Genomic DNA, 129970 nt, shown 5'->3' on the forward strand with positions numbered 1-129970 from the left:
CTTACACACATGTGGAATTTAAAAAGCAAAAACCCAAACTCATAGAAAAAAAAGATCAGAACTTTGATGGCTACCAAAGATGCAGGGCCTGCGTGGTGAGGTAGAGTTGGGGAGAGGAGGGGAAAATTGGAGGAAGGTCAAAGACATAAATTTCCAGTTATAAGATAAATAAATACTAGGAATACAGGGCACAACACGATGGCCAAAGTTGGCACTGCTGTGTGATAAGTTAAGAGAGTAGCATCTCTGTGCTGCATTTACCTAATGTCCCTTATTATTAATTTATACATAGTAATATATAATCATTAATTTATAATCTATCTTTCAGCTTCTGATTTATCTTTCCTGCTAAATCTTATATTTATCCCATTGAATGAGATTTTTGATTTAAAAGATTACATTTTTCTGTTCTAGGCATGTAGAGAAGAGAAATAATCTGTGTTCCCATATGATGTGAGTCACTTTCAAAAAGAACCTCAGATGGGCTTGTTTGCTACCCTTCAGCTGTCCCTTAGCCTTAGCCAAAAAAAAGGACCTTATGCAAGGTTGCAGAGCATGGCATTTAGTCGGCCTGGATCCATGTTACTTCACTGAACACGGTTACCATAGAGTCAGCCGATGCTTGGCTGACTTTAAGGGAGTAAAAGGAACATTTGTGTTCAGGGTTGCATTTTGCTATGTCACAGCCTAACATAATACAAATTATTACTCTCCTGACTAATACAAATTTCCAATTTCTTCTTTTTGAACTCTATTTGGTTCTTTTTTTTTATATTCTCTATTTTTTTGGTCACTTTTTGGAATATATATTTTATCCTTTCTTCTTTTATATTCTATAAGCAATGATTTCAATACCTGATGTCCTTAGGGTTTAAATTTGTTTGTTGTTGTTTTCTACCAAGTGTACTTGAATATTTTTTTAGTTGTATGTTTATATTTTATTGAATTTAGTCTGTGGAAGAATATGGGGGCACCTGAGTTAAGGATGACTCCCTCCAGAGAAGAATTTTATAGGCTACTGCTACAGACAAGACATCTCAATAAACTGAGACCACTGTGATTCAACCTCCCAGCTTCCAGATTCCCTGATGGCCCAGGTAATATAAAGTGGAAGCCAAGGCGGAGGGTGGTGGGAGGCCAGCCTATGGCACACGTCCAGGGATCCACTTCATTCCCCCATCTGTCGCTGCGGCCAAAACAGACAGGATTTCATGTCTGCTTCCCTATCTGGCCAGCAGATTTTTCCATCCTGCACTTTCACTGAGTGTATATCCCTTAGGAGAAGCTAAACTTAGTGGTAATTTTCTTGACTTCCCCCCTTCCACAGGCCTAAGTCCTAATATCCTGATCCTCATTTTGCTGTTATTCCCTCAAAATCCCAGGTTGGGGCATTATTTGGTCTTTCCTCCCTGCACCCCAAGAAATGCACCAGATTTCATGTTGGCATGCAATTTTGACTTCACTTTTAAATCATCTGTGTTGGTCCTGGCTGGTTTTGCTCAGCAGTTAGAGCATCGGCCTGTGGTCCAGAGAGACCAGGGTTAGGTTCCTGCTAAGGGCATGTACCTCGGTTGCAGTTTGTCCCCGGCCCTGGTTGGTCGTGCAGGTGGCAACCACTCGATGTGTCCCTTTCACATCAATCTTTCTCTCTTTCTCTTCCTCTCTCCCTCTCACTCTATCTGAACAAAAAGTGGGAAAATGTCCTCAGGTGAGGATAAAAATAAAAATAAATCATCTGTGTTGTCAGGGAAAGAGGCAGAACTTGGAGATGTCCTTTACTCACCTGAGGATGCAGTTATGAATTTTAAAATATATTTATTTTAGCTTGATTGACACCTATGTGTTTTTCAGAGGAAACAAATCTAGCTGTGCTTTTACAAGTAGCTGTATTCCCACCACTCAGTACTGTGTGAACAAAAGATATTTATTTAATAAATGTTACAGAACTGTTCATATTCTAGAAAACCAACAACACAAAAATAAGACATAATATTTTTTAAATTTCTAAATATTTTATACATGATGACAATATAAAATAAAAAATAAATATCATGTTCTCACCACCCAGATATTATAAATCTTGACATTCCTCTAAATGTTTCAATATTCTTTCAGAGCTATACAAATTTATCAAAACAAATAACTTCAAAGAGTAGAGGATTTATTTGTGTACTTTTTCAATTATCATACATTGATTCAAAATTAAATATTATAAACAATGCTTAGCACTGGAGACTTAAATCACCTATGTTTTAGGTCAATACTGGAACTATGCCTTTCGAAATAAAATTTTACTATGACTGTGTTATGAGTGACTCAGTCTCTCACCAAAACATCTATTGAGCACCTAGGAAAGATCTAGCAGTGAAAATAAAGGGGAAGAAGAAAATGCTCTAATTATGAGAAACCTTCTTTCTTACTTACTGAAACTGTATATCTAAAAAAACAAAAAATGGACTTATACGTGTATGTTAGCCCCTGCCTTTCACCGCTATTTATATTATTACTCCTTGACAAAAAGATCAATATATTGTGAATTCATTTCTATACACTTAATATCACTGAGATAAAATATAATTATGAAAGTACTATTACATAAAGAAGTACCAAATGAAACTATTATAGATACTTAGAGATGAGCTATGCATCTCTCATTTCCTGAACTTTACGGTACACGTAGATATAATACTATTTCTTCCATTATGAATTGAAATATTCTTAAATTTGTTGAAGAATTTCAATAAAGCCAATGAAAAGAATTATTAATCCCCTTGGATAGTAGTGGGAAATGCACTGTAATTGGTAGGCTTCGTACCAGAGTTCTTGGCATTTCTCCAACTGCATTAGCAATTGGTCATCTTAATTACATGGTCCATTAGCTGAAATCTGCATCCCAAAACCACCATGCACAATTCGTGCCAACTCAGATCCATTCATTGTAAGGTCAAAGTTTCCTTGCTCATTGCAAAATGAAACTAGATATATTAAGTTAAAGTATTTTGAGCTTATTAAATATGCAACCTCAAATTAGTCACCATATCACATCCAGAAGATAACGACAATTCTGGAGACAATGCCTCTAATACGTTCAGTTTTTTGTGATGTAAGATAGTTCTGCAAAAGATTTGCACATTTAAAATATTTTACAAGAGCACAACAATTATTGAGCTTCTACTTTCTGTGCCTTATAGATATAATTACCTACAATGTTGACACAAACGTCTCAGTCTAACTGATGATAATCATTAGTGTGTTGCAAAATAAAAAGTAGATTCAAGCCAACCTCATCACTGCTAGCAAGTACTTAATCCAGAAGTATCCATGGACCTTTAACAAAAGCCACCATGCAAGGTTTCTTTTAGCACAGTCTCTATTCAAAACTTCTCAGATAACCAGCTAATAATGAATAGACCTATTCCATAGTTATTCCTTCATTCGGCTGATATCAACATTTTCTGGAGCATATACTGTGTGCTCCATACTGGTATATCAAGGAAATAAAAGGTACTCCCTGACCTGAAGATACTTGTGACCCAGCCCATTCTATAAATTTCTCAAAAGCATCCAAATACATCATGTTATTTTCTATCAGAGCCCTCATTTCTCCATTTTCTTCCAAAGGATATAATGGAACACTTATTCAGATCCTTTGTTAACATCCAAAGACTATATCTATACGTTTCTTGAATCTCATTTGTCTAATTTATCAAAACACTGAGGCCAACCTGGACTATAACACATGATGAATTCAGGCAAGCATTGTTCTGAACCTATAGGGCTAAGCCATCCTAGAATTCTGCCCAGCACTGGAGCCACGCTTATTGATGTATATGCTGCAGCCTCCAGCTTTCCCTCAATGAAAATGGGAACAGCAGGTGCCTGTCTCCTCTCTTCCCATATTTCTTTTTAGTTCCTCAGAGATCACTGAGAAAATTTCAAGTGCATATGCAAGTCCTTATAGTAGCTGAGCTTCAACTGTTTAGTCTCTTTAGTCAGAAAGGCTGCTAAGTGGTCTCTTAATAGTCTTTTCACTCAATCATGATTTTATATTTCTTATTCTAAACTTTCTCATCGAAAACCTATCCCCTTTAGCATGAAAAACAAATGGAAATGGTTGAGCATATCTACTTTCTTCAACTCGACATGACATCTTTGGCTTCACTGCGTAATCATGCCTTGAACAAAATAGCAGAAACAAAAAATAAAAACGCCATTTTGGTGTCTGTACATGTGTTGCTCTATGATTTTATTGTTGCTGTTGTCTACACAATTTTCTTATTGCAGCTCTCATGGTGCATCCTGTATTGTTCTATGTCACCGCAACATGCATCCCAGTGTTACTCTAATGCACATCCTTAGGTCAATGTCATCTAGTACATCTTTCGAGCTATCTTTTTAAAATTATGTCTTAGTAAATTGCTCTCTGTGCAGCTATATTTATTTCTGTATATCATCTTTTCCATTTTCGTTTTCATTTGGATCAGTTGCAATTGTAGAGTCTGAAATTCTTTTTGGGAGGCTCCCAGCCTTCTTAACTCATCCTCCCTTTTAGTGGGTCAAATAGTGGGATCAAATCTGTTAGGGTAGAAGCTTAGAAATTATTTGACTTAAGTCTTATGCAACTCTGGCTGTCTGGAAACAGGAATAAAGCACTTTCCTGGAAGGAACTGTGTAGATAGGATGAGCTCTGTGGTGTTCAGCCTAGTCTCTAATCCTATTAGTTTCAGGAGAGAGAGATAAAAAGACCACTGAAGTGACACAGATGTGTCCTAGCCCTGTGATTTCACCTCGATATCTGACAATGGCCACCTCCTTACGGTCAGCAAAGAGGCTGCTAGTGCCAGAAAATTTCAGCAAAGGTGATCTTCGGTGGTGGCAAAGATGAAGGGAACATAACTGTACTTTGTACATTTATTAAACTGTAGCTATTGTGTCACACAGTGTAATTAAAATAATCTAGACAGAATTGAAACAACCCCTACCATCCCAGAAGCCAAGAGACAAGTCATAGTTGGGAGAGGTGATAATTATAAAGGCCAACGAGCAATGGGATGATGATGATGGTGATGGTGGTGATGGTGATGATGATGGATGATGACAATCTAGTATTAGGACCCTGCCCCCAGACTTATGTGGTCTAGGAACTACCTTGCATTGAAGAATTTGAATCTTCCTTTTATATTACTTCAGGCACATGTCTGATTATAACCAGTATTTCCATTCATTAATAACTGAGAACTTTAAGATGATACAACCCTTCTCACATATTAAAAAGCAGTTTCCCCTGTTTTAAAAATCAGTTTGACTGTAGGTTCCATCACCATCACTGTCTTTACTTTCTCACTATACAGACATGAATAGAAATTTCAGCAACTATCTGAAGACATGAAGTTCCAGGAAAAGAAATAAATATTATTTGAGCATCTACTATGTTCTAAATATCCATGTTTTGTGTTTTTGCATATGTTAACATATTTAATATTTTAGTAGTGTATCTCCAATTTCATATTTTGGGTACACTAGCTCTCATAGAGTTTGAATGGTGAGCCAGAGTCCTGTGGGATTTTCCACTGCACTACTGAGTCTTGTCCCCGTTTTGGCCTGCACAGATGATGGTTTCCCTCCTTCTCTGGTACACCCCGACATATATTCTTCCCTGTTACTTTGACCTACATTCCTTTCTAATGCTAAGGCACTTGTACCCCACAGTACATGCTGCCATGACCAGGACTCAGCCCTTCCCCTCAGTTCCCACCATTCCAACAAATCTTGACTAGATTTCTCTGAGGAATGAGTATTTTATTACATATTCATTAAAAATTAGGAGAAGGCCTTTCCATAACTCAGAACATAAAAATTTACTTCAAAATCCTGTTTTCCTTCCAAGTTAGCCCACAGCATCCAGCTCCTCTTTCTTTGAAAGTCTCCCTCCCAAGCTTCTCTCCCCTTGCTCCAACATGCTGTACATTCACCTTGGCCCATTTATGTCTTTCTTTGTTTCAAATGTGGATTAATTTATCTCTTCTAGTATATCATATCCCACAGTCATCATTTATACTGTCTCCAAGTGACAAAAAGGCAGCAAATCAAAGGTCCTCCCATTTGTTATATGAATCCATCCTCCTTACAAAGTGACTATTTATTATATCGCATTTTTTTCTACTATGTATTTAATAGTTTTCAAATGCCTTTTATGTGATTCCATGTGAAGTGTTAGGAAGATAGATACATAATCACTAAGAAATTGCTCTCCACCCATTAAAAAAAAACAACTTACAGATAAATATATAATCAGATGAAAAGGATGTAGGAGAATGTAATATATTTAAGGTTATATAAAAGGGTAGTTAGTAGTTAAAAGATAGGAGATGAGGTAAGTCAAGTAAGACTCCAAATAATTACAGAGTAAAATGTTTGGCCAGCAATGTTGACCCATTTCTAGATCAGAATAGTTCTTGAAATCTTAAGCACAGAGAACATGCCTAATGGAAGGAGACAAAGCTGAGATTTGAATCATCAAGCCAATGATGATTCCTTTGAAGTTTTCCTTGTGTTCCACCATAGTGCTCAACACCATCTCGTTTGGCTTCTTATCTACTCTTTGCATTCCCATACTCTCCAGTTCCACTGTCCAGTCCCTATTTTCAAACATGTCATCGTTGCTACTTCCTCCATTTTTATCCTGTTATCATGCCATTTCTAATGTTTCCATAAGAATATTTTTCAAAGATTTCTCCTCTCTGGCCATTGAATTTTTATGTTGAAGAAGTCTTGATGAAATGAATAATCTCTTGATAAATACATAGATGCAGTTGATCCTCAGGAGAAGATCTCATCTTGCCATATTTTAAGCAATGGCCCAAATGGACAAATTCTATCCTTCAACACAGTGTCTGTAGCCAGTCACCTTTCCCCGTATCTCCCTTCTTTTCCTAAACCCATATTTTATGGGGGGGAAAAAAAGATAATAATGTCTTCTGTATTTCCAAGTATTTTTCTTTTCTCTCTTTCTTTTAGGTAGCAGACTTGACATGGTTGTTACTCTCTATTATTTCCTGATTCTCATTCAACAAATATCTAAACACATTTCTGTTAGCTCCTGTAGATATTGAACAAAGAAGAGAAACTCAGTGAGCCTGAGTCCAGTGGGAAAGACCATGCAGTATGATGACCAGCTCAGAGAATGATGTCTTCAGGGTGCAGTAAAAACTCAGAGAACAGGCATCTTCCTCTTACCTTTGTGGTGAAAGACCTGTGTGGAGGAGCAGGCAATGGAAAGACCTTTGCAAGTACATAACACTTGAGATGCCAATATTGCACCATTTCCAAGAACTCAGTCACTCTTCTTCCCCCAAACATTTCCTTCAACATGTTCTGTTGATGCTGCCTCTTGCCTCCTTAATGTCACTTACAAATTTCTAATTTTTTCCATCCCCCTGCCACTATCTTAGTTCCACCCTTATCTTTCTCTAGAATACTAATCTAGCCTCCTTGATGTCCTTCCTGGTTGCATAATCATTCCCCTCAGGTGCACTCTTCTTTTTTACCTTGTTAAAATTCAAGATTTACCTAAAACCCCTCAGTGGTTGCCAAATGTTCTATAGGTCAAGTACAAACCCTTCAACATGTCTCAACTTGTTCCTTTGAAGCCACATGGTACAGTGGTTAAGAAAATGTATTCTGGAGCCTAGGTTTGCATTCTGTCATCTAACAGCTGGGGGGTTGAGGCAAGTACTTAACTTCTCTAAGCCACAGAGTTCTCATTTTTAAAATGGGGACATCTCTTCATACGATTATGGTAAAGACTAAATGAGATAAATTCTCCAATGTTCTTAGAATACTAGCTGGCACATGGTAGTACATAAATATCAGCTGTAATTATTATCTTTCCAACTTCATTTCCCCTGGTATTTCCCTCTCAATGCATGTGAATGACAAACCTCTTTGCTCTTCCCCTAAGTCACCACATTGTCCCATCTTTGTGCCTTTCACACGCTTCTTCCCCTACCTACATCTCCTTCCCATGCTTTCTCAAACGTTCTAACACCGACTTATCTTTCAGGCCCAATTGTAGATGTCATTTTCTGCCTCAGATTCTCCAGTGTTAAGGTGGGTGGTGTTCTTATTGGTTCCCATCAGTCCCTTGCACAATCTATCCTAGTATGAATCACTCTATTCTCCTTCATTGAATTAATAATTCCTTAAGGGCTTATTCCTCATTTTCTCCCCAATACCCACCACTGTCACTCACTTACATACGCATAGCATTAGCTTTTGGGAACAAATAATCTAATTTTCAATTGCATATACAATTTGATTTGATCTGACCAGGACCCATATCATTATTATGAGTTCTAGAAAAGCCAAGTTTACGAACTGTACTCTTTTGAAATATGTATTTCTTTATGTTCAGGTCTGTATCTCATTCCCTTTTATCTTCACTGCTCATAACTAGCAACGAGAGGAGTATCTTCTATAGACTAAATATTCAAATGTATGCTAATTAGTGTAAATAAAACATCTCTTTTAATTACACAATTTTAAGATTCTTTCTGTGAATGAAGGCTGACAAAGTACGTTTGGGAGCCAATTTATTTTTCTATAAATAAGTGCCACTGGTTTTTATGTCTTTAATCCTGATAGTCTATATTATTTTTAGAGTTAACATTAAAAAAAAAAAAAAAAAAAAAAAAAAACCTAATGGACACAGCATTATTCAAAGAGAAATTTTGAAAGAAAGGAAATCTTGAGGATTAATGTCCTTAATATTCATTTCTGACAGCCTATGTTCAAGTTTAGGTTGTCTGGTCAACATTTGGGTCTGACTCGTAGTTTCCAAATCACGGTGTGTCGTGTTCTAAATCAATTCCCCAGGAGAGATTTAGGGATAGCTTTTCCACAGGTTTTCTCAATTAAAGATGCATCAAGTTTTTGCCCACATCACCCACATCTGCTCATAAAAAATGAATAATGGGACACACATGTGCTGACTTGCGATTCATTTCAGCCTCTTGCAGGTGCAAATGCAAGTTTTAAGGTGCAAAGTGGAGCCACAAACGTTGTGGGTTTGTCCAGCTGAAACTCTAGCCTTTAATCACATCTAAATAACTCCTCAGGTGATGCAATCACAGGACTCTGCTCACACAAAAAAAGGGTGTAATAAATATCACAGACTGAACTGGTGCATATTAACAGATGAGGCTACGTTATTTAGAGAAAATGAAATCCGGCTCATTTTCACCAATCTGGTATTTGCTCAAGCAATCTTTTTATGTATTAACCCCAAATTCACCTTGAGTATGTTTCAAAGCAATTTTGACCACATAAAACAGGAAAGAAAATACTTTTTATTTGTATACATAACTGATTCAGGGGTTTACGTTGACAGATAACCCAAATCTATGGTAATTACTACACATCCTCACAGCTGGGGTGGACTTCTAGCAGACAAACTAAGTCAACACTCAGTTACAAGAAGCACTAGAGGAGCTCACTGTGCAGAGAATTCTGAACAGCAGAAAATCCCCAAGCTGTTTCTTTTCAGCGTGGGTATGCAATTAGGAGATGTTTTTTCTCCCAGTAGACATCCATTCCTAATTTCATTTTCCCTAGGTTAAGATTCTGTAAATTAGCCCTAGCTGCTTTGACTCAGCAGTTAGAGCGCCGGCCAGCAGACCAAAGAGTCTCAGGTTCGATTCTGATCAAGGGCACGTACCTCGGTTGCGGCTCATCTCCAACCCTTGTTAGGGTCAAGCGGGAGGCAACCAATCAATGTGTCTCTCTCACATCGATGTTTCTCTCTCTCTCCCTCCCACTCTATCAAAAAATCAATTGGACGAGGATTTTTAAAAAAAGATTCTGTGAATTAGATACCTTACTAATGATTGAATTGTCACATACCTTTCATTAGCCATTAAATGGAAGACTGTATCTCTTTTCAGTTAAGGTCATATGGGTAACGGAGCTGTCTAAGGTCTGAGAGGAGAGCTTTGTTTTCTAAGGGGACAAATGCCTCCATAGACCCCCGTGTGGCCAGATTTCCATGAAACATGGTACAATGCTCTGCATCTCCTGGTGCTCAGCTAGCTGTACCTCAATTGTTATTTTGCTTGAGTAGGGACAAGACCTTTCTCCCTACTCTGACAGAACAAAAGGACTCCAGTTTTCTTGTTTCTTTATGAACTAGAAAAACCCTGGCTATAGAGAACAGTACACACACACACACACACACACACACACACTTACTTGTTTTCATTTTGCCATTGTAAATATAAAATGGTATCACAATTATGGAAATATATTATTTTGTGAGCAACAGATATGAGTATATCAATATGCAAGCGAGCATAAAAGAAAGGAGAATGTTCCAGGGAACACTGTTTTGACATGTACGGTGATAGTGAAAGAGAACTCAAAAGTCAAAGAGGGAAGAGAGAGTTCCCTTTTGGCTTCATGCTGAAGTATATTTATCTCCTCTGATCAACCCTGAGGCAGAGAAAGATGGAAATTAAGTTCTGCCTCTACATTTGCCCCTGTTGCAACACCTCTGGACCTGACCCTCCATGCTCTGTGTATCCAGACCCTGCCGGTTCTCCAGCGTGCAGCTCAGCCCCTGCCTCTCTGTGCAGCCTTCCCTGACCACTTCATCTGGAAGCAATCTTTCCTTCTCCGAAACTTCCACGAGCCCTCTTTTCCATTCCGCTCATTTAGCACTTATTATTTACTGACTGGGAGACATGTAATGTTTTCCAAAATGTTGCAGGCATGGTAGAGACTTCTTTATCCTTTTGTATAGAAAATAAATGAATGTTTTTCAAAGCAAAATAGGCCTATGTGTTTTTCATGGATCTGAAATTGAGTTTGTTAGATTCCAGACTATATCGTCATTGCAAACAGGAAGCATGCATGCAATGCTTACAATATGCCAGATATTGTTTTGAGGGCCTTAGAAATAGTCAGAGTTCTAAATACACATATCAGGTTTCTAACAATAGAGATTTTACATGTGCGTATTTTTGTGTGCACCTTAAACCATATATGCATGTACGTGTGTGTGACTACATATGTGTACATATACGTATGTATGTACCCACATATCATATATACATATACACACATATATATTCATTTTGCTCCAATAGATATCATGTTGGAGAATTGAAGTAAAATAATTTTTATTCTGGCACTTATAAATAAATCAATAAATTGTTAATAAGTATACATTTTTATTAAAGTTATGCTACTTTTTCACTTCTATAATAGATAATGGTGCATGCTGCTAAACAATAAAAAATACAGTCCATCTTAGTATTTTCCATCTTTGAGGAAGAAATTGAGATTTTAGAAGAAAAAAATCCATATGCTTAGAACAACACAAAATTAGATGTTATGTTTCTGCACTTAGGTTACTCCTTCCTTTCATCCAGCAGATAAAACATGTTGGTTTTATTTTTCTGCAGGAAAAAAACAAACATTTGAACAAAAACAAAGAATACTCAACAATTTTCTAAAAGTCATAGATTCTAGTCTTACTACAAGTATTCAACCTTTCTGTTCCTCAATTTCTTTATCTGAAGATGAGGGGCACCAATTTAATGAAGAGTATTGTTTCCATTTCAAATTTCAAAATCCATGTATGACTTAGTCTATCTAGAAGACAGTCTATTAAAGTGAATCTTAAGAACTATGTCTATCAGTCTCTACAATTATGTAACATAATTTTAATGTAATCCAGGCAAAAACTTTCCATTTTCAGAAGCTAATAAAGATGAAAGTGATTAAAATAAAATTGTAGGAATCTTATATCTATACCTACATTACCCTTGTATAGGTTTAAATATTTCTTGAATTGGCATGATTATAAGCGCACTAGAGATGATGGAAATCATTTAAAGCAGACAAGTAGACAAGGTCAGTCCAAGTCCTTGCCTCTGGGCTGGGTGGGTCCTTGAAAAAAAATTCCAGGATTACTCTGCTTTCATCTAACACTGAGTGTATCGCTTGCTATGTAATTCAGTCTAACACAATCACACTTACGTCACTGCTATTCCATGCTTATGAATTGTGAGGGCCTTGAATTGGAAAGATACTTGTTAAAAACATGCTATGAAACAAATATTTGGCAACAATCTATCTCCATGCCTTTTTCAAAAATCAGCCCATGACCAAGAAGTCTCCAAACAATTTTTTTCATTTCTTGTTAAAATAAGTGACCTATAAAAAAGAAACTGTTTTTTAATGTGTAAAGGTGTTCTGTGAATAATCCAAAATTATAGATTATTTCCAATGAAACAGAGTAAGGAACACACTACTAAAAATAATATATAAATATATGTATATGTATATACATATGTATATGTATATATGTGTGTGTGTGTGTATATATATATATATATCTCTGGCAAGCAGATCCCACCAGCAACTTATTTTTAAAGAGGATGCTAATAATCCTCATAAATATGATGATTTAGACACCAAGAGCTAACCCACAAAAACCTCCAAAACGAAGGTATCCAGACTACTGAGGGACAAAGTCCATGTATTAGCTGTCCTGGCACAGTGCCCAATAGAGGAGGCACTTTCCTTAGAAGGAACCGCTAGTTAAGAGACCAAGTCCATCTAAGACAGCGACCCAAGGCTTGCTTCTCAGATGGCCCAACCTCAAGGACCTCCGGCTCTTAGGAGGAGGAAGAATATGTAAGTTTTCAAATGCAAGATTTGATACAAAAGCAGGAGCAGAGAACTCTCTCTTCTTACACCAGTATCAGCAATGCGCGTTCTGTTTCCTGAGGTGACTTCGGAAGGAGCGATACTCATTGCATAAAAGCAGAGAAAACTAGCAGAACAAGCAGGGCTGGGAGGGGTGCTTTGGGGAATTGAGGAAGTACTTCTCACCTAAGTTGGTTGTAGGGCAAAGAGATGCTGTGGCGAGAGGTAGAAGATGCGAGCAATCACTGTGCACAACGTGGTGTGAGGCCCCAGATCCCAAAGAGCCTAGAAAGAAAAGATTGGGGCTATACTGTAAATTATTTTTACAATGCTTTGTCCTCCCCCAAATATTGTGAACTAAGGAAACACAGAAAACATGTACACATCTTTTTATTCCAGAGACTGAGGAAGTCATCTGCGAGTTATAAAGGCTGTGTAACCAAACATAATTTACTCGTATTAAAAATGTGCTTTTGTTTTACATTAAGGGGGGGAAATCCATTACACAGCATTTTAAGTTTTTTCTTGATGGCAAGCCATTTTGTACTATCTTTATTTCCTACTATTCAAGGCCTTCCAATTGTCATCAACTGTTATTATTAGCTATTTTTATTATTATTATCAGCTATTTTTATATATACTCGCATTTTCTCACTGCAGCCGGGTTACAAGTCTCTTTGGAAAGAAAGGAAGCACATCGTACATTTGTTTCGTCCCCTCTCGCCGTGTAACAGACCCGGAGCTCGGCTTTGACACAGGAGGGGCAGGCGGAGCGCAGGCGTCAGCGGGGTCCCCTCCGCCTGAGAGTCCACAGCAGGCTGGATCGCCGCCGTTCACCTTAAGTGAGATTTATTATGGTGTCAAATTAGATTTCAAATCTCAAATCTCTAAGAAATTAGAAAATGTGTGAGAGATCACCCCAAAAGGCATTTTGTTCTATTTTATGGTGCATATTTCCTTTCACGTTAGTCTCCTTACTGGCCAACTGCTAATTCTGTGTCTTTCAAAGTTACTCAGTCATAAGTTGATAGTTATGATTAGATCCAGTAATTTTTTTTTTCATCAGCACCTTTTCCTCGATACAACAGAGGAGCTACATTGGGGGAAGGGATCATGGAAAGGGGAGGAAAGAATTTGAGAAAAAGGAGGAAGTGTCTAGGAGGGAACAGTGACCATCTATAATAAATGGGACATACCCCAAACTGCCAGCCACCCCCAACCTTCCTTATAGGAGAGGCTTAGCATCCTGGCTGTCCTTTATTCATTTCATTTATTTTTATTGCAATTCAGGAAGTGAATGGGAATTCAAAAAAATAATTTCCTACCCTTTGGTGCCATCATGAGGCAGAACAACAAAGTGCTGGGAAAAGCAGTTCTCCAGGGTAACCCAGGGTTTTGATATTTTCTTTTCGTTCGAATGTAATTATCCAGAGAATGAAAGTTTGTTTCAGAAAAATACAATTACCTTTACTATAATTGAAACCCTCCAACCAACAAACCATAGCTCATATATCTACATAAGTAGTTTATTGAGTGGAATAACCTGTACCTTAAATCTTTAAGCAACTGTGAAATTACAGTTCGGTGAATTTGGAGTCAGTGAAATATTCGAGTTTTGAAGTTAAGGAGCCATGACCTAACATTTTTAGAGTATTTTAAACCAATCATAGCAACATCTTAGCTTTATTTACTTTTCTACTCCATGGTGTCATAGGGTAGCTGTAAGATACTATGACAAAGGACCTCAGAAGTCTCAACACACAGTGTTAGGGTATCTCAAGAAGAGAATATGCTGTTTTGGGAATGGGACCAAGGACAATAGAAAGAATGTAGCAAAGCAATGCACTAGTAGAAACAGCTAATGGATATGTAAGAGCTTCATACCCAGATGAAAGCAAAGCACAAATCAATCTCAGGTGATTTAGTACCTGGAATCATCATCACAAAATACAAAAAATATCTAAAAAATTACAAAAAGATGTTCTATTAAAAGTCTCAACCAAATTTACCTGTTCTGCTTGTATTATATTTGTATTATTATTCCTGTGGTCATATTATGTCCAATTTTAGCCTTTTTTTTTTACAAATATGTTAATAAAGGTACAAAGGTTCATTGTTCATCTACTTTTTCAGTCCGTTTAATTTTTTGTCTGAGTTGTTAAAGGTTTCTCACAGGATGAAAACACGGTCCCTCCACAATGCCTGATGTCTGTATCTCATTTCTTCCCACTGGTCCTCAGAATGCTGCCCACTTCTCTCTCCTTTTCCTTCCTGGAGAAACCAAAGGGCCCCGCAGATTTCATCTGTAAAGTACAGGATGGGAGTTGCCCTATGCATAGGTCATACTTTTCAGCTTTTCTTGTTTACTGGGAAAAACACAGGCAGGGAAAAACAAGTGAACTGCTGACCTGGGTTCTACCTGCCTTTGTTCTAGAGTGTCCTCGTCCCGTCCGGTCATACCAGGCACCCACGCGCAGCATTTCACAGCTTCAGAATCATCAGAATAGAAACGCCATCATCAACTTCAGTTCCAGTACAGCTGCCTGAATTGCTTTCTTTTCTTTCCCTTGTCTTAGAGACAGATTTTTTTTTTTAAATGTTGAATTCCCATTACCAACAGAATTCTAGTCAGTTATGTAGCTTACATTGCTGTGTTATGGTTTGAGATCAAGAAGAAAATCATGAAGGAGTTTTCTTTTTTATTGAGGTATGATTGAAATACATTATTTTAGTTTTAGGTGTACCACATAATGATCCGATATTTGTACATATTGCAAAGTGATCACCACAATAAGTCTAGTTAACATCTATCCCCATAGTTACTGAGGTTTTTTTCTTGTGATGAAAACTTTTAAGATTTACTCTCTTAATGATGTTCAAATATGCAATACAGTACTGTCACCCATAGTCCCCATGCTGTACATGACATCCCCAGGACTTGTTTATTTTATAACTGGAAGCTTGTACCTTTGGATACCCTTCAGCCATTTCAACCCCCACCCCCCACCCCCCACCCCCCAAACTGTGGCAACCACCAATCTGTTCTCTGTAATCAATAAGCATATCCTTGGGCAAGGATTGAAAAAATAAAAATAAAGTCATGGGCCACTCCTTTGGGGCCTGGCTGCCATCATGCTTTCAGCAGAATCATAGCGCTAATCCCAATTTGGTTTTAGGCATTGGCTGCTCTCATTTGGTCCCTGCAAAGATACTCAAGATAGATAATTGTCTTTAACATCATCCCAAGGATAAAGAGTCCTTAAATCTCCCTCACTGTAATAGAATCAAAGGCCACTTTTACTTGGGGGGGAGGGGGGTTGCCCCAAAAAAGATGGTTTCTGTCCTGATAAAATTCTCAAGAGCCCAGCCTGAGGGAAGAATCTTGAGAGGCATTGGCAATGAGAAGGAGGAGCCCTGGGACCACCTATAACCTCCTTCAGGCAGGACAAGACCATTTCTGTGTCAGATGCTCTACAGCATTCAAATATGGAAACTCTGTCTCACCATCATTCTATTTGTCTCACATGCTGAAACAGTTTCTGCTGAATGAATGTTTCCATTCCCACATTATCATTATCCCTTGATTTCACTTCATTATGCAGTTTTGTGGAAGAGAAAGAAATTTAGCAGAGAGCTGAGTATGTGAGTATCTGATTCAGTCAGGATCTAAGAGTCCAATCATTCGAACGCACAGTATTTAATGCATGAAACGTACACGGGTGATGGAAGGGAGCGATGAAGAAGGCACAGATAGTCGATAACAGGGAGCCGGTGCAAACCCCTCGATGGAGAGGTAAACTGTGAGGCTGTGTAGGAGAAGCCGGGGATGGTGACACTTGGTAGGAGGTGGAGCCATTGCTGTCCAAGAGCCGGAGCACAGAAATGGGGCGCCTGAGGCTTCTCCTCCTTTAGGAGAACAGTGCAACTGGGAGGAATGGGGCTGGGCAGACCGACCCAGCACTGAGGCAGAACCCTAAGTAAGTAGGGTCTTTGTTGGAAGGAAAACAGCAAAATACAAAAAGCCATAAATGCCTAGGATATACCTCCTTTAAGAAATACACATATTTCCCCTTTTATGTTTGACGTTATAGTTTTAAAACAATCCATGGTGAGTCTTTCCAAATCAAAAGAACTTACTCTTTTTATTTAAAAAAATGATACATAAATATTTTTATTTCTTTGACAGGTTGCAATTAAGAATTGTGTATAATTTAATATTAATTTCTCTTTTCAAAAGATAAACTATTCTTTCTCTCTGCTTAAAATAGAGTTATTGTAAAAATAATTTTCAACTAAATTAGTTTTCCATTTTATTTCCTGCTGCTAGTAATGAAAACACATCTCCCAGTGCGATGAAAACATAATTCCTAACGGCTCACAGCAAAGAGAGTTCATTGTTTGATAAAGTGGGGACAGTCAACAGCAAAATCACAGCTCCGAGTCCCTTTCATTTCATTTAAATGCCTCTTTAACTGACATTATTCAAGAACATTCTGTCCCACTAATAATCGCCCTATATCTTTAAAGTTTTTTAATTACTAAATTTAGCAAATTTTTACCTCAGAAAACAGGTCTATATTTCTACAGTACTATTCCTATACTCTACTAATTTTATAAAATATTCTGTTTATCTCTACTGCCAAAATAATCACAGATATTGTCTATTATCTTTTGATGAATTAAGACTGCACAAGATACATTATGAAATGTATATACAGACATACAAAATATAACCTAAATATAACCAGTCCCAATCTCCTATTCTGCTTTTTTTCCTCAGGATTTTCTGCATAATACTTATAAAGTTTAAACTCAAGCTAAAGATTCTTTAAATTTAGTGGTAATCTGTCAGAAAATATGAATGAAAAAAATAGTAAGCTGACCCTCTACACCATAAATTCATTAAGTAGAAGCCATAACCACATTGTCTACTGCCATCTTCACAGTAATGAAGGCAGCACCAGTGTTATTTACCCATGAAAACTCTGTCCTGTGGGTGCTCTATAATATTTATTCTCCAGTAGATTGCTCTAGATATTCCAGGCCCCCTTTCTATGTCTAAATTGTCTCTAACCCAACCTGAGGATAATTAAGGAAGTGTGTTACGATCTGACACCAGCGAGGGCAGTTAACATTGTACATTATACTAGGCACAGTATAACCTCTGACCTCAGTACAGGGCAGCTAGGGACCTGCTTCCCCCTTCTGCAAGGAGCCATCTTTCCACGTCCTGAACAGTGCCCATGCTTTCCCACAGAGCATCTTCACTGCTCTCTACCTTCTCAACCTCCCTGTTCTCGATCACTGTAACCTTGGTAGTGGTGTACTCATAGTTTTTCTTAATGTAAGATTTTCTTTTATTTGAAAGATAACTCACAAAATACCATATCCATAGATTCACTTTCTGCCACACAGTTGACTGTGTTAAGTGTTCGGGTAGTGATGCAATCCGGAACAATCCACTGGCTCCACAATGTGTCAGCGAATGGGGTTTAATCTTATCAATGCGGCACACAAAGCTGTTCCGGATATGGATGGTCCTTTCAGCTCCTCCTCCCACTGTTCTCCTTCCTCATGTTTCCTGCAAAAATTTCAGATTGCATACAACCCTCTAAACACACCATATGAACTATTCTGAACATGTTTTTTCTACCTGGGATGACTTTATCCATCCCAGTTCTTTGGGATAACTCATTCTTCCACATCAGTTTAAATTACCATTGCCCCTGGGAAGTCTTCTCCATTCAGTTCATTCATCCTTCCTTGGACCACGTGACAGCGTGAGGATGACTCATGTCCATGGAAAACTTTCCAGAGAGCTGGGCAAAAGGCTACCCTGGGCAGGCTGGTGAGAAGAGCTCGCCACGCCGATGAAACAACTATGGCATGTTACCATGCACTCCTAAAATACTGCACGTTTTCATTTTAAAAGATTTGACACCTCTTAAATGCATTTTATGATTATTCTGATGTATCTGATATTAAAAATTTACAAAAATAACACAATTATTTTATCAGTAGTCTGGAAAGAAAATGGAATTCAAATTTTCAGCCATTTGGCACTAAATACCTTAAACATAAGCTGTCATCTTTGATCTTAGGGATTTTATGCTACTCTCCAACAGAAAACTTGAAGCAGGTACCATTTCTAAAAGACCTGTAAATAGGTGAGGAAATCCTAACCAACCTCCATGTGAAATCTGGAATTATTGGGCTAGTATGTATCTGAGAGACACATAATTCCCTCCAAATCAAGGCGTCCTCATTACTGTGATAGATCCCCACAGGCCCTCTTACACCGTTCCTGCAGCAGCCAGCTTGCTCCTTTGCTGGTCAGGTCTAGTTATCAAAGACATTTCTTCTTTATATATAACCAGATTTCTTCCCCATCGAGTCCTGCAGCTGCTTTGTCCCAAGGTAACCACACAGAGGCCAACAGCTTTCATCGGATTCTTCAGTTTTGACGTCAGCTGCATGCAGTCTCCTTTGCAGAAGGGGATCCTTAACCCCCTCGTAGGTTTCCAAGCTCACTCTGTGGGAGACCCTTTTCTAGATAGAGGCAGTTCAACCTCAGCCTGTTGTTTGTAAATAATTAGATCATAGCTTCGAAACAAACAAACAAACAGCAGCGCTCTCTTCCACACCCAAAGTCAACTGGAGTAAACCACGGTGTATATAGTGAGCAAAAGATCTTCCTCAAAAAACATCTGATGTTAGAGTACCATCGACATGCTAGAAGACAAGGAAATCCTGCTAGATAAAATGTCCAAGGGACACAAAACGAACATCAATTTTGAAACACTTTGCTTTGTACTTTTTTAAGGAAATACAACACATCTACCATCTTGACTTCACGTAAATCTGAGAAGGTTGTCATTCACTGGACCTTATTCTCCAGTGACGGAGCTACATGCATTACCTAAGTTAGTTAGGCCAGTGAAACTGACTCTCCCAAAAATGTAAATTATAGGTGAATATGTGGTTTCAGGTGAGTAATAGCAAGACCTTAAAAAAGAAAACTATGGTAACAACCTAAATCTGATGCATGAATAAACGAAATGTGGTATACACCAGAAATGGGATAGTGTTCAGCCATAACAAAGGCGAGAAATAGTGGTACATGCTGAAACATGGATGAGCCTTGAAAACATTGTCTTAAATGAAAGAAGGCAGACACAAAAGGCCACATGTAGGATGATTTCAGAATATAAAGAACAGGCCAATATATAAAGACAGATGACAGGTGAGGGGTTGGTAGAAGTTGGTGGGGAGAGGGGGAGGTTTGGGGGGGGTAGTGCCTAATAGGTATGGGTTTCCTTTGGGGATGATCTGAAAGCAGGTGATGGTCATGGTCATAAAACACTGCCAATGCCACTGGTGTACACTCTGAAATGGTTAAAATGACAAGTTTTCTGTTATGTGTCTTTTACCACAATAAAAAAGTTATCAAGAAGAAACGGATAACCATTGATTCCTGGTTCTGACATCCAAAACCTGGGTTTCTGTCCTTCCTGCAACTTAGTTGTTTGACTTTTCCTTCTATTTTATGAGTTATTCGGTAATTTTCTAATAAATACATTCCTGCCTATGTTTTCTAAAATCATTTTTGTTGCAAACAAACAAACAAAAAAAACCCCACCTAATTCTCACGGCTGTTATTAAAAGTGTGCGAGATCAGTTTGGCAATATATAGTAAAATTTACAGTGTATAATATATATAGCTAAACATCTCTTAGTAGGAACAAATTAATAGGCGTATAGTTATATTAAAAAAACTGAAGTTTAAGTGAAAGAACTAGAGATACATATATTAATCTGGATCAATATTGGGAAATATCTGAACATATCACTTACATAAAGTTTTAAAATACATAAAACAGCCCAGCTGGCATGGCTCGATGGACTGAGCATCATTCCATGGACTAGGGGATCCCAGTTCAATTTCCAGTCAGGGCACATGTCTGGGTTGTGGGCTCGATTCCCAGTGAGGGGCATGCAGGAGGCAGCTAATCAATTTCTCTCTCTCTCTCACATTGATGTTTCTATCTCTCTCTCCCTTCCTCTTCCTCTCTAAAAAAATCAATAAAATATTAAAACACAAAAAACAACATTATAGTTTAATTTTTCATGTGTAAAATTTAAAGTTCATGAAATCTTAACTATCAAAACCAAAGTAGTGATACCATAGCATATTGTATATTTCAATAATGAACATGATGTTACCTCCCATCCCACATGTTCTTCTTACAATGTGACCTTTTCATTTCTCCCATTGACAGTTGGGTCTATGTCCCCTCACCATGAACCCCGGTGGACCTCAGTGACTCTCTCAACTGACAGAGTACAGTAGAAATGACTCTATTTGACCTCTGAGGTTAGGTCATAACAGTGTCATGTATTTCTGCCTGTGGTTTGAGGAGACTTGCTCTTGCGAACTAGTCACCATCCTATAAAGAAGCCCAAATATTCCTTGGAGAGACCTCATGTATCATAGAGCCCTAGCTGAGGTCTCCGCTGACAGCCAGCATCAACCCCCAGACATGTGAGTGACAAGCCTTCAACAATTCCAGATTCTAACCAGCAGGTCACCTGCAGGCTTCAAGTTTCCCCAGGTAAGGGTCCAGACATCATGAACAGAGACAAGGCGTTCCTACTGAGCTCTTTCCCAGAATCCATAAACAATATAAAATGATTGTTGTTCATACCACTAAGTTTAGTCTGGCTTGTTACTCAACAACAGCAGCTGCAATGGGAGAAGACACTGGAGAATAAAACAAGGAATGAGACCTGGAGAAGTCTTAATAAGTTAAGATTTGACAAAGGTAAGTAATAGACACTCAAATATTCTTTGAATTAGTCTTTACAGTTTAATCTCTAGTTTAAATATTTTATAATAAATTTAGAAAAAAAGTATGCATATCCTAGAAGCTGGAGTCAATATATTCAAATATTTAAATTATGACAAAGTAGGCATCATGAATTAATGAGCAATAAGATAATTATAGCCAAAGAGACTAGTTACATGAGGGCAAATCAACTTAATTCTCTCAGTCCATGTGCTAAAATGAACTAGAGATGAAACTGTATAGTCAAATGGAAAATCCTAATGAACATTTTTAAAAGGAATATGAAATTAGGTAATAATAATCTACTCTCAGGATAGAAGGTTTTCTAATATCATAATCAATTAAAACTACATAGGAATATGTCAATAAATATTTCTGCTCAAGGTCAAAAATGTCAAAAAAATTAAGAAATAAACAAGCATTATATTCTTTCTTTCAGATTTTACTGATAAAACAAGTATGATAAACCTTGAACATCCTTTCCACCTTCTATATATCTACATATCTATGTCATCTCAATTCTTCCTTATTCTCTCGACTATCCACTTTAGAAGTCTACCTATGTCTTTAAAGTTGTATCCTTTCGTCCAGATTTTGCTTCACCAATAACTAATTCTCAGTTCTTTATGTCAAATTCATTGTTCTCCCATGTTCACTAATATGTATATTAAACTCTCTATTTTCCTTTAAAATAAGTGTCATTCATAACTGAGTCTGAACTGTTGTTGTTTTTTTAAACTCGACTCCCACACTGTCTACCTAGCTAATTTATTTTTTTCACTATTTGCCTCTAACTTTATCCAAACCCTATGACAAGTACTTTCTACTTGCTGACAGAGTAACAGCGATTAAAGTAGCATCACCCTGCCTTGTGAGGATCGCCAGACAGCTGAGGAGACATACATTAACTCATTAATCACACAAAAAATGTAAAATTACAACTGTTTTCCCTAAATTTAGAGCATCAGTCCAGACTTTCTTTTGGAGTAACTATGAAACCTGAGATGACCGGGCTCCTGATTATTTCTCGGAGATTCTTTTCTGCACTCAAAGTAGGACCTTCTCCTCTCTGAGAGCACATACTGCATAGAACCACTAGAGGGCAGTAAGACACTTGGACTAACTGCTATTGGTCTTCTCTTTCCCTGTTCTCCATTGAATTTGAGGATTAAAGAAGTCTGCTGTGTTTCAATTATATAGCTAGACTACTGGGCTTCTATTTGCATATTCTATGAAAAAGAAATTCTCCACAAGTCTCCTCAGTGTTGGCTTCATCTAAACCATTTCCTGCTATAATGTAGTCCTATTCTTTGTCGCCCTATCTTACTGAAGTGGGCAGTTATAAACACACACACACACACACACACACACACACACACACTTACTACCTATTTTCAATATTTTTGAGATAAATATTTAGTATATAAGATGGAGGTGACTATATAAAACATTTATTGTTTATATTTAAGAGATTAACATTGATGTACCCATTTTAGGAAAACAAATCCAGCAAGAGTGAAGAGCAGGAGGCTGAAAAATAACACTATTTAATGCTTACTGATGATTTGCCATATCCTAGAAACCTTTCCACTAAGGAGAGGAAACCTCTGTCCTATGTCCTCTTTCTCATTGGTCAGTGTTGGTCCCCTGATCATTACCTGTCCCGCAGGCCCCTACGTGTGACCCCTGGGCAAAGCAGACCCCATGCCCTGTGTGTGGCATTGCATCGGAGCCAGGAAGTGGTGGGAGGGGCAAAATGCATGTCCTGCAATTTTTCAGAGTATCGCCAAACATATTTCCTCATTTGTGCATTTTGTTTTACTTTACAATTTTATTTTTGGAAGAATTCAAAAATTTTATAAAATAAGACAAAAACACATCCTTTGGTAAATCATGACCCCCACGCCCACGCCAGTGAATCCTGAGAGGAAAATCCAGTCCTCTGCTCCCCTTTGCATATTTTTATCTAGATTTGGAAGAAAAACAACTGCCTCTTTGTTTCACCTTTCATTGTTTTTGTTTTTTTAATTTTTTTTTCTTTATTGATTTTAGAGAGAGAGGAAGGGAGAGGGAGAGAGAAAGGTAGAAACATCGAAAGAGAACATCGATTGGTCACCTCCTGCATGCCCCCAACTGAGGATTTGACCCACAACCTGGGCATGTGCCCTGACCAGGAATAGAACCAGTGACCTCTTGGTAGATGGGTCGATGCTCAACCACTGAGCCACACCGGCTGGGCTCACCTTTCATTGTTAAGAGTTTTCCACATTGCCTTCAAAATGCCTGCATCCACTTGTGGAGCCGGGGGTCAGCGATCCATCCCCAGCGTTGTGTATTTGTGTTGGGGGCATGAAAAGCAGAGGAGCTGAGATTGCAGCGTGGCCTCTCATCAGTTACACCACGTCTGTGGTGAGTTCATATCTCCAAGGAGCTTTTGCTTGTCCCTTCCCCTGCTTTGCCCCAGCCACTTGCCACACAGAAATCCTCACCATCTCCCCCTGGGCTCAATGCAAACATCTCTCCACCTCTACTGTAGCTCTTCTCGCCCACTTTCCTGCTGACGATTTCTGCAAAATTGCTATTTCCTACATTAAAAAAAAAAAATCCAGATTCCTTAGCTTGGTTTCAAAATTTTATCATCGTTGTCACCATGTTACCTCCTACTCTCCATTTTATAAATCCTTCACTCTAGTCAATAAGCCAGGGGACTGTCTGTTCACTGTTTTCTCTAAACCACAGGTGATTAACACGTTCATAGCAAGATCCCAGAGGTCCAAGTACGCCATCTGCCCTTGCTGCAGAATTGTAGTTAGGAAACCAGACTTTCAAAGGAGTTAGGAGTAAATGGTAAAATCTAAAGATCACGAGGGTTCTGAGAAAGAATCTGGTCCATAAATAAGTACCTGGAGCAGAGTCATTAGTGAGCTGTGAGTCCTGTTGGGACCGTCTCTGCAGGCATAATACTCAGTGGTTGTTTGTAAACCAGAGAGCAGTTATCGTCTTCAATCTGCTCATTCCCACTGAAAAAAAAATTTTCCCTTTGAAAGTGACAAATAAAATACTAACTTGGGCCATCTGGTATCTGGATATAATCAATTTCAAATACTAATCAAGCTCCGTTCAGCCTGGACCATTAATAAAGATGGGCTTATTGCCCAAAAGTTATAGTTTCAGGAATCAAATAAAAATGGGACTCTTCCAGTATTACAAGTGGACCAAGTTTTGAAAATATGCTACTAAGAGTTATTCAAATAAAATACTTTAATGGTAAGCATATGGCTTTATTTACTATTACTCTTTCATCCCTAAATAATTACATTCAATATTCATTTTGAAATTGGTATGAAGCCATGACAAAGAGGCCTAAGTATTTGGAAGCACAAAGCTGCACAATTTATCAATATTCGGTCAAGAAGAAACGGCATTTATGAAGACCAGATGTTCTCTGCATATGAGATTTTAAGTAATGGATATCATTTACACGTGAGGCATAAGGTGAAAATAAAGGTATAAAGGGTTGTTTAGCAGGAGAGTGATTTTCTAGTTAGTCCTCTTTTCCTTACTCACAAGGTCATAAATAATCTTCAGTTGCTTTTATGTAAGACTCCAGCAAGAATAGATCATGAAAATTACTACAGAAGTATTGATGATAGAGCTACGATGGGTATTAGAGATTATCTGATCTCCCAGCCTTATACATCACGAAATCGAGGTAAGAAAATGTAAATGAATGAATTGCCCAGTTGCGGGTACACGACTCCAGGAGGCAGCTCATCCTTCTCATGAACCTCGCTACCCTGCGGCTCCTCTTCAGATGGATGTTCCCCATTAGCATATTGTTAGTATTCACTGAGTAGAGGGAATTGTTTAGGTATGAGACCAAAGGCACATGCACTGAAAAACACTCACGGTCCGCTTGGTACACAGGATAAATAGGAAAGAAGAAGAACCGAGACAGTAGGAACCATCACGTTAGCCTCCAACAGAGTGTCCTGAGCAGCGGGAACAGGGAACGTTTCTCCGTATTGTTTAAGGCAGCAGCACTCCCGGCAAAACGTTCTGAGAGGCAGACAAAGCTTTTAGAAACAAATATAATCATAATCTGTTTATAATTGACAGGCCAGAGCTTAATATTGGCAATGATCTAAAATGTTCACACACCAACATGAATAAATGATGTGTTTTTCTCATTAGAATTCCACTAATTACATAAATCTTGATCTGAAGTTACAATATAATTCTGTTTAGGACTTGAAACACCAGAGCCAACTTGCAAGACTCTGAAGAATAAATTTGAGCATAATTCATCCAAAGAGTATTCACAGTCTGATTCCTAATATAACTAAAAATGCCAAGCTACAACTAATAAAATAACTTTGCTTTGAATTCCTAGAGAAGGAAGTTTGACTGAGTATGTTTAAAACCATGTTTCAATAAAAGGCAAATAAAAACTCCCACTTAAGTCGTTGATATCAATATGTAATACAGATGCCTATTCACTTCCCAATCGAAAATCTAATCTAGGTAAAGCAAATTTAGTTCTGTAGCTGAAGCATTTTATCTGTTAGGATAAAAGGAAAATCATAGGTCAATAATATAAAACAAACAAATCTAAATACAAGGACAATACACTCCCCTCTACTTCAAATAACAACATATAATATACATCATATCTGTTTTCATTAATAAAATTATTATTGAAATCTTGGGGCTTTCCACCCAGAGGTATCTAAAAAATATGTCTTTAGTCTCTTAATTTGTGCCAATTAAAAATACTAAAAATGAAAAATACGTGATGCTCCTAAATTAAACTAAACTAAAAGACAGCGTTAACCCTACAGCATAATTTATGAATAATTGCTGCCAAATACCGTACAACTAATTCCAAATTGAAAGGGTATGCCAAGAACATAGCAAACCGCTGCAGAATTCACTCAAAGGGCAGTCTGTCTGAAACTGGAAGCCATGGACCCAGAAAACACCGCCTTAAATTACTTTAAACTCCATATGTGCAGAAAAACCTACCTACGAGATGGGGCTCACTCACTGTTTAAGCCTGCTATACTACTAGCTGAAAAACCTCTGGATATTACTTGGAACTCAGATAGAACTCTGACAAATCTTGGATAGACATGAAATAGTGAGCCGGTGTGGCTCAGTGCATTAGCATTGCCCCATGGACTGAGAGGTCCCAGTTAGATTCTCCGTCTGGGCACAGGCCTGGGTTGTGGGCTCGATCCCCAGTGTGGGGTGTGCAGGAGGCAGCCAATAGATGTTTCTCCCTCACATCAATGCTTCTATCTCTCTCTCTCCTTTCCTCTCTCTCTAAAAAATCATTGAAAACATATTCTTTTTAAAGTAGTAATCCAGAAGTAAGAATATTTTAGGAACTCAGGTTGGCAGTAGTTTATTAATGTCAATTAAACAAAAATTAATTCTAAATCATCCCATAAAAAATTGTAAATGAGACCTCCTGCTCATTTCAACTTAAAAGTGAGTATGTTTCACTTAGCACAATATGCTCAAGATCCATCCATGGTGTCGCAAATGGTAGTATTTCATCTTTTCTTATGGCTGACTAGTATTCACTGTTATGTATGCACCACAGATGGAAAAAGTCAAGAACCACATGATTTCACTCACATGAGGATATAAAACTGAAAACAACAAATGAACAAACAAAAGAAACAAACAAACAAACAAAAAACCATAGACACAGACAACAGTATGGTGGCTACCAGAGGGAAAGTGGGTGGGGATGGTAAAGGGTCAAGGGGTCAAATATACGGCGACAGAAGATTTGATTCTGGGTGATAAACACGCAATATGCTAATGACGTGTCATAGAACTGTACACTTGAAACCTATAATTTGATTAACCAATGTCACCCCAATAAATTGAATTTTAAAAAGTAAATGTGAAACAAAAAGCAAAGATGTGCCCCTCAGGCCAAGGACAAAACAATGTGTCTTAATAGCCTCAGTCCCAGCCAAAGAGTATTACTTCTCGCCAATGTTCTGTTCTCCCAAAACTAACTGCTTGCCCCAAGAATCAGCTAAATACAACAACAAAAAGCAAAATAAACACTCTCACCAACTTGGTTTCTTGGAACTCTGAGACTTGCATGCACTAGATTACTGGGGAGTGCTCTCTAAAACACCAGTAATGGGACAAAATGCCACGATGTGTCTTCCAACAGCTTTTCTGTTGTTGTTGTTTCTTAATTGTCTTTGCACTGAAAAAGGACATAAGATCACCTATGTAGAATTATTGACAAACATGTATAACCAGAACCCAGTAATGAGAAAAACAGAGACAAATAGATATTAAGGGACATTTGCAAAACAACTGACCTGTACTCTATAAACATGTAAGTGTCTTAAAAATTAACTATGACAACAACAAAAATGTTGGGAAACTATTCCAGAACATTGAAGACTCAGCTGACATGACACCTAAATGCAAAACTTGATTAAATTTTCAGTAGAAGAAATTATATAAGAACATTAATTAATGGAAAAACAAAACGAAAAATATATTAAACAGAAGACTGCAGCCCTGGCCAGTGTAGTTCAGTTGGTCACGGGTTCGATTCCCTTTAGGGCACATACCCAGGTTGCCGATTCATTTCCTGGTAGTGGTGTGTATGGGAGGCAACCAGTTGATGTTCCTCTCTCACATCGATGTCTCTCTCTCTCTCTCTCTCTCTCACTCTGTCTCCCTTCCTTTCTTTCTAGAATCAATAAAATGAAAAAAAAATCCTTGGGTGAGGATTAAATAAATAAATAAATAGAAGATTGTGTCCATTTTCAACTGCCAGAGTGTGATGCAGAAGAATATTCTTCTTCTGAGAATATATGTGCTGAAGTATTTATTGATAAAGGCTCAGAATATCTTAATAGGTATTCATTTCCGGAAATACCTTTAACAGCCTCAGCTATATTTCAGTAAAATAATAATAATTTAGAAAATATATATTGTTATATATAGAGAGAAAATAGAGGTAAAGCAAATGTGGCAAAATGTTAAGAATTATTGAATGAAGATGGAGAGTATGTAACTGTCCCTTGCACTGTCCTGGCAAATTCTGTATTGCTTAAAATAGTTTCAAATAAAAAAAAATGTAATTAAAAAAACCCAATTAGATTAGAAGGGACAAGGAACTTAAATAATAAATATGTGCTTTCTTTAAAATGTGCTTATTTTTATAGTATGCAAATGATAATATTAATTTTAAGAAGCTTTAGAGGAAAACCAAAAGCAAGATTTTTTAATTACCTATATTGCTAGCAACAGAGACAGCTGCTACTAATATTTTATTTTCTTTATTGGTTTTAGAGTGAGAGGAAGGGAGAGGGAGAGAGAGAGAAACATTGATGGGAGAGAACATCAATTGGCACCTCCTTCATGCCCCCTGCTGGGGATTGGGCCCACAACCTGGGCATGTGCCCTGACTGAGAATCGAACCAGTGACCTCTTGGTGCATGGGTCAATGCTCAACCAGTGAGCAACACCAGCCAGGTGCTACTAATATTTTCATAAGCTCTGTAAAGGTAATAATTAACATAACGTAATCTGTGCTCCTTTAAGGGTAAAATGTGACAAGTTTTGACATATGAATGCAATCAGGTAAGAAACATCAATGAGCCACAACAGTTTCTTCACAGCCCTTTGTGACCTCCCCTCTCTCCCCTCACTGCCTCTGGAGGAGACACCTCCAGGCAAACAATGACTTATTTCTGTCAGTATGAATTAGGTTGCATCTTTTGACATTTTATAAGTCTTTTTTGTTTCATTTATTTATTTTATCTTCATTATTTTGTGACACATCCACATGACTTCTGCATTTATAGTTTCTTTTTATTGCTGTCAGTAGTATTCCACTTTACGGACATACCAATTTGTTTATCTTTTCACCTGTTGATGAAAATGGGGTTCCTTCCCAGTTCTGAGCTGTCACAAGGGAAGATGTATGGACAGTTATGTGCATTTCAGTGGCCATATGCTTTCTTTTCTCTCAGGTAAACATCTATGTGTAGAGTGGATGCAGGAGGTATTTGACTTGGTAAGAAACTGACAAGCTGTTTCCCAAGGTGGGAGCACCATTTCACATTCCCACAGCAGTACACGAGAGCTTCAGGTGCTCCACGTTCTTGCCAACACTTTGATGGCCGCATGTTTCCATGTTAAGTGTTCAAAAAAGTGTGTCGTGGTATTCAGTGCATTTTAATTTGCATTTCCTAATCAGTAATGAGACTAAGCATCTTTCATGAGCATGTTGGTTTCCATTTATCTTCTTTGGTGAAGTGGCTCAGTCTTTGACCATTTTTTTAATCAGGTTGTTTTTCTTATTATTGGGTTTTGAGGATGGATAGAGAGAAAAATAGATACAATGTGAAAACAGATAGGTGATAGATGAGAGAGAGAGAGAGAGAGAGAGAGAGAGAGAGAGAATTGATCCTCATTATTTACAGATTCCATATTTGTGAATTCACCTACTCACTTAAACTGATTTGTAACCAAAACCAGCTCTCAGTGTCCTTTCTCAGTCAGCTGAGGACATTTGCGGAGCGATGAAAAATCTGGTTCCCTAATGTGCATGTTTCCAGCTAAGGCCGAGCAAGGGTTCGGCTCTCTTGTACTGTAAACAAGTGTCTTTGTCACTTTGTCATGGTCTATTGAGTGTTGTGTTTTTCACATTTTGGGGCTTTTCCTTGGTAATTTGCTACTTGGAAATGATCCCTAAGGACAGTGCTCAAGTGCTGTCTAGTATTTTTCTGTGCAAGAAGCTTCTGATGTGCCTTCCAGCATGTTAGATGCGCACCATTTGGCCATGAGTTCAATCTTAATAAGTAAACAGTATATATTTAATAAGGCGTCTTTAACAGAAACATCTCAAAACAAGGTTTGGCCCTGGCCAACGTGGTTCAGTTGGTTGGAACGTTGTTCTGTGCACCGAATGTCACAGATTCGATTCCTGGTCAGGGCACATACCTGGGTTCCAGTTCAATCCCTGGTCAGGATGTATATGGGGGGCCACCAATTGCTGTATCTCTCTCACACTGATGTTTCTCTCTCTCTCTCCCCCTTCTCCCTCTCTAAAAAAAATTTATATATATATATATCAGGGTATAAAACAAGGTTTGTATTTATTAGTTGATGAATATATTGAGACTAGAGGCTCAAAGGAACCTAACCCTGTATTTCTCCTAGGGGCAACAGCTCAGAATTCACTAATTCAGTGTTTACAACAGTATAACATTACAGACTTTAACTACCATGAATAATGAGGCCATGTATATAATAAAGTTATAATATAGATCACTTCAAATAGTTTTCTTTCTGGTAGTGCTTATCTTTCTATGTTCTTTACGGTATCTTTCAAAGAACAAAATGTCTTAATTTTGATGAATTCTAATTTACATATTTTTTCTTTTATGGATTATGTTTTCGATATCTTATTTAAGAAATCTTTGCCTAACCTAACGTCATTTTTTCCTGTATTTAGTTCTAAAAACTTTACAAGTTTTAGTTTTACTTCTGGGTCTATGATCCACTTGGAGTTAAGTTTTGCATACAGTTCAATTATTAATCAAAGTTTATTGTGTATGGATTTACATTTGCTGAAGCCTTTTTTTTTTGGAAAAGAGCATGCTTCCTCTATAGTATTGTCTTTGAAACTTTGTCACATATCACTTGCCCATATATATTCAGGCCTATTTTTGGACCCTCTATTCTGTTCCACTAGTCTATTTGTCTAACTTGATGTTAGTCTATCCTGTCTTGTTTGTTATAACTTGGTAAGTCTTGAAGTCAGGTGATAGAAGCACCCCAACTTTGTTATTTTACAAAGTTTCTTTTGCAATTCCAGATCTTTTGCATTTCTACATGCATTTCAGAATCTGCTTGTCAATTTCTAGGAGAAAGAATGCCTATTGGGACTTTAATTGGGATTGAGTTGAATCTAAATATCAATTTGTCTATAATTGACATATTAACTATATTGTGTCACCGTACCATTAACATGGCACTCCATTTATTTGTCATCTTTCCTTTATCTCGGCAATATTTTATAGTTTTAGCATAAAATTCTGGCATATATTTTGTTACATGTGTCCCTAAGAATGTTCTATTTATTATGCTATTTCGAATGATGTTGCATTTTAAATATCCAATTACACATTGCTTATATATTGATCTTATATCCTGGAATGTGCTAAGATCACTTTTCAATTTTCAATGTTAGTTATGTTAAAGGAACTTAAACAATAATAACATGCAGAGCTGCAGGATGATTACAATGTGTGCATTGTGGCATTGTGACTTCAGTGTCCTGACAATACACACATTGTCAGAGAACCCAAAAGGGACAGAGAGTTTCTAAAACCATTTGTTAACAAGACATAAACAGAACATACTTTCATATGATTGCTGAATCAGTGATGGGCTGAATCATGTGAAGACCAAGTGCCACAGCTTTGTTTCCAACTTGGGACAGTTATTTAACAGTTAATGAACTTAACCCACTCAATGGGTACATTCATTAAATATTATTAAGACCTCATATACAAATCATAATTCATAAGGGAAGAGACCACCTAAATCAAATCCATCCTCAAAAACTGATATAGTGACATGACAAGCTGCTTTTGTCAAAGTCCAACTCTTGCAAACTTAGAGAGGAGCTCAGACAAGAGATAGTAAAATTTCAGAAGGTTTTAAGTAGTGCTGATACTGTTGTAATTAGCTAGTTATTAATAATAGAAAAGGAGCAAAGGAGGAAGGCCAGACATTGTAGGCATGTCATTTGGGCAATTTTGCACTCTCCAGGGAACCACCAGTCTATTCCCTGCAAAACACTGGGGAAAGGGATCCAACAAGAGGAAGACAAATACATGACCAATAAAGTAGGAATGACATAGGGAAGGTATTTGCCTGTCAGTCACACCTGAGAACAAAGATCATTGGCCAGAAAGGGTGTAGCCACTGCAAACCCATGCGAACTGAGGAACACATAATCCCCTAAACCAGTGGTTCTCAACCTTCCTAATGCCATGGACCCTTTAATACAGTCCCTCATGTTGTGGTGACCCCCAAACATTAAATTATTTTCATTGCTATTTCAGAACTGTAAGTTTCTACTAATATGTCTTAGGCAACCCCTGTGAAAGGGGTCATGTGACCCTCAAAGGGGTCTCAACTGCTAGTAAACAAAGGTGTTTGCTCTTTTGTTGCTCATGTGCTCTTGGCTTCCTTGCATTTAACAGCGTTTCCTCCATAGCCATTTGGACCTGCAGACCCCACATGCAATGGACTGATGGACTGCAGAAGAAAACACATGCTAAGCCAGCCTAATGATTGACTAGCCTGTGCAGACATGGAAAGGAAATTCTGGACACTGGTTCTGATCTTAGCCCTACTGAAACCCCAGCTACATTTCTTCTGTGGTGGGATTGAGGGAAATGAAAGCTTGGAAACTCAAGGATGTAATTCCTTGAAAATAAAATTTTCTACTATATCACATCCTCCTGTGCAGGTCTCAGAAAATTTTTTTTCTTGGGATATCTCAAGAAATCCACCCCCACTAGCAACTGAAGGAGATGAGGAGCTTTCCGCCTCCATTAACAGTGCTACCAAGAAACACAAACCCAGGCAGAAAGGAAGGGTTGAAGGGGGACAGGAATACAGAGAAACCAAGAAGGACAGAAAGAATTCTATGCTGACTAATTGATTTTGGGACCCTGGGGGTAAGGGCAGGCTCAAAGTCCCAATATATTTATAGCCTGAAGTAATATTGGTCCCTGAGTAATATATAAAATATTTTCCTGATCATCTCATCACATATTTTTCACAAAATTATCATCTATAAGGCAGGAAGAATCTATTTTCTAATCACTTCTGTGAAAGAAAAATACATAATGCCCCTAATTCTTGATCCTTAATGGTGCTTTACCAGATGAAAGAGCACATGGCCTGGTTTCAGATTGGGTTATCAGCAGTGCAGATAAGAGGAGGCTATAGTTCTAGAATATCCCTGACAACCTGGATACAAATCGGTTAACAAGTCATTTCTTAAGTTAATAAAAAAATAAATAGAACTGAAAAAACACAAGATGACAAACATCACTTAAAATTGTAAGGCTACTGAACAATAAAATAAGATGAAGTGAATGATTTCCTATGCTTAGGAACATCACTATTTCTTTACAGGCTGATATATTTTACTATTTTTCCCATTTTTAAAAAAAAAAAAAATCAAGGTTGTATGTTCTATGTGAATTCTAAAACGGTTAACAAGCTTACATATTTCTTGGAACAGAAATTTGATCAATTCTATCCAAAAATCTGAAAATTGAGAAAACAAAAAATGAAGTAACAAAATACTCAGTATGGTTTTTTAGGCCAAAATCCACATACTCTTTTTCAAATTATAAATAGCACATAAGATACCTGAGGAAACGATGTTTAGCAAGGCACATTACTATATGTTAGGAAAACAAATGATTATAAATATGATGATGATCAATTTTCTTTAGTTTTAAAGATTTTTTTAAAATTGATTTTAGAGAGAGAAGAAGGAAGAGGGAGTGAGAGGGAGAGAGAAACATTCATGCGAGAGTGGAACACCAATCAGCCGCCTCCTACACGCCCCCTACTGGGGAACCAGCCAGCAACCAGGGCATGTGCCCTAACCCGGAATTGAACAACCAGCCTTTCAGTACCTGGGATGATGCCCAACCAACTGAGCCACACTGGCCAGGGCAATTAACTAAATTATATTTAGCAGACATCTTAAAACCAAGAAGTCATACTTTATAAAAACATGCATTATTTTTTTAAGAGCTGTGTTTACCACTATCTTTGTAGTTAATGAAAAAAATAGAACATAAATGTTCATTAAGTTTAGCCCTTGCATGTACTTGTAACAAAGTTGACGTCAATCAGTAATTTCAGGCTCATCAGACATCCTTGCCACTGGTCCTCGATGCACCTAGTTGGTGCTTGAACTCCTCTCTCCACTTTAAGGAAGATAATTCTATAAGTCAAAGGTCTTTCCAGATGTAGGCCTCCTTTGGATATCCTCTTCACAAAGCAGTAAGTCAGCTACATACCAAGTGCTATTTAGAACCATTTCTTACAATTCTCCTCTTTTTCAGGGCTCGGTTAAGGAGTTTGTTTCGTCTACTATAACTTCCTGAAGGCAGCTTTAAAGGAGCATCAGTCCTTTCTTTCATGAGTACAACACCCTTGTCTCCACTTCCTTTTCATCCTAGAAGCCATCTCTCTATTCAATTAAGTCATCTTTCTTCCTTCAAGACTCCACTGGAATATCACCTCCTACATTAAGTTTTATCCTTCCTTTTTAATCCTAATGTAGAATTCTGGTTTATGAACTCTATAGCACTTATTCTTTCTCATATTGCTATCTAACAAGATATATATTTTTTAGAGAAGAGGAAGACAGTCTTTCAACCGTTTATATTCCCCTGAACAAACAGAGTTATAGCAAACATATAATAGAGATGAAGTATTTATTGAATTAAGATAAACAGTTTATTTTTTGGAAAACTCAAGCTACTGAAAGTCTCCCACGTGTTTTCTGGAATAAGCATGACTCCAATCTCATCCACACACATTTCCTGTGCCCTAATGATCACCCTGCCCTACACCCATAAACCAAACCCTGTCTCCTTGGTAAAGCTTTGCTAATCCTTTAAGGCTTCACTGGGTTACTTAATAACCAGCCCAAGAAATGAAATGGAGAGCAGTCTGCAATTTTGAAATAAGCAAGACTTAGAGTTAACCAGGCCGGGGTTCAAATCTCAATTCTACTAATTCAGAGATATATGATTTTATTTATTTCGTATTTTGTCCATTGTTGACAGTATTACAGATGTCTCCCACTTCCTCCTTTACCCCCTCCACTCAGCTCCTGCCCCATTCCAGACCTTCCCCACACTGTTGTTCGTGTCCACAGGTTATGCATATATGAATATAAATTCTTTGGTTAATCTCTTTCCATCCCCTCTGAGATTCATCAGTCTGTTCCATGTTTCCACGCCTCTGAACCTATTTTGTTTATCAGTTTATTTTGTTCACTAGATTCCACATATAAGTGAGATCATGTAATATCTGCCTTTCTCTCTCTGGCTTATTTAGTTTAGCATTAAAATCTCCAGGTCCCTCCATGCTGTATCACAGAGTAAGAGATCCTTCTTTTTTACAGCCAAGTAGTATTCCATTGTAAATGTACCACAGCTTTTGATCCATCATCTACTGATAGGCACTTGGGCTGTTTTCAGATCTTAGACACATGATTCTAGATGATTCACACTCATAGACTAAGTTATCTGTGAAAGGGGGTTATCAATACTAACTCCTCATCTTCATAATCATCATCATTACTTGAGTAGTTTTAAGTATTTACACTGATAACTCTTCCAATGCCTTTTCACATATAATCTTATTTAATTCTTAGAATACCCATAACATAGATGCTATTGTTATCTTAATTATATATGCTAGGAACCTGAAGCACAAAGAGCATAAACTATTTCATAGATTTGATATAAATATCAAATAAATATGTAAAATACCCAGTATACAGTAAAATTCTAGTTCCATTCCCCTTACACATACAATAGATTGTCAAGGAAATCAAAACAAAAAGCATCTGTATAACCAAGGAAAGAACTGTTATGATGGTCATACTTTGCCAAATCAAAATATTATCCCCAGAAATACCAATTTGTCTTTGCTTAAATATCCCATAAATGAATTTATCACATCATATTGTTGGTCTTAAGCAAACCAATAAAACAGCAATAAGAGAGATTTGAATTTTTCTCCCATTTTCCTTCTTTAAAGACCAACAGTTTCAATCCTTATCAGTTTAAGGGTGCTGTCTGGCATAGCTTTTCCTAATGGTAATTGCCTTCAGAAACAACTCATAGCAACATGAGAATATCTCTGCTTTGTTTGAAGGCATAAATGCTCCCATACTGATTCAAAAGCAAAATACCCTTATGATTGCCAATATTAAAAGAATAGGAAGAGACTTTTTTTTTTAATTTATTGAGGTGACATTGGTTAATAGGGTCATAGAGGTTTCAAGTGTATATTTCTATGATGCATGATCTATATATTGCACCACCCAAAATCAAACCATCTTCTGTCACCATATATTGGGCCTTCTTTACCCTTTGCTGCCCTTCCACTCCCTTCCCTTTGGTAATCACCATAATGTTTTCTGTGTCTATGAGTTTCAGTTTTATATTCCACATATGAGTGAAATCATATGCTTCTTACCTTGTTCTGTCTGACTTATTTTGCTTAGCATAATGTTCTCAAAGTCCATCTACATTGTCACAGCTAGCAGTATTTTATCTTTTCTTATGGCTGAATAGCATTCCATTGTGTATATGTACCACGTCTTCTTCATCCAGTCCTCTATCACAGGACACTCTGGTTGTCTCCACGTCTTGATCACCACAAATATGCTGCGTTTGCTTAATATTAGAAATGATTTTTCAAAACATTCTTACATTTGGGGCAGTCATTTTATGTCTAAGTGGTTGTCCACCTCTATTTCTTTCCTTCAGATTCAGGATGGACCCCTGTATTTTCAGATCAGTGTCTTCACTATGAGAGATAAGACATAGGTTTCATTAACCAAATTAAAACATCTTGATCCTGGTTGCAATCAGAATCTCTAAGTACCTTTCAAAAAATGCTCAAGTCTGGGCCTCACTCTTGATCAACTGATTTAAAATATTAAAGAGGAAACTATACTAAGTGCTAAAAAAAATTAAAAAATTAAATATTTGGGGGGAAAGTCTGGACATTAGTATTTAGTAAAAATTTTTTAGTTGATTTTTATGTATTGCGATTAATGTGAATGTTCAAGGTCAGCAGCACACACCTGCACTGACATCCAAGACAAAGTGCTTGCTGGCTTATGCATACCCCTAAATCTTGGCTTAAATGACAGATGATGTGCTGCACATATATACTGAAAAATTATTACCACAGGTTAGTTAACACCTTTATCATCTCACATTATCATTGTGTGTGTGTGTGTGTGTGTGTGTGTGTGTGGCAATAGCATTTAAGATATACTCTCAACAATGTTCAAGTATATAATATAGTATTGTTAACTATAGTCACCAGGTGGTACTTAGGTCCCCAGAACTTATTATCTTTTAGCTGAAAGTTTTTACCCTTTGACCAACATCTCCCCATTTTCCTCACACCCCAGCAACCCCTGGCAACCACTAGCATACTCTATTCATTTCTGATTTTGACTTTTTTAGATTCTGCATATAAGTGAAATCATAGAGTATTTGTCTTTCTCTGTCTGGCTTATTTCACTTCAATTAATACTCTTAAATAACCCATGTTGTTGCAAAAGGCAGGATTTCCTTTTTTTTATGACTGAAAAATATTCGGGGGCGGGGGGTAGAGGGTGTGTGGTAGGAATGGACCTTTCCTCCTCAACGTGTCCTTTCTGGTTTCTGTGCTTCACCCAGGGGCTGCAATCCCTCAGCTGCAATCTTGGCCTATGTGGAGGTCTTTTCTTGAGCTGTAGAAATCACACTATATGATTGTGTGGATGAGGAACTATTTAAACAAAAACTCAATAAGGTAAGTCTGGGAAATAGATTCACACTTCAGGAAATAAAAAGTTGTATTGGAACCTGCTGAGTATGTCATTATTTTAAGAAAAGTGAATAATTTAAAGCTATGTTAATGGAGGAATATTGATGTTCAATATAGATGCATTGGCGAAGACATTAGTTATGATTTAGAGGAAAGTGATTTTAAAAAAACACGAAAGACATTTCTAGGGTTCTAATAATATTCTGTGAAATTTTATTGAGCTGTACTTTATAATTTGTGTACATATGTATGCTTGTGTGGGTGTGTTTATACATATATACATATATTTGTTCAATTTCAAATTGACAAGAATTTTGAAGTGATGCTTGCTTTTTTCTTTTTTAAAATCAACCTTGTCTCTTTTCCATTAAGTTTTAGCTTCTTCATTCTAACTACATTCTTTTTAGTCTCATTTCAACCTGTAATTTTTTTTTTTTTTCGCTTAGCCAGTTCTGAGTGGGCAATAACTTGGTGCAGCAGGTTTACTGAATTGAAAATTCAATACGGATGCAGTAATAAATCTGCCCAGACAGGACAAGTTCATCAACCATCACAGCTTCTCTGCCCCATCAGGCAGCCTCAACATGGATCAGTGATAAGAACCACTTAGACCTGAAAGCAGTAAAAACCTTTTCACTGGCCCTAAATAGCTCAAGGTCTTTCGACTCCTTCCAACATAAGTGAGGGGAAAACCCAGGAGCCGGACAAATTCATAGGAATTGAGAATCCCATCACATTTTAGAACTCGTTCATTCCAGCCCTGTTCTTTCATAAATAAGTAAAGAGTAACCAAGAAATTAAATGGCCTACTTAGTTCTGCTATATAATTGGTGACAGAAATGGAATCGGATCTTCTGTCTCTGAATTTGCAAGTCAACACATTTTACTTCTTGGGGCTTCCCCTCCACAGAAACCTCCTTTACAATCAATCAGCATGTGTGTGTGTGTGTGTGTGTGTGTGCACGCGTGCATGCCTGTGTATGTTTCTTGGCCTGTGGTTACATTTTTCATGCATTCATGATTCTTCTTCAGTAATAAAAAGCTTCACTTGCCATGGAATTATCTTATTTATCATCCTTCAAATAACTCTCCTAAGTTGCTTTAGAGCCACTTCTGCTATAAGAATGTGCATACCTCTGACTATTAAGTAGTTGTTTACTCACTTATCTGACATTGTTGAGAACCTAGTCCATGCTACATATGACGACTGGTATGCAGACATAAGCAGAGAAAGTGTATTTGCCACTGTAGTGCCATAGGTTGTGAGGAAAACAGATTCTAAAGTCATCACAATAAATACATGTAATAAAGAATCTGACTCCATTTCTGATGTTTGATTCCTGACAGCTTTCAAAAGACTTACCAGTTTCTCTTTCCTTTATGCCCCACTCTGGGCAAGCAGGTAAGAAGTATATATATATATATTTCTAATTATAACGTATGGAAAAAATTACATATCCATATAAACATATGTGAAAATGTCAACAAGAAAAATGGACTTTATTTTTAGCAATCATATAATTATTCCAGAATATGTGAGTACTTTCCATGTGTTGGAGATAGTGCTCCCAACTAAACAGGAAGCAAGACAGAGTGGCCCCTACCCTTACATCCATTCCCACACGTGTTCCACAGATCTCTGCTTGCATAAATTAGATAACTCAAGTGGTTCTTTTATGGAGTGGCTCACTTTCTCGTGAGTCACACTTTGTACCTCACCTTTAGGGTCCTGTGGGACTTGAGCCTAACAAAGGTCTAGAAGCTCAGGGGGGTAGGAGGGGGTGTTCTGAGGAGAATCCTCATTGTTTTCACAGCAACCATCTCAGGAGAGGCCATTTCTTAGACAGAAATGCAAAGACCTCTATCCCTGGGGGTAAAGAGACCTCTTTCCCAGCAAAGAAGACTCATCGTGAGTTAGGGTCAATGGCCCCAGTTTCAGCAGGGTCCTCCTGCATATCCCCATGCAACTTAAAGAACCCCATTTTCCCATCCCCCATCAATTTCCTCACTTTAACATAGACACCTAGAGGTCTGGGAGCTCAGCTTGCATTGTAATTCAGCCAATCACAGGACAAGATCTGCCCTGGGCTTTCCTCAGTGTCAGGGTTCCAGGAGAAGAGGGTCTCACTCAGAGCACACGGGGAATCTCCTAGCTCAGGTTAGGAATTCAAACACCTGAGCTCAACCTGTTATTTCACCACTTTGTCCAGTGGCCCTGGGAGCCACCAACCAGTGTCATATTTCTTAGTTTTTCAAAATGGTCAAAAGTGTCATATTTGAAGTTACTTAGCTCATTGCTAAGTGTTAATGAGGAGTAACCAATGCAGGTATCTTGCATATTTCTATAAACAGTTCAAGCCATAGGCTATCGGGGTTCTCTTTACTACTGGAGATAAAATCATTAGCATTTTTAAGTCTAATTAGATTAGAGAGCCAATGACAGAAACTCCAGAACCAACTCAAAGAATTCATCCTTAAAAATGGTGTTCCTCTAGTACCACTCTTGGTACCAAAGTCAGTATTAGTCAGGGTTCTCTGGGAAACAGAACCAATGAGATGATGGTTGGGAGATATATATATATAAAGAGACTTCTTATAAGGGATTGGCTCACATGATTATGGAGGCTGAGAGATGCCAGGATCTACAGTCAGCATATTGGAGGCCCAGGAAAGCTGGGAGTAGCTCTGTCCAAACCCCAAGGCCGGAGAACATGGAGATCAATGGTGTGAGTACCAGTCTGAGTACAAAGGCCTAAAAACCAAGAACACAAATGTCTGAGAGCTAGAGAAAAGGAATGTCCCAGCTCAAGAACTAGAGCAAATGTGCACTTCCCTTATCCCTTTGTTCTATGCAGGCTCTCAGTGGATGGATTATGCCCACCTGTAATGGTGAGGGAACTCTTCTCTATTCTGTCTACCAATTTAAAGAACGATGTCTTTTGGAAACAGCCTCACAGACATGGCCAGAAGTAATGTTTTACCAGCTACCTGGGCATCCCTTAGATCAGTCAACTTGGCCATCACATATAAATATTTGAAAGGTTGCAAAAAGCATAACAAATAGCCACCCACCCAACAGAACCTGACAGCCTAAAAGCCAGAAGCCATCTAGGTTTCTGAGAACTTCTACCATAATGAAGTCGTAAAGGTTTGCAAGACACTGGAAGCAATTATTCCAAGGTTCAGTTTTGCTCTTTCTTTTTAAAAAAAAATGCATTAGCATCCAGATGTTCATTTGGAAATACTATTGTAAAAACTATAATCAGATTGACCTCTCAAACACATCCAAAATTAGGCTTGGCCAAATTTACCTCATAAAATTGAACTTATAAGAAATTCACAAATATAGGTTAATATGTATTCTTTTATAATAACTTATAAATAAATATAGATAAAATAAGGTCTCTATATACTAAAATTTAAAATGTAATTTTAAAATTTTTTCAGTGCCTATGTTCCTTAATCTTTTCCATTGTTTTCCTCTTTTTTTTTTCTTCCTTTAATGATTTTAGAGAGAGAAAGGGAGAGGGAGTGAGAGACAGAGAGAAACATTGGTTTGTTGCTCCACTTATTTATGCATTCATTGGTTGATTCTTGTATGTGCCCTGACCAGGAATGACACTCCAACCAACTGAGCTACTCAGCTAAAAATATATTTAATATTTATGAAACATACACATTTTAAATATTATACTTCAAAAAAACTTGTAGCTAAACATTAAACACAATGTATCTTTAAACTACAACATATTTGAGAAAAGTCAATATCAGTAAAAACATGACACTACTGAATATCTTAATCTTTGTGAATATATTACTTTCCTCTAAGTGTCTTTAAAAGACTCTCATTTATAATAGAGGCAATAAAACTTTGCAAATCTATTTCACAAGGTTATAAATAAGTATTTACATTATGATAAAACTATTTGACAATCAAAGGGAATAATAAGTTTAATAAAAATTTTAAACTCTAGTTTCCTTTGAATCAACCAAGATTTGTGCAACTGTTCATTATAGTTTTGTTGTTGTTGTTGTTTTTAACTTTTTTGGTCCAGTGAACTTGGCAGAAAAACAATAAACAAGAGATTTTATTCATCTATTTTTCAAGACAGCAATGAGTTCCCTTATTGCTCCAGGATAAAAAGCACATGTTCTGTGACGGATTCATTGACAAATGCATTTATGTGTTTCTGCTCTATTGACAAGCTTTTAACATAAAGTAAGGATTGGCCTTTAAAATTTATATTTTGATTTGACAAGGAAGAATAAGCTACATTAGGTTAAATTTAAATTTATCTTTTACTTGCTTAAGGTAAGGGCACATATCCATCTAAACAATATTGTGGTTGCCCATTAGAATAAGTAGAACTAAAATACAATGTCATATTCAGATATTCACAATTAAATCAAAATACATTTATATAGATAAGTATATACAGAAACAGCATAATAAAGGAACGATAGTCAGATGAAAGAAGGTAAAGTTAATTTGTCTATTAAAATACTGAGATTTATTTTCTTTTAACAGTTCCATATTGAATAGAAGTGTGTTCCTCACAGATTTTAACATATTTCTCTATTAAATTTGGTAGAGTTTTAGCCACAAATTACAGCAACTTCAACCCAAATTATCTTAAATAATAAGGAAATTTATTGCTTCACCTAAGAAAAAAATCCAAAAATATGTCAGGCTTCTGATTTGATGGACATAGTGGGTTAACAATGTGATCAAAGAATGTAGTTCTTTCCATTTCTTTCACTCTGACAGTCAGACATTAGTCTGTTGACTCTCAGCTCTACTCTCATCCCTGATGTCCTCCATGTCACAGGGATTCAAACTACATTTCCAAAGTACCCATGCCAATGGAGACCCTGCTGAGAAATTAGAAGATGGAAAGAGAAAGAAAGGTTCTTGTTTTTTTCTGGTGATGCTTTCTTTGATGGCATTATCAGTGCGGGGCATCGGAAGACAGCAGCCCAAGCAGAAAATCTCAGGCTCCGTTGGCATGTGTGGGGTTTTCAGCCTCCAGGTCAGTTGTGCAGGCTCGTAAATTTGCTCTGTGGCACCAGCACTGTCTTCAGCAAATGGCTGGCAAGTTCAGGTTCAAGGGCTTCAGCCCAAGGGTGGGAGCAGCCTTCCGGCATGTGCTCACATTCTCTTCTTCCCCTTACTCTCCAGACTTGCCCTTTCTGTCTTTATCTCTACCAATGACTTTGTAATTTATTCCCTTCTGTATATCCTTCTGCCTGAATACCTAGAGTTGTTTCCATTTTCCTGACTGATATAGCCAACTTCAAGGATGACTTTGTCCTTAGGCTGCAGTAAGATGACAACTCCAGTTTCAGATATCAGTCCAGACATGTCAATATTCATAGGGCAGAAAAAAAGGTGGCCCTTCCTGCATCTCTCTTAGCAATGAAGATCTCTTACAGTTGTTCATGTCACACTGGGCAGTTCTGGGTCTTCAGCTGTGTTAGCAAGTTCGGTGGCAGGGAACAGACCCAAATAATCTTGTCTCTAAAGATAAACTTTTTTTTACATCTCTAACTTAAGCATTCAATGTAAACGTTCAAGACCAGCACGATGGTTCAGGTCTCGTGCAAGACACGGTCTAGTTCAGCCTTTTACTTCACTATGTCTAGGAAACTGCATGGGTTACATAGAGCAGGGCCTCTGGATGAAGAGAAGGAGTCTACATCTGGAAGAAAAGGAATGTCCAACACAGGCGACCCAGATGAATTCATTGGTGGTTCGAAGAAAATCCAGGAGAGGGTGGTGGCATGGAAGCCATATTAGTAAGTGCTTCAAGGAGGGAGCAACTTGACCCTGAGTGATAGTGATGGGAAATACTTCTCATGAAAGTAGGTCCCTAGGCTTCTTGTTTTTCAGAGAATGTCCATCAATCCCAAGGAAACTATCTACACTCCTTAAGAATAGAAAAGAGAGTCCATGCTTTTTAGCACAATGGGGATGATTTGGAACAAACAGCACTAGCAAGATTGGTGAAAAATAGATCAATCTTCAAACTTAGTTTCAGAAGTTCCATATATTTAAAATAAAACTAATTTTATTGCCAATAATGGGGAAAAAACATCAACTTCTAATTCTTATAATTATAAAATTGTTAATATAATCTAGTTAAATATCATAGGAACTGGGTAAAAAATGAGTTTTAGTAATAAGTAATATTAATGACTTTATGAAGACAGTCAGTGAGCAATCATAATCCTAAATTTGATTTTCTAATATTCATCTAAGTACCTCAAGAGTATTGTGATATTCACAATCAATTTTTCTCTCTTCAATTAAAAATAACTATCACCACTCAGTAGCTGGGAAAAGAAAGACAAGTATTTTCCTACAGGGAGCCTAGTCAAAGAACTGTAGATAGGATTTCTTGTCCATGATATATACATATGTAACTGTGTATTACATTTATATAATTACATATATTATAAAAGTTCATATCAGACTATGGTCAGGACCTTTAAATGAGTATAATTTAGGCTGCCCAAATCTATGAAAACAACTCAGGTGGACTCTCCTCTTTATAAAAGACAGATCACTTTTTCCAAGGGGCATCCTTAAAGCTGTCAGGTACGTGACAGTCATTGGAATTAGTTCCCTTTAACACCACTAAAAGGACTTGTTTGTAAGCTATTTTATTCTTTTCTTTCTCCTTAGATGGTTAGTTGGGTTCATTTTGAAATGGAAGATATACTCTAGATATTTAAATGTAGGGCATCTGTTCATCCCAAATCTCAAAAAGAATGATGTGCTTCCGTTTCCCTGTGGAAAGCCCGAGTATTTTGCCCCTCTTTGGAAGAGCAGCTGACCCAGCCTTCCCTCTCTCTTTTCGTCTTCCTCCCTTCGTCGGCATGGAGCCTCTTTATCCCTTTTGCAGCCCAGAGAACTTGTCTCATTCCAGACCATTCACAGATTGCATGTTAGGAAGTAAGTAGAAACAGTTCACCTTCAATTATAAAAGTGGAACCGCTGTGGCCTTGGTTCCTAAACAGTATAAAACGCTACATCAAAAAGCCTTCTCAGGACTTAGGGTTCAACAGAAGGCAATAAACAAAAATGTTTTGCTGACGCATTTGACATCTTTACGTAAAGGATTCTACTCATGATACAAGGCATATATTTGTGCCAGGCCACCAAAGTCACGTTATATTCAGACATATTTTAAGTTGCCTTATCAATATTAAACAATTAATCTTAACGCTCACCTTTAAGGTAAAATGTACTTTAATACTTTATAATTAGAAAGTCAACAAAATGTGTTTATATGCAAAGACAATGTTAACTGATCACTATTTTTTTAAATCCTCACCCGAGGGTATTTCTTACTGAGAGGAAGGGAGGGAGAGACAGACAAACATCAAGCAGTTGCCTCCTGTACATGCCCCAATTGAAGCACAGCCTGGGTATGTGCCCTGATCTAAAATCAAACCTGCAACCTTCTGGTGTACGGGATGATGCTCCAACTAACTGAGCTGCCCGACCAGGGCTGATCACTTTTTTCAGTGCCAATTTAGTACTTGCATGCATTTTTCATTAGCCCTCCATAGCAATGCTTTTAACATCTTCATTTATAAATAAAAAATTGAGACCTAGAGAGATAAATCACTTGCCAAATGTACACATCTCAAGGGTAACAAGTTTAGACTCAACCTGGATCTCCGATTTGCTCTCCCATTCTTCAGCCACTACTGCACACTACAGAAGGCCAGAGGGGAATCTGACATTGAAAGCTTATCCCATTTCCAGTAGGACCCCTTCACCATGCCTTCATGTTCAAGGAAAAATACCTAGCCTGTGCTGCCATTAATACTAATACTATTTTAGAGGAATATTCTGAAGAGAAAGGATGCTATTCAAATTTATTTGTAAAATATATTTTAATTGATTATTTTAGATAGAGAGAAAGGGAAGGGGGAGAGAGATAGAAACATTGATAAGAGAGAAACATCATTGGCCACCTCCTGCATGCCCTATACTGGGGATTTGGCCCACAACCTGGGCATGTGCCTTGACTGGGAATCCAACCACCGACCTCTTGGTGCATAGGACAACACTCAACCACTGAGCCACACCGGCAGGGCTCAAATTTATTTTTAAAGCTTCATTTATTTATTTATTTATTTATTTTGGCTTGACTTTGTTCCCTAATTTTCTCCTGTTAGAATGGGAGGGGAAACAAATACTAAATGAACAATGCCAAATCTATGTATGTATGTAGGAAGGTGTATGCATGTTTGTGAACATAAAAATAAAATGTACAAAAAAATAAGGACTAAGTGTGTATTTGTGCAATGAGTAAATACATGGAAGACCAAGTCTCCACTGCAATTAGAATTTCCCTTTGTTCAGAATCAGCCAGGTAGATTTAAACTTTAGTGTATTTTCATGGCGCCTCATGTCCTTCCCTCCTGGTCACACCTCGTCTCATCTCATCTCATCTCATCTCATTTCATCCATTCCCAGTTCCACCAGATACTTATATTTTAGATTCCAAATGCTTTACTGTACTGATCACTTTCATTAGCCTAGTAACTCATTTGTTGAATGTGGTATTGTAAACCTAAAATGTTTTTTACTGTTGTCTGTAAAAAAAAACAAACATAAAATTTTCAATTAATCAATAATTCCTCACATGACTAATAGGATTCACATATACCAGTTGATAAGTAAAATAAATGTCCCAGCTGTTTTATCCTTAAAGATGAATCATAGTGTGTATTTCTTTCTACTGTTCATGGTCATGCAGGGGGTGGTCCCCTGATGCTGCCTAACAATGACATACATGTGTGACATCCTGCTATGTAGTAAGAAGTCAGACATTCAGAAGGATGCTTTGTTCCCAATAGACATACATCACACAAATTATTATTCTCTACTCTTTGAGTATTTCTTACTTTTATCATTCCTCTAAGGGCATTTAATGTGCATTCACTGAACAGCATTAATAAACATCAAAGTCGACTACTTCACTTTACCTTTTATGAAGTTATTATACTTAACAACCAATATATGAGCTCTTAGTATGGGCAAACCATTCCAGCCAGTAAAGCACAGAGGTTCAGCACAGAGTTGACAGTGCACACACCCAGATTTTAGCAGATTATTTCATCTGTCTGAGCCTTCAATTTTTGTATGTGTAAAATGAGAATAATTACAATATTGAACTCATAAGGTATATGGCAGAAAACATTTATTTTACTACTTGGCAATAAATATTTGTTCGTGAACTGTGAACATGATCATGATGATGATGACGACGATGGTGATGACAACAAAGCTGTCACCTGGTGTCCATATTACTTTTCCAAGAATGGGCGAATAAGCCACAGGACCATGTCTGTGCACACCTACTTTCTAAGGCCAGACTGCTTTGCTCCCACTTCTCTTCTGTGTACAGACTCCCAAGACAACTCAGGTCCTCTCTTCTATGGAGCTTTTTCAGAACTATGCCTCTGAAATGAACTTAAAATTATGTTGCTTGCATTTGTATCATGCACAAACTTCCATAGCAAAATTTATACCATTTTATTGCAATTCTTGTCTTTATATCAGATTGTAACTCTTTTGAGGAAAGAAACAGGGTCTTATTCCCACAACCTAGAACAGTGCCACGGACACCATAAGTGTGCAATAGTTGTTGTTTAAATGAAGTCATGAGTAAAATAAGAAATAGTTGTCATAAGATACTCTCTGCTCCCTAGAAGCCAAGTCGTAAATGCTTAGTTAAGCATATTGAAGTTATTCTTTTCTAGTATGCTGCAGAAAACTCTTTTTTTTAATCCTCTGGAGGACATTTTTGCATTTATCTTCAGGTAGAGCAAGAGGGAGAGAGGAGGAAGAGAGAGAGAGAAATATTGATGTGAGAGAGACACACTGACTGGTTGCCATTTACATGACTCCAACCGGGGCCTGGGACAAACTCCAGTGGAGGTACATGCCCTTAGCAGGAACCAAACCCGGGACTCTCCGGTCTGCAGGCCGATGCTGAGCCAAACCGGCCAGGGCTACAGAAAACTCTTAAAGAAAGGTCAGCCTCGCTGATGTGTACACAGTCTTAAGACTGAACTTTCTCATAACTTGTATAATTCCGTAAGTAGCAAGTGAAGATTAACCAATGGCTGGTTTTCCTTTATTTATATTTATGTAAATTTAAAGTAATTTAAGGAAAACCGTACCCTCCTTCTCAGTTAACTTATAAACTTGAAGGGGGTTACTATGTAAATAAGGGTGAGACTAGCTTTCCTTCATAATTCTGTACACTTCTATTTAAAAAGAATGTCAAATTTTTAACTTGATTATCATCACCTGCTTTCAGATTTAAAGTGTGGTTCCCTACTATAATCTAAAGTTTTGAAACTAATAAAAGAGGGTGAAATATCTAGTCATCTCAACCTCTTTTGGTCAGTCTTATCATTTCTTTAAAAATAATGCCCACTGACAACAATTCCTTCATTTTCCATTATTTTTTCCTACTTAAAAAGAAAAAAATAATAATACTGCTGGCAGTTTCAGAATTATCCACGAGGGGGCAACCATGCCTCACATACACAATGAAGGGAAAATCAGCAGTAATAAACTAAGTTACAATGGAAGGAAAAAAAGGTAGTGGAATCAATAGTATGATTTGCCTATATTAGAAAAAAAATGCTACATAGCTCTCTGAATATAAGATGTATGTTCAATTTTTTTCTTTTTATTCCTGTTTTCAATGCTGAGGAAGTATACTTGAAAGAGACACAAGTGCAACAGTAAGGCAAATGTCTCTTTAGAGATAAACAAAGCACTCGAAAACATACTGAAAGTCCTGTTATACCTATTATTCTAATAATTTTAAGATAATAAAGTAGTTTTGTAAAATTTATTTCTGAAAGACTTTATCAAAAATGCCTACCTCACCTCAGATGATACCATTGATTTAAGAGTGAAGAATTGCACGTAGGAATTCAGCTGAAAAGAAAGATGCAGAATTCCCGTGTAACAGTGAACTATGGGTTTCAAGGGTGCTTGCTCTTAACAGACCCTTGTGAGTCAGGATTTTTTCATAAAAGGGATCCAACATATAGTTAAAACTAAGTGTAGTGCTCAAGGTCTAATTCCTCAGCTCTCTGCTTACCCTGATTAAAATCCATCGTCCATCATTAGAATCGCTCCTTTATATAGATTCTGTAAAGTCCCTTGGTCCCACTCTAAGTTGCACTGGCTATGCACAATGCCAGCCCTAGTGAAACAGAACTTCATGCCAACTCAGCACCTGTACCAAGCAGCTAAACATAATGGGGTGGGGGGGGGATGTGCAACTTTCCTAATTAATCTCATTTAAATTCATAATCATTAACCCTAGGTGAACTCTTAGTACTTACTAGAAAACTAACTAAATCAATTTCTTTTCCCTCTGTCCTAGGCAACAATTTTATAACTTCTCTTTCCTTACATCTCCAACACCTAGTCCTCTCTCTAAATTCTCAGCTGCTTCTTTTTCACTGAGAAGACAGGTGGGATCAGAATAGAATCTCCATGAGCTACAAATGTCAAGTCTACCGACCTTCCTGGGTGTACCAGAACCACAGGCTCTGCCTTCGCTCCTCTGGCAGAAGAAATGTTTGTCCTCTGACCTAAGGGCAAACCCTCTAACCTGCACAGGTCTCTCTGTTCTGGCCTAATCAAGGATTTATCTTCTCTTGTGTCTTCGCGTTCCTGCACCATCAATTATTTGCTCTCTACTCGATGTTCCCATCTGCTTGCAAAGACGTAATACCTCCCATCTTAAAGGAAAAAAAAAACAACAACTCCTTTCTTTGTTCTCATATCCCATTCTAATCACTGTCCCATTGCTCTGCTCCTCTTTCCTTGAGTAAAACAACTTTAAAAAGTAGCTCTGCCTAATGTTTTCACCTCTTTGTCCCATTTACTGATTTTGGTCCCTTCCACTGCACAGAAACTATTCTTTTCAAGGTTGTTAGTTATCTGTATGGTGCCAAAGCCTGCACTAAGTGATCAGTTTTCATCTTAATCTGCTGAAAGCATAGGACTAATAGTCACTCCCTCTTCCAATAGCTGTCCACTTGGCTTCTGACACAACTCTTCTCATCTCCCCAATCACTTCTGCATATGCCCTCGGCCAGGTCCTCTGGACACTGCAGTGTCCCATGCCTCCAACATCATCTATTCTCTGCCTAAACTTACTTCCAAAGTGACTTCATCTGGTCTAAAACTATAAATACATGATGATTCGCAAATGTCATCTACAGCCATGACATCTCTCGTTCCTGAATTTCAGACTGGTATATCAGTTGTCTGCTTTCCATCTCCACTGAGACCTGACAATACATGCTTAGCATGTCCAAACACGAACCCCTAACCACCTAAAGCTCTCTCTTGACCAACGGCTCTAAATAGTTTTTCATGCACCTACTTGTCTAACCTCATCTTCTAACAGTTCCCCTCTTCGATCATTGTACTACAAATAAAACTTCCAGTTCCCGGAACACATAAAGTATAAGCCCACCTACCTGACTATGCCAAACCTCTTCCTCGACGTATTTTTATGGTTTTCCCCCACACCCCTTTCACATTTCTGCTCAGACGCCCCTTGACTGCCCTATATAATTGTCCCCACCCTGCACTGTGACACTGCTCCTTCACGACCCTTCCCCCCAACTACCATGCTGTTTATGTACATGGTCACCTCCTTCCACAGGAGCACACGAGTAATGAGGAAGACACTTATTTGCTCACTCCTATCTCCAGTGCCTAGGATACTGCATCAATATCTGCCGAATGAATGATACTGACCAAACACAGTTCATTGAAACTTACTTTTTAATCAATTTTTTTTTTTTATCCTCACCCGAGGACATTTTTCCATTTTTTGTTCAGATAGAGTGGGGAGGGGGGGAGAGGAACAGAGAGAGAGAGAGAAACATCGATGTGAAAGGGACACATCGAGTGGCTGCCACCCGCACAACCGACCAGGGCCGGGGACAAACTGCGACCGAGGTACGTGCCCTTAGCGGGAACCGAACCCGGGTCTCTCAGGACCGCAGGCCGACGCTCTAACCGCTGAGCCAAACCGGCCAGGGCACTTTTTAATCAAATTTAAATGCCCTCTATTTTATTAGCCTACATTAGATTTGAGGAATTAAATATTCCTTTTTCATTAACAAATAAAAAAATTATAAAAACACAATTCTTTTTTAAACATTTTTAGCAACAATATAACTTAAAAAAATTTTTTTTTTCCTTTATTGATTTTTAGAGAGAGAAGAAGTGAAAGGGAGAGAAAGAAACATCGATGAGAGAAAACAATTGGCCACCTCCTGCATGCCCCCCTCTAAGGACTGGGCCCACAACCTGGGCATGTGTCCTGACTGGGAATCAAACCTTGAACCAGCGACCTCTTGGTAAATGGGTCAACGCTCAACCACTGAGCCACAACAGCTGGACTAAAAACACAATTTTTTATAAACACTATTTAATAATCTATTCATCACAAAAGAAACATTTTCATTAAAGGGTACTTTTCTGCAGAAAATTTATTGGTTTTGTCAGATTCTTTATAAAATTTGAGTTTACACCCTGGCCAGTTTGGCTCAGCGGTTGAGCATCGGCCTGTGGACCAGAGAGTCCCAGGTTCAGTTCCCGCTAGGGGCACATACCACAAAAAAATAAATAAATAAATAAAAATTTGAGGTTACAAAAATATGAAAAGCATCACCTAACTAGATTGTTTTGCTTCATGACTTAATGATGATTAAAAAGTTTATCTGAGAATCATTTATGCCACACTATTGACTGTATCTTACACAATCTGCTAAGCATTTCACTTAAGTAAATATGCATCTCACAATAAAATATGGAGTTCCAATTACAGAACAGGAAGTGTATTATACAGATCTGGCATTATATGTCAACTCCTTACCAAAACAAGGTGCATTCTCATCAATGCCTACAAAAACTGTTTCTATTCTGTGTGTGGTGACTTCCCCTTCTTTCATTGTCCCTTGTCTGTTATACCTGCTTACACTATTCAAAACCTAACACCAACCTTTATAAGTGAGTGTTTGCCAGTATCAGTGCTTTCATATTAATGCAGAAAAGTCCTAGCCTGTCTCTAGTTACTTGAATGCCAATCTAAGTCTATCACCATAGCCTTGCTGTCCCTAAATTACATCTATTTTACATGATATGCTTTCTAACTTCAGTGAAGAACAGACATTTGTCACAAAACTGTAAGATTTCTGTAGAGCACAATGAATCAACCCAAGCCAACCACCACACACACACACACACACACACACACACACACACCACTCACACACTAGTATTGTAGAAATTCTCCTCCTACACTTTTTCATATGTCAAAGCTATTTAAAACAATATTGACGGTCATGCACAAAGTGCCCAAGTCCCCAGCTTTAGGCAGACCCCTATGGAGTGATGAGAGCAGGAGACCTGGCAGTCACTGGTGACAGATACTTGAGCCACATCACCCTGACAACTCCTCTCCATGATAAATCTGAGATGCTAATCTCTGCTAAATTGTTAATAGCTGCTAATGAGATACTCAATACTTGGTTACCCCTCTTGATAACATATTTGCATTTAAATGAGCCTCTTCTGGAAGGACTCCCTCACCCAAAGAGTGGATCTAATACTGGCTGACAGCTTCAGGCACACAGGGCCTCTGGCTCTGGTTTCACCAGGTCCCTTGCTGAGATTCATGATCTTATTAAGCCATTTGATCCCTAATTTCAGAATATCAGAAAGGAAGCATTGCAGACCTCAGAGTCATGATCCAAAGGTTAGTTTTTTAAAGGATTGTGCAATAAAAGGTCATAGAGTAAAAAATTGATCTCTTTCACCTCACACTGGTCTCTACTGATTAAATGATCTGGCCTGTTGGTACATGTCCAGTCCCAAGAAGACAGATTCAAACCCTAGGTGTTGACATAAGACATTTCTCATTTCTCTATCTTTTCCTTTCTGGCTTGCCTATGCCTTTTGTCATGATACGGTATCTGAATCGGACACTCTATCTGCTCAGAGATGCTAAGATATTAATTCCTGACATTTAACATCTTTCATTTTTGTCTTTTTCTTCCATTGGTGACAAAGTCACAAGTACTCCTAATATTATTGTGGTTTGTTGTTTGCATGTATATTTAAAGAAGGTTAGTGAAACAAAAGATGTCACATTTCCACCTAGATCTCACCTACCCCTTCCGTACAAACTAGGGACCCTCTGAGCTATATTGCTATTAATTGCCTAATCTTATGAGAGTGGAGTTCAGAGAGATAAATTAGGTTGTTCTAGCTTTCAAAAAGTGTACACTCTCGTGCCAAGAATGCCTGCGGAGCCTTGCTGGAACCCTGTTGGCTGCACTACCTCCCACTGTGGGGCTGGTAAACAGAGGGATGGGAACACTTCATGGAGCAAAGGCTCCTCCTTGGTGAGTGTAATGCACTGTTCAAATTCCTGGTCAAACCCACATTGTAAGGCCAGACTGGACCAGGTGACAGGTCCAAAAGCAAGCTCAGTCAATGAGGGAAATCCACTCACACAGAACCCTAGAATGAAGGACCCTCTCTGCCCCCCAGGATCTCAGCATCCTGAAAAGAACCCTGGCTCAGCGGTAAGACAGCAAGTCCTTGGCTTTGTTCGTTTGTTGTTCACTTTCTTCAAACCTCAAACTATTGATGGGGTCAGCAGAGGAGAAGGGGGAAGGGGGAACACGGCACAGGTCTGTTAATTCTAGTGGCTATTTAAAGAGAGAAGGAGGGGGCTTATATGCCTGTATGCTCATCTTGTTCTTAAGGCCAATTCTGGTAAATCCTTCCCGAAAGAGAAAGTCATCTGTTAATGTGGATTCTGCTTCTTGGTTTCCAACTGTTACAGCTGTTAGCAGTGCAGCCAGCCTGAGGGGTAAGGTGGGGGTGAGGGGTATGTCAGAGGGAACATCTGTCCACTAAGTGCCCCACTGAACAGCAACAAATCTTGGGGTGACCCCTCTCTGCTTCCTGGGCTGCTTCCTCGAGTCCTCCCGCCCCTCCACTGCTTTGGGAGTTTCCCTTCCATGACGTAGGCGAGAGGGCTAGAGGTCCCAGCTTTCACAATTGTGAGCGCTTTGGCCGTGTGTATGTGTGTGCCTACTTGTGTGTATCGGGGGAGGCTGGAGCGTGTCACCAGGGCCTTAGAGAAATGTATGGCCAATTTAAAACATTCCGGATCATTTGAATGTTTAGCTTAAAAGACAACCCAGAATCGAAATCGGCGAAATGAACAATACAGGGTGAACTGGGTGGGAAACCCACAAGGAGGAATGGAGCTGTCCATGCAGCCCTGGTGACAGGGGCGCGCTCGGAGGAAGGCGCTTTGCAGAGAAAGTCACTCCGGCTCTTCTCTCTCCGGCCACAATCCCGCCACGTTTCCTCCGTAGAAGCATTAATAGAAAATTAGCCTAAATCCGGGAGGGGTAGCGGCGGTGGGCCTCCGTTCCCAGGCGCCCTTCCCTGCGGCCTGGGGAGCTCCCTCTCCCCCCACGGCTGGCGCGGAATGTGGCGATCCGCCCAGGGCAGGGATGACTTCATGCAGGCGGTCTAGGCAACCGAGCAGCTGCTGCAGCCGGCAGGTGGGGTGCGGGCCACGGTGACCGGCGCGCACCGGCAGCGACTCTGCAGCCGGGTGCGGCCCGGGGCGCGCGGACTAGATCCGGAGAAGGTAAGCTGCCCGGCTATTATTATCCTTGGCCTTGCTGGCGCTTGCTGGTGCTTTCCGCTCGGCTAATAATGGGGTTTGCCGTGCAGACGAGGGCACTGTCTCTGCGGCACTCCGCATGGGAAAAGGAGCAACAACTGGAATTGCGATGTGAATCAGCCTAGTGCCTGAGATTGGAGGAGCGGTGTTACCGGGCAGACAAGAGGGCCGGCAGCCTCTTTATGCTTAAAGATAACGGCCCACGTCGGTGCCAGGCTCCGGTGCCAGACTCCTTAGACATGGAAGAGGTTCCAAATGCACAATAATTGGAGTTGTACTTGCACCTGGGTACCTGCAGCCTTCGCTCGGGTCTCTTCTGGCTTGGGAGCAGCAGGTCCTTGGCAGCAGCCTTGGGAAGCAATCAGAAATCTTCCTCTCCTCGCGGACTCCGGCCTCTCCCTTCCCAGCTAGGAGAATGGGTCTGTGCAGATGTCAGTGCCCAGCACCCACTTCAGTCCTGAGCCCTAGGGAAGTCTCAGGCCACAGGAGACACCTCTCATCTCCTGCAGTTCAGCTGGGTTGAGCAGCACCTGTCTGCGCTTCCTTCTTTTACCATCTTATCTTCTCTGTCAGTCACTCTATTGATTTCTTTTTTCTTTTTCTTTTTTTTTTTTGCGGGGTGGGGAATGCTGTGCCCATTCACAGGTCAACCTTTGTCAGCTCTTACTCACCACCTCTATTCCCTGAATGATTTTGTCAAAGACCCAGAAAGGACAGTGCCCTACCCCAGTTGCAGTAGTCTCTCTATATACTGTTACCTTTGGCCCTCTCCCAAGTACATGGCATCAGAAATTCTGTTTTCAGCCCAATACCAACATGGTTTGTGGTAACTCCTTCACTGTAGTGTAGTCGCTGGCTGTCAGAAAGGGTTCCAGGAAGGCAGAATCTGTGGGGGTGAGAGAGGAGGCCATACCCACACAGCTGGCCCTGTGCGCAGGCTTAGGTGGGAGTAGAAATGTACATGTCAGTCTCTCCTGTTATTCTTGAAGCTTTTTTTGTCCAGCTAGGTTGGGAGACAGCTAGCTGGGTCAGGTTTGGGCAAGTCCTCCCCCAAAAGCAATCAGTGACTTAGTCCTCAGGTTCCCCAGTAACCTCAACGGAGTTTCCAAGAAGACTCCCCCGCAGGCACTCAGAAAGCCAGCGGAGCTGGCCAGAATAAGCCTGCGGCTATTTGTTCAAGTTAGCCTCCCCTGGAGGAGTGCTTACCCCTTGTGGGAGGGGTTCCCCACAGAGCCCTGCTGCTGAGCCCCTGCCTGTTCCTGTTGCCCCCTAGGGCTGCACATATAAGTACTATGCTTTGAAATGGTTAAGATGGCTGTGACGGGGACTCCAACCTGCCGCTTCTCCAGCAGCGAGCAGTTGCAACGAGCCAGACTGTGGGGAGTCTGTGTGCCAATATTCTGCAGAAAAGGAGATCTGTTATCTTTAAACTTGACATTAGAGAGACATTCTGACTCAAGGGCCATGTAATTTCATTTTAGCAAATTAGAACAGGAGATCAGTGAACAAGGAGAGCAGGGTTTATAGCTAAAAATGGACCTCTGCTTACCTTCCTTTTTAAATGTTGCTTTTAGACAAAGACCCTGGTTTTAAAAGCTCACATTCATTCTATTATATACTATTATTAATGTTTTTCTGATTCTATGTTCTCTCTTTATAAAATACACTTTAGAAGGATTTGAGTTGGTTTCTTTGTCTCCACCTTCAGTGTATGAGGCAGAGGGAGTGGAGAGGGTGGGCAAATCCCACGCCAAGCAGCCTCTCCAGAACTGTTCCCTGGGATCATGAACCCCTCAGGGCCGATTTCATGCTGGGCTTGTTATTCTTGTTCTTGTTGAGTGTGATTTTGGCTTAAAATTGAAATTTTTCAAGAGTCTAGAATTTTGACTCAAGCATTCCAATTAGAAGGGGGAACAAAGAACAAGAACAATAAAACCCTTCACCCTGTCACCTTTTTTTTCCTAATCTTGAAAGAGTAAACTATATACATAATTATCCTAAACATTAAGTAGTAACAAATATTAAAACAATAATTCATTTGGAAGAAATTACCCAAGGTAGGTGAAACACAGAGGAGTGTGATTGATCATAAGCACAACACAAATTTCTGTACTTGTGAGAGGCATCTTCCCAGTGAAGAGTGCGTGAGGATATCCTAATGATGGTTAGAAAAGGAACGTGTCTATTACTTGGCTTCCAAAGAAACTGAAATCTTGGTCAATAGATGGGTCACGATTAGGGAACTGCTGGTGCCTAAGCTGGCATTGTCCCTGGCAGTAACTTTACAAATGAGAATGAATCCACTAAGTTCTGGACTGGGGAAGTTAGGGACTGGAGAAGCCTTTTCAGGAAGAAAGAAAACAAGTTAGAAAATTTAGTTTTTCAGTTTGGTGCAACTGAGGAAGATCACTAAATGTAAGGGGTTCCTGAATATGGACTTTGTTCTATTTAAACAACGTCTGAGGGAAGTATCTAGATTCAGAGCCCTGAAAAGAAATCGACGTAGTAGGATTTCGTGACTGAAACTGATTTATGCTTTTATTTCCCTTTCTTTCACCGTCTCCCAGGGAAAGGAGAAATTAATGGCCTGGTGTTCAGAAATGGAGAAGGGAAAAGAAAACGATGTGCACTATTAGATGTTAAATGAACCAAGGCACTTTCGTAGGTTTGACAGGATGGAACTGAAGTCAATCTATTGCTTTCCAACCCCATAAAAGCTTTCAGGCTGGTGGTGGTCCATGTGCCTGGAGAGTACAAATTTGGGAGTCCAAGTTCCCTCCCATAACCAAGGCATCTCTGGTGCTGCATGAGCACCATGAGCTACGGCCTTATCTTGAGATTTTGAACAATGGGAAAGAAAGAAAAAAACAAAAACAAAAAAAACAACACCAAATAATAAGGCTGAAATAAAAATGTCATTCTTATTTAACCAGTGCCACTTGAGAGTAGGTAGAAAAAGTACTATTTTGAAAGCTGTCCGTAGCCTCTTGATTGCCAGGTGTCTGTAACACTTCTGCCTGTTCATTGTGTCTGTATTTTTAAGTTCTTTTTTATGTTAGTTGTTAAATACGTGTGCTTTAAAGTGATTAAAAAGTCTTATGTGTCAGGAGCTGTGATAACCCTTTCTCTAGTTTCTCACTAATCCCTGAAAAGTCCCCCGGGGCCCGTCTGAACCAAGTGGTCATTATTTCCCGTGTGTGCCCCGTGATTCAGGCCTACGTGTCTTCGTTTGCTCCTTCCGCTCACCTGCTGCGTGTGGAAGCCTCGCTCACATCCTGCACCACCCCGCCCCTGAAGCCGTCCCCACACCCATGCTCCCCAAATCAGATGTTTTCTCCCTTGTTTAAATTCCTGTGGCACTCTGTATCTTTCTTGATCTACCCTTCAGTGTGAACATGCTGTGCTCTTATAAAACAGCCTTGGAGAGCAGGACTGACCGCTTTTCATTGCCTGCAGCTCATAGCGCCGTGTCTTGCTACATATATGCATAGTAGATACTCAGCAAATTGACTTTAGTGAAGGAATTGGTTATCATCTCCTAGGGTACACATCTACCTACTTTGTCCAGTGACCAAGTTAGGCTCGGAATATACGTGCACACCCCAAATGAGTTGTTTAAATTCCTTACATAATGACAAATCTAGGGGAAATGCATCCAAATAGTTATATTCCACAAAAACTACTGTCAGCTTGCACGCATTAAATGGAAATTGGCTTATACATATGAAAAAGCAAGACAAGTTTAACAACAACAACAACAACAACAACAAAGAACTTTAAAGAAGACATTGTCCTGCCCTCAATGGGCATACATTCTGTTGGAAAGAGTGAGTGGGGAAGGAACCTCATATACACGAGCCCTTCTCTGATTCAGGGCACTCTGCCGGGCTTTCCATCCATGGTATCTGATTTCGTCCTTCTACCAGATGACAACTTTGCATTGAAGACACCAAGATTCATAGTTGTCACCTAAATGCCAGGCAGACATTCTGTCCATGTCACTACGCTGCTCTTTGACGTACAATGGAGTGCAGGAACAATTTGTGGAAATATCAGGCCAGAGCCATCAGAGTACTTTAAATTATGTTTGATTCATCTTTCCAGTGCTTCCTAACCGTCTGGGTCCTAATATCCCTTTGACAATTCAGTAAAGGCTGTGTTCCCTCTCCCCAAGCACACACACACACACACACACACACACACTAGAATTCTGCATACATTGCAGGTATGTAAGGACCCAATAAAGCCCTCCTTAGTGAATGGTTTGAGGACATCCGCTCTGTGCTCACTTTGACAATACCTGTGTCCTTTACCAGCCCAGACATTTCTGGTCCTTGAAATGAGGCCCTCCTGCTAATGTCCTTCCCACTTTAGGACCAAAAGGGGAGCCCGTCGCTAGTCAGTGACCACTGAGATACCAGGAAGCAAGTGCCCGTGAGAACAGTGATTCAAAGCACCTCAATTCCAGGAAAAGGAATCCCCGAAGGAGCTCTGAGTGTTCCACATTCCAAGTACCTTAGTTAGAGTTTTCCTATCAAAACATTTTCACGAAAAGGAAACAGTCCCCAGGCTTGGAGTGACTGTACTGCCAACTATGCAGAAGAGTAGTGTCAGCTGCTGAGCAGTGTGTTCTACCTCAAAATACGTGCCATCGCTTAGGATGGATGTGTGTCTGCCTCAAAGCCACTGTTTCTTTCTGGTAATGCTGCCTGCAGTGATGTGTTTGTTTCTGCCAAATCAAGGAAAGAATGACAAGTGATGTCCGTCCTTCCTAGTTTCTAAAACAACTGCCAACATAAAAATGCATTAACATCCTGAGTTTATACTTGAGGAGATCAGTTAGCCCGGTTCCTGCTGATGCTGGTTTTCAGAGGTGTGACAAGAGCCACATCAGTCTGGAAACTGGAGAGATGGAGAGAGAAAACTCAAGGCAGCATAAGCTGCCGCTTTCTGTATTTTGCCCGAACTGCGGAACAACAGTACACAGAAGTTCCTGAAATGAGTGCAATGTTATGGAAACTTCATCATAATGTGCCTCATATGAGGCACATCGGTACTTTATTTGGTAGATTTTTAAAATTTTTATTGTGGTAAAATATACATACATAAAGTTTTACCATTTTAAAGTATACAACTCACTGGTGCATTCACAAAGTTGAGCAACTATCTCCACTCTCCATTTTCAGAACTTTCTCATCATCCCAAATAGAAAGTCTGTACCCAATGAACAATAACCCCTCCTTCTTCCATCCCCTCTGCATCTGGTAAACTCTTTTCTACTTTCTACGTCTATGAAATTGCCTATTCTAGACACCTCATATAAGTGGAATCACACAATATTTGTCCTTTTATGCCTGGCTTCTTTCACTCAGTATAATGTCCTCAAGGTTCAACCATGTTGTAGACTGGACCAGAATTTCATTCTTTTTAAATGCTGAATGATATTTAATTGTGTGTTGAATGAGATTTTATATATATATATATATATATATATATATACAGTGTATTATAATTTATAGTTACAAAGCACTTTCAGTGGATTGCCTTTCTATTATATTAATGTTACCTAACACATAACACTACCATATTGCCTTAGCAGATGCCTAATAATGTAAATAATATGCACTATGAGTGTGCCGTAATTTTATTCAACCAAAATACATTAATAAGCCTTTACCAAGTTCCAAATGGTTTTATGATTTCAAGCTATGTGGTAATGGACATAGGAGTACAGGTCTTTATGTATCAGTGCTTTTAGTTTTGATGGAAAAATTCTTGGAGTGGTATGGAATGGTATTGTTGGGTCAGGGATTATCCATATCAGTAATTTGAATATGTACATTGACTATAAAAATCATTATCTTCTTCAGCAGATAGTAATTCTGTATTTTCTGAAACCATATCTATCTTTAAAATGAATGTGTGTAATATAGGGAATCTGTTTGACATGATTTGAGCAAGGAAATATCGTCACTTTTTTCATTTTTAGTTCATGAAGGAAACATACTACACACAAGTATTGAAAGACTTCCAATCTCTCAATCATCCATTGCATCATTTCAGGAATATTACACAGTGCATCCAGATGTCAGTAGAGAATTCTAGCAACAGTGTAGGAAACTAGGAACATCTTACAGCTAATTTTTTGTTTTCTTTTTAAGCTCTAGCAATGGGTCATTTGTATCCAGCCTAACCTGAAATTTGATCTATTTTTTAGTTCAAATGTATGTGCCTGCCTTCTGGCAAATTTTTATGTGCTAGATTTCCCTTAGTTTCTCTTCAGTGTATTCTTTTTAATTTACCCTGAAACAAAATAATTAAAGCCTAGAGATGAAAGCATCTTACATAGGCTAGACTACAGAATATTGAAATGTTTGAAGTATAAACAGAATTGGCGAGGCTGCTAACTACCCTCCTCAGATGAGACTGTCTGGATGTGCAGCGTCCCACAGAAGAGAAACAGGGAGCTTGCTGAGGACTCAGCATGTTTTACGGGAGCTAGATCCTAACATGCTAAAAGGGCAAGCTCCCTAAAATGGAGGGTGACAAGAACACAAACACACCCCAGACACTCACAACAGTACTGTACGGTATGTCTTTTCTTCGGTTGATTGGGATGGAGGGACCTATTAAACATTTCTCCTAGTATTTACTTTTGTCTTTATTGCTGTCTCATCAAACCCTCATTAAAAAGCAGACATAAAACCAATAAGCCTTCTGACTGTTGCTGAATAAGCAACACAAAGCCCACATTTTAAACAGTGTGGTGCAGTGGTTAGGAGCCTGGGGGTAAAAGCATTGGGGTTTTTGGTCATTGCAATAGTAGCAACAACATGTCCTGATACACTCAGAATAGAACTGAGTCACTGTGGGAAGTCAGTCATAGTTTTCATGCCCTTTCATGCTCAGATTCTCTGATCATTAAAATGTAGTGGAAACAACCATTCACAAAATGCAATCTCACCAGGACTTGCAGAAATCATGTTGAATCTGAATTGGTGGTTGAATCCCATTGGGTAAGGGATCACTGACAATAATTGGTCAGACTCACCAAATCCAAATTCAGATTTAAAGACTATTAAATGTTAAAGATTGTAAAGACTTAAGGATTTTAGCCCTGGTCAGTATGGCTCAGTTGTCCGAGCTTTGGCCTGCACACTTAAGGGTTGCAAGTTAGATTCCCGATCAAGGGCACTTACCTGGCTGGGTTAGTGCAGGAGGCCACCAATGGATGTGTCTCTCTCACATCAGTGTTTTATCTCTCTCTCCCTCCCTCCCTTCCACTCATTCTAAAAATCAATGGAAAAAAAAATATCCTCGGGTGAGGAATAACAACAACAAAAAGATTTAAGGATTTGAGTATTTGTTTTATAAGGTAATATGTAAACATTTTAGAAAAGTAAAATTATATGTATGGGTTTTTTATTATAAAGTATTCTCGCAGGAGAACAATGTGTTTTTTAGAAGGATTCATTCTGAAAAGGCTGCATTAGCACATTTTTTTAAAAAACGCTACCCTCAAAAATAAATTGTGACAAATCACTGTTCACCCAAGTTCATCCCTCATCTCAAGGAAGGGAGTTGTTCTTGGGGAAAGTGCCATCACCTGCTGGGTGCTTTCCTGCAGTGGACGAAGCTGAGCTGAAGTGGAGAGGACATTCTGAACTACCGTGGCCCACCCACGGTCACCGGAATTACCTAATGATCAGTACAGAATGGTTTTATAATAAATGCAGGGTGCTCCCCAAATGTATACAGGGTGTCTATAGATTTTGTTACATTTTGAAAATGAAATATATTTTAAGAAATGCTGGCTTTATAATTATTCAAACTTGTGCATCCATTTTGGGGGGATGCCCTATATATACCTACGGAGAATTCCCATTGATAAAAGTTAGTGGAGACATGAGGTGATCTTATAAGAGAGAGATCTAAATTCCATTTCATACACCATCTCCATATTAAAGAACAACCCAGGATTGCAAAGAAAGGCACTTGGCATGTTTTACAAAAGTTTAGATTTCTAGGGAACGTACTGGTATATATACCATGACTCAATAAATGTAAACTGTTATTTTAAAACAGTAACATATCAAGAGTATCAATATTTCTTCACCCCAAAATGCCTTTATTATTTACAAAATGTTTCACAACAAAATGAATCAATAACAGTTAGTATTGAAACCTGCCGTCCAATATAAAATAGTTGATATTCTACACAAGTTCTTTGTAATTATTTCTGTACATGTAGGAGGGATGGATTAAGGACAGGACTACCCTTTCTCCTGGTTCTTGCCAAGCCATACTTCCCGCTGAGGTTTTGGTAAAGTAGGATTACAGGAGATGTATATTAAAGTTGGAGATATAGCTAGTAAGCAGTTCAAGCTGCTCAACCAAGCATAGTCCATGTACCCAGGACAGGAAAACATACATCCCTTCTTTCTTCAACTACCACGGGTTTGGACTTTTAGATCATTCAAAATCAAGATACAGATTTTAATCATAAAGCATTAATCTGCGGTTATCTTATCTCCATGTTTTTTCCAACCTCATTTATTGTGAAGAATACTATCATAGAGAATGCAAAATCCCAGTCGATTGAAAACTTTTTCTACTTGCCTGCAAGTATGTGATAGTGGGCCTGTAATGTTATCATAGGGCTTCATAAAGTCACTGTTTCATCACAAAAATCAAGTAAGACACTAAAATGATCTCACACTAAAAAGTCCATCAAGTAAGGGGAGAGGGGTTGGCATCTTGGTCGTCATTTAGGAAAAAAAAATAACTATCCTGTTCAGGCAAAATACTGAAATGGTTAAATTTCTACTTAAAAAATAAAATGGAAAATGACATACAATGATAGTACAATATTATGAAAGCAAAGCAATTGGATTGATCTTGAAATGCCTAACTATAAAATCAGTGCTTTTTTTTGTTCAGTGTGATAATAATTTTTTTCTTAGAGATCTCAGTTTTTGGTCATTTTCAAGATCAATCAAAAAGCTCTAAATATTAAGTTCAAACTATGCTGATCACTAGATCTCCCCTTCCCTTTCTGACTTTAATTTTTATTTATTTTTGGAAGTTTTGGCTACATCTTATATCCAAATCATGTCTTTCAGGAAGTGAATTGGGGCTTTACATTCCACCTGGTGTGAACTCCACCTGTACCATTTTCTGGTTCTGTGACTTAGGGAAAGTTACTCAACCTCTATGAGTTGTTTCTTGATATTTAAACAGGAAAATCACAACTTGTTGTGAAGATGAAAGAAGATAACATACAAAAAGCACTTAGCACAGTATCTGGAACTTAGCAAGGGTTAATAAATGCTTTCCATTTTAACTGTTTTATTTGTCACGGGCAATTTGCAACCAGATCTCATTACCAAAATGCTTATAAACATGTTTTCCGATGCCTCTCCACGTTAGTTAAACTGAGCTTTGAAATGACTGCGAACCTCCTGGGAAGCGGTCTCCGTGCAGGTGATGGCAGTGAGGCCTCCCAGCGCGAAGCCGCAGGCTCCTCGGGCAGCGGCCGTGGGAATTAGGCTCAGCCTCTATTTTTAACTCTGCAAGCAGTTGATTGGATGACCTCTTAATTTTGCATCTTATTTTCTTTCTGAATTGTGTCATGTCTAAATCACTCTACTCACTGACTCGTTATCAGAAATGACACTGTTATTAAACCAGGGTGTTGATTTCAGAAGCAAGGGTCCTATAAAATGGGAAAGCTCCCTCACTTAAAAGCAACAGTTGACTTTTTTTTTTTTTTTTTCACAATACAGTGTTGAAGTTCTTGGAGAGGCAGTATTAATTTATAAAGAGTTGTTAACATACTACCTATTCTCTAACGAAAGACTGTGAATAGTCTGCTAATTATCTGCCTTATACCCAAATATATTTTTGAATGTGTAACTATTGAAGAAGTCTCTTATTGTTACTCAATATCATTAAGTTGTCTGCGGGAAAATTAAACTCCATTGTACATCAAAGGACTCTTCTTGGTGTATGAGACCTTTCTCTTTTACTGAAGCTGAAAGATTTTAGAGAGAAAATGTAAGCATTATAATATTCAGGGTCTTATGCATTGTTGGATGCTCCTGAATGGATTTGATCAATAGCAACAACTTTAAAGTCAAATACGAAAATAGAACCTCGCCCTGGCTGGTTTGGCTCAGCGGTTAGAGCATTGGCCCTCAGACCAGAGAGTCGCAGGTTTGGTTCCTGCTAAGGCCACGTATGTTGCTTGCAGTTTGTCCCCAGCCCTGGTTGGGGTTCTCTCTCACTCAGTGTTTCTCTCCCACATCGATGTTTCTCTCTCTCTCTCTCTTCCTCCCTCTGTCCCTCCCGTTCTATCTGGACATGAATGCAAAAATGTCCTGGGTGAGGATAAAAAAAAAAAATAGGCCCTGGCCGGTTTGGCTCAGCGGTTGGAGCATCGGCCTGCGGTACAGAGAGACCCGGGTTCGGTTCCCGCTAAGGGCACGTAACTCGGTTGCAGTTTGTCCCCGGCCCTGGTTGGTCGTGCGGGTGGCAGCCACTCGATGTGTCCCTTCACATCGACGTTTCTCTCTCTCTCTTCCTCTCTCTCCCTCCCACTCTATCTGAACAAAAAATGGAAACATGTCCTCAGGTGAGGATAAAAAAAAAAATAGAACCTCAATTAACATGAAACTTTGGTACCAGAAACACCTGCTTATAAAAACTGCATTGTGAGTATACACACATGCTTTAGTATAACTGACAATTGGTCTTGAAAAGTACATCATTTTACATTTTTCTTTTATGGATTTTTATTATTGATATGGGCTGTTTTGGTTTAAGGAAATAAGTATAAAACTGCCTTATGTCTAATACATAAGCCACAGTTGTTCAAAACTGAGAATTTTGTGATAAAAACTTCAGCCAAACCTGCAGTAATTTATTTTGATTGGTAGAGTCTATTTATGTGTACCTAACTTTATTCTTTTGAGTAAAAAGTGTAAATTATTAGTAGGAATAAGTTTATTCTAAATTTCCAAGCCAATATTGTAATCCCTGTTTTCAATCCTGAATTTATTAGCTATTCACTAAAGGCCTGAGGCATAGATTTGGGGCATATTTTGATCCTAAGATGAGGTGTTGCAAACAATGAAAATACCTGTTTTAAATGTATATATGCATACATGTATATACATATATTATAAATACATTTATATACTTAATATGTATTATATATTGATTCTATTTAACCAGTTATCTGTGTGACTATATATATGTATGTGTATATGTCTATTTCTTTTTTTTTATCCTCATCTGAGGATATTTTTGCATTTATCTTGAGACAGAGCGGGAGGGAGAAAGAGAGAGAGAGAGAAACATTGAGTGAGAGAGACACATCAAGTGGCTGCCACACACACGACCCATACCTGGGCAGGGGACAAACTACAACCAAGGTACATGCCCTTAGCAGGAACCAAACCTGGGACTTTCTGGTCCGCGGGCCAATGCTCTAACTCCTGAGCCAAATCGGCCAGGGCTAGATGTCTATTTCATGAACACTTTCCTTCTATTTTAAATATTTGATTATATTATGATTGGATTTCATTTAAAATAAACAAACATGTTCTTGGAGAAGCATTTAAAGAAATCTTGTTTTCAGAGTCAGGTTTGGCAAAAAAATTTTTTTTCACTGCCTGTTTATTTTTCAATCATTAAAAAATATTTAAAATTTCGAAGTGACTTTTTGGTATATGAATCCAAATGTTCATTTACCTTTCCAGATTGCTGCATATGTTATATATGTTTTATATATTTATGTGTGTGTGTGTATGTATATTTTTTAAACTTGATCTTATGGGGTTCTATCTACTATCCAGTTCTGTGAGAAAAGTGGTAGAATTGCCGTTCAGCTTGGAACCTGCTCCTGTTTATGTGACTATATTTTATCCATTCGGCTCATGGCCTTCCATCAGCCGTTCTGTTTTGTGGAAAACATTTTACAATGCATAAGAAATATTTTTCGCTGTCTGTAGTTTGTGCCATAATTTTCCAGCAGCTCACAGCATCCTAATTTGAACTGTTCTCATTTGAATAGTGTTTCAGAATAGACTTGTCCCCTTGTGAGTCATCACACCTGCTCCTTAGGAATTTCTCCCTCTTTCTGTTGGAGAATGAGCAGAGAAAAGGGGAAGGCAATTGTTTGCACTAAGGAACATTCCAGTTCTTTTTCTATGCTTATACTTAAAAAATGCACTCTCATAGTAGAACTAGAGTCATGAGAGTGGCAGTTACACAGTCCCTACTTAGGTCATACACCCAAGAGAGTGCAATTTTTCAAGTAAGAGACCCAGACTTGGTCTAGCATTTATTTCAGACTCCTTCACCAACCAGGTAGGGATCTGTTAACTAGATTTTTTAAAATAGCCATTTGTTTATTAACGACATCTATTGTTGGTTCTGCTTTGTTTTAGTCTCATAACATTCTTATATAGAGGCTGATACTAACAAACGTTATGAGTGCTTTATATCTAATTAGTAGTGTTACGATTATAAAAACTCAAAGGCTAGACCTCTCAATTAGAAAATGTAAGAATAAGAAAAGCAGTGTTTAAAGATTAATTCTAGCATACATTTCTTTTAATGTTAAAGACATATAATCACCCTGGCCAGTTTGGCTCAGAGGTTAGAGCATTGGCCTGCGGTCCAGAGAGACCTGGGTTCGGTTCCCACTAAGAGCATATACCTCCGTTGCAGTTTGTCCCCGGCCCTGGTTGGGTCGTGTGGGTGGCAGCCACTCGATGTGTCCCTTTCACGTCGATGTTTCTCTCTCTCTCTCTCTCTCTCCCTCTCATTCCCTCCCACTCTATCTGAACAAAAAATGGAAAAATGTCCTCAGGTGAGGATAAAAAAAAAAAAGACATATAATCTTGTAGAGGTCTGTATGTTTGGATGTTATATAAATAAAAGTAATATGATTAAGCATGTATTAACTTATACTACCAGAAATTCCCTCTAAATTCTTTCTAAGACACAAGGATTTATGATATTTCTTTATTGTTTTTATTGAAGTATTGTGTATATAATATTTCATATAAACACTGCATCAACTGCAATACTAGTTTAGAAATTTTAATTTGATATGTAAATATACTAACTTCAGTTGAAATTGCTACAATTTTCGGTTCCAAGTTAATTTGATGGCTATTGATCAGTATTATTATTCTGGTTTCTAATAATTGCTATCCCAAATAAGTGTATTATAAAGATAAAAATATCCCTGGCTTAGAGTTTCTGCCCTATTAATCACATACTAAGATTTCTCTTGGATATCAGCAAAATGATATAATTTGAGCATAGCCTAGGAAATGACTCATCAATTGGCAGGCAACCTTTAACAATAAAACATACCTGATACTCCACTTCTGCAAATTCATTATACCACACAAATACAATTGTAATAATTGACAGATGAATATCAATGTTCAATCATTTTCTATGATATGCTATTGCAAATTATTAACAGAATATTGAGTAGCAACAATTCTATAGTATTTGTTCAGATTTTTATTTACAATCAAGTATAATCTACATGTCTATGGTGATTTTATATCTACCACCTCACTTAAGTCAGCTTTCAAGTGAGCAATCTTTACTTAATACTTTTCATTTAAAGTACTAAATAAAATTGTACATAGCCTTTAATTAAATGTAAGTACTCAAATTGTGTATGAAATGTTTGAAATGATCAAATACAAAAAGAGGGATATCCTTTATAGCCTTTGAATTTCTAATATATTTATTAAGGTCATCTGTGCTGAACTTCATCCACAAATAATCTTCGCAATTAAGTATGGTAGGATGCTTAGAGTAAGAAACAATATAGAAACTAATAACTAAAATTTCCATTTTGTGAAATGTTCAGTAAAAAAAGAAGAATGTTAAATAATAAATAAAGCATATTCGTAACTTGGTTTTGAATATCACATACATAGAAGAAAAAGACCCAAAGAATGTTTAAAAATCAATTCTCAAGGGTTAACTCAAGAAGTACAGAATCAGAGTGACCTTTATTTCTTCTTGATTTCCTTCTGTATTTCCAAATTCATTGCAATGAGAACTGTTTAAGATGAAATGTGCCAGCTTGGGTATGTTTTATAACGCGTAAACAGTGGCGAGCATCGTTAAAATGTTCAATTTTGGTGTAGATTTCTGGAAGATCAAGGCTGGCCATAAAAACACTGACTATATTAGAGGAAAGGGAGTTTCTTTTATCCTGAAATCACAATGATAAATATTATTTTTAAATCACTGTATAATTTTCAAAGCAATTTTATATCCATCGCTATGGAACATGCTAACTCTGAAGCTGGCAGAGCAAGGGTTACCTCATTTTGCAGGGGGAAAGTGAATTTGTGAAGTTTAGCAGTTTACCTACTTCAGCAGTGCAGAAAGTTATTAGTGACAGGGCCGGAATCCAAACCTGTTTCCTGCATGGCCAATTCAGTGCTTTCCCCTATGCCAGTGATTTTCAACCTTCTCCATCTCACGACAAACATAAACTGATTGCTAAAATTCTACGGCACACCAAAAAATATGTATTTTGCCAATCTGACAAAAATAAAATAGGTATAATTCTGATTCATTTATACCAGAATGCTATTGGGTTGGCTGTGGTCATTTTTTATTTGACAATCTAAGGGAAAAGAGGGTAGTGGCCCTGATTAAATAGTCAGGTGTTGCATGTTTTAACAATTCTTGCGACACACTAGTTGAAAATTGCTGATCTATGCTATAGGAACTGGACAGGTGTAAGTGGTAAGCATAGAAATGGAAATAGACCTGGATCTGCCTCCAGTTACAAATTTTTCTTTGGTCTTCACTGGAGCCTGAACCAGGAAAATCTATGTTGATTTCTTGCTTCAACCCAAAACAGATGAAAATATTAGAGTTCCTAGGTTTAAAAGTAAGAAATAAATTGTGTGGTTTTCTACTATATTCCAGTTTGTGTATCTGATGTCTATCAACTTGTCCAGAAAACCATGCCTCCTACCTAAAGAACTGCATTGACAACCCTGATGGCATACCTGAGTTAAATAATATGCCAATCTAGTTTGCATTGACATATGCTGACATTCATGAGATTATATCATTTTATTCACGTGCGTGCACACACACACAAACACACAGACACACACACACATACTTACCAGGTCTAATTTCAGTAGTAAGTTTGCTCCAAACATACTTATTACTTATATAATTTGCAATCTAATTAGTATATATGGCTATGTAATCAATCCCATACTTATTACTTATATAATTTGCAATCTAATTAGTATATATGGCTATGTAATCAATCCTTTTTATTTTTATTTCTTTTTTTTTTTATCCTCACCTGAGGACATTTTTCGATATTTTGTTCAGATAGAGTGGGAGGAAGAAAGAGAGAGAAACATGGACATGAAAGGGACACATTAAGTGGCTGCCACCCACACGACCCAACCAGGGCCGGGGACAAACCGCAACCAAGGCACGTGCCCTTAGTGGGAACCAAACCCAGGTCTCTCTGGACCGCAGGCCAATGCTCTAACCGCTGAGCCAAACCGGCCAGGGCTAATCAATCCTTTTGAAAGATTATAGCTAAAATTCACAGAAAATTCTCTTCTATAACTACATTGGACAATTTTAATGCATTTCTACAAAGTTTCTGTTAAGTATAAAATTGTTTTAAACAGATCATTGGTGAGATCTGCCTTAGTATTTTTGTGCTTCTGAAATATCACCACTATAACCTGCTTTTTAAAATAGTCTGACGCCTACTGAGTACTCCTTCACCTCCCACAAGACAGCAAGAAAAAGAAAGCATTTATGTTTTTAATTTTAGTGAAAGGTTCTTGATTTAAGAATTAGTAATTGTCTCCCATTTGGATTTCAAGTATGTTATAAGTATTTAAGGTTCTTTCTATATGACTTTTCTTCAGTTTTCACATATATCACCATTAATTTTGCCTTTTACTTGGGATTAGTAAAATCAAAAGGTTGATTTTCTACTATTTCTTAGTTCCACATTCATTTCAAATATCCAATGCCTTCTCAAGAAAAAAAAATAGTATTATGGCTTTGGAACGTTTGATAACAGATAATGCCAGGCAATGGTGTTTCTGGTTTTCAGTTAAAAAAATAAAACTGAAAAAACAAGGTGATAATTACTATAGCAATTTTTTTTACTCCATTTAGCCAATCAGCTCTTTCCATCATTAAATGTTAGATTTTGAGTGTATGGATCCAAATACTAAACGTTTTACATATTCAGAGAAATGAAAAATAACATGAACTGGGCTTTTTCTGTACTAAAGGGTGTTCTAAAACCAAATGGATCCCTCCTCACAACAATCCTAAGAGGTAGGCATTGCTGTTACTTATTTTACAGATGGGCAAACTGAGACAAAGAATGACTGAGTCCATTTCCCGTGGCCACACGGCTAGTAAGGCACAGATACAGTATTTAAAACAAGTGTGTTTGTTATTGTAACAGTCCACATTCCCCACCCCTATAAGAACATAAGGGTTTGGATCCCTACTATTTGTCATATGAACATTTACTTGCTTTGTGGAAAGAAAGGGAGGTAAGGAGAGAGGGGGAAACAGGGAGGGAGGGAAAGAGGGGAAGGAGGAAGAGAGGGAGGCTGGAGAGATGTCAGAATTCTGCCGCTTATGGATACTACAGTGCACTGTACCTTACACAAAGTTCAATGTAAGGGCTTCTAGAGATTTCAATAGAATAAATAATTTAAAATTTCCCTAAGTAAAGTCTCTGGAAGTATTATCAGATGGAGACAACAAGCGAATTTCTATTGAATTATACTCACAATTGAAATGCTATAGCAATCTCATGTTTGGGGAAGAAAAAAAAACAAACACACAATTCTAGCAATTTTCACAGTGGTAATTCTACCATTTCTTAAAATTATTATCAGGTATTGTTCACCCTCAACACCCTCCGCTTATTTAATTTCAGTACCTACTCTTTTTTTAAAAAAATCCTCACATGTTAGTAAGGTCTTAAGTTAGATTTAAACCATTGGCAAACTGGAAGAAAATCCAGGGTTTGTAGCAAAAGGGAAGGACCCCGCTCCACGCACATGCCCTCCTCTGTCCATCAGAAAGGAGGAAGCATGCTGATTGGTTAGATTTACTTGAACATTCACAGAGCCACATTTTACCACTACCCAGAGTCACTGTATATTTAAAGGTATACAGCAGTGGTGCCCACATTCTTTCTTGCCCATGGTCTGTTCCTAACAGAGCAGACAAGGGGAATCCAGATCCCAGAAGCCTGAACTTCAGTCTCCTCTCCCACTGCATGAGCCAGGGTGGGCTTTAATCCATCAGAACAATGGACCCTTCCATCTTTCACCGACTGGTTCCATGCATGTGACTCAAACTGCAGTTGGAGCCCAGAAAATCTTGCATGCTCCTTCAGCAACTTCTGCGTTCTCAGAAAATGGTAACGTGCCCCAAATAAGCCTTTACCCCAGTTCTGAACTCAAGGTTATCAGGAAGTAATTCCAAATCTCAGCTGTGTTCTGTATCTTCACAGGAAATTTGTATTTATAGTTAACATTTACTCGGGATTATTAACACATTCTTATACCATTAGAACTTATTTCTGTTTTCAGGTGCTTAAAGCCCATAATTAAATATATGTCGGCCCAGATAATTTTCCAAAAATCAAGTTTTATCACAAAAAGTGTAAGAATGATTTTTGGGATTTTCTTTGAAGGGCATCATTACCTACCCTCGTGATGTAATAATAGAAGTCAGTGTATAATTCATCAACTACAATCCTATGAGAACCAAAATTAATGATATTTTTTTCCTTCAGTCATTGACTTTCAACAAATGTAGCCAAGGCAGTTCAACTTTCCTTGCCAAGAAACCACCAATAAATAGCCATGATGGTAGATGTGGGCTATTTGCTGCCACTGGGTTGAAAAAAAATGACTGGGCTGCATTTTTGACTACTTGTCAAGCATTTTGACATCTTGGAACAGAAAGCGTTGTTTATAAAGTGCATTTTCTGTTGAACTGCTGTTAGTCATTCCTACGAGGAAATGACCTATCTATCAAGTTGTAAAACAGCATATAGGAGAACTGCCATGACATATGACTGCTTTCTGATAAAGAGACCTTAAAGTAACTGCATGTTACAATTAGTGGTTGTTTCCAATAATTTGTAAAACACCATGGTAAAACCCAATATATAAAGCTATTTGAATTTACTTTCCAGCATAACTTACTGGGCATTTTCTCTCATTCATATTCATATTCTCTCTCTCTCTTCTCTCTCTCTCTCTCTCTCTCTCTCTCTCTCTCTCTCATCAGGAGAGCAATGGTTCTCAATTTTTAGTGTGAATAAGAAGGCTTGTCAAAACAATAATGGGGAACACCTGAAAATCTGCAGTTCTAACAAGCTCCTAGGAAACATTATTTTTTCTGCTGGTACACATTTGATGAAACATTGCTCAAGTGAAAGGATTTGGGGATTTTGAAAATGAAATGAGAGACCTATGAAGAACTGAAGCCAGCCCCTCTCTGATCCTGGGCCCAGAGAGCCCACTGAAAGTACACGGTCATCTGAGTGAGTGCTTGGCCTAGCAGGCAGCAGGTGGAACACTCATACCCTTCCTACTCTTAAAGCCCGGTTTACATGAATGAACCATTTAACCTCTGTTTCAGTCTTTCTCCAGATTCAAAATAGTAATGATAATTTGCCTTCTCTGTTATTAAAAAAACAACATACATAAATCCTACATAAAAAAATTCTTTGGATGTATCTGTTACTCTTATGTAGCAAAGAAGAACTATGAAAACTCAGCAAAATCTCTCTCCATGAATGTTAAGCTTAATGTAGCTACAAATACCAAGTAACTGTCTGAGGTTAGCCATTTCCCTGACCCTTAGAGGTGGCAGCCACGTGGGTACAAGTAAAGAGATTCTCTAAAAATCACTATCCATCTGCACCCCCCCCCCCCCCAGCAGCTCCACTTTATCCAAATTCTTCTCACTCCTTCCACCACCAGCAACAGCTCCTCCTTGCTGTCCCATCCCAAGGCTCCTGCATTTCCCATTTCATCTGCTGGAAATGTTCTAGAAAAGTATCCATATTCATACTAACAGAATATTATAATAGAGGACAATATAAGTGAGAGAATCAGAGTCCCCTCAAGCCTGTGGTCAAATGTCACCTCATCAGTGAGGCCCTGGTCATCTCATGAGGAAGAACCGTAGCACGTGAAGGTGCACATTTTACCCATGCACACATGCTCTATCCCAACCCTGGTATATTTCCCTCGATTTCTTTCCATCAGACAAATATTACATTTTGTATTGGTTTGTATCTTGTCTTTTCCCCAGGTAGAATGTAAATGCCATGAGGGTAGGGTCTTGGTTTTCTCAATGCGCAAGTCTGCAGTAATCATTGGCACATAAAGAATTACTCGGTAAATATTTCTAGAATGAAAGAGAACTTGATATATCCGTGCACTTGGTTAACCACTGTGAACTTTGGCTTCTTATATTGTAGTCATTCTTAACCGTTGGAAGTTCTTGAGAATCCCCACTGTTCATAATGCCTCTGCATAGAAGGTTCATTTCTAAAAATGTTGTGTTGTCTTTCACACTCCTAAGCTTTTGTCAAAACACGAATCAGGTGTCCTATTCTCCAAAGCATTTCATGATAGACTTCACTTAACCCACTCTTTACACCATTCTGTCTGCTGTTCCCCGATCTGGCATCACAGCACAAAGCAGAGTGCGTGGCACACGGCAACTACTCATCGACGTTGAATAAGTGAACATCGACCTACTTCATTTTTTGTTTGTTTGTTTGTTTGTTTTTTTTGCATCATGATAAGTTACTTTTCATTGCTCTACTCTTCTAAAATTGCCCTGGGAATATAAGGGTAATAAGAGTGTTCCTAAAAGTCAGGAGAATAGACAATTTTGACAATCACTAGTATGAAGATCAAGCAAGTCAAAGTCTCAAAACTAACTAGAATAATTCTCAAAGAACAGGAGAGAGGCATTCAGGTTCATTACAGGTAGTAAGCAACAGAGATGTTGTTGTCCCACACTGCCATGAAGAAAACCACAGCTACAGCAAGCTCTTCATACTAATGAAAATGTATACTAGCTCTCACATATGCGGTATTCAATTATGATAAAATTTTTCAGAAACCGTGTTTCTGGACTTTGCCTCATCTGACATCTCTTCATGTGTGCTGAGGTAATGCATTAATTTTACAGGATAATTGGTCTAGAAACTATTCCCCTAGGGGAGAAAGGTGCTTAATCTGATCTTGCTGGTATAACAAAACACTACCAACGCGTAGCTCACAGCTCTGGAGGCTGGGAAGTCCAAGATCGAGGTGTCAGCACAGCTGCCTTCTGTTGAGGGCCCTCTTTCGGTTCGTAATCTGGCACCTTCTCCCTGTGTCCTTACATGGTAGAAAGTTGAGGGACCTCTCTGGGGCCTCTTTTCTAAGGCCCTAATCCCATTTATAAGAGTTCTACCTCCATGATTTAAGCACCCCCCCCCCAAGAGTTTCACCTACTAATATCACCATATGGGACATTAGGATTTCAGCATATGAATTTTGAGGGGACACAAGCATTCAGACCATAGCAGATGCTTAAGAGTCAAAGCTTGTTCTAAAGTTTATAGCCTGGAAAACAGGCAAAATTTGGAGATGTTATGGTAGTTTTTGTGGCTTAGTCTAGCACATTTGAAGGTGATAATGACCCATCCCAGCAGAGAGAATCTGCACCCCACTGGGCACTGTGAATGAGAGAGTCTGTCTTGGCAGAAAGGTGTTAGCTCTGTTTCTTCTGTATCTGTGAATGAATTATGCCTGGTATTACAAGAGGACCTTTAAATAGGAGAAATCTGATTTTTAAAATTCAGCATTTAAAAATGCTATTTTTTTCTGATCTTGATCTCTGAAGAAAACTTTGGGAATATCTTTTGTAATCTTAGATGAATCCTAGCTAGCAGACCCAGGTTTCTTTGGGTAAGAGCTGAAGAATATGAATTGTGGGCTGAGATAGAAATACCATTGTCATAGCAACCTCCAAAGATTTCATAGAAAAGGCATGGCTTAAATTTTTTCCATGGAGATGACTAACAAGACCCTTTTTGAAATAGTTCTGATATAGCAAGGGATGAGAGACAATAAGTTTCATAAACTGTTCTGCTAAAAATTTGGCATAAACTAGCATAACCTTAAGATCAAAATTGAGAATTCCTAGTCTAAACTCAGCACATTCCGTGTACTGATTAGCTTTTAGTAGCCTAACCCACTTGAAATGTCAACCTGTCTCCGCTGTGTGTAATGATTATTTAATAATAAAATATTAATAGTGGTATAATTAATTCTATGATGATAATAATGGTTATTATTAATAAAAGAGCTCAGTTCTTCTTGTCCAAAGATATGTAATATATTTTCTGATTCTTTGTTTTTTCTTCATTGATTTTAGAGACAGAGGAAGGAAGAGGGAGAGAGAGAGAGAGAGAGAGAGAGAGAAACATCCATAAGAAAGAACATTGATTGGCCACCTCCCACATGCCCCCCGCCCCCAGCCCCTGCACTGGGGATCAGGCCCACAACCTGAGCATGTGCCCTGACCGGGAATTGACCTGGCGACCTCCTGGTGCATGGGTCGACACTCAACCACTGAGCCACACCAGCTAGGCTTTCCTGACTCTTTACAAAGACACAATTGTGTTTTCAGTGTTCTTCTGTGATACTATCTATAGCTTCCTGAAAAGACAGGCCTGTGGAAATACTGGGAGCATCAATAAAAATCATTGTAACTTCTTCCTTAGAAAAGGCATATTCCAACAGTCTCATTGCTTCATTTGTAAAGCTGAATTTCTATCCTAAGGGACAAATCTGTTTACTGTCCAAACTTACTGCAAGGATTTATGTATCTAACCCCATTCTGTTTTAGTTTAGATCAAGAAAATCTCTAGTGTTATTTGATAAACCCAGGCTTGCTATAGTTTGCAAAAGCTGGCCCAGCCTGCTGACCATGCTATGGTTCTCTTTATACAACGAAATTTTCCTGAATTGTGAATAAAATTCATGGCTCTATTCAATTGGCAACGAATGCACACAAACTGCTAATTTTTGGATCACACTAAAAATATGAGTGGTTTCTTGACTTCACTTGGAAAACCTGCCTCTTCGATGGCATACTCTGGTGGTCACAACTTTGTCATCTTGCACCAATAAGCAGCTTAGATAGAGGACCATATGGCTAAGGAAAAAGAGATTGTCAGTAATTCCATTTAAGGAGAAAATTTAATTAGCATATTTTTTCAGTTTGAGGTTAATTTATGTAAATTTGAGTTCATCATAAATAGCAGTATACCCAAAGTATCACATTTATCATACCACATACTAACTTTTGACTCTAGTTTCCTATGTAACATCAATGCACATACACATACAATCAAATCATTTATTAAATCAAAATAAGAGGCCGTGAGGTGGCAGTGAGAGGTATTATGAAATAAACCAAAATTAACAAGCTGTGAACCAAGTGTGAAACCCACCCAGTGCAGGCCATATTATTGGGACTAGAACCTGATTGTCCTTACAAATAATACCTGTTCACTCAGCTCTCAAACCAACTAAATATATTTACCCTAGATCTTGGTTCTTCTAACCTGTTGAGAACATCTTTTCTGAAGCCATAGGTGAAACTAACCTTTTTAACCATCTACTGAGGACAGTGGTCATGTTATAAATCAAATGGAAGTATTGAATTCTATTTCCATTTTTAAGCATTTGACCACACAAAATTCATCCTCAGATTCTTCAGGAAGAATGCAGTCGTTGTGATGGTGTGGGACTGCGATCTGGCCATTCATTTGTTCCACACTCACTGAGCTGGTGCTTCATATAAAAGACTGTGCTCGTGGGTGAAAGAATGTGTGAGGAGCTTACTGTCTAAGTCATGCATCTAATCGCCTCTCCTGCTGAAGTACTGAATCAGAAAAAATATTTGTTAAATTCTTCACACCGGTAGCCATAGGGACTACAGAAGGAAAAGCATTTTCCATTAAAAAAATACAGGGTGGGACAAAAGTAGGTTTACAGTTTTTAGTATGGAAAATAATACAATAATTAATAAATAAGACAAGAATAAACTCTGCCTCGTGTGCTCACAGCTGTAAATCTACTTTTGCCCCACCTTGTATATGGCTTTTCTATAAATTAATATATATCTTAATAATCTGTTTTTGATTGAGGAAAAAATTAATCTAGCAAAATCATGTGGAAAAACCCCACTGCTTTGAAAACTCCTTGCTAATTTGAGGCTTTCTAAATAGAAAGATATAAGATAAGGTAATTAATAACCTTGAAATTTAGGAGAGTGTCTGAGGGGGACTAGCCAGGGTGTTATTTGCACTAACTTGATTTATATAACCCTGCCCTAGTCACTATTTTAACAGTCAGACAGGCCCTGGCCAGTGTTGCTCAGCGGTTAGAGCATCGGCCTGCGGTCCAGAGAGACCTGGGTTCAGTTCCCGCTAAGGGCACATATCTTGGTTGCAGTTTGTCCCCGGCCCTGGTTGGGTCGTGCGGATGGCAGCTACTCGATGTGTCCCTTTCACGTCCATGTTTCTCTCTCTCTCCTTCCCACTCTATCTGAACAAAAAATGGAAAAATGTCCTCGGGTAAGGATAAAAAAAAAAAAAAAAATCAGTCAAACAGTAAAAAATTCTCCACCTTTAAATATTAGTAAACCTCCTGATGAAATTTTCCAGAATAATTTGAAGGGATTTAGAATGTGATAAAAAAAAAAAAAATGGGGGTCATCTAAATTTTGTTTCCTTAATTTACTAAAAAGCACCATATTGTGTTCAATTTACTAACTTTAGAATTTTCTTTTGTATAATTTGAACCAGGAGAAGCACCTTAATTTGTCTATCTCTTTTCTAAAATTCTAATACTAAATTGTTATTAAAATGTCTTCATAAAAGTATTAATACCTTCATAATTATTTCACATGACTACTGAGATAAATAGGTATGAAAAAGCTGAAATTTCTCAAACTATTATAGCAACAAAGTATTATTTCTAAAGGTATATCTCAAGTTAAAAGCATTATACAGCACAGACAATGTTTAATGCTCTCTCTCTCTCAAAAGGTAAGAACTTACTATCAGGAACTAATATATTAATAATTTCATCATAGAGTTGAGATTCTCTCTTCATCAGAAAACAATCAGGGCACACGTGACTAATTTTCCTTTCTTTGCTGATATTCCTACTGCATTTTTTATCATGGTTTCCTAATGTAACTGCATTTAAAGAATGCACTTAAGCACTGTCAGTTAAAGAAACTCAACCTAAAGACCCAGTCTGAGCTTGCCAAGTGATATGAAGTTAATAAGAACGACAGCTCATTGGAATCTAGTACATTGGGGGATTTTTTTGCACACTTAACTCTTCAACTGATTAGTCTGAAGTCTGGACAAATGACTTGGTATCTTGGTTAAGTGGGCTTGTGAAGAGATTTTGATAGATACACCCACTTCATATGGAGTTGATAGCTATGTGATTCCCAAGTATTTTGTGGGAAGAAATATGAAGAGCAAAGAAAGCTGGATTTCGAGCCCTGAACTGTTCAGTGCATGTAAAGACGGGACAATTACCAGGGAGAAACAGGCCTTCCAATAAAAGCCAAATACATGCAAGTCCCTTCTTTTGCTGAAAATCTGTCCTAGTTTCATGTTAGATTATATATTAAAATAATATTGCATTTCTAATAATGATATTACTATAACATAGGGAATATGTTTCTGATCAAAGACTATAATGTATCCACAACATATGATAAAAGCAAAGGTATAATTATGAACACACCCAACTCATTGAAGTAGTCAAGTATATTCTAAAACTCATATAATGGACAAATATATGTACTGTGAAATGATTGTATGAGTCTCCGGTATATTTGAAAAAGGTACATATTTTTATATTAAAACCACATTTCTACTATATCTCAAATTATAACTACAAAAAAAAATAACACACTAACTTTAATTATCACTTATTTTCACCAATGTAAGTCTGTTCCCCAAGAAGAAAGATGTATGCATATGCGTGTTTGTGTGAGATAGATGACTGGCATCTTTTTAAAAACTGTCCAAGAAAGTTTGAAGTAATGAATTCCCATGTTGCATGCAGAGGTAATCAAAATCATTTCCCCATATTTCTTTAAAATAAGGTGCCATATGTTGTTCGATATGTCCTTATGTTAGTAAAACTTTTGTGTGTGTGTGTGAAAGAGAAAAGGCTGGTGCAGCAGATCTGCACATTAGAAGAAAATTTCTGGCTTTATAAATTTTGTAATTAAAAAAAGGTATCAAAATGAAGTAAATTTTTTTATTGACCTTAGAATTGAATTTGAATTTGAGCTTCATTTCTACAGCAATCTTTAGAAAGTTTTATTAAGCAATGTTTTTCTGAAGATAATTTATAATTTATTGTGATGTTTTAAAAATGTCCATCTATTTTTAGAACTCAAAATTTTGGCTAAAACCATCAATAAACTGAAGTCTCTTCTTAATCTAGACCATCATGAGGCTAGCGCCTGCGTTCATCCTGTAGGGAGCTTCATGAAGAGTATAGCAGGGAGAATTCTGGTTAAGTAATTTATAGATGGTGAATATAATGAACAGCTCCCAAGTTTGCTCAGGATTCTGAACCCCTGAAGTCATTGAAATGCCAAAAGAATGAGTCTACAGTTAGTAGGAAGAGTAACTACTTTAGCCTACTCACAGTCTCTTTGAGGGAGAGACACATTTATTATGTAAGTGCAAAGAAATACTTTTTGGAAAAAATAATTCTAGTTATAACTACAAGATGTTGAATGAACTCTGAGGTTTAATTTATTGCTGGTAATAGTTCAGAACCATTGAAAACATTTCCCTGTACACACTGACATGATGGGTCTATCTTAACCACCGTTGACAAAGTTGGCCAAAGGCTAGGCATCAATGAGTAAAATACTGGGCAATGATCAGTCTCCCCACCCCCATAAGAAACAAATAGGGACGGAGACTAGACTCCTCTGAAATAAAAGTCAGAGGAGTGTTTTAGTGCTGGGGTGAGCTGGTAGAATAGTCCTGGAGTAGGGATTGCCCTGTGTGATGAGGCTGTCTGTGTGTGATAATCACTGACACCTACTGAAATTGAACTCTTACCCTCACACAAAGAATGGGGTCTTATCTTTCCTGATGATTGCATTTCAAACAGATGACTCCCAGATCCTTAAGAAAAAATATCCTTTGGTCGTAAAACTGGCCGGAAGCTAGAAGAATATTTGCATGTCAAAGGGGCAGACAAATCATTAACAATTGCAAGTTTTCTAAAGTAAATGCTCTAAGTAAGGGGAGGTCTGGGTCTTACTGTCAGGGAGAATGAAGTTTAAGGCCATCTGGGTCAACCCAAACCTGGAACACAGTTATTGATCTGTTTTCCAACTCTAGAGAAAAGCCTAGGAGAATAGGAAGGACACCCCCCACCCCCCTGCTACTGCCCAAATCCCCCATCCCCCATCCCCCTAATCAGATTTAGATATTTTCACTTATGTGTTTTCATGGTGGCATAGGATGTCACTATCACATAATTTATCAGGTCAAATTACAATAATTCGACACTAGACTACAAGCTCCATGAGGACAGCCATCCTGTTTACATTTTTAACCACAAGGCCTACCTAAATGCCCCTCACCTCACAGTACCTCAATCAATGCCTGTGAAGATAAACTGAATTCTGAAAAACTCAAAGAAAGGTAGCTGCCAAGGGAAATAAGAATGTGGGACTTACAAAAGAATCTAGAGTCTTTAGTTGGGTAAAATGAAGGTTGAAAGGGAATATGATCCAAGGCCAGGTATTCCTAGAAGGTATGAACTTTTCTAGTGAATCCTAGAAAACCAGAAGTAGGCCACACCCAGTGAAGATAAGGAAGGGGACTCCCATTTAACATATGCTGTATGGTAGACACCATATTAGCATATCCAATTGAATCCTTTTTCTGTGAGAAAGCATTGCAAACCCCACTTGGTAAGAAAGGAAACTGACCCCTACCATGCCATGTAGCTATTAACAGTGAACCAAGATTTCAACCCTCACCTTTGTGTCCCCAAGTTATAAGGCCATTGAACTAGGCTGCCTTCAACTTAAACTGTAATCACTTTAGAGGAAGGGGAAAATAATCAAAACTTTTAACTTTGCATATTAGATGACACCCCTTAAGAAGGGATCACCCTCAAAATATAAATAGAATTGATACAATATTTGATGTGCCTTTCAATGCTAGAAAAAAATAAAAGGTTGTAAAGTAGGCGGGTGATGTGTCGGAGTACCTTCCCAAACTTTTGACACTGGTATCACCACAGAGACTGTCTCTTGGCAGCCATCAGCTATGAACTGGACTTAGTGCATTCTTAAATTTAGAACATTCTCTGTGATTCTTAAGTAATGAAATCTCTTTGTTTATTTGATTCCGTTATCACTGAAAAAGGTTGCTTCAAAGATCAGTCCTTTTGTTTTTCCACATACCGTTTGGAAATGTTATTTATCTACTCTGTGCGCTACAGATGTGCTGGTAATCCCTCATGTCCCTAAATATCAGGGCAGGAAATGTTAAGACCAGCCCTTCTGGTGAAGGAAATTGTTCAAAGCAGGAGGGTATTCCTGAACGGAGATGCCTGGACAAGAAAAGCAGGGTGGGGAGAATCCAATTAACAATTTAGTTTTTCTGAAAGACTGATAAAATTGAAATGGCCCTGTGAGGCTTCTAAGAAACTTATTTTTTAAAAGAATATGGCTTGACAATTTTTCTTAAGAATTTGTGGTAAAAAGGGGGAAAAAAATGAATCTAGTCAATAAAAGGAATATATTTATTCCTTAGATTCCTATGAAGTCTTTTGGTGAATTCCTTGACTAGTCATCTGACTGATTTTACCCTTTTCCAGGAAAAAAAATAATAAAGCTGAGTGAGAGGAAGCAAGGCCTGTGCTTTGCCCGGGCACTGTTGGCGTGCCTCCCACTCTCCTGGAAAACACGGTTCTACCACATGTACTCCTATAGAACTACGAATTGAAGCGGAGAACCCACTCATGCAGCCTCTTAGATAAAAGCTTCTTAGATAAGAGTACAAGGCTATTCTTAAAGGGACCACACACAAACAGGCTTATTTAAAATAATTATTAGTCCATCATCATGCCCCACCGATACTACAGGGTTGCTTGGCAACAGAATCAGGCACCAGTAACACAAACATACATGGGAACAACAGTGAAAAGTGATAAAAACCTTTAAAAAAAAGCAACTTCTTTGAGATAAATCTTTGTGAAAAGACAATATGTCATGGGAGAATGAGTTTTTAACCTAAGAATAGTGTCTGAGAATGGTGTGCCATTGTTTCATAGCTAAACACAAACCATTTTCCATAGAATAGGTAGAACGATCATACTTTTAGTCTTTACATAATTTAGGGCATTAAAAGAGATTTTTTATCAGGGTTGGCTTGAAAATGCGTACTATTTCTATGTCTATTTATTATAATTAAAACTCTAGAGATATATAAAAGAAGATACTTACAAAAATAAGTAAATACTATAAACATATTTGATTAACTACAAGTGTTGTACCTTTATGTCATATATAATTAGACAATACAAACTCAAAAATGAAAAATTATATTCTTATCTTTTGAATTAGGAGATATATAAATATATGTACACACATACACAAACACATTATCTAATTCTCATTTCTGGTAAAAAATAAAATAAAATAAAATAAAGCCTTCAAAAGCTCTGTCTTCGGGAATACTAGATTAACTAATTATTAACTAGGTTGACTAAATGGGCTAATTTTATGCTGTAAGAGCGCCTGCTTTCTTCTATTAGTAACAATGGAAACAAATCCAGTCCATGTAGTCTCTTGGTAAAATACATAAACACTCAACTCAAAGAATATGCCCAGGTCCTGGATGGGGAGGCAGAAAACCCCTGCTCTGATCCTAATCCTATTTCTGGCTTTAACAACTCACTTAACCAACACGGACCTCCTATTCCTCCTTTTTGAAAAGAGACTCCAAGATTCTTTCCAGGTCTAATACTCCATGCCCACGCCCATCAACGCTCAACAGCATCGTTCTTTTTTTTCTCATGGAAGAATCGGTTGTTTTATTGAATTGGTTACTTGGCCCCTGTCTTCCTGTCAATATCAGAAGTAGATGGTCTGTTCAACACTGTTTAATACACTAATACTGTTCAAGTCTCTGGCAGAAAAATTTCATTACTGGCTTCTTTTCGGTTTTCTTTGTGTGTGATTATATGCTGCAGAGCTGATTTTTAGTTCTGGAAGCTGAAAACATGCAGGTGCAGATGTAATACGCTGCAGCCTTTTATATCAAGTCATGCTGTTTTAAAAACAACTGGCTTTTTGCACAATCTTTAGTAGAAAGTTAGAGGGACACATCTGTTTTTATTTTCTTGAGAAGTTTTATAACATCCCCCAAAGGTCACCCTTATACAGACAAGATCAACAACAAAATCTCGGACAACAGCCAGTCTACCAACAAAACAAACCCAATGGGCTATTTACAGATGTTCATTTAAATAGGCACAGAGCACGAGCGTGGGTTAAGGGGAGGAAAGAGAAATAACATATATACATAGCAAAGAAATAATTTCACGCTTTGTAATATTGAGTTGTTGGGAACCAACCGCAGCAAACAAACCCAGCCCCAGTAACTGGTAAGGGTGCATTTACAAAGAAGCTGGAAGTAATGAGCTGAGTCAAAGGCAGAATCACAGGCCACACCCACACTGTGTTCTGTACACCATCTTTAAAACAAAGAGAAAGTGATGTAAATATTTTAATGACTATGAAGTGAAAAGTAAATTTAAATCCCACCATGAATGTCAGTTCAGGGTTTTGATTATGCAATGAGGATGTAGCGGAAAGTACTGGTAGCTAAGTAGCAGGAAAGATGCTCTGTTCCTCCCACAGAAACACCACTTTTACTAAAAATTCCAAAGGAAGAGAAATCTTTACCAGAAAATACATTGGAGGAGAATCACAGGTATTTAAATCCAGAAACTTAATATTGACATAAGAAGTTGGTTTAGGAAGAGAGCAAGCTACAGAAATCACTGATGAAGACTTTGTATTTTTGGTTAAATTTTTTTAAAATTATGAACTGAGCCCTGGCCGGTTTGGCTCAGCGATTGGAGCATTGGCCTGCAGTCTAGAGAGACCCGGGTTTGGTTCCCACTAAGGGCATGTACCTCGGTTGCAGTTCGTCCCCAGCCCTGGTTGGGTCGTGTGGGTGGCAACCACTCGATGTGTGCCTTTCATGTCGATGTTTCTCTCTCTCTCTCTCTCCCTCCCACTCTATCTGAACAAAATACCAAAAATAAAAAATAAAAATAAGACAAATAAAATTATGAACTGAACTGAAGAAAATTCTTTGCAGTTTGTATATTTTATTCATGATTCAAGGAGATGACCTACTGGAAGTTCACCAGAGTAAACATGAACCTGCTGGGGAACGGGGATGCCTCTAAGATAGAAACAATGACTGCAGGCAAAGAATTTCACCGAATTTGTAGAAGAGGATGTTATGGTTGACACCAAAATCATATGTACATTTTAGATGATGGGAATACATAAATATTTACTTAGGAGAAACAGTGAATTGCACACAATATATTGCAATAATAAATGGTAGGTTCTTGGCAAGGAATTAATTTTACAGTCTCTTTGTGGTCTTTTCAAAAAGCCTAGTTTTAAAATAAAGATTGTTTCAAATTTGGGAAACTAGAAGTCTAAAATCAGACGAACCAATTTCTACACTCCGGTTTCTGAAGCACAAAGCGGGCGGGCTTTACATGGTGCGTGGTGGAGGCCACGTGGCAATCTGTGTGGTTTCCCTGTTTGGATCCTGTGACACCTCTGTGATACGCAGGAGGCATAAAGCATCCGAAGTCACTTTGACACACAGATAGCTGTCATCCCCAGAACTTTCCCTTCTAACTAATTAGAACAGACCTTGGGGAAAACGGTGATGTTCCCTGTTTCACTAAGCTCCATTTTCTGAGCTGCTGTTCCCTGTGTGTCTGTGTATTCCCCTGTACTCTGTGCTGCCTAATACCCTCTGCAGAAGCCTCATGCCCCCAAGTTCTCTTCCGTCCTACACATCATAAAAACCTGCCTTTGGATCATTCAAGCTGAGGAAAAATGACTAAGATCTTAATAGTATTTGGATTTCAGAGGAGAAGAAAAATTGAAGTAAACTAAAGGGAGGAGGTCCAGAGATAAAGGGATTAGCACTGCTGTCCAGCACCAGAGTAGGATGAGAAGACATCTTTAGACATCAGAAAGGTTCTGCATCTCTAAGACTAGTCCTGCGAGCCATATAGTTGGAGAGAAGCAATTGTATGAAAGGCTCAAGATACCAGAAAACAGAAATAAAAATCATTTCTTCTTAGTTCATAAATCAGATATAGATTTACTAAAGAGGGCATAGAAATGGCTCCCTGTTTCCTGAACCCAAACCAGCCACCAGGGAAAAGGAGTTGGATAAAGTGGCCTTGGTGTTGGTGAATGGCAGGGAAAATTCAGTGTGGACTCCAGATGAAAGTGGCGATCAAGAGGGTGTGTGTGTGTTCATGTGTATTTATGTAGATGCCACTCTGGAAAAACAAACAACAGCAGCAACAACAAAAACTTATTTCCTTTTATTTTACATGTCATTACTATAGTCAAGAAAGCCCAACTAGCTGTAGTTATGCCAAAGTATAAATGAAATCCTAATTTATTTAATTAGTTCTTCCTGTAAAGCTGTATTCATTCCTACCACAGATATTATCACGTGAAGATTTCTGGTAGTATTCTGATAACAACAATCCCCAAAGACTGTTTGCAATTCTGTGTGTTCCGCTTTCACTCACATTTGGCAAATGTGTTGTTGAAGTCACTGGTACACAAATCACTTCCTGATCACCACATGGGCCGTGCTGACCCTATTTGCATTTTAGATGATTTGCCCTTAGCACTGAGAGCAGAGTCTGGGGACCTGCAGGCAAAACAGTGCTTCCCTTTGGCACTTTCAGAAAGGATGTTTGTAAATTTGTATTACTGATTAAAGAAAATGAGTTTATCTTTCTAAATCAATGTGACACTGCCTTTTAAATTAATCATAAGATGTAACAGACTGATTCTAAGCTGCCTTTTTCCCCCACCAGAGCAAATTAGAAAAACATTTTGTGCAAAAAGAAAAGGTTTTCCTATCAACATCTTAAGACATTGCTGTCTTCTTACTTGAAAGTTAATTCTGATTACGATGTATTTTATATCTCACTGAAATCTCACAGTGCCAGCAGAGCTGTCCCTGTGTGTAGTGATTGATCTCACATTGAAATATCTTTTTTTAAAATATGTTTTTATTTATTTGAGAGAGAGAAGAAGGGAGAGGGAGAGAGAGAGAAACATCAGTGTGAGAAACATCGGTCGGTCGGCTGCCTCCTGCATACCCCCTACTGGGGGTCAAGCCCACAACTCGGGTATGTGCCCTGGAACCAGAAACATCTTGGTGCATGGACAATGCTCAACCAACTCAGCGACACCAGCCAGGGCTCACATTGAAGTATCTTAAATGTATGAACAGTAATGGCTTAAGTGATAAATATAATATTGACACTTGATTCGTCAAGGAGAAGATGTTGCAAATGCAAGTGGGCAGTAAAAGGATGAGGGTAATTTTTAACTAAATATTGCCTTGATATTTAGACCACTGGCTGAGAAATGGTGTGAAGGACATGAGAACAGGTTTCATCCATTTCAAGGAAGCAGAGTATTTGCAGATCACTTGACATTTACGAGGCGTGTTCTTACAGTCTGGAAGGGTATATAGCATTTATACGTGTTATTCAGTTTAACCACATCCTTCTGTAATAGTGTTATTCCTGTTTGCAGACAGGAAACATGCTCAGAAAGATTAAGAATGTTACCTAACTCTGGTAAGCAGAAAAATCTAAACTTATCTAATTCTAGAGTAAAGTTCTTTCTGCCATATCAGTGTGGTTCTTTATCTCTTTGAAAACTGATCAACTCTAAGTGCTTTCTTCTAGAATAATGCTTTAAAAAAAAACACAACATGAGGGATGATGTGTCAGTACAAATCTCACTAAGTGATTGCTGTGATTGAATTAGCTTCTACTGGCAGATCTTTGTGAAACTGCTTTCCTCTGAGTTGGTGTGCTTTAAATATTTTATCTGAAGACTTAATATATTGTACGAATCGTAAAACTGATTTGCTTTAAGTCTAAAGAAAAATGAAGTTGCTCTGGCCAGTTTGGCTCAGCAGTTAGTGTGTTGGTCCCTAGACCAAAGAGCTGAAGGTTTGATTCCAGTTCAGGGCAGTTACCTTGTCTGTGGTTCAATCCCCAGCCAGGTTCAGGGTCCTGCAGGAGGCAGTCAATTGATATGTCTCTCTCACATCAATGACTCTCTTGCTCTCTCTCTCTCTCCCCCCTCCCTCTCCCTCCCTCTCCCTCTCCCTTCCTCCCTCCCTCCCTCCCTCTCACCCTCCCTCCCTTCCTCCCTCCCTCCCTCCCTCCCTCCTTCCCACTTTATCTGAAAATCAATGGAAAAACATCCTCGGGTGAAGATTTAAACAAAAAGCAAAATGAAAGCTTATTTAACTACATGTAGGTGCAAATGTCCTATATATACCCAACACCTGCCAGGGTTCAAGCTAAGATGTGTCCACAAACTGGTCCTTGCACTAGGATTTCTTTTGGATATTGCAAAGTAGGCATAATTTAATAATTATAAAGAAAAAAGATGCACTGCTCTTTGCTCCTCAACATCATGCTGCCAGTAGCATACCCCACTGGCCTAAGCTAATGCCTTCTCACTTCTGCCACCCCTTAGTACAGACAGCATGTTCTGTGACCCTTGCTCACAATCTTCTCTACCTTAAGTGCAGCTTACATAAATGCAAGCCTTCTCAAGCAGACGGTCTGTGCCAGGCGATCTTAGGGTCAGTTTTACACACACACACACACACACACACACACTCAAATTTCACAAGAAGGGTCCTTGCAGCCAGTGGAGCATAATAGTTAAGAGAGTTGGCACTAGCCTACACCCCTGACTAGCTGTGTAATCTTGGAGACATCACTTAAGCCCCTTAAAAGCATCCGATTCCTTCTCTGGAAAATGGGATAATAAATGTAGGGTTAGTGTGTAAATTAATGTAACGAGATGTTGCATGTTAAGCATTAGCACAGTGCCTGATTCTTGTTGGTAACAGCTGCTTATTATGAATTATTCACTTTCCATTCCCAGTCTCTGCTCAGTTCCTAATGCTTAGTAGTTTTTCAGCAAATATTTATAGACATGAATTAGTTCTGAAATTTAAGCAATGCATCAACAGCAGTTTAGTCACCCCCCACCCATCACTTTTCCCACAGAAAGAGAGAATAGACAGAAGAACCCACCCATCATATTCTTGTTTCTTACTCTAACCTTTTTATCCAGCCCCCAGTAATAAAATAACATTCCTAAACCTCAACAAGCTTGGGAATTTTTCAAATCAATAATTTGAAAATAGTTGGGTTTCCCAAATCTATTATGTCCCAGGAGCCCAGGGTCATCAACCATATATTAATGCAGTCTAGTTGAGACTGATTATAATTAGTGAACAAACTATTCATTAGTTTGTTAGGCTTTTTAAAATTTTATCCACACTTCGTAGAGGCACGACTATTTTGTTTTTATAGGAGATTCAACAGTCAAGACAATCTTTAAAAAGCACAGATCAGCCCTGGCGGGTTTGGCTCAGCAGTTAGAGCGTCAACCTGTGGTCCCCAGAGACCCAGGTTTGGTTCCCGCTAAGGGCATGTACCTCGGTTGCAGGTTGCAGTTTGTCCCAGGCCCTGGATGGGTCCTGTGGGTGGCAACCACTGGATGTGTCCCTTTCACGTCGAAGTTTCTCTCTCTCTCTTCCTCTTTCTCCCTCCCACTTTATCTGAACAAAAAATGGAAAAATATCCTTGGGTGAGGATAAAAAAAAAAAAAGCACAGATCAGATCCTATCCTCGGCCTGCTTTTAACCTTTAAAGGCAATCAACCCAGCATGAAGATACTCAACTATAAACCACCTAACAAGGCTCACAGACACCAAGTGCTCTGGTCACTTCCTAAGTCTTTCCCCGAACTTTATCTGACCTTCATCCATTCTGGGCACATGAGTACTTTTTCAGCCTTCAGATGCAACAGGCTTGGACTGTTGCTGTCTCACAACTTTGTGTTTGCTGATTCTTCTACCTCGTCCAATTTCCCTCTGATCACCGAGGTCTCAGTTAAAATGCCATCACTACTATCTTGACCAAAGAGACCAGCCTCCTCAGTGCCTCTCTATGGCTTTATCCAGCTTCATTTCAGTCACTATGTGAAATCTGTTGACAGGTTGACTCTGTCTCCTCCCACCTCTGGGGCATTTGTGTAAAAATAAGGACTTTGTGCTTTCTTGTTCACCACTGAAACTTAAAGATTTTCAGCAAAAACTTGCCATAGAAGGAGCTCAGGAAATGTGTGTTTAATGAGTAAACATGAAAATGAGGGGAAAATGTAAAACACTAAAGCATGATTATTTTTCTTTGAAGTGAACAGAGTAATAAATAATTTTATTCAATGAGAATTGATTCTACTTAGTCACTGATGCTTGACTTAATTGTTCCCATTCAATACAAAATGTTCCATTGCTTTCTGGTACTTCACAAGGCATTAATTAAATTGTGCTCACTTAGGTCTGTCGGTAAGATATGATTTAACTTATCTAAAGTTCCAGGCATCACCAAATACTGATCGTGTGACCCTGGGGAAATGACACTTAACCTCTCAGTGCCTCGGTTTCCTCTTTTGCACTATTGGGAATAATAATAAGGTTCATCTCACAGGTTTATTAGGAGCATAAACTCACACATGTACAACAATTTCCTAGCGTAGTGTGTGGCACATGGTGAGCATCATAGAGGCATCGACTGCTGCAACTAGCATCATTACTATGAGACCGAATTGTTGAGAATAACCCTTCACCTTCATGTAGTTGCAAATGACACTAATAGAATATTTAGAAATCAGATTAAGGAAGGGAAGCCAGTAAAATATACTCTGGTAGAAGATTATGAGGGTCTAAAAGCATAGAAACTTGAAAACAAGTAGTTTTTTGTTTGTTCTTTGTTTTCTTTTTCAAAGAAGGAAAAAACTTAGAAATCCTGGGATAAAAACTATTCACTGGCTGTGCTGATGTAGAGATCCCTGGTGAGCTTCATCAGGAAGATGTCAGGGCAGTGGGCAAGGAGGTGGGGCGGGAGCAGCCAAGTGGAGGAGTAACTTACGGAGTGAATGGGACTTGACACGGAAATGATATGTGAAGGTGGTTTTGAAAAGCTCAGCCAGGAAGTAGATAAAGATATGCAGGAATCAAGGGAGGGTTTCGTGTTGTGTGTCTACTTTTGAAGTAGGAGTTACTAGTCTGGAATAAGTTGAATGTTGATAGAATAACTCATAAGGACTAGATGGGCTGTAGGAAATACAGATAAAACTGTGAAGTATCTGAGAAGATGAGAGAAATGGAATACCTCCCGTAGGCAGTGCAAAGGGCCTTTTAACTTGAACTCTCATATTAAAAGGGAATACAAAGATCAGTACGGATGCTAATAAATTCATGGATCAGACAGTGGGCTAGTTACTGACTTCTATTATATCTGTAAGACATGAGGCAAATCATCAGCTGAGAGCAAGAGAAGTAGAGAAGGTAAAGGGAAATTTGAGGAGAGTGGGGAAGGCTTTTTAAAAAATAGTGATTAAGGAGAATTAGAATGCACTTACTGGTAAGTCAGAACAGTATTTCCAGCCTACAAAACTCATTGGAAGTTGTTCATTATTAATTTATTAAAAAACCAATTTTCCCTGACACATGATTTTTCTCCAGCTCTCTGTATGTAAGTTACAAAAAGACAGAAAAGAGTGAGAGTTGACAAAAGAGAGAAAATGCAATTACTACTTTATATCTGTATCAATCTATCGATAGTTGGGTATAAGATGTATGATGTTCAACCTCAACAGTTATAAAAATTCAAAGAAATGAAACATGAGGTTTCAGTTTAATTTAGCAAAATCAAAAAGTATATAGACTACTTTATGTTGACAATGTTCTTTGCAATAAATTTGGTTTTATCTTTTGAAAAGTAATTTGGAAATCTCCAGCAAGATAAAAATATTTATAGGTTTTTATACATTCATTCTAATTCTAGAAACTTACCCCAATAAATAATTTATATTTAGAAAATTATTATATAAATAAAGGTGTTCACTGGCATGCCATTTCTAAGAACAAATTTTTGGAACCATCTTGAAGAATCAACAATACAAAAATGTCTTAGTAAATAAGTTATATCCACTCAGTAGAAAACTCATCATTCTATTATAATTACAAAACTGTACAGCAAAATAGAATAAGCCTTAATGAAGAATAAAAAAAGCTGATTTTAAAATACTGTTTACCTTCTCACAAGAACTATGTAAACATGTGGATATTTATTTAAAAATAAACCAAAATAAAATTTTAAACCTCTGTAACAGTAATAGAATTTTTCTATTCATTTCAAAATATTTTTTAACATATTTCACTTTATAATTTTGCTTTTTAAGACGATTTATAAAGAAGTTTTTTATACCCTTTTTCTTAAGACTTTCTGATTATGTTTCATACTTTCAAATAAAGCCAGTGACTCCAGCATCAGAGAAGTTTAGATTTATTTGACAGGTCATACTTCCAAGTTATTTGGTATAAAGAGGCCATATGCACTTGTAAGTGTTTTGAAAATATTATTTCAAGATTTTTTTCTTTTCATTTGCATAGTCTTTCCTAGTACGGAGATTAAGCAAACTATAGAAATTGCTAGCCATTCTCTGCCACTTTTCTCACTTTTCTTTGTTTAACTTACCCTTCACAGAAACGAGAACAGAGGAGTTGGCAGGTGCGTCTGCCAAGTCTGTAGGTCCCCTATTCCACACGTGAAACCGTGCTGCTGTGAATACTGCCGGGATTTTCAGAGCTCTTCCCTTACTGAATCCAGCGTTGCCCCTCAGTAATAAGTATATGTCAATGTGAAACTTGGACTCAACTCTGGAAGCCTTTTGCTGTCTTAGTTCAAGAGTGAGAGATCCTTAGTTCAGCCACATGATTAACAGTTATTTGTGTAGTTTGGAGCTCCTAAATGATTGGTTGATGGATACCTGTCAATATTTGCCATTTCTCAGAAATTCTCTATTAAACTAATTCTCTCTCTCTCATTCTCTCTCTCTCTCTCTCTCTCACACACACACACACACACACACACACACACACACACTGTGATTAAGAACAGAGTCAGGCATTATGAAGTTTAAGGTGCTAATTCTGGTTTTGCCATTTCTGGGCCATTTCACTTTAGGCAAGTTACTTAATATCTCCAAGCCTTGTTATTTTCATCTGTAAAGGGGACATTCCAATTATATCAGTCAATCCTCAATTCAGCATTAATGATTTTAGAGGTGTTTTACAGAGTCAGGTATAAAGCAGGCACTCAATATATGGCTAGAATTGTTATTACTTTATTATGATTTAGGCCTTGGTTTTCCCTGAGTCTTTGAGTCCCCATAATAAAATGAGATTTCTAGTAAGTTGAGTAACATCTTTTATCAGGAAAGATTTTAACTGAGTTCCGATGCAAACCAGATTAGTTTTCTGCCTTTTCTCTTTGCCTTATGTAATTGTTCAATAAAGATTCAACTTAATGCTACTTTCTGAGAAGGCAGAACAAACATGAATCAATGGAGCAAATGAGTAAAGGATCCAAAAATAAGGGGTGAGGGGCAACTCACACGTGTGCCCAAAGTCAGTCTAGGAAGAATTGCTCTGTTTAAAGAAACACAAAGAAAAATGTGCTGCATAACTTGTTTTAATTATTTTCAAAAGTTAAGCATAAAATCTCCTGATGACTTCCATATTTGGCACCAGTGATGTAGGGTTAGAGCCATATTACAGACATTCAATAACATTACATAGTTTAAATGTATGGAACATTTCTGAGTTGGTTGATGACAAGTAGGATGGTGAGGGACCTTTGAATGGCCAAGACAGAGAGAGAGTGGCCTTTGGACATTCTGTTGTACCTCTACGTGAAATGCTTGGTAATCTGGCTAAGAGCTGTATGTCATTCGGCTTTTAGGCCCCTACTGGGTTCAATTTCCCCTGTGAAGACCAGATTTTGCCATGGGAAGGATTTGCACAAGTATCACATACCAGTATCATTGGTGATCACAAGTGTCAACAAACTCCAATTTAAATAGATGAATATAATGAAATGATAGTATTATTTCTTTGTGAGGTTTTGGGGAAAGGTGGGTAGAAAATGTATAAAAGTGAAGCCTTTATAGGCTGGAATAACAATACATCATTTTGATAACATAAAATGCATGAACTAAAGTTGCCATAGCAACTTGCATTAATATTTCCCTGTACTTTAGACATCACCTACAATCAATGTTTATGATAATCTCCACCCTCTGAAGTGGAATCCTGCCCATGGTGCACATTCGTCATATAAAAGATTCAAACACTGAAAGTAAATTCAGCATTGAAAGCCAGTTTGCTCTGATTTATTCAGTGGGTTCTTCGAAAAAGGTCCTACCAAGAATTGTTGCTTATTGAATTGAAGTTACGAATCTTTTCAGAGTTACTTAGTTTTTTCTTCAACATCAATATCAGTAAAGGTCAAGAACAGCTGCATATTCACTAAGAAATACAAGCACATAATCCCAAACAATTGATGGCCCCTTACAACCCAGTGCTCCTTACAGAGCCATCACTGGGACAAGTACCAAGACAAAGCATATTACGGGTCACACTTCCTAGATCCTAATGTGTTTAAACAGGTAGGAAAAAGCATAACCTTGAAGAGAAAAATAATGTCTATGAGAAAGGCCAGTGGATAAAAGGAAGGAGAGATGCCGCCACTTGTTTTCAATGAATGGTGCTTTGGAATGTATAGGCAGATGGTCTGGAACAGGTGGGATTATTATTTGAAGACACTGCTCACTCCCTTAGTTACTCAGAAAACTGTGACTATTATTTTGGAAGCACAACCATTGGACTGAATTGCTTAATTTGCTGTAGCCTTTCCCTTTACCCTAATATTTGTCTTTCTAATCACTGATTGGCAGGCTACAGATTAATTCTCTCCTCCTGCATATCGTCACAAAAAGAGCCACACGCATGCATGAGCACACACGCACACACACTTTTGTGCGTGACAGTGCTTGAAAAGACGAGCTCACAGTGCATGTATGCAATGTATATTGTTCATTGAGTTTTCTGGTAAATATCCTTCAGCAAGTTCTCTCTGTTTATTTTTATGAATAATTAAGTTTAGTCAAATTAATACTTTCCTAAAAATCGAGGCAAAAACTGAAGAAAGAAAGTAAATTTAAAAAATAACACGAAGAGAACATGCCTTCGTTTGCCCTCACATTGTGTCTTAATGAACAAAGGGTAAGTGCGCTTTTTCTAAAGTCTCTGCTTGGCTGGAAGAACCAAATGTTACCTGGACTCTTGTCATGTGTTCACTTTATGAGTATTCAGACTTATAAAGTGTGACTTGCCCTAAAGTTATTATTTAACTATATAGAAGATGTGTGCTTGAACATTTATTTAAGACTTTGAAGAGCTGATATCTATATGTATAATTCATTTCTCTTTCTCCTGCTGTCTCCATTTCAGTTTCCTGAGTTTCTGGGAAGGCCCGGTTTCTCCCAAAGGAGAAATTTCTCATATCAGTCTGAAGATCGGATGCAAGGAAAAAAAATTCCAGCATAGCCAATGAATTAAGGATAAGAAGGTTTCCACTCAGGTAAGAACACTTAATCGCGCAGATTCAACCACCTTAATTAAAGTGTGCTGATGGCTGGATGTGACATGACTGCTTGGAAAACGATGGGTATACCACCTACCCTACAAGAAAGCCGTTCCCAGTTCCCTTGGAGGTTGTGTGTTTATCAGCGAATACCTTGGAGGAAAAGGGATACAATAACAGTATGATGTGTTTTTTGTTTTGTTTTTCCATTTTTAGCTCATTGTTGCCAAGTACACTTAGTGATCTTGTGGCTGTGGTTTAATCCCAGGAGTTTAGGTATGTGGAGAGCAGATTAACCCTTTGGATATTTCCTCCAAAGACAAGTCATTTTTATAGGTGTCTGCGTGATCTAGCCGCTTATTAAAATTAAGGGCCACGCTGGCCTCAAGTCTTCTAAGTGGGGAACAGCCCCGTCAATGAGCGAGGAAATTGACTTGGTTCTTGTGGGCACATTTAGTCTTAGTCTCAGCACAAAAGGGAGCAGAAAGAGGAAGTCTGTTTCGATTGACCTGTGTGTGTCAAAACCACACTAATTATTTTATCTTCATTAGCAATTTGAGATAAAAACTTCGAGCAAAGGGAATAATAAAGATGTCTCATTATGTGGCAAGACAAAAGATGCTAGGACATCAAATCTGGGGCTTATCCATCTCATTCATAGTTATGTCCTCGGGGGTTAGCCTCTGACTCCTTGTTGGTATTCAATGTGAAGACACATATTGGATGACTGATGGATGACTAATAGAAAAAAAGTTACTATGGTAGCAAAGGTATTTGCCCTTGTATTTGTTCATGTGTTTACTTCTGATTCTGAGGACCCAGCACTATAACTGACAGATGGAATATAAGCAATAAAATTTGTTGAAAGAATAATGAGTCCTCATGTTTCTAAGGATAATGATAAAACCAACACAGAATACATATTTGCCAAGGTCTATAGCAGAAGTATCCATGAGATGAAAGGCTGGATCTCAGACTACTGATATAATTGACAGAATTTATCTAATTTTAATGATTTACATATCATCCCATTATATTTAGGTATAGTACCTACATTAGACATACTATTAAATGATTTGAATGTGGATAGGAATGCCTACTGATAAGCTTTTGGGCCATATTATTTGCAAAACATGTTTTTTAGAGCATTCTTTTATATTGACAAAGTTCAAGGAAATTTCAGAATCACTAGCGGCTAAAATTATTATTTATATTTTTCTGTAGGTGGGTAGGATTGTCATAGTACTGCAGCTATTTCTCTGTAATCTGCTGCTACTGTCTTCAGTATTCCCAAGAGGAACAACATTCATTTTATTAAAGGAAGGAATGTGAAATTGAACATACTACAGCTTCTGCAACCCACTCCCCTACACACCACACACACACACACACACACACACACATATACTCACACACACAGACTCTCTCTCATTTTCTACTTGAGAGGTTCTATTTTCAGGATTTTTCAAAATGATGATTTTGTTTTCTTTTGTTTTGTACTCTATCAAATGTCTATGAATTTGGTGAAGTCCTCTATATTAAAATAAAATCAGTGAAGTCATAGTAATGCAAATAAGTTCTCCAAGAAATTTATAAATTTCTATCTGCGTTGAAATTTTAGTAAATTGGCATGGAATTCATGAGGGCAAAACAACTATGAGGAATACTCACAGTAGGAGCTCTGACCAGTTACACATGTTTGTCCTATGAGAGCTCTATGATTGAACAGCAGGGTGAAAACCAGATGGATGTCCAAAGCCAAATGCAGCCGTTTAAATCACGTTCCACGCCAAGCCAACTAACAATTGAAGCATGTTCCATGCCAGGCCAAATAAGTACATTAAAATAATTCTTGTTTTCAACAGTTTCTTAAATCAACGCTTAGAAAAATAAAAGACTTATCTTTAACTCCAAAAAACCTGGGCAGTTACTAGTTAAAGCAAATGTATTGTCCTACTGACCTATGCCTGGTTATAAATAGCCATCAGACTTGAGAACCCCTGCACCCTGAATGGGCTTTCTATATATAGCTTTTCCTCTCTCTAAAGGCTTTTAGAAGAATGCTATCATTTGTGAAAACTTGGCCTTTACAAAGGGCACAAAAACACTAAGGTCAGCAACTCTTAGACCATGAAAAGATTGGAAATATTTTTCTTAGCCTGGGAACCCACATTTTGGAGGCATGAAAACTGACGCCCAACGAAGTTAAATGTTTTGCTCAACAAAAAAATGGCAAACATGTGATAGTGACGGTGCTCAGACCTGTCTTCTAAATCTCAAGGGTAGCACATAATAGATTGCAATAACTGCATATTGTCATTGTTCAGAACACCACGTTCCCACTCGGCCTCATCTCTCATGCCTCTTTATAAGGATTGATAACATTATTTGCAAACTTTTGCCATAATTAAATTTTTAATTCTTGCTTTCTGTAACTCATTTGGAAATGCTATCTCTACGTTAAATATGTGTAGAGGCATTTTTCTTTCTTCTTGAAATGCCTCTGCCTGCATTTATGATCTTTTATCATTGACATATTATGTAACAATAAGCACAGAAACACATCCTAGTAAAGGAGACAGTATTTGGGGCAACAGGTGGGGGGTAGGGTTGACATGAAGGGAGAAGGGAAGAGGAAAGAGAACAGACATTGATTCGTTTGAAAAAGTTAATTGGAAGTTAGGGGTAATGTTTGGCCATACCTGATACAACATAGTCTTCCCTAATTTAAACTCCAGGGTAACATTTGTTGTTTGTATCACCACAGACTAGAGAGTAAAGAAAGCAACAAGATGTTTGTGTTCCACCATTTCGTATTGATATCTTAAAGATTTCTTCAAGGCTTTAAAAAACAAAAGACTTGTCTTTAAATTATTTTCCCTCCTTGCTTGCACCTTAATAACTTGATAAATGGCACTTAAACTCAATAGCTATGATAAACCCTGCCCCACGATTTTTGAAAACACTGGGAATCATATGTGTGTGCTTGAGTACACGCGTGCACACACACACATTTGCTATCAGTTGGTGTGCTGCCTTTGCAGTCAGTGAAATAAAATTCTCAATCCAAAAGTTATTACTATAATCTAGTTGAATATATGATAGTGGGGCTAGCCACTGGTAAAAGTCATCTTAGGTGATTTATACGTGCAGCAGGGTTGAAGGGCTCTGTTCAGATGAAGCACTCAGATGGATGTCTAAGCACTGCTCGACTTGCATCTGTGAAGTGTTTCATTTAGTTCTTTGGTACGTGCTTGTCCTGCATGTTTTTATTCTTTGGTTATGCTATGCCAGTGTCAGAAGCTGGCAAGCACTGATGAAGTGATATGCAAAACTGAAAGCCTAGAAAATCAGAGTGCGTGAGGTCTTCTAGTGAGCACTGAAATAAGTTTGGTTGATACAAATATTATGGGTATTAGATAAAGACATTATCAATTCATAGTGCTGAAATAAAAATCTTCTAGTCATGCTCATACAAAATAAATAATAATTGGTACCTCAAGGTAATAAATTCAAGAGTTCTTATTTGTTAAATATTTACTTCGTACCCTGCAGTAAGCATAGAACCCTTTTCTGAGATTTGGAATGCAAACTAGAAAAACAGAAAATCTTCACACTCAAGTGGTTTTTACTGCAGCCGAAAAGTTTCTATTTGGAGATATTGTAATTTCTGAGTTCATTATAACTTCTTCATCAGATAAGTTGTTTTTTTATTTTTTAAAACTAATGTTCAGCCCTGGCCAGTTTGGTTCAGTGGTTAGAGCGTCGGCCTGTGGACCAGAGAGACCCGGGTTTGGTTCCCGCTAAGGGCGTGTACCTTGGTTGCAGTTTGTCCCCGGCCCTGGTTGGTCGTGCGGGTGGCAACCCCTCGATGTGTCCCTTTCACGTCAATGTTTCTCTCTCTCTCTCTCTCTCTTCCTCTCTCTCCCTCCCACTCTATCTGAACAAAAAATGGAAAAATGTCCTCGGGTGAGGATTAAAAATAAAAAAAAAATTAAAAAAAAACAATGTTCAGCACTTTAAACAGTTTCTTGAATGATCCTGATAATAAAATAGAATCATAATGATAATTACTGGTATTGATAATAGAATTGAGAGTAGAGATTATCTATATTGAGAGTAAAGTCATTTTGATAATTTACAAAATGTTTTCCAGATAACTTGTTTCCTGGACCAAAAGGCACTTATTGTTAATCCCTCATTTGACAAAAATATTTTAATTTCATTAAAATAGTGATTGAAGTACGTCTTTTAATTCATACTTTAAGATACTTTGTTCAGTGAATTATCTTTTTTAAACTATTTATTAATATATCCATTATATGTTATGTAAATATTAATATATATTTCTTAATGGCTAGAGTAATACTTCATTACTTAAATTTGTTCAATTCAAATTGCTGTTCTTCAGCATTCCCTTTTCTCTCTGGAGCCTATCTCACTGACTTTGAAAGCCTGCAAAGTTGCAAAATCCCATTTAAAGTGAATGGATGGGAAATGCTTTAAATAACAAGTAGTGATGGTAGAGATGAAGACCATTAAACTTTGTGCTGAAGATCATCACATAAACAGAGAGATAAATCAACAGTTCTAACATTCAGACATATAATAAGATGAAAACCATTAATTATAATACGAAGCAATTCCATTTCCGATAAAGGAGGATATTAAATACTACATAGGAAACTAGTATCTGCAAAGCAGATACATTGGCAATGATTACACATATATTTAAAATATGTTCAAACATAGTCATAGCAACTGTTTTTCTCTCTGGCTGAAAAGAGGCATACTGGAGTGTTTAAGCACTATTGCAATTGGAAAAGATCTTCAGACGCTATGCAGAAAGTACTTGATTGCAGAAGAGCAGATGTTAGCATGTGTGGGAATGTGTGTGTTTAATTAATGCGTTTTCACTCATTCAAAAAGTAAAATGCGGCCACATTTACTTTAAATGTGGCTCTGTGGTATGTTAAAGTGCCATTCTTAGACTTTTGCTGCTGTTACTGTTCCTCCAGCATTCCCTAAAGAGTGCCATCCTGTCATTCATCCAAGTTAGAAATCTGGAAGCGCTCCCAGGATTCTCACTGTAAGGCCCCCTACCTTCAGGCTCCCCACTCAGTCAGTCACGACTTCCTGGCTCTGCGCACCGGGAGTTCTCTCCCACAGACACCTGCTCTCTCGCTCTCCGCGCCTCCCGCTCACATCACTTCTATTCCTCACGAGCAGGGCCATCTCAAACCTGCCTCAGTCCCAGGCAGTGACACTTTCGGAAGCTTCACACTACACTTTATTAAATGTATTAAATGTAGCCAAATCAAAGATTCAATACAATTTCTAGATAACTATATGAGAGCAGAGTGACCCTGCAGTTGCTGAGATGTATTGTCATTAGTGATAAAATATTTAATTTTTTTTTCTTTATTGATTTTAGAGAGAGAGAAAGAGAGGGAGAGAGGGATAGAAACATCGATGAGTAGGAATATCGACTGGCCTCCTCCTGCATGCCCCGCACTGGGGATTGGGCCCACAACCTGGGCATGTACCCTGACCAGGAATCGAACCAGTGACCTCTTGGTACACATGTAGATGCTCAACCACTGAGCCACACTGGCAGGGCATTAGTGTTAAAATATTAATTATACAGGTCTTTATTGCAGTTTTGCAGATTTTTTTCTCATATATTGGAATTATTTTTTCAGGTGTCAAACAATTTGGTAACTCCCTCTCGGACTCATGGTACCTAGTGAGTGAGCTTTTCCTGTCGCAGGGCAGCCCTGACAGCGCGGTGTCTGAGATAAGAACCATCACCTGGATGAATAGTCCAGATACGTGGGAGTTGAAATGTCAAGTGTTTATGGAACTAGCATACAAATCAAGGAAGAGCAGGTGGTGTCAATTAATATTATGTGAATCAGATGGTAGTAATGAAAAGCCAGATTCTGTAGGGATGTCAGTAAAATATCACCTTACAGAATAATGTCTCAAAAACAGACAATAGCCCTGGCTGGTTTGGCTCAGCAATGAGAGCGTCGGCCTGTGATCCAGAGAGACCTGGGTTTGGTCCCCACCAAGGGCACGTACCTCGGTTGCAGTATTTCCCCGGCCCTGGTTGGTCGTGCAGGAGGCAGCCACTCGATGTGTCCCTTTCACGTCGATGTTTCTCTCTCTCTCTCTCTTTTCCTCTCTCTCCCTCCCACTCTATCTGAACAAAAAAATGGAAAAATGTCCTCGGGTGAGGATAAACAAACAAAAAAACAGAAAGTAAAGTATAGTATGCTGTAAAACAAATATTGAAAATGACAGCTGCTGCCCTGGCCAGTTTGGCTCAGCAGTTAGAGCATCAGCCTGCAGTCCACAGAGCCCCGGGTTCGGTTCCCAATAAGGGCATGTACCTTGGCTGCAGTTTGTCCCCGGCCCTGGTTGGGTCATGCAGGTGGCGGCCACTCGATATGTCCTTTTCTTGTCGATGTTTCTCTCTTTCTCTTCCTCTCTGTCCTTCCCGCTCTATCTGAATAAAAAATGAAAAAATGTCCTCAGGTGAGGATAAAAAAAACAAGGAAAAAGAAAATGACAACTACTTTAATAAGTGGTTAAATCAGCTTCCTGCTTCATGACTTAACATTTCTAAACCTTTGTTATTTCATCTTTAAAATGGAGATAATGAGACTACCTATTTGGTAGAGCTATTGAGAAATTGAAATTATATAATTCACATAAACTTCTTAGTGTCATATCTGGCATTTATGTGATAGTTCTGTTATTATTATTGATAATGCACTAGTAAACAAAAGCTGTTTCATGATGTTTATGGTGATTATTAAAACTTGGAACAGACTAAAGAAAAAATACGACTGAGCTTGATGTGACCTTTTATTGTAATTTTAAAGATGGAAATGTTCACAATGAGCTATTTTGAGAAGAAATGTGTCAATGTTCAAACATCCTTTTAAAAGCTAAATATTTATTTGACGTAGAAAAAATAGTCTTAGTTTAAGGAAAAGGTATATATTTTAACAATATCTTTCCTCTTTGGACTCATACAAAGCCAGAAAAGGAGAATATAAGACAACAATTTAGAAAGCACTACATTATATAACAAAGAACAGCACCAGCCCCAGGCTCTTAATGCTTCTGTGATTTTGATGTGAATAACCCCAGGTTCCCAGTCTTGCATCAGTACTACCACTGACTGTGTAAGACACTGTCCAGTCGATTAACCTCTCTCTGCTTTCGTTTCTTCCTCTATAATGTACAAGTAATATTACTTGTCACTTGCCAACCCTCAGTACTTCTTCAGCTAATTGTCTCAACAGGGATGCTGCAAAGAGTAGCTGATAAATGATTTATAAACCCTTTGCACTATTAAATAAATGATGTAAAAAGCCCTAATAAGAGGACAGAACAAATCATTCCATGCAGTAATTTGCTACTTTAGTCATATATATTTTTGTAAAAACCTTTAAAAAAAAAAAAGTAGCCCTCGATAAAATGAAAATAGGAGAAATTACTAGGAATTCTAAAGTGCTTTTGGTTGCTGTTATATTTTAAATCCTCTGTTATAATGAAGAATAGATAGAAGAAATGTGTATTAGTGGAAATGATTACAGTTCATCTCCTTAATGTAAAAATTTTATGAGACAAGAAAATGAACGGAGTAGGAATAAGGAAACATACTTTCCCATTCCCTTTCACTATTGACAATGGTATGACCTTGACAAATGTGCTTAATCAATGAGGATATTGAGTAAGATAATTAAAATCCGATCTATGAAACACTTTTTGTAGATGTAAGAACAAAATCCTGTTCCAATCACTGTGGGGGACTCAAAAATCAAAGAGCCAGATTTCAAGGAAGACATAATATATCCCTATTAAAGTAACTTGGAAATAATTCTTGCACAGTGGCAAATTAAATAAGCACTGTAATAAAGTTAATATTATTATTATTTTTAGGTTTTAGATTAATAGGGTTTGAAGAAGAACAGGTGTAGGTAAATGAGTAGTTAGCTCACAATTGCAATAGTCAAGAAAGAGATGATGAAGGCAATGACCAAAGAATGGAAATGAAGAATACTAAAGCGACTCTGAATGGATAGAGCTGAAACAATGAGGTTTATGAAATGATGGGATGTGAGGAATTAGTGAGATGGAGTAATAGAAGACAACTGTAACATTTCTATCATAGACACCTAAGGAAATAATGGTACTATACACTACAGTATGAGGAGAATGACTAGCTTGAGGGTGAAGGTGAAGATGAAGCAAGAAACTCCACCTTGAACTTACTACACATGAGTTTTCAAGGACATCGATGCTGGAATACCCAATAGGCAGTAAAAGTTCTCAAAATATCAAGCCCCAAATTTATAGATTTGATAGTCACATATATACAGGTGGCACTTAAGGCCATTGGGGTAAATGTGATTGCCAAACAGAACATAAAAAACAAAAAAGAGAATAACGATTCTTTAAGAGGTAAGCAGAGGAAAGAGCAAGAAGAAATATGACGAGAAGGTTATGGAGGAATGAAAATTACAGTATCTGTGGCAGCCAAGGGAGAAAAATATTTAGAGAAGAGAGTAATGACGATGTGAAATGCTGTGTATAATTTGATACAGATTATTACTGTGAAAAGTCTATTGAATTTTGTGATAGATTTGTAATAGCCTTTCTTCGAGAAAAGAATAGTGAATTGATAACTATACAAGTCAAATGGCAAAGGAATCGAAAGTAAAGCAACATGGAGGAAGCAGGAACAATTAGTTTCTACCTCTGTTCCTATAAGCCTGGCAATAAATAAAAATAAAACAGGTGTGTATATTAAAGAACATTCAGAGTTAAAAGGAGGAATTATTTACAACAGGAAAATGTAAGCAATTTTATAGGCCTTGGGGAGGTAGGGAAAACAAGATACTGCAGAAAGCACACGGCAGAATTGAAGACCAATAATGGGAGAGAAGATGGAATCAAACAGTCAGATGTTAATGTTGTAGCAAAAGACTCTTGAATAGAGGGACAACTTTTGATGTGATAATAGAGAAGAATTGATGGAATTTATGTAGGATGACCTTGATCTTGTCCATAAAGTCAGTAGGCAAGATTTTCTGTGAAGAGTAGAAAATGAAATATGCATAAAATTGAAAAAGGTGAAGGGATTGAGAAGTACAGACTAATAGTTACAGAACAGTCATGGGATGTAAAGTACAGCATTGGGAATATAGTCAATAATATTGTGATAACTATGCATGGGGCCAGGTGGGTACTTAAAATATCGGAGGGATCGCTCTGTAAAGTATATGATTATCTAACCTCTATGCTGTACCTCTGAAACTGATACAGAATAATATCGAAAGCAAACTGTAATTGAAAAAATGTTTTCAAAAGACTCAAGCCACACAGAAAAATAAAGAACTTGCTGTTGTTAGCTATGGTAAAAAAAGGACAGCTAGAAATGAGCAAAGGGATTTATGAGTAGCTTTAAGGTCACCTGTTTGTTGATGCCTAAATAGACAGTGAAAATATTTCCTCAAGTAAGACAGCCTGTGTCTCTGACTTCATAAAATTTACAGGGTTAGATTTCTCATTCTAAAGTTTTGATTTGTGAAGCACTGTGGAAAGAAAAAACAGGATTTGAATCTTGGCAAAAGAAAGTTTCTATTCAGTAATGGTACAGTCGACTAGGTTGTGAATTTACAAAACAATATGAAAATGTACCCGTGTCAAAAAAAAAAAAAAAGGAGATTATATATATATATATATATATATATATATATATATATATAATATCACAGTGATCACATCAGAAATGATGAATAGGATGAAAATTGAGAAGAATAATCATTTGTATCAAATATTGTAACTTTTTTGAATGAGAATTTTTATTACATAGTGACAGCCAGGGAAGAGGTGAGGAACTTTCCCCAACTAAGAAGATGGGATGTTATGTCTAATAGTATTTGTCAAAAACACATTGTGAAAACCATTAAAGGACATTTTTTTTCACATATTAGGCAAATTTTATTCTAGCAATGTTATGTGATAAAAAAAAGTCAGTGCCTTGAGCTTAGAATTCAAAAACAAAACAAAACGATTTGGCTTGACCTGGTTAATAGATGTTGGTATATCTCTGTGACACAACTCAGTATGTGAGATCACCTTTTTTAAGTCTGGTTTTGCTAGGACACGGTCCAAACTCCTCTCAAGGGCAATATGGGCCCCTGTTATGCCAAATGGTACTCGAGAGCACGCAAGCCATGATCTGTGCAGGAATTACAATTATGCCTTAACAGAGGAGACTTCTGTGGACATTTTCAAATTAACTGGTTGAGGTTCTTGATTTTTTTTTTTTTTTTTTTTGCTGTCATTCACTCCAAAATGTGGCAAAATTATAGACCAACTCGAGGGAAAGGGGATTGGAGTAGCATCAAGTTCCAAAACCCTGTCCTGAGTTCATGAGACCTTGATCTGTGAGATTAAGAGGCTGTTTTGGGACATAAACTATTAGATTGTTTTTTAAAATTGAATTAAACATGTAATATCCTTATATAGTAAAAGGAAAGAGAAAAAGATAGGTAATACTTATCATGGACATAGATCAGCTGATACTTCCAGAATAGTCTTGGAATTCATTATTTGCTTAAATTCTTTTTTTATTTAAAAAATAAATTTATTGTAATTTGTTGTACGTATGTTAAACAATGGGTTGTTTATTTATAGTAATACATTATCTGACATTAAGAAATGTTTCATATAAATCATTTTTCACATTAGATGAATCATATCTCTTTTTATTTTGACTGTTTTCTGATGTAAATTTGTATAAAAAATACAATATATTTCTCCACTTTCCCCAAAAGATCATGAGCATGATTTAGCCTGGTCTTGATGATTCAGGGCATCATTATATACACCTGATAGGATCTGGTTTGGAAAAGATTATATAAGAAGCCAGTGCCTGTAGGATGCCTTGGCTGATGGTAAACTCTTCAGTAATGAGAGGGAATATTTGCTTAAATTCTTTACAAAAGGGTTTCCTTCTCAATAGTGTTCATCAGACAGCTTCCTCTTACTGTGTACATCGGTGGTTCTCCAGTTTGGTCCCTGGATTCCTGCATGTCCCCCAAGCCCTTTCAGTCAATTTCTGAGACATTTACAATAGGTTCCCAAGTTCAAAATAATTTCTGTAGTAATTCTAGTGCTATCGGCCTTGTTTACATGTGTGACATTTGCACCATAGGTACACAAGCATGGTGGGGAAATGCGAGCACCTGGGCACTGGTCAAGTCAGTGGCACCAACTCTACTAGCAGCCCTAGTATTCACCACCCCACACTCACCGCTGATACTTTCTAAGCGTGAGATCCACCTAAGAATGTACTTGATGAAGCAGTAAAAAAAAAAAAAAAAAAAAAGTACTATTTTGTCAGATCTCGACCTGTGAGTAGGAGTTGTCTTAATATTCTGTGTGATGAGACGGGAAGTCGTGAGGCAGTGCTGCCATGTGCCAAAGGGCACGCCATCTCAAGGACAGCACGATGACCACAGGACCGAGGCTGAACCAGCACCTTTTCCCGTGTACCCCCATTTTTGCTTGAAAGAACAACTGACAGGCACACTGTGGTTTCTTAAAGTTGGGTATATGGCAGATTTCCTTGGAAATGATCAAAGTGAGCTTGTCATTTCAAGGGATGTGAAATCCAACTGCATCTGTTGCCAATGAAATAATCTGAGCTCACAAACAAACATTATGGTTTTGGAAAAGTTATTTATTCTTGTGAACTTATCAATTTCCCAATTCTTAAAGACCTTTTTGATGAGCTAGGTGACTATACTAACAAATGTAACGTTGTATAATGAAATATGATAGAATTTGGAAATTTTATATAACCCAGGAAACCAATATTTACCAAATGACTAATGCCTGATAGTTTTTCAAAATCTGCATAAGCAAAAGATTTATTTAAAGGGGTAGGTATACAATAGTGTTTAATAAAACAGAATCTAAAAAACATGTTACTATGGTTTTAGATTCTGCATCGCAAATTTTTTTAAATCCACAATTATTCCAAAAGGCTATTATAATCTTCTTACTTTTCCAACTAAAAATTCTGTGTGAGGCCAGATTTTCTTCGCAGACTTCAACTACAACAACAGATTGAGACAGATTGATTATAGAAGCAGATATGAGAAACCAGATGTCTTTTATTAAGCCAGACATTTGCAAGTTTAAGCCAGAGAACTGCAAAATTCAAAACATGCCATTCTGGTCACTTTGTTTTTTGCTTTGGAAAATACATTTTATTTCATTAAACACATTTATGGAAACATTTAATGGTTTGTTATCTATATTTCTGAGTAATTAATAAATATTTAATTTATTTCCATTTTAATATCTCATATGGTAAATATTGGCAGATATAACTACAGAAACAAAAGCTCACTGGAGTTCTCACTCATTTTTGAGAATGTAATGAAAATCTGAAACCAAAATACTTCAGAAACACTAATGTAGACCAAGCCCAAAGTACACAGAAATTTACTCAGGGGCTTTTAATACTTCCCACAATTTTATAAAGTTACAGTTGAGAAGTTCAAGAATTGCATTTGTAATAATGGGACAGGAAGAATTTTCCTTCTCTTTTGAACTTACATCATTCCATTCATATGAGAAAGAAAGAAGCCCCCAGTGCATGCTGATGGCATTCTCTCCATTCTTTCTTCCAAGCCAGTGCGTCTCATTTCATGTGTCCCCATTTACAGGAGTAAAATTAGCATGGTATCCAGTCACCATTTGGCTCATGACTCAATGTCACTATAAAAATCATTTTAGCAGCCTCACGGGCCCAACTTCTTCTAGGATACATCTATGTGCAACGCTTCCATTTGTTTAATATAGGACACGTAAGTACATACTTTTCCTAGCCTCTTGCAATCTATCTACGTCTGTCAATTCTACTCGAGTAAAATCTTCTGGTTTATTTTCTCAAATAATTTGTGTATGTGATGTTAAAAAGGTAAAGGGCATAAACAAGGAAGAGACCAGCAGGAACCATGATTCTCAGTTTAGGAAACTGTTATACAAAGGAAGAATCTAGACTACCAGTGTACTGCTTTTGTTAGAGTGAGAAAGGAGGCTTTTTAAAGAGGGGGTAAAGAAAGAGCCAGCTTATTTCTTAGTTGTGGATTTTTATATATCAATATTTAGAGATGTGTGCTTTACAATTTAATCTACCTTTAAATAATACAGTACTTAAATAATAACATATCTTTTCCCCTCTCCAATCAGACTTTGAATATTAGTACAACTGGCTCTTTTGTAAAACTGGATTCAAAAAAATAACAGCATGGTGTCTTGTTTATATCCAATACTACCATTTTGTCATGTCTAGAAAAGTCTAATTATAGCAACATAAATAGGGAAACTCTAGTGAAGAATCAAAGCCCACTTTTGGTAAATTGTCCAGGTTTTATTCTGATTCATTTATTTTTATAAAGCCAGACTGTGTGCTAAATACTTCTCTATTAAGATTCTACCAGCTGCTGACATTAGAATTTTTGTGACTTTTGTCATTTTGGGGTGAATATCTGTCAGAAACCATCATTTGGCAATAGTTTCCCCAGAATTTCTAAGCAAAATTGCAAGTTAGAAGACAGTGGCATATTTGGTATAATTGAAGAGCTGTGCCTACATGTTTAACTGAAAGAAAAAAAATGACAGATACCATGCATGTAAAAATATAAGAAAAAATATAGAACTCAGAGCATCTATGTATTTTGTTTAAAAATATAATTGTATTCTTCATTCTCATATTTTTATATGTGCTATTTATCTGTTATTGTTTGTTTTACTGAAAAATAAGTCTATTGCCTGGAGAAAGAAAATGTAATAAAAAAAATACTATTTCTACAATAACAACTATAATTATAATAATAATTATAATAGCTACCATAATTGAATGCCCAGTACTTAGTTTCTGTTTCCTTAAACATTTAAAATTGGGTGCACATCAGCCTAATAAATAGATTTCGTAAATGCTTAAGGGAAGGAGATGGCTACAGGAATTAGCTCTCCTCACAATCACTGGTATTATCTTTTACTCTATCCAACTGACTGGTTGAAGTTAAAGCAACGAAAGTGTGTTCTTTCTGGATAGCCATAATCCTGGTACAAACTTTTTCAAACTTTCACAAATCGTAAATGAGTGACATCTAATAAAATCCAGCATGACCTGGGTAAGTGAGTAGACATGGATATCAAGGGAGAGAAATGAGTAAAAATATGCTCTAGCATAATGTCTCAATGAGGTCAGTTTTCTCGTTTGTGTGTGTTGCTGTGGTCTTGTTTTGTTTTATTGAATTTGAAATGCTTGGGCAAAACCAAGTGGAAATCCCTGTTTGGTAGCAGTTTCCCTGATGTGTGAGGAGCTTCAGAGAATAGCCTCCATAGGAGATGCATACTTCTGCATTAGCCATAGTGAGGAATTAGAAGCCTTGGGACCAGGTGAGTTTTTCAAGTCAGGAAATAAAGAAGGTCAAGGACTGGTCCTTATTCCTACAAAATGTGCCCTTACTTCAACAGGGGACCCTAAGAAGAGAAGTGTAGTCTGTGCAGAATACAAAGGTCCAGCAGGATGGAACCAGGGTAGTAAGATATCGTGGAAGCTAAGAAAGTGACAGCTGGTGTTTTCATCAGCACCTCCCCAACATGTGCAAAACATTGTGTTAGCCTCTGTAGATACATAATCCAAATAAATTTTCAATAGCCACCTTGACTACTAAGTATATTAATCACTAATTATAGATGAGAACTGAGTATAGAGAGATTAGCCATAGCATAACAAGTTAATGGAAAGTCTAGATTCAAATACAGATAGGTCTGATCCTATAATAATAAACAGGCCTCTATAACTTGCTATATGTGCCAAGGGAGAGTTTTGAGGAGAATGTAGCTCGCAGCATCATTCATCACAGAGAGCTCAAATGGGATAGCTGCTACCAAGAAATGTTAACATTCAGCTGTCCCTTCATGGTAATAAAGATCATCGCCGTGGTCTAAAAGAAAGTATTCTCCATAAAATATTCTATATAAAAACCAATAAAGCCTGGCTGGTGTGGCTCAGTGGTTGAGCATCAACCCATGCACCAAGAGGTCACTGGTTCAATTCCCAGTCAGGCAGGGCACATGTGGCGTGGGGGGGGGGATGCAGGAGGCGACCAATCGATATTCTCACTCATTGATGTTTCTATTTCCCTACCTCTCCCTACCTCTCTTTATTGATAAAAATCAATAAAGAAGAAAAAAAAAACAATGAAATATAAAAATTCTAAAGGTTTGTTCAAAGAAAGTGAATATAAAAATAGCTGAACTCTTCTGAGAAGTTAAACAAATGGAAAAGATTAGTCTATGCAAAGATGAGTGGATGTTGAGGAAAGGGTATTTGTTTGGAAGGTTGGTTCAATTTTTTTAGTAAAAGAAGAGTTGAACATGGTTATAAATTTAAGGGCGAAATCCAGGGGAGAAAGAAGACTCAAATTACTGAGGGAAAATAAAAATGGACGGAGCAAGTTCCTACAGGAGATAGTAGGAAATAGAATGGCAGCATGCCTCTAAAAGAAAGAAGTCAGTTCACCTAGGAAAGAAGAATAGTGATTACAGAGTGATGTGTAGGAGAGGAAGAGATTTAAGAGAATTTGCCACAGATGTCCCATATCTTCTCAGAAAAGGAAGATATGCGTCATTTTGAATGGCAGGTAGAGTCTGTTGTGTGGATAGAAACGATTTGGAATCCTTCCTACCAAGAAAAGCATAAGGAAGAGTCAACTAGAGGTGAACAAAAGAATTTCCCAACAACTCAGAGTGTATACTAATTATAGTGTCACAAATTTCTAGTTGAGCCAATTGGCACAATTTTGTGACTTTTTCTGGTAACACTAGCCATCCAGGAGTAAGATCAGAGAAAAGGCACCATGCTGTCTTCCCAGGTGAGGTGAAGGAAGCTCAAGGTCACAGTAGATAAGAGGCATTTTTTAAAATATCCTCACCCAAGGATATGTTTTTATTGATTTTTTTAGAGAGAGAGGAAGCTAGAAGAGAGAAAGAGAAACATCAATTTGAAAGAGAAACATTGATTGGTTGCCTCTCATAGGTACCCTGACTGGGGATCAAACCCACAGCCTAGGTCTGTGCCTTGAATGGGAATCAAACGCACAACCTTTGGTGTATGGTATGATGCTTCAACCAACTGAGCCACCTAGCCAGGGCTGGAGGGACTTCTTGATGCTAATTAGAAGCTACATGAATTGGTGGACCTAGAGTAAACTAGAATGTAAAGGGTTAAAATAATTAAAGATATAACCTGATTCATTAAGTGAATTCAGTGGGTACCAGAGCCCTGCTGAAGTAACTCTTGCTCTGTGTGGTGGGCCACTGCATGGCTGATCCTCCAAGGTAGTCAAAGGTCAGCGATCAGTGGTCAGTGGACACAGCCAGGCTTTGCAGCTGATCAGCCTGAGTAAATCCCTCCCACGTACATGCCAATAGCAATCAAGGCTCAATTACAACAGAAGGATGTACAGTCTACATGAAAGGTGCATCTCAAGGGCCCACCTGCGGTGATCAAGGAGGTTGTGCCACTGGACCCTACAGGACACCTACTATAATAGGCTACCCTGCAAAGCCTAGGAGACATAGCAACAAACACAAAATGAGGAGACAAAGAAACATGTCCCAAATGAAAGTACAGAACAAAACTCCAGGAAAAGAACTAAATGAAACAGAGATAAGCAATCTCACAGATGCAGAGTTCAAAACTGAGGTCAAGGAACTTAGTGAGGATCTCAAGAGCATAAAAAAGGACCACTAGGAAATGAAGGGTTTACAGTCAGAAAAGAAGGAAGCACTAATTGAAATGAAGAACAATGTATAGGGAATCAATAGTTGAGTCGGTGAAGCTAAGAAGCAAACCATCAATTTGGAATATAAGGAAGCAAAAAACACCCAATCAGAATAGCCAAAAGAAAAAATAATCCAAAAAAAATGAGGATAGTGTAAGGAACCTCTGGGACAACTTCAAGGGTATCAACATTCACCTCATGGGAGTGCCAGAAGGAGAAGAGAGAGAGCAAGAAATTAAAAACCCAGTTGAAAATATAATGACAGAAAACTTCCCTAACTTGGTAAAAGAAACAGACATACAAGTCCAGGAAGCCCAGACAGTCTCAAACAAAATGAACACAAAGAGACCCACACCAAGATACACCATAATCAAAATGCAAAAGGTACAACAGAGAGAAATCTTAAAAGCAGCAAGAGAAAAGCAGTTAGTTACCTACAAGGGAGCTTCCATCAGACTGTCAGCCAATTTCTCAAAAGAAACTTTGCAGACCAGAAGAGAGTGGCAAGAAATATTCAAAGTAATAAAAAGCAAGGAGCTACAACCAAGATTACTCTACCCAGCAAAGCTATAATTTAGAATCAATGGACATATAAAGAGTTTCCCAGACAAGAAAAAGCTAAAGGAGTTCATCACCATTAAACTAGTATTATATGAAATGTTGAAGGGTCTGCTTGAAGATCAAAAATATGAACAATAATAAAATGGCAATAAATACATATCTATTCAATCTATTTTGATTGAATCAACAAACAAAATGAACAAGCAAAACAGAAACAGACTTATAGGTACAGAGAAATTTTGTTAGTTGCCAGATGGGAGGGGTTTGGGGGACAGGTGAAAAAGGTGAAGGGATTAAGAAGTATAAATTGGTTGTTAGACTGATGAACCTCAAAGGGAAGGCAGTAGGAGGGACAGGAAGAGATAAACCAAAGAATTTATATGCATATATGCATAACCAATGGACACAGACAATAGTGTGGGGAAGGCAGGAGTGGGGAAGAGGTGGTCAATGGGGGAAAAGGGGGGAAACATCTGTAATACATTCAACAATACAGATAAATTTTTTTTAAAAAAGAGTAAAAGGAAAAGAAAAAGAATAGATGATTATGGCCACAAAAGGAAATTTCCAAATTCAAGATTTTAGAATTGAGATAGTTTTGAACGATCATTGCTTTGACGCCTTCACATGAGGTGCCATGAATGATCATGTCACCCCGATGTCCCACTTTACTTGTTAGAAAATGGAAGGCCAGGTCAACTGATTTTCCAAAAGTCACTCCATAACCAGTGGCAGAACCAGGACTAAACCTGAGATATTTTGAGGAGCACCTTGAAATTTTAAATAAAATTATAATAGTCATTAAACGATAGTCCCACACACAAAAAAGAATGGTAGAGACAGTCGAAGGAATGAGAATGGATGTGATCCACAACACAGTCTCAGTATAGCATGTGGTATACACATACTTCCTATCTCAAAATCTGTATTATACTATTCCTCCTCTTTCCTGTTTCAGCTTCCTCTTAAAGGAGAGAGAAGATAAAATGTGTTCCACAGGTTGAATTAGCAGCTCCCTCAATGGGCTTTGGGAGAAGAATTCAGCCTGAGGGAACATGCTGCCAACCTCAACTGCACTGTACATGGCCTCCAGTTATCTCAGAGTGCCAGGGTGTGTGTCCATGACGTATTGGGTCTACTACTTTAACTTCCTCCATACCTCTTATGTTTTAAAAAGATTCCTTTGTCTTGATTGTTGCTATGAGTTTTAATTTTAAACTGTAGCAAAATGTAACTGGCAAGTTTAGGAATGAGGGAAATTGTTATTTTAAAGTTTGGTTTAAATAAGTTAACCCAACAGAAATTCATTACTTCATCTTAGTATCCATCCCTCTTTTGACCTCCAAGGAAGGATATAAATTTAAACATAGAAAAAGAAAGTAAGATTTGTGTTTGGTGTTCTTGGTTATCACACATGTATCATATTTTACCATGAAAATATTTTTCTTTATTATGTCTTTAATTAAAGATGTGTATCACCAACTTTGTTTGAGAAAGTTCACTTTGACTCCTTTGTGAAACTGCAATTTTATTGCAAAGATTCAGTCAGGAAAGGTTATTCCTCTCAGGCAATGGCTTCCCAAGGGGGCCACATGGAAACTGTCTTCCTGGATTGGGGCAGTATTTGATTCCTGACATTGTTTAGAATTTCTGGTGTGTGCTGATGATAAAAAGCAAACTGGATTTTGGTTAATTTCATCATTGTCCTTAGACTTTCTGCAGACGAGGCACTGCTTACTTCTTACCTTTAGAATGGACCACTTCCACAAACCGCCCCAACCTTGGTATGCATCTGACCTCAAGTTCTCCTCTCTGGAGTTGAAAACAGACTAAAATGGCATTAGAGAAAAAGAATTTCATGATATAAACAAGGTGACCACTGTCTATGGCATTTGGGCCAAATCTGGCCCTATGTCTATTTTTGTAAATATAATTTGTTTATTATATTTGTTTAACATTTTATCTTAGATGGCTTTGATGCTACAACCACAGAGTTGAGTAGCTGGGGCAGACATCATATGTCCTTCAAAGCCTAAAGTACTCTTACACCCTTTACAAAAAAATTCCTTGACCCTTGATCAAGAATCAAATCGTTACTTATTTTGTGGACATGTAAGCAAGACAATTATTTCACATTCATATTATGGGGCCGTCATTTAACAAGTGTCTTGGTGAAATGTTGACCATTGACCAACATTATATTTACCTGCTAATTTCTCTGGTTTATTTTTAGTCCCTGCTATGTGGATATTTGTTAGCAATGACTGATGTGGAAACTACATATGCAGATTTCATTGCTTCAGGAAGAACGGGTAGAAGAAATGCAATACATGATATCCTGGTTTCATCTGCAAGTGGCAACAGCAATGAATTAGCCTTGAAATTAGCAGGTCTTGATATCAACAAGACAGGTGAGTAGTTTGGCACACTTCTCTCTATGAACTTAGAGTGATTTCAGCATTTTGCTAGGTAGGATTAAGGCATGATGAATCACCTTCAAAAGTAGCCTATAGAATTATAACAGTCTAAGGCAGGATAAAAGTCAGGGACTGATGTCTTACTCCTACCCTCTTTTCAATGACTTCTCTTTACAGAGTTTCCCACTCAAATGCTCTGCAATAATGACAACAATATAATGACAAACAAAATATCACTAGCTGAGAATTGAGAGGGACTTCTTTTGTAATCCCTGGGTGTTTCAGCTTCTTTTTAGTTCTTACTCAACAAGATTGCTATCCCTTGTTTACCTTGACTTGTTAGCAATCTTCTACTTAGCCAGTTTGTAGTTTATGCTAAATCCTGAGAAGCGTCCCCAGAAAGTCCCTAGAAAAGTCAGCTAGAAAGTCCCAAGTACCATGAGAGTCAAATTCCTCATCTTGTATTTATGTAACAGTTTCATCTTTAAATACTCTACTCTCTTGTATCTGTCCTAGTCTGACTTCATTCCTTTGGTTACCGAGTTTCTCCTGTTTGTCAAGTTCTTGCTTCATGCTAATCTACACATCTTAGTTTCAGGACATCTGCACTCCTTGGGAGCCCAGTCATTGCTCTGATAATGAAAATAGTGTATGAGAATGTTATAAAATGCCTGGTTCCCTTGGGACCTCCCTAGAACAGATTTTTTTTTTAATGTAGAAGAACTACTTTTAATTTCCCCAAAGTATGGCATATGGTGAGAGGTTTTGTGCACACTTGTTAAGGAATTGTTTTTCAACATTTCTGCTTACAGAGGGGACGAGCCCACTTACCTCTAACCATTTGGATTACAGTAACAAGCTCTTAGCAAACATTGTTACAATTTACATGATTGCAACATCCCCAAATATTTTGTCCACAGAGCCACATTGGTTGCCTAGTAATGACCTAACACAGGCAAATATATGATCTTTGAATCACGGATTGCCTACAGCTTGCCCTCAGGTGAAGTAACATTTGTGGAGAGAAAACACGTAACGTCAGTGTTTGCCACATCACTAGCTGCAGTTGCTGCAGAGGGCGCAGTTAGGAGGGCGGGTTCATTGGAGTGGTGTGTGTGTTCTCTAAGGGCAGGCTGGAGCCATTTCTGTGTGACAGGGGACTGACCAGCTGGCATAATGTCCTTTCATCTTCCACTCTCGGGGTTTTTTTAAGATGATGGAAATTTTATTTATTTATTTGTATTTATTTATTTATTTGTGTTCCTTTTTTTTAAAGTTGTTTTCTCCAATTTTTATCAATTTATTTTTGTTACAGATGTTTCTCCTTTTTCCCCCTTAGACTCCCGCCTCCCCATCCTGCCCCCCCCCCCACCTCCTAGCATTGTTGTCTGTGTCCATTGGTGTTGCATACATGCATATAAGTTCTTTGGTTCATCTCATTAAACTAACTAGACCACTGAGAAATCAGCTTATCAGGTTATCATCAAGTACTATAAATAATGTAAAATGCATTTTTTTTAAAATTCTGAAAATAAGAAAGTCAGGAATAAAAAGGGATACTTGCTCCCCACTTCTGATTTCGGCCTAAGGACCCTTGTGAAGTCCGCCACCCATAAACCTTTTTAAAATGAGTGCCAGGGCATGAGATTTCCTAGTTATTTATCCAAAGCATACGTGATCACTTGTGAAAATTCAGTTATTATTTTATCTCAAAGCCAAAATGAGCTAGCCCACTTAAGCTATTTTCTTAATGGGTTAATTACTTAACAAGAAAACACACTTTCTCTGAGGATTTCAAACTTCTGAAATATTTCTTACATTCGCAATGTGATGTGCCGAGAGTGGGTAAATATGAACAACCGTTTTTATTTTGCCTTTATCCTTTCTTTCCGTTGTCTCTTACAGAAGGTGGAGAGGATGCCCAGCGGAGTTCAACAGAACAGAGTGGGGAGGCCGAGGGGGAAGCAGCCAAACCTGAGAGCTAACACCCCGCGTTGATCTTCCTCCACCTGACCATGTCTCAGGTCTCCAGACCTGGCAGGAATGTATTTGTGTCCACGGGTGACAAGGGGAGAAAGGAAATGGCTGTGCTGAGTGGCAGGAACCTGCTCGCTGTCATGTTAAACATGGGGGCAGAGGTTCTGGCTGCAGGCAGACTTTTCTCCACCTCTGTCCTTAGCAATGGCTGAAGTCACGTGGCTTGTGTCTGGATGTCATTTTGTAGGGATCCGTGCACTTGACCACATGACGAAACGCTTGTAGACGGTAGCAGCGTGATGATTCTCCCTGTAGCATCTGGCCCCTCACAGTGTCAGAGGATTTAATTGTGTCTAATTGCAAAGGGTTGGTTGAAACCCAGAGTTTAAGTATCTCTGGCCCAAGTATTCACCCAGTAAGAAAACCATCCAGAAAGCACTGTTTTTAGCATTATGTGTCCATGTGTTCCTGCTGTGTGACTTACACTGTTTTGTATTGTACAATATAGATTCTGGGCACTGAATGCCCCCTTCTCTGATTGCTCATGAAAAACAAAAAAATGTACGTACTGTGAATTTTTATACCGCTCATTTTTAAAAGGGCTGCCTTCTTTTCTTCTCCATAGTGTGATGGTGTACACAAGATAGAACATACTTTTTTAAAACTTAATATTTCCCCTTGATTCACTGCTGATGAATCGATGAAGTCTAATAGTTCTGTCAGGACTCCTTTGCTTTTATGATGCAGGAATATGGAAAGATCCATTAATGTGAATATTACCTGAATTCAGTAGGTCTGCTGTCTGCATAGACCAGAATTCAATCTAAAAATTTTATTCTATTCCCAGGTAGAGAACTTTCCCCAACTAATATTTTTATCTTTGATTATGAGGATTTGGGAGAATTAGGAAGGTAGGAAAGAGAAGCTGGGATAATGCTAACAACTGGAAATGTTTTATTCTTATGGAATAGAATTTCTCACAATGCTGTACGCTACTGTTTAAGTTTGGAAGACAGCTTATTTCCAAGGAGATTAAAAAGATGGAGAAAATGATCTCCTTGCAATCATGTGGACACCAATCACAAAAATAAAGCCCTCGTGTTGTGTTTTTCTTGTCCTTTTTCGGCCCTATCAGATCCAGATGTTATTATGCACTTTTTAATGTTTGTAAACTTTTACTAATAATTAGTGTGACTTGCATTCTGATATAATCATCATCATCATTAGAAGCTAACAAAATCTTCATTCATACTGTTGATGGCCTCAGCTATGTTCTGACATCATGGTTCTTATTTGGAAAGTTTCTGTGAGCTGTGTAATCCCTCCAGTCAGTATTATAAGGTCATTTGTCAGTGATAATAAATAAGGACCCAGTAATATGCCATTGGCTCATGAATTACTGGACAACAGGAAGACCCTTTATGATAAAGGGCCCACCTAACTGTCCTCAAGGTCTTAGTCCAGTCCCATATGAAGCAGGCTAAGCAGCATTTCAACAGGTAACCACATGGATAACCAGGAACTCAGCCCTCTTTTGTATGTGCGAACAGGATGAAAGGTAAGTCTGCCCTCATCCCCCTCCCTTTATAGTACTTTTCAAAGGAGAGGGATAAGGTCATGGGTATCATATGGTCCTCAATCATAGATTCCTAGAAAAAAAAAATTGTTTATAGTGTGAGTCTCTTAGAAAATAGAAGAAAAAATAAGTTTTAGAGGACTTTTTCCTATCTAAACCACTAGGGTCCAAAATGACCATTTAAAATTCAAATAAATCTACCTATGAATGGACTTACAAGTGGAAAAAGAGGTTCCTGAGGCTATTTTAGACAATCATTGGTAGTCCACTTAAGACATCCAACCCATAAAAGCCCTTTTTCACTATCCTCATTTACTATCCTCGTAACTTTCTTGTGACTCTAGGTTAAGTTCTCTCCGCCCTTCAAGTTGTGGAATTCCACACTGAGTTCGTGTGGTTTTGTAAAGTTTAGGACTAGTGCTGAGAACATGTGGAGGGTTGATATTCCTATGTGATATACTATGATTAATGCATGTGATGTCATGCTTGTCTTTGAATATATAATAGAGCTAAACTGCAAAGTCATATATAGCTTTTGAATTCTTTTGACCTCTTACTGCTACTTTGTCTGCTGCATTGAAACCCAGAGGCATTCCCAAGCTGAAAGATAAAAATTCACTTTCCACAACGCCTACTTGACAAATATTGCTCAGCAAAAGTTCACAGGATCTTCCAGATTTTATCATAATATCTTTTACTTGCAAGTCAGTAATATACAAGAAATTGAATTTTTAAGGAGAGTAGGAGAGGGTAGAAAAGCAAAGGCACTGTTGATAATACACAGTGAATGCCAATTAACTAACCAACATGCCAATCACTTTCCAGCGCTCATTCTCCCACTGAATCCTCAAACAATTCAGTTAGAGGTAGCATTATCCCATTTCACAGATTAGGAAATTAAGGCAGAATGGGATATAACTTCTCAAAGCTTAAAAGGCTAATACTTGATGAAATTAAGATTTGAACCTATCTTCATCTGTCTCCAAGGAGATTTCTACTGCACAGGCCATAAATCCAAAGCCAATAACAGAGCATGTGTCTCTAGATTGGGAACATTTAGAAGTGGGTGAGTTCAGCCTCCATATTTTAGAGAGGGAAACTGAGTCCCAGGAAGGGGAATTGTCTTCCTCAAAGTTACCTACGTGACAAATGACACACATGTGTCCAAATTGTGGAAACTATACTTTTTAAAGAAAGAAATGAGCATTTATTTGTGTGTGTGTGTGTTATACTTCCCAAAAGTTCTTTTTCTGATATGCAGTCAATAAATTTAGCACAGTTCAGGTATTTTTTATGCCCTGTGCTACCCATTTTGTTTAACTAGAAATATGACAATTTCAATTTTTGGACTCATTTTCAACAAATGTGAACTTATCAAATTTACCTTTTTATCGATTGTAAGCCTCTTATGCCAGCATATTGTTATCATAAATTTATTAAAATGTTCTCACCAATGGATGACAGGCATCCTTCAACTTGGGGGCAATACCCCAAGAGCTGCGCACTATAGTGCCCTACCCTTGAGTCTTCCTCAGACCCAGTGGAAATCCACCGTTTTAGAAGATGAATGATACTGCTATTCCTCTTCAAAGATGCGATAAAGAGTAAAGAAATGTAACTGCCTGCAGGTAGCAATGCTTTGTGAAGTCTAAGTAATAGGGAGAAAATGTATAGTCATTGAGTGAGAACAGGAAAGGATCTGTGATTTATGGTATCTTGATAGGCCCTACATTGTTCTTTAATTAAAAGTGGCAGTCTCTGAAGTCATTTGTGAGCTTGTATGACTTTTGTATCTAGCAATGTTGCATGCTCACATAATTGATATTAAAAGTAATACATTTTTCTGAAATGTACAGTCGTTGAAGAGTATTTATTGAACACACGCCATGTATTTAGTGCTTGAGAAAGTGCTGTGGGTGATGAAAACAAAAGGCAAAGCCTCAGCCATCCTGAGGTGGACACACCCACCATTCCAGCCTCACCTTTCCCAGCCTTTACTCCAATTATTTCCACCTCCATTCCACCAAGGGAGCTTGCTTCCTGGACTTTATCATCTACCAGAGCCAACTCTTAAATCATAAGCCCCAACATCACTCCTGTGGTTCTTACGTGCTCATCTGCAGGGCAGTGATTTAATATTAGAAGAAAGATGGGTGTTTACCAGAATTTCCTGAAAGTTTTTACTATATTCCCTCCTCCACCAGCTCATGCATATATTCACTTACAAACACTCTCTTCCCTTGGAGCACTCCTGTGCAACGTTGATAGCTTTCCTCCCACCCTCTCTCTCAGCAACGTGAGAGTCAGAGGTCTAGAAGAAGTATACATTTTCCAGATGTACCTGCCCCGTGCATGCCACCAAAAAGCTTTAAAAAGAAGCAACAGAAAATTAGAGTGCTCACAGACACCCAGGGTCTTACTATAGTAGGAATAACATCTTGGCATAGAGGAGCAAAGAGAATGTAACTTCTTTTATCTTGATGTTGCTCTCTTCGTTGTTTTTCTCACATGTAGGTAGTAAAGACCAGGCAGAGACTAAAGAAGGACTCTGGATAAAGGAAACATCACACAGCACTCAGCCCGAGTCTAGGGAAGGTCTTGAATCAAAGGAGCAGAAGAGATGGTAGATCTTTCAGTTCATCTTACTGGAGTCACAGTACAAAACACTTTCACAGGGATGTGGGACAAACTGCTAGCCAGTGTGGCAAGTGTGTATTACCCTAGTGTCTCTGATCTTGCATATTTTTTGCATCTGTCTGGTCCAGAACATGGGAATTTGGGATCCTGGCCAGCTCTCATTCTTAAGTCAAAATGAACAAAACAATCTGACTATAACCTGTTAACAGTGGAAGTTTCCTACTTCTTGTCTAAGATTTAGTCCTTCATCTGAGGTTTTAAAATCATATTTTCTTTCTGACCTTAACTGGAGGTCTGTTAATTATCCTTTAATCTTCATTGACTTTTCCCTTTTCCACAAATATACTTAAGTTCTCAAGTTCCCCTCTTTCCTTCACTACTTATATTTCTCAAAATAGTAATCTATGCTTTCTATTTTCATGCTTCTCCTCCTTATTTCTTATCACTTTGCATTTTGACTTCCAATTAAATTTTTCTCATTACAAACGACATCTTTGGTAGTTCCCAGACTCTCAGTAATTTCACTGATGCCCTGGGCAATGTGGAAATGAAAAAGCAATGCTGTTACAGAGGACTCAAGCTTCACCTAAAATCAAATTGAATAAGTTTACTATTATAATTGATATCAGTGTGACAGGACATAGATAAGTAGTAAAGCCTTCTTAAGGAAGGAATCTATATATCCCCAAAAAGTCCATTTTCTTCTCCAAGTCCACATCTTACATCAAATGTGGATGTGTCTTTCTCTTTGACCACATTCTCCCAAGTCCTCAATTCTTCATTAGGGTGGGAGCCATGCATACAGACTCTAACCTGGACCCTGGGCATCTAGGAATGGACACAGTTCTCTCACGGTGTTTTTGAGTTCTGTGTTCTATTAACCTCTTGGACAACTGCCAGTGATAACATCACTCATTCCTCTCAATAGCAGCCATGTACGAGCTAAAACACTCCACTTCTTTAACCCCAGTCCACTCTAGTTCTCTGAATGAGACCTAAACAAACATATCAATCCCAATGGCCCAATATAAGGGATAGTTTATATATGTTTTATTAGCCAACCCTATGGCATATAATCCTGTTCACGATGGGATTTTTTTTTTGAGATACAGTCGTCCCTTGCCACTTCGCGCTTCGACTTTTGCTGCTTCACTCTATCGTAATTTTTTCAAATATATTCATTCAAAAGTTGATCAAGACAGTGAAAATGATACAGCACATGCTTGGTTGACTGAGTCAATTATACACCCCTGTATTACATTTAAAATTAAAATGACTGTATGTATGGACTGTAGGCCTACGTATTCAAGCACCCCAGAAATCCTTCAATGCCAGGTGCAACCGCTAGAGTCTGGAATGGATCAACCGCCATAAACAAGGCATGACTTTACTTCATTTGCCTTCCTATTTTTCCCCCAGATGGTTTTTTCTTGGCAGGGGCAGGTGGGGGGTGTTGTTGTTCCTTTCTCTCTGTCAGTTTTCCCCACTCTCCTTGACTAGGGCGTCCTTTTCTACCTCCCCAATAACTGTTGTGGTTTCCTAGGATTCTATCCTTATTCTTATTCTTCAATCCCAGTCTATAGATTACCTCTACCACCCCTGCACCATCAATCACTATATATACATGATTAATTTCGTATCTTCATCTCTAACCCAAAGCTCACTCCTGATTACCCAACCTATTGAAGAGATCAACATGGATTTCCCAAAATTATCTTAAAATAAAACATTCCAACACTAAATCCAGTATATGACGCCATTCCCAAACCTGCGTTTCTTCATATACTACAGATCTCATTGAATGGTAGCACTGTTTTCCCAGGGTTTTCATAACTCTTCTTCCACTTTTTTTCAGTCCATCAATTCTAATTCTTAGCTACTTCTTGAGATGGCCCACTTTTTTTTTTTCCTGCACTTCAACCTTTTAAATCATCACTTGGCTAATCTAATGCCATGGCATGCTCACCAAAACCAGCCTCATCTGGCACTCTTTCTGTCCATCTTTCAACCAGATGTATCCTTCTAATGCATCAGTAATGATTTCACTCTGCTAGTTTACAAAATCCTTCAATTTAGTCAGGCAAAACTTTTTGCTAGAAGTGCCACATTTTATTTTTTTGTAACTTTTTGTTCCGTGTTAGCTCTTTTCCTATTCCTAAGGTCTTTTCTTCTTCATGCTGGTTGGCAAATTCTCACTGATCCTTTTAGACTATGCCCCATTTTGCCATTTTCTTTAGAGTCTTTGTGAACTGTATTCCCACACTCAAGCCCTACCCTAAGAAATTAGTTGTTCTATACTCCTTGCTCCCCTAACCCTCGATCAGTAGACACATCTCACTAGATCACAGCTATTTGTTTACGTGTGTGTCTCTCCAACTAGAATATAAGCTCTTTGTGTCCTCATTATCTATTAATACTCAATAAATGTTTGTAAATGAATGTCAGCCCTCCTGAAGCTCACAACATAACTAGGTGACAGAATTTACACCCAAACTGATTAGGAGAACGTGGAATTCAGAGAAAGTTGATAGTTGAAAATAGTAAAGGCTGTATAATGTTGCATTACAAATGGTAATTTGATTTCTCTCACTTTTTTTCTAGTTTATGCAATACAGTCACTATTTTAAATTTTTTTCTACATGACTTACATAGATGAGATGCCCAATAAGATAATGTATAAATAAACGAGCAAATCAATGTAAGCCTGGTAAAGGTATTTCTTAGCAATTGGTGGTGCTAATTCCCTTCAGTTTGGTGAAATTGAAATTAGCCAAAAGAAGGAGGGTGTGTTTTAGTCTCCTGGCCTAAGCAACACATTAGCCAGAGAAGAAGATTCTGGGGAGACTTTTGTGGTCATTGAAGAAGAGGAAAGTGGAGTTACTAAAAATATGGTTTACAGAAATACACTCTAATATACTTTAATAGCCTAAAGAAATACGAGTTCTGATAAAATATGATGCACTTCAAAATTGCAGGAATCCATAGAAATAAAAAAGAGGGAAAAACAATACAAAGTGATTAAGAAACATATTTTTCTAAACTCAATAAAGAAAGGACTCTGGCATATGTATATAAAACCTGAAATCATTTTCCTGAACATTGTATCTTTAGAAAAATAGTAGCAACCAAAATAACTCTGGAAATCTTACTGGACTAAAGAGACATTGAGGCCCTGGCCGGTTTGGCTCAGCAGGTAGAGCATTGGCCCACAGACCAGAGAAGAAGTATTGTGTGCATCTTGACTCTGAAACTAAAAAATAAGAAGGGCCAAGGCCATGATAGAGGTTCTCCTAACAGAACGCATGTTTGCACGTCAGCTGTCGTGATTCATTTTGCACATTTCACTTGAGTGGGACAGTGTGACTATTATGACTATCCTGTTGGATTTTTAAATTTTCTTTCATCCCACATGTTCTTTGGAATCCATAAAATAATACATTTCCATGAATTTTAAGGGCAAAAAGTAATATAAAAATAGTCATTGCTAAGGAATGACAACTTATAAAGAATCTGTTTTCCCAGATGGTCCTAAATAAAATCCAGTAAATCATCAAGTTCATTTAGGAAATAGTCAATGAGCATTTAGTAAATTTAAGTCTCTGGATTAGGTGCAATAAGGAGTAAAATTAAAAAAAAAAAAAGACCAATAAATCTTTGACCGATAGAAACTGAAAAATGTGATAGTGACCTTAACTTTGTTCTATCAGTATTCCCAGCCTTTCCCCATGCATCCCTCTTTATAAGGAATTTTTCTTCAATTCCAGTGTCTAATGAGAATTTACTTTTTATGCAGGTGATTCTTGGGCCTTTATAACACAAAACTGGGAGATCTAGTCATGGGGCAGAATGATAAGAGAAAAAAGATTTTTTCATGAAGAATCAGTATCAGAGTTGTTCTTTGTTAGGAATAAACCTGGTAATGGTTCAAGCAAGCAAACAAAAAAAAAATGTTCCAAGCAAATGTGTTAAAGTAAATTTGCATAATAAAAGGGCTAAAAATTAGAGGGGTATGGGTTAGAAAATCAATGAAACTGAAGTTCTGTAAAAGAAAGTTTGAGAGGGTTGACAAGTAAGAGTTCAATGAAAAAAAATAGTCAATGAAAATTGGGAAAGAGAGAAAAGAGTATTTTTATAGGTTGTGAACTAGACCTTTTTTTTAACATTCTTAAAGAGATATATGCAAATATAGGACTACTTCTCAATTACTTCTGGTTTTTAGATGAGACTTTTGAATATGGCTCCACACAAAGACAGGGTCACATGAGACCCTAAGGTGTATTAGAGTATGTTAATTTAATAGTAATGGTAAGCCAAGTACATTCATATGTCTGAATATGATGAGCAATAATAAATGAATATGGAACATGACATGCAGATTCTGGGAGAGAAATATTGCTCAACAAGAAAGATCATGAAAGATAGCACTGGAATGATTTCTTGAAATGTTTTTCTCAGAGAAGAAACAGGATAGACATTCTACACAGAAAAAAAAAAGACATAAACTGAGGTAAACAGGTAAACAATCGTGGGGTCATATATTTTTCAAATAATCCAAGTTGGCTAGAGCACAGTACGAGTGCTAAGTCCAAGGAGAGACACTGGGGCAGGTGGAGGAGTAGAAACCTGAGACGTGAAGGAGGCCCTGGAAGGCCCAGGAGCTGATGGTCACCCAGGATGCAAGGCTGTGCCTGACAGCCCAGCAACAGCAGGCAGACCAGTTCCAAGAGCTCACTCAGAGGGAAGAACATGGGCATCGGGCACAATCCCAGGCACAAGGACCCTAACACACATGTGGTCCCTGCCAAATGGCCTAACAGAAATGAAAGAATTCTGAAAGTGAAAGAAAAGCTTCTGAAGACAGGTTTTGAGATGAAAGGAGATGCAAGGACTCATCCCAAGGTTAGGACTCCAGCAGCTGAAAAAGCCCAGTGTCAGAGGGAATGTGAGCAGCAGCAGAGATGCATACAGCTCAGTGGACAGGATACTGCCTGTCAAAGCAGCTGCCACTGTCCTTTACCCATGCTTGCTACTCATGCCCAGACATACTACTCAGTTTTAAAGGCACCATATGTCTCTGCTGCCAACATATGGTGCATGTGTAGAAAATGTATATCTTTTCATATAGCTCTATAGGAAGGGGGTTGAAGACTCCTTGATCTTTTCTCAGGCTAATAATAACTGTAAGTTTTTGAACAGCATTTGGATGCTTGATTATATTACCTTCATTTCTCACAATTCCTCTGAAATATGAGTATACTTATCCCCTTATAAGGGACCAAACTAAGGCTCAGGGAGCTCCAGTGTTTCTCCAAGATCATGCAGTTTGCATGTTGCAAAGCCAGGACTAAAACGGACGTCCACCTTCTCAGATGACAATTCCCATGCTCTCTCAACCATACCAGAGCTGTCCAGTACAGCCATAACACACGCCGAATGTGTCACCTAACATCTTCTAGCAGTCACATTGAAATAAAAAGAAAGCAGTGAAGTAACTATACACACACACAGTCAATAAAACATTAAACATTTGGGGATGTCAATTCTTCAAGATCCAGTGTTTATTTTATACATGCTTCATAACCCAGACTAGCTACATTTCAAGTGTTCTGTTACCATACTGCACAGGGTTAGCAAATATTCAGGAAAGACATGACTCACTGTTGGGGGTGTGGGGTGGAGAGTGTGCATGTGGGTGTGCAGTGCTTTCTCAGTGATTCTCAACTCTGGCTGCCTGTCACAATTACCTGGAAAACTTTTCAAACGTGCTACTGAGAACTGGGCCCCATTCTACAGATTTAGATTTTATGATAGAGTGAGGTTCAGGCATCTGTATTTTTTAAACTTTGTTGAAGTGTAAAAAATGTTCAAAAGTGCCCATAAGTGTGCATTTTTATGGATTTTCATAAAATGCATATACCCAGGTCATCAGCATCTAGATGTAGAATTGAAATATCCCAACACCTAGCAGCCCCCGCCAGGTTCTCTTCTCATCACTGTCCTCTGCCAAGAGCTGACTGGTGAGGTGGTGAATCCCCATCTGTTCTTAACAGAGCAAGCCCTGGACGTCAGCCCAGAACTGACACCTGATAGGTTAATGCTCAATGCAGATTGCTCTTCTGCAGAGTTCTGTTCTTGAGTTTCTTAGGTCAACTTGTAGTCCCAGAAATAATAAACACATGCCAATCCATCCATTTTCCAGTGGCTCTCTACCCAAGAAAACGCAGGTCCTGCAAGCCCCTATACCCCCTGGGCCATGCAGGTATGACCTCCATTCAGCCCTGGACCAACAAACTGGCTCCATCACAGTTCAGCCTTCTTGGCAGCATAATCCTAGGAATTAGGTCTTCTCCCTCCTTTCTTCCGCTATCTACCTATTTTCTCACCTGAGTTTTACCTCCCTCAGTATCAACAGATAAATAACAAATTTGCAAAGCCAGAAACACAGATTTCAGTTTCCTGCTGAGGAGGCTTTCATATAAATCCAAAGCTTACAGTATTTTCCTTGGAACTTAATTACCCCACCTTTTGTTTCAGCCCCTCCATTACCACACTGATCCTCTGATCCTATCAATTCAGTTCTTCAGAAACAGCATTTGATCTTCCTGTTGGTCCTTTGCCTTCCTCAGATTCGAATGATTTCAAATATTCTAAGAAAATTCAAATTGACATGTTCAACAGGTGTCCCCTCAATGATTTGCAGGGTGAAAACAAAATCAGTTAAAAGACATTTCCTAACTCCAGCCAACCTGACCAACAGAAAGGTGCACCGAATCCTTGAGCCTCATGCTACAGTGAGGTCTTAATGAGTAAATAACTTCTCTGAGGATTAAATATCCAGCAATTAGCTGCCTGCTATTTGTGGAATTCCAATTGCTTCACAGTGCTTTTCCCTGCTCTCAGAACAATGTCCTGTTGCACTTTCAGCCCACAAGAATATCTGAATGAGTCTGACTTTGCAAAGACAGCATTTGTAGTTTGAAGAAGGAAACATGGCCATCTGTTCTCTCCCTTCATGACTCAAAGTGATGATATCCTAACACAGCCATCTCCTCCTTGACTCCACCCTGCTCAGCCCCCCTGCCTTGTCCCTGGTTTCCCATTTGAGTATCGTCACTTCCACCGTATCTCTCCACATCCGTCCCCTCCTGCTACATATCACTCCTTTCTCCGTTCGATGGGTTCATGATTCTTTTAACCCCCAAAGGTACCCACTCAATTGCTTTCCATTCTCCACCCCTCCCCTACTCCTTGTTTCTCCCTCAACCCCTCTACCTAGGACTTTCTTCATTCTGTTCAGCCACAACCTAACTTTATGTAGGAGGAAAAAAAAGGAAAGGAAAAGAGCTTCATACTTAAGCTTCTAAGATCAATCTAGTTTGCAGGAAATAACCCCTAGATATCGGGGAGGAAAACACTGGGCCCGAGGGAAAGTGAAGGGGAAGAATGCACAAATAACACTGGTGGAAGAGTGATTTTCACCTCGATCACCATAAATTTCCACTGAATCATGTATCCACTATGGGAGAGGGGGCAGAGGATACCCAGTGTCACCAACAGTCACCACCACCAGAAGACAGAACTTTTATAAGTTTCCCAAATATCAGAGAGACACCTTGATTTTCCATCTGTCTATTCAGTAAAACTCTAAATGACTGATAATTTTAGAAAACACTTGGAAAACATTTAGGAGAGAATTGAGTTTAAAAGCATGCGTTCAGAACCCAGATACCTTACTCACTAAACGTATGATTTTGCCAAATTTACTTAACCATGCTGAGTTTCAGTTTCTTATCTGTCAGAGGAAATGACAGCATCTCTTAAGAACATTGAATAACAGTAGGTAAGAGAATGCTTAAAAGTTGAGA

At 38.1% G+C, this 129970-nt stretch overlaps 1 protein-coding gene across 2 annotated transcripts; it reads left to right on the plus strand.

Annotated features, from left to right (window-relative positions):
- The first annotated feature begins 54883 nt into the window (after positions 1-54883).
- On the plus strand, positions 54884-121276 carry PKIA (cAMP-dependent protein kinase inhibitor alpha). Of its 2 annotated transcripts, XM_036264392.1 has the most exons (4): positions 54884-54958; positions 95910-96039; positions 115732-115909; positions 117821-121276. In XM_036264392.1, the coding sequence occupies exons 3-4, from the start codon at positions 115759-115761 to the stop codon at positions 117898-117900; spliced, it is 231 nt and encodes a 76-aa protein (XP_036120285.1). In that variant the 5' UTR covers positions 54884-54958; positions 95910-96039; positions 115732-115758; the 3' UTR covers positions 117901-121276. The 2 variants fall into 2 exon arrangements, with proteins under 2 accessions (XP_036120285.1, XP_036120286.1); XM_036264393.1 differs by lacking the exons at positions 54884-54958; positions 95910-96039 and adding an exon at positions 108886-108944.
- Positions 121277-129970: the final 8694 nt, after the last annotated feature.

The sequence above is a fragment of the Molossus molossus genome, unplaced genomic scaffold (assembly GCF_014108415.1).
Source record: "Molossus molossus isolate mMolMol1 unplaced genomic scaffold, mMolMol1.p scaffold_m16_p_16, whole genome shotgun sequence".
NCBI lineage: Eukaryota > Metazoa > Chordata > Mammalia > Chiroptera > Molossidae > Molossus > Molossus molossus.

Excerpts from the sequence above, each read along its gene's own strand:
- PKIA (XM_036264392.1), top strand. The coding sequence starts at position 115,759 with ATGACTGATGTGGAAACTACATATGCAGATTTCATTGCTTCAGGAAGA. Across the intron at positions 115,910-117,820 it reads TCTTGATATCAACAAGACAG|AAGGTGGAGAGGATGCCCAG; the intron begins GTGAGTAGTTTG and ends TGTCTCTTACAG.